The sequence below is a fragment of the Hyaloscypha bicolor genome (assembly GCF_002865645.1).
Source record: "Hyaloscypha bicolor E unplaced genomic scaffold K444scaffold_60, whole genome shotgun sequence".
NCBI classification, from domain to species: domain Eukaryota; kingdom Fungi; phylum Ascomycota; class Leotiomycetes; order Helotiales; family Hyaloscyphaceae; genus Hyaloscypha; species Hyaloscypha bicolor.
Window position 1 is genome coordinate 141952 of NW_020194562.1, and position 135270 is coordinate 277221.

Consider the following 135270-nt stretch of genomic DNA (forward strand, 5'->3'; position numbering starts at 1 on the left):
AAAAAGTAAAAAAACTAGACTAATACCTTTAAAAACCAAGGCCTTAATAAGTTTATCTAGAAAAGCTTACTAATTCTTCTAAAAATAATCTAAGAAAAGTTTGAGTTTATTATATATTATAACTTATATAACCAGGAATAGAAATTATTTTAATAGGCCAGAAAGAGTTTCTTATATAGTTTATTTATATAACTAGGAATAGAGACTTGAGTTTATTATATAGAATTACCTATATATAGAAACTCCTATTATAAACTCCTTATTTAGATTAATTAGTTAAACCTATTTTTAATACTAAGTCTTTATTAAGATAACTTCCTATTTCTAGAGGCTTTAGATAAAATAGCTAATAAGTTTCTTAGCTATTAGCCAAGATTTATTAGCTAGAAAATCTATAAGTAGTAAATAAAATTATAAAATAGAACTTCCCTAATTATAATACTAAGACATTTTACTATAATATAAAGTAATTAGATATAGAAGCCCTATTAAATATAATATATCTTAAACTATAAGTTTATAAAATAGATATAAAGAGTCTTAGTACTTAATAAGTATTATAGTCTAGCCCAAAGGCGCCTATTATCTTTTATATCTAATTTAATAGAAATAAAAAGTACTTATATTTTAACTCGAGAAATAATTAGGACTTTTATATAGACTTAGGGTAATAGTTTGCTTTATAAAAAGAAAATAGACCAGAAATACCTATATTATATTAATCTTTAGGAAAAGTTATAATAAATACTATAATTCCTGAAATATTCTTAAGAAAGCTTTCCCGAACTAAAATAGGCTAGTTTATAATCCCGAAAGATCTATAGGAGTCTTATATACCCGAGAGTATAAGTATTTAAAGTAAATACTATTTAAGTCCTAATCTATAATAAAAGGAAAATAAAATATATAAAATAAAATATATAAAATAAAATATATAAAGTAAAAGTAAAATAAAATACCCGGATATTTAATAAATAGAAAGCCTAACTATAAGTTATAAGAACTAGTACTAACTAGATATATATATAGTAATATTAAAAAAGAAATAAGGTAAAGGGAACTAAAAAATAAATTAGTATATATTTTATAAAAATAAATAAAGAGATATCTAAATAGCCTAAAAATAAGAAATATATATTAAAAAAGTCGAGATTAGAAGAAGAAGAGCTATTTCCTATAAGAATAAATTAATATATATTCCAAAATAAAGAATAGGGGTACTTAGTAGTAGCCTAAAGGCTTTTATAAATATTAAAAGAGAAGAGGAAATATTAAAGTTCGGAGAAATCTAAATAGGAATTAGTTTCTTTTTTAGAAGTTCGAGAAAAGATATTTCTAAAAAGCCCGAAAATATAAAAAATATTAGAAAAGGAAAGAAGGTATTAAAGTTTAAAGGAATCTAAATAGGAGTTAGCCTCTTTTTTAGAAGTTTAAAAAAGGGTATTCCCAAAAAGCCCGAAAATATAAGAGGTATTAGAAAAAGAAAAAAAAAATATTAGAAAAAGAAAAAAAAGATCTAAAATTTAGCTTTCTAAGAAGTAAATAGGTTAAAGACTTATAATATAGGAGTTCTGGATAAAAGTAACCCGGAAGTAGTAATTAGATACTAGCTTTTAGTATTATTAGTAGAAGTATTAAAGAAAAAGGAATTTAAAGAAAGAATTTAGAAAAGGGGTTTAGAAGAATTCGGAGAAAGAAAGAAAGATTATAAGATAGTTAGATACTAGCTCTTAATATTAATAGAAGAAGTATTAAAGGAAAAGGAATTCAGAAAAGGAGTTCAGAAAAGAAATAAGGAAAAGAAATAAGGAGAAGTAAGAAGAAGAAAAGGAAGGTTATAAGGTAATTAGATACTAGCTCTTAGTATTAATAAAAGTATTAATAAAGGTATTAATAAAGGTATTAATAAAGAAGATATTAGTAGAGAATAGAAGCTTTTAGTATTAATAATAAAGTCGAAAAAATATAGAAAAAAAATAGAGGTTTTAGAATAAAAATAGAATAGAGTTATAGTTTTATAGAAAATAAAGTTACTAGTATAAGATAATTATATTATTATATAATTCTATATTTATTTTTATTATTTATTAAGGATATATATTTCTTAAGAAAAAGTATTATTTAGAATTCTTAAGCCTCTCTAATTTAATAATTATATATTTAAAAAATAAGAAATAAATATAATTATATATACTAAAATAAGGGAATTTTTCTTATCTAAAAATTATAATTATAGTATTACTAAATATAGAGATATAGAAGTTTATATAATAAGCTATATATAGAGATTTAAAGAGATTTAAATTACCTCGAATTATTTATAATTAGTAAAATAAATTAGCTAATTATATAAGTTAAGTATAGTTTAATTATTATTAGTATATCTTAGTTTTTATAAGTTAGTAAAAGAAAGAATATTTATATTTTTATCTTTATAACTATAATACCTAAAATTATAATTTTTTTAATATTTAAATATACTTAATCTAGGGCTATTAAATACTAATATTTCTATTTTCAGATATTATTTATTATAAATTTATTTAGATTTAAATAATTATATTAAATATATATCTTTATATCCTAAAAGTAAATAATAAAGATATAGCTATACTAGCTTTAATCTTAGCCTCGATTTTAACCTTAATCTCCTTTTAAAAATAACTTTAATTCTAATATATAATACTATTATTAAAGCTCTTTTTTATTAAAGATATATTAAATATAGCTTTAGATAATAGCTCTAATAAAGGCAAAAGTAGTAAAAAAGGCAATAAAGCTATAAATAAGCAGAAAAATAATATTTATAATATATTCTCTAATAATTTAGATTTAGTTTATAATATTTTCTCCTATTAATATATTTAATTAATAAATTCCTTTACTCTTTAATCTCCTTCTTATATATAACCTTCTTTTCCTCTTTTATAATAATACTTTAATCTCCTTATATTACCCGATAATACTACTAAAGTAATAAAGCAAATTAATAATAAGGCTAAAGTTAGAGAGATAGAGCTATATTAGGGCAGGGAGCTAAAGGAATTAGAGAAAGATAAGGCAAATCTAGAGGCAAGCTTAGTATATACTTGCAGAACTGAATTCTCTCAAGCTTATATTACTTATAGTAATAAGAAGAGACCGAGGGGCCCTTTTAAATACTATATAGTTATAGAAGGCGAATTTAATAGTACTTATATAAATTATAGATATAATAATAATAGTAAAGTCTATACTTTCTATTAACTTAATACTAATCCTACCAAGTCTGGAAAGCCTTACTCCGTATCTGTAAAACCCTTTATACTAAAGCCTCAACTGCCTATAAGATATAGAAAGCAAGTATAAAGACAGATACAAGGTCAGAAGGCAATAGGGAAGGAGGTTATAGTAGAGGAGGGTAAGGATACTAGAGAAGAAGGGGACGAAGGAGATATAGATAATTCGAGTAATATAGGCAGTATAGAGGATACAGAGAGTAAGGGAGATAGAGATATGCCTCGTAATCCATGGGATTTGCCTTACGGACCATGCAAGCTAAGGGGGGGTTAGGAGTAGTCGAGAATAAGGCGTATATACTATACTTTTTTTTTTTTAGTAAGGTATGGTGGGGGGGGTGTGGGCGCGAAAATCAGAAAATCAGAAAATCAGAAAATCAGAAAATCACTTTTCGCTTCTCGGATTTGTCCGCTAGCCCGCTAATGGCCTCAGTAAATATTACCCCGCAGTCGTCTACAATCTCCACTTTTTACCTTGCTTTCCTCTTCCATCGACTGCTTCCAGGGGATATCATTTTATCAGTCAATCTTTTTGTTTACGTATCTCTGTATCAGAAGAATGCCGAATGGAGCGCAGTGACCCAAGGTCGGCAAATGCATCGGTCCGGAAAAGAGCACTCGTAGCATGCGAGTTGTGTCGCTCGAAAAAGACAAAGTGCGACAACAGCAGACCCAGTTGTGAATCATGCGCGAGACTCCGGGTCAAATGCCTGTACAAGGCAAGCAATTTAGACCAATCGCCATTTGATGTCACGAATCAGACGGTCCTCGAACGCCTTGACTACCTCGTACAGCTTGTCGAGACACAAAACGAAAGGAACTCCCTCGCTGCTCCTGGCCCATCGCTCTATTCGCCAGGTCATGCTGTCGCCGCCCAAACCCCCAACTCAAACGTCTCACTAGATCTACCCTATACTTCACCTTATGCAGGCGACTCCTGCAGGTCCTCCACTAAGGTTTCGCTCGAAGACACCGCCATCCTTTCCGAGTCAGTGGACCTTGCAGGTCAGACCTTCGGAATGTGCGAGACTCTGCTCCAGTGGCCTATTTTTGAAAACAAGTACCCTGTCCCGGGTCCAGAGCTACTTGTATTCCAATCTGAAGTTACAGAAAAGCTTGAGGAAAAGCCTTGCTTATCGCGGTCGCCGAATGGTAACGCGACTCAATTACTCGGATCTCGGCGCTTGATCCACGAAGAGGATGCGTTAAGACTAGCACACAAGTTTCTGTCCCATGTCCACATCAAGAACCCAATCCTGGATGAACACAATTTGTTTGATATAGCGAGGGAAGTGATGGAGCATGGTTTTGGATGGGACGAGCGGTCTTGCCTCATGGTTCGTTTGCTCCTTTGATACTTGAAAAAACTAATCTTCTACATAGCTCATTGTTTGTGCTCTCGGCAGCCTCTGCACGGAGTTTACTGAAGATTTTATTAAGCCTTGTCAACTCGTCGGTCCCACCCCGATAAGTAGTGTATCTGACGCCGTGGACTATGCAAGTGCGGAGACCTACTATATTGCTTGTAGGAAAAGGGTCGGTCTTCTTGGAAACTCGATTGTCGCCACAGAATGTCAGTTCTACTCTGGGGTTTACGAAATGTTTTCTCTACGACCCCTCCGAGCTTGGTCATCCTTCAACAATGCTTCCAAGACTCTACAGATGTACCTAAAGGCTCAGTCAATCCAGACTGCAGATGCTGCTTGCAGCCTTGTGCGAAGTCTCTACTGGTCTTGCCTGAAGTCAGAGTGGTTAGTTTCGCATCAAGTCCTAACATGAACCTATTTGTTGACATCTTCTAGGGAGTTTCGAATGGAAATTGATCTACCCCCCTCAGGCCTAGCAACACTCAATTATGGAGAAATCTTCCCTTTGCCGCCGGCTAGTTCTGTGCAGCCTCATGGCGAACAGGATCGAGCAGCTATAGAGAAAAGCTGGAACTTCTATCTTTCAGAGCTCGCAGTCCGCCGAATAGGGAACCGCCTGATGGGCTGCTTCTATCAACATGACGAAACGTGGTGGTTGTCAGTTCCACTCGAGCGGTTGATCAGGATTGCCACGGAGATTGAATTACAACTTACACAATGGTATATCTTCTTTCTCGGGCCGGTTAAAGTGGAGCTTCCGAACTAATCACTCCTTAGGGTCAACCACCTGCCACAAGTTGGGCACTCGGCTGGCGATTTTGCTGATCGTGCCCGCTCAGACGAGCTGACTTTCTACCTCCATGGCCGCTTGCTAGGCTTTACAGAGAGAGTATACCGCCCATTCCTATACCTTGCACTATATCACCCCCTGGACAGCCCAATCCAAGAGAGTCTGAGACCATATGTTCAAAAACATATCGAAACGTGTCTCAAGCACACCCTCCGGGGAATCCGACGGCACAGGCATCACGGAACTTGGTATCAGATTCGGGAATGCGTCTCAATGTGCTTCCTGCTACTGGCTGCAGTTAAGAGTGGCAAAGTTCGCGTTTCTAACTCATGGAGGGAGGCGGTCGAGACGACTATTGCAGGATGCATGTTCTGGGAGATGGAAGCTTCGGACGTGCGGGCACTTCGATGTGTCCTGATGGATATTCTGGAGCAGCTCAGTGGCGATAAGGCTGTGCAAATTTCCTAGAGATATTAGACTCCATCACAATACGCATGCGATGTTAAGTTGACTATATTTTTTTACTAGGAAGGATACTATAGTGATCTGATCGCCGAGATTTGTCATTTTCGTGGACGGTGAGCATATTGAGTCACAGAATGCCTATGCGGGACCTGGGAAAGTCCAGTGACGAATTGGCTAAAAGATCATCCGTATTAAACTCACGTTGAATGTCACTGAATTGAAACACTCATGTATGATGTGCAAGTTGCGGAGGCGTACTGTCTTGCGGACAATGGAAGATACTTAAGATCTGCAAAAAATTCCAAAATCCGTCCCTCGGAAAACAGGAAAGGGCCTCCCGATGTACTCGAAATACCCACGTGCATAGGTATCATTTCACACTTTCTCGACCTGTTGCTCCTCCTCTCCCTCGGTCTTGTCGATCTTGACGCTGAAGCTAGTATCCGCAGCCTTTCCATCAAAGACAGCAACCATCTCCTCCAAGCTATGCCCATTTGTCTCGGGATACAGAAAGTAGATGGTTAAGGTGATGAGAACAAGAATTACCACATAGACCAGGTAGTACTTCCACGCAATTGCTTCAAGCGCAATGGGGTTGACGAAAATGTTGAAGAAAACGGCCAGCTGGGTAACAACCTGCGTCACTGCCACACCTCTTGCTCTCAGGGTGTACGGCCATATCTCACAGACATAGCCGAAGAGGAGAGGTGTGAATGCGATGTCGTAGAAGCCAAAGTAGATGTACAAGAACGGAATCACTGCTACCCCAATTGAAGACACATGGGTCTTGGCAAAGCTTGCTGCAAGCCCGGTGATCACAATGTAGCAAGTAAGCATACCAAGGCAAGACACAAGGAACAGCGACCGCCGGCCCAATCGATCGACGCTAACTGCCCCAACTACAGCGAGTATGAGGTTCCAGATCTGAAGGAGTCCGGAGATGAGAGTTTGATTCGTCACACTGGTTACACCAATGGTGGTGAGAACAGGAGCGAGATAGTATGAGACGATACCGTTGCCGCTCCATTGAGAGAATATCCCCATTGTGACTGAGATAAATGTGCGATGGCGGTTGCCTTTGGTCCGGACCATGTCCATGTAGCTAGTCTCCACGCTCAACTCGCGCTCAAGTCGGAGAGTTCCATCGATCTCCTCAAGTTCAAACTGGACGAGTGGCAAAGTTTCGTCATTGCCTGCGTGATAGCGTACGAGGAAAGCGCGCGCTTCTGTGGAACGATCCATTGCGCAAAGCCAGCGAGGCGACTCCGGCGCCAGGAGGAAGCCTGGAAGGGCCAGGACTGGAATCAACAATTGGAGGATGGAAGGGACGCGCCAGGCCCAAGAGTTATCGTAATTGCGTGTGCCGTACGTTGCCCACGCAGCGATTGAGGACCCTACAGTCGCACTTTGTCAGCCTCCTTATCTAGGTCTCAGGGTTGAAATCTTGTGCACTTACCAACATACCAACCCGTGTTGTATAATGCAGTCAAAATACCACGGTGGGTTGGATAAGCGGTCTCGGTGATGAGCAGTGGCGCTGAAGCAGAATAGAATGCTGTTGCGCCACCCAGGAAGAGACGACCAAGAACAAAGGCGACGTGATTTGTAGCCCCAGTCTGTAGACCAACGCCGAGAAACAACCAGAAATAACCTATGGCGATTGTCTTCTTCCTGCCGATTGCGTTATTGCACCAAGCCACCACCGGGAGGAGAACCAAGGCACCGAGTGATTGAACCGCGTTGATGAATCCCAACCAAGCACCGGTGGGATGATTCATGAACTCTTGCCATTGAGGGAGAGCCTGGAGACCATTCATCATTGATCCATCGTAGCCGTTGGCTGAGGAGAATGCGACGAGGCAGAGGATGGAGAAGTTGAGGCGAAGAAGGTGGGGTTTTTTATACCACGGGATATCATCTTTTGGCAAGACACCGGCAAGGCCATGGCCCACACCTTTGATATGGTCAAGCACCATTGTAACGCTTAGAGAGCTGAGTTGGGGTCGAGAACAATTTTAACAACCCGATAGGCAGAAATAAGTTCAATTTGGAGACAAGTAAAAGTGATAGCGGGCTTTCTGGAGTTTCGATCGCGCCTGGGATGAAGACTTTATAACATTTGTGCCAGGATTGTGGGTCTTGGCCCATTGTTGCTTGACAGACATCTACGCGTACGTCGGATCGAAGTGTGAAAAAACGGACGGGGTTAGAATCCGGGGTTTGCCCATATGCCATGCACTTCGCAGTGGACTGCAATCGAACTGGCTGTTATTGCGGAGAGGCCGCAGAGAGTTGCTCGCTAAGGGGTAGAAAGGGGCCTTAGACCCCGCGGTATCGTTCAAGGGGGTAGGGAGGCTTTCGGGGAGATCCCGGAGATCCAAAAGAGGGGGGTGGGGTGGCATAAGATTCAATTTCTGTGTGGTGGTGACGGACCACCAAACCGGGCTACCCGGGAGCAGCCGGAGATGGCTGTCTGGAACGAGTCAGCAAGCGAAATCTAGCCACCCATCAATGTCACGGCGGATCACATCCCGGGGTGGGATTGGCCAGCGCTTCGGCTCGGGGGTTGAGTGGGGGATGAAATCTTCGGTTGCATTCCCAAACGCTCCACTGGTCGCATTTTGCAGAATGGCATATCTTTCCAAGTTATCCTAGTCAATAGCAACGGTGAAATACAAGTTATACAGCCGGGGTTCGGAAGGCGATACAGTATCAGACTTTTTCTCAATACCCGACAATTCATCACCACTTCGTCGGGTCCGAAAAGGGGCGGGGCCGTGCCCCTTTTTCTCGGCAGTGGGGACGGTAACCCCAGTTGGCGGAACAATGCGGAGAGTTGCGCAACATTGCAGGGATCTTGAAAATGACCTGCTTGATAACCCTTATGCTATCGTTTGTCATACTCCTATACTTCGACCTTCATATGGCTACAGTTCGGATGACACACTTTCTTAAGTCGTTATTGGCCTACCAATACGCGAAGGTGCGGCAGAGAATGGTCTCTGCAGCGGATGAGGGCCTTCGTGTCTGCTTTCAGCCAGTCATCCCCACGGTGTCTTCCGCATTCTCAGCCGGTCCTTAACGGATATCTACTTGGTGGAAAGAGATAACAAAACTCCACGGAATCCACAATACCTCGTCGCACGAGCCCAACGCTTCCAGATTCGCCCCACACCCATCGATCGGGTACCAACCTACTCCAGACCCCAGACGAGCCAGACCCCGCCTCGAAAGATTTTATGACCAACATGTCACATCAAGTGCCAATCAACAACAAAACGGAATCGAGAACAAGCCACTCAATCAGCATACTAGTTCTCCAAGCCTCCGACAGACTTAAAGACCCCGCGTCTGCCATGTTCTCAAGCTTCTCCCAACATATCAGCAAACCCGTTTGGTTATATCCAGTCTTTAGTGCTCTCCTCTCTGTTTTTCCGGCTATCTATTGATATCTCATTGTATGATGTCTTCGACAAAACACTCCTCAGAGATTGCAACGGATTCCGTGGATTCGACGGCGGGAAGCGACCCCGAGAAGGCAGCTCCAACCAGCATTGAACAGAACGACACTGACCTCGACCACATTGGTGAGCTCGAAGGATACGTTTTAGATGCGCAAGCAGGCGATGCTTCGTCGCGGCATCTGAAAACCACGAAGGACGGCTCCACAATTTTGATTCCCCAGCCAAGCTCAGATCCCAACGACCCGTTGAACTGGAGTCAAAATAGGAAAAATGTGATTCTCGCAGTCATATCATTTACTGGTTTGTTTTCCCCTATGTATGGTTTGAGTTAAATCGTAATTAATTTCATCCGCAAAGCCTTCCTCCCTGACTACGGATCAGCTACTGGCGCAGTGACGCTGATACCACAAGCGGCGTGAGCATAACCTTTCCGCACTATTTATTCCTTCGTGTATCTTTACTAACAGAATTGGATTATTTAGTATCTGGGGAATGACAGAAGATGAGGTAAATCATTCCCAGGTTGGCAATGTCTTTATGCTTGGCGCAGGCGGTGTTGTTGCCGTAGCCCTGTCTGCCTATTTTGGGAGATACCCAGTGCTGTTCTGGTTCACTGTCCTCGCACTCGCAACTTCAACTTGGTGTGCTGCCGCTGCCACCTTCGAGTCTTTTATGGCAGCACGAATCCTATATGGATTTTTCAGCACCGTGGCACAAGGGGTAAGTAATCGGCACTTTCTTCTCTCGGATTCAATATCGTAAGGCTGACTGTTTGTCTAGGGTGGTTTGATGTTCATTAAAGGTAATCAAAGCTTTCTCGATTCTCGTCTTTACGAACTCTTTGCTGATTCTATCCAGACATGTTTTACTTCCACGAGCATGCGTAAGTCTCTTCTCTGATACGATTCTCTTCCTCTATTAACAGCAGTTCAGCCGCAAAATCAACGTTTGGGCAGCATTCATCATCCTATCGCCCTACTTCGGACCCTTATTTGCTGCCTTCATTATTTCGACTCAAAATTGGCAGTGGGCTTTTGGTGTGTATACCATTGAGACAGGTCTATGCCTCATAGCCATCATTTTGTTTGTGGACGAGACCTACTACGATCGCCACATCCCTCTAGAGTCTCAACCGCCGCGCGGTTCAAGGATGATGCGTATGATCGGCGTGTCCCAGTGGAAAAGCAGGAATCTCCGCAATACTTTTGGTCAAGCCATGTCGCGGCCTTTTATTGTGCTTTCAAAGCTTCCTGTCGCCATTGCTTCCTTCTACTACTTGATCACATTCGCATGGGTTGTCGGAATCAATACAACACTTGCTATCTTCCTGACCCCTCTCTACAATTTCGGGCCAAGACAGATTGGTAAGTCTCCAGCACACCTCATCCTGACTCCAAGAATATTTATAGTACTAAGTCCGGGTGGCATATCAGGCTTCTTCTATTTTACACCAGTCGTTGCTGCCACGTTAGGAGAGTTGGTTGGCCATTGGCTTCACGATCTGGTCGCGCGTTGGTATATGCTCCGTCACAAAGGCCGTCTTGAATCGGAGTCACGTCTCGCAGTCATTTGGCTCAGCACGCCGTTTATGCTGGCTGGCCTCGTGCTACTTGGGTTCGCCCTTGAAAGAGGATACCACTACATGATCGCCTCGCTTGGTTGGGGATTGTACGTCTTTGGTATTATGATTACAACCGTGGGCTTGAATGCGTATGTGCTTGACAGTTATCCAGAGGTAAGGAGAGTCCAACCGCACATCGCGGACACAGCTGGCCTTACAGCCTTATGGGTATGCTGATACTTCTATGTTACAGGCCTCTGGGGAAGTGGCGTCGTGGTTGAATTTTGCACGAACAGCTGGCGGCTTCATTATATCGTATTTCCAGGTAAATCCTCACTTATCTGCATTTAAAAGTACAAGTCTTTATCAGAATGCTAATGAATGCATGCCGTCAGGTTACCTGGGCAAATACGAAAGGCACGGAGCAGTCTATGGGAGTGCAGGCGGCAATTTGTGCCGCTGGACTTGGGCTTATTATAGTGCTGCAGATTTTCGGAAAGAGATTAAGGATTTGGAGTGGACCGTCTCATTTCAAGACAAATTAGAACGGTCTCACTCCCGGGCATATTTTGCCCCTTCCCACTCCCCTGACTCTGAGTTCGAGTACTCGTTATATCCCTAGCCTTTGCGCCGCAATACAATACTCATCGAACCTCCTACCCTGCTCACATAGCACACCATACATCCAATTGTACTCTGCGATCCGTAGATCTGTCCATCCAACATCAACCTCTGGAGGCATCTCTGTATCTATGTCGTCTTTATCCACCGGCATCTCTTGGGGCCACCAGTCTTTCCACACTAGTTTGATTATAGGCCAAGAGGGATTATCCAACGAGCCCAAACAGCTATCATCGACATAAACGCAAATATTCCATCTCGTTCCAAGACCAATATCCACGGAGAGTTTAGTAGGGCTCTTATTGCCAGTTCTCATTTCATCTATCTCCTCTGGGCTTGGTCGATGTGCCCACCATGCCTCCAGCTCATCCACTACCCAGGATCTGAAATGCTTCCGAACATCGTGCGTCGTCATGCCTTCAAATTTCTCCTGGTTATCCATCGGCACTAGCTGATGCCTCGGTCCCATGGTTTCCATCTTCTTGTGCGAGATTAGGTCACTTTCGACGTCCTTTGCCAGGATCTGTAGCAAGCGAGACCATTTGGCGTCCGTGCCATCCCCGTACGCTACACGGTACACGACGAAACCCCATGGGAAGCCAGGCTTGAGGTAATAATCACTGAGCGAGTCTTCGATCTCCTTCATCTCTGGTGTGTATTCAGCAGCCTCGTCATCTTTTGGCCTAATACGCAAGGTCGATATCCTTAGTTGTGTAGGAGGGGATGTAGTGATGGATTTTGCGGTTCGAATAAAAGGTAGAATAACACGAGAACGCGATACGAAGGTAGAGCTGAATGAACACGGGATCGTTATAGAAGTGGAAGCAGGACGCGAGAATGAAGTGTATGGCGGCAATGATAAACACTGATAAGCACGTTTTGTGCTCTGCGAGAGATGGATACGCATGCGATAAAATGTGCACTGGCAGGACGTAGGTGTCATTTCTAGATTGGGGGACGAGGATTATGATGATCAGGAGAACTATCTGAATCTCGCTTATGGCTCTGATTAGTCAGCTGGAGGGGCGCGTGCACCAGTGGAATTAGCCCGTATGGCCCATATTATCAAAATTCATTCTTCTCTATTTACAACGCTATACTACCACTTGAGTCCTTTAATGGGCCTTCCACCCGTTTTGGCTAGGCGCGAACACCGTAGGAGCATAATCGAAATGCGCTCCTGTATCTCTTTAAGCGTGATTTTGCCCCACCCTTCCTGGAGGACCTCCTTCATCTCTTCCTCCGAATTAAAGAGTCCACGTCGTAGATGTTGCTTAATTATATTCCAAATACCTTCGATAGGGTTTAGTGCTGCAGATTTTCGGAAAGAGATTAAGGATTTAGAATAGACCATCTCATTTCAAGAAAAACTAGAACGGTCTCACTTCCGATCATATTTTGCCTCAAGTCATGCAAGCGATAGCCATTACAATTGAGTCCAACAGCGGCAGGGCTGCCGATGGTAGTATACAAGGAATCGCAAATGATCTCGAGAGCTGAGATCGAACTCCAAGTACCTGACTCAAACACACTTGCTTCAAACTACAAAATTTCATGATTCAGCCCCTAATTCATCACCAAATCTCGCATCAGTCTGCAATATCCCATTCAACTCATCCCTCAGAACGCAATTCTCAAACTTAAAACTGCCAGCCAACTCATCAAGCTCCTCCTCCGTCTTGCCTCTGAAAAGTTCCGCCATTTCCCATCCCATGTACTCACTCAGCAAACATTCTCTCACTCTCCTTTCTACCTGTCGCTCAAAGGTCCACACATTCGGATATATCTTGTCCCGTAAGTGCTTCGGAACCATTTCTTTCAGAGCCGTGAGAAATGGCGCGTATATGTGTGCAACTTTACTGTCTGAGCAGCCCCAGAAGTCGAGATCAAGTGCTTTCTTCTTTTCGAGAAAGGGGGCGATCAGTTGCATGTAGGGCGAAGAGGGGGAAACGTAGACCATGCCTTGATAGCCGATATCTTTGTATAGCCAGATGGACCAGGAAATGTCAGATTCTTGGTAAATGGAGAGTTGTTCCTGGAGAAGTGCGAAGCGCTGGGAGTTTGTTTGCTGGAAGTTGGCGTCATCCGTGGCAGATGCATAAACGGGACCGAATTCGCCGTTCCAGATAGGTACTTTTTGCTTTCTCATGAAAGCAACCTTTCGTTCGAAGCTCTCCCGAAGCTTCTTCTTCTGAGCAGATGTACCCAGATATGGATCTCCGGTCGGAAAGCCCATCATCGAGTAATCATGACATGCGTAGACGGTATTGGGAAAAGGTTCGGCAGGGAACTGCGAGAAATCCATTGCATATGTGTTCCCATCAATGAAAAGGACGTGATCCGGGTCAACCTCTCGGATGGCTTTCTCGACACGGTAGTAAAAGTTGATAAGATTGACGTGGTCCGGATCTGCTGGCTCGTTGAGCGGGTTATAGCCGGCAATGAAAGCATTGCCTCTATAATGCTTTGCCAACGCAACCCAGAGATTAACCATTCGGTCTTGGAACTCCTTGAAATTCCAGAACATGGCCTTGCTACTGCCCGAGTCGGAATGCCAATCCTGGTTTTGGCCGCCTGGAACGGCATGAAGATCAAGAATAACATATAGATTTTGCTCGGAGCAGATATTGACGATACGGTCGAGCAGCTGGAAACCTTCTTCTTTGTAAACGCCTGGATTCATGTCGTCCTCAAAGTGGCGGTAGTTGAAAGGCACGCGTATGCAGTTCACCCCCAGAGATGCAAAGAATTTGGCATCTGAGGAGGTAAAGAAGTATTCCAGAAACTTGTCAAAGAAGAATTTGTACTTTTGTGGCCCAAGAACGGAGAGAAGCGCTGCTCGGTGTTCGTGTTCATGGCCTGAGAAGCCTGTGATGAAATTCTCCATATTGAGATGACCGCCAAGTCCAGCCCCTTTGAGGACCACCTTGTGCCCATTGGCGTCAACAATGTCTGTGCCGTTGACTTTCAGAATCGAGTCGATCTTCCGCTTTGTGGGCATTACGTTCTGCATAGCGGAAGAGGGATGTTTCGTGATCGAGCCATTGCACAACGGCAAGGAGAGGTTCTGGACTGCAGTCAAAGGACTAGCAGTGACGAGGGTAGACATCCGGAAAATTCAAGTGGAGTGTGAATGCTGAGGCTTGACAAAATCCCCGGCCGAGTGTCTTCCTCTGCTTTATAGCTAAGTAGAAGATAGTAGCCGTCCATCGGAAGTGGTCCAGCCACCTCCTAGTTTTTGACAACCGAGGATTTCCCGACGCCAAAAGCGACATTCCGCGATCCCGGCAACCTCGCAGCCTCACGATGTGGGGTATGCACATGCTCGCGTGAAATTCCTCGGGCTTTGGATACAGATGTGAGAAAGATGCCACGGTCTTGAGAACGCTAACTCAACTTGAGAGCTAGATATTGACGTGTGCCAAACTAGACAGACTCCAGTAGTTCTTCCAAAATCCGGAGGCGATCCCCGGCGTCGCCTACTTCATGCTCCCAAAATCTCAGCATTTCCATCACGTCAATCACAGCACTCCTCCACCCGTCTGGCATCAACTCGGTGGCGTATGAGGTGCGAGTGGCTGCCAGAAGAATGAGAGCGCTTCGAGTACATGACTGAAGCATGAACCACGTTCCATGGTGGCGATGCTTAAATCCAGGTTTGTTGAGGCGAATTCTTTCCAAACAGCAGTTCAAACCTTTACGGCCATACTCCTCAACAGCTAAAAATCCTTGCTGCTGATTGATGGTTGCATCCAGAAAAGGCCAATAAATCAACTCATATATGTTCATCATATGCCCTCTGAGAATGAATTTGAGAACATCATCATCTGACTCTGGTGTTTGCAAACTCATACTGTCAGGCAATGAACGCATCCAACTCTCAATTTGGTCTTCGTAGGATGGAATTGTGTCAGATAACTCCACAAAGGCCATGTCGCCAGTTGGTCGTGAGACGTGACACATTTCGTAACGGACTCTTGTATCCAACCTTCGCAGCGCAATTTCTGCGAGGTAAAAATACCATGCTCGGTGTTCTTCGTTCCCGTTGCCTATTGGCGGGGTGGGAAAAAGACGTGGGTAAACCAGATCCTTTGCTATGAAATCAGGCAGTTGGAGAAGCACCCTCAACTCCAGCTCCGACTTCCAACACGTCCAATACACGCTCTCCTCGGCAGTGGTACCTCCAAAGCTTTCGAGGTTCCGATTTGAGACTGGCAATAGGGACTGCTTAGCAAACTCAAACTCTTGGCAAGCTGCTAGTGCTTGGACAAAGTTTCTCCAGGCTTGAATGGGCTGGAGAGCTGTCATCAAGAATACGCCGGAAAAGAAGAAGCATTGAGCCTCAAGAGTACCGCCCCTTCCAAGCAATGTCCCAATTCGCTTTTGAGATGCGTTGAAGTAGGAGGTGGCCCGGCCAAGATTAGCCGGGGAAGAAGACGAGCTGCCAAAAGACGAGGCAATAGTGCCCAGCGCATAGATGATAAGGACCAAGCAAGACTCGGCATCCCAACCGAGACCATCGAAATTGGTACGATGCACCATTTGACGAACGCTGGCCTCGTCTAGGATTGGGTTTTTGATATGTACATGCTGCAAAAAGGCATCCAGAAGTTTCAACCCATTATTTGAATCCAATTCTCCGACAGAGGTGTAGGAATCTGACGACGGGGAAGCAACGGCATCCAGTGGAATCCTGCGCAAGAGCGATTTGGTATCCAGACGTGCGTCGAATCGGCCCCCAAAAACAGGCCACGCGAGGACGTCGACGACGCCAATGCTAAGAACATGGAACTGTGAGCCAGTCTGGATAGGAGTGGCGCCGTCCGGGAGTAAGGATTCTTGACGGGGCAGGTGGGATTGCGATGACTGTTGTGATAATAGTCTGTCTTCGAGCTCATCTAGTCGTTCAAGAATCTTCAGACTTGCGGGGTCAAAGGCGGAAAGGTCCGCCGGAGAAGAGATGCACTTCGCTCCAACCCTCTCACAGAACGAACAAGAAGGCTTCTTGTTGTCGCACTTGGTCCTTCGAGCTCTACACACTTGGCAAGCTGTGTTTGCGCGCTTCCGTGGATAAGCAGCTGTGCCTCGAGGGGCTGGCCGACGTTTCGCCTGAGATCCAGGGGTATTCGATGGTGGCGCTCCCGAGAGGGCAGAGCCGATAGAGTCTGCGTGTTCCATTACTGGAATCGGGACATTCGATTTCGGGGACGCGTCCGTTCCGGTGAACTGACAGCCGGGCGTACTCACGCAGCTCGGGGTTGGAAGCGCGGAGTGTCGCCATTAAATGAAATCTGGGGGCTGCGGGGAAGAAGAGAAGTGGAACTATGGGAGGAAAAAGGAAAAAGCCGTCTCCAGCTGGGGTTTAGCCGACACCTTAACCGGGATCCGGACCATTTTCTCAACTATGACTTTGAGGGATATTATTAGGGTTACATTGTTGTTTGAAAACATCCAGGTGGTGTTAGAACAACGCTGGTATGATGCAGATTCAGGATAGAGGAACAACATTTAGAATATCGCGGGCAATTACTGATTTTGGTCACGTCTGTATCACGTGATATAGGAAGGAGTGTGGATGAAATACAACCAGGTCCTTTGTTTACCAGACATCTAATACACTAAGGCAGCAACCAAGGAGATCAAGCTGAGGAGGCAAGGAACTCGTTTACTGGCTGATGAAATCTGCACTGGAACACTCATCGCGGAATATCGCTTTGAATTCGAACCCCGCACTGCGGGGGCGGGAACCAACTGAGCAGGGATTCTAAAAAGCGGAGTATCGCCCAGAAATTGGTTCGGAAACTCCAGCTGCATGGAGGCTCCCATCAGCGGAGTATCGCTCGTACCAAACTCAAACCACACCCCAGATTCCAAGCTGTCGAAATCACAAACCATAACTTCTATAAAGATGGACAGATTCGCTCGAAGTTCTGTCGATCATCCCCACATTCTTCATAACTTCTCTGGACAACCTCTCTGCACTCTACCATTTACCAAAGATAGACAAGTTGAACTGGATCATGGAGAAAACTTCCATGTCTCCCTCCCCGAGCACAGACTTGGTTGAACATGTCGAACCAGTTGCTCATAGCGACGTCAAGCCTACCCTCCCGAAGGCAGATATCGATCAAGAGCACCAGCTCACATTCCGAGATGCTTGGAAGCATCACAAGGCCATAATTGGATGGTCTTTCTTCTGGGCTATGTGTGCTATTGGATGGTTTGCGCTGCTTTCTTGTACAGTGGTTTTCAAGGCTAATCAGTCGAAGGGGCTTCGATGCTCAAGTCAATGGAGCAATGATCAGCGTACCATCCTTCAGGCGAGATTTTGGGTAAGCCCGATACATCTTCAAAGGAAAGAAAACCAGGCATCGTTGACAACTGCCATAGGTACATATTCGAAGGCGAAGCAGTCCTTCCCGCAAGTTGGCAAGCAGCATTCAACATCATCAGCGCCGTAGGACAATTCCTCGGCGGCTTCTCTTGCAGCTGGGTCGCCGACAAAACTGGCCGAAAGCCCAGCTTAGCCGTCGGCATCTTGCTCTGCACCGGTGCCATCATTGGACAAATCGTCACAACATCGAAAGTCGGGTTTCTGATCAGCAAGTTAATCCTTGGTATCGGCCTTGGGTTCTACCTCACACTCGGTCCTCTCATGTGTTCCGAGATCACACCCGTTGTCCTCCGTGGCATCTCGACTGCAGGAGTCAACCTTGGCATCGCCGTGGGACAACTCATTTCCAATTCGGTCATCAAGGGCTTCGGTGAAAGGACGGACAGGTGGGCATACAGAGGTCCCTTTGCCATCCAGCTCTTTTTCGCTGCCTTCCTCGCTGCTGGCCTCGCATTCTCCCCGGAATCGCCCTGGTATCTCGTCCGTGTCGGAAAGATCGAAAAGGCACGCAAGTCACTTCAAAGACTATACGGCAACAACACAGACATATCTGCTAAGCTCGCCAACATGGAAATCACGGTTCATGAAGAATCGATGCAGAAGGCTCCGTCATTTATCGACTGCTTCCGTGGGACGGATCTCCTACGAACGGGAATCTCGACTGGGGTTTTTGCTTGCCAGCACTTTGTTGGCATCATCTTTGTCCTTGGGTACTCTACTTATTTCTTCCAACTCGCCGGTCTAGACACCGCTCATTCATTCGACCTCGGCGTTGGTGTTACAGCCTGTGGGGTCCTTGGAAACTTCTGCTCGTGGTTCATTGTTAACTCCTACGGTCGCCGAAAGATCTTCATTTTCGGTATGGGTGCTCTCACCGTTCTCTTATTTCTGATTGGAATCATGGACGTCATCCCCTCCTCCGCAGCGAAGTGGGTTCAGGCTTCAGCCACGGTGATCTATGCCTTTGTTTACTTCATGACAGTCGGAGCCATGGCGTTTGTTATCCTCGGTGAGGCATCATCTGCGCAGCTACGAGCTAGGACAACTGCACTGGCGACAGCAACACAGGCACTCTTTGGCATTGCGATGAACTTTGCTATTCCTTATATGGTAAATCCGGATAAGGGGAACATGAAGGGAAAGGTAGGCTTTGTTTTCGGTGGATTGGCTGCGATTGCTACTCTTGGCTCTTTCTTCTATGTTCCGGAGTTGAAGGGGAGGACCTTTGGGGAGATTGATCATATGTTCTATAATAGGGTACCGCCGAGAAAGATGGGAGGCTATCAGATTGAGGAGGAGCTTTGATCTGTCGTTCGCATGCAGTTTAACGTTGGATTCTTCTCTCAACGGCCTTTTACTTTTTTCAATTTCAAATATTTGTAGTATTCACCTCCAATTCTAGCTAAATACTTTGGAGCACCGGTGACGGACCGTGGCTCGTGGGGAATACGCTTATGTATGCTGATGCTGCATGGGTTCCTTGGCAAATTGGATTTGCGAAGTCGGTATGATGTGGATGACTATCCGCTTCCGAAAGAACGTCTTGAGAAGATGTCAGCGAGAGAGGGGTGGAAGGCCGTGCTTAAGAAGCTGAAGTTGGAATGAAGTAAAGGCAAAAATGGTCTTGATGGTCGCTTTCCTGGATACTAAATCAACAAATCAAAGAAATATCAGGACTGAAATCCATGATTGAAACACTGTACATTGAAAGTGGGCTCGAGTTAAACATTACCAATATTAATTAATGCACAAACGCCGCATCATTTGCAGCATAATAATCACAGACCGGTCTGTCATCGAAATCATGCTCCACATGTAACCCTTGACCCACCGGCGTCCCAGGTGCACCATTCCCCTGCTCTCCGCTCCCATCCGGTTTCTGGAACACCATGACGTTCTGTGAATTGTCTTGGTAGGGTGGCCATCCTACACCTGGACTCAGATCTCCCAGTGTGTTGGGATCGAGGAATGATGCAAATGAGATCCAGCCTTTTTGGACTTGCCGGGAGAGCGCAAGATCGAGGGGTTCGTTGATGCTGGGTTTGGTTGAGGGTCCCCAGACGTATGGGATCTCGGAGGCGTGGACGACTGTTTTGTCAGCCAGAAAATGAGAGGATAAAGGAGAACTTACTTTTTTCCCATGGTGCTTTGGCAAGGTCGGGTGGGATGATGGCATTGAATCTGTCTGTTCGAGCATGAGCATCGAAATTACTCTAAGGGATGAGTTGGCTTACACTTCCAGGTGTGGGAATACTGAGTAACGTTGCGGATCCATTCACGGCCTGGACAACGCTCAAAGATATCGGAAGCAATCTCAGTTGTGCGCTTCCATTCCGTTCCTCCAACTCCCTGGTCTGGAAATTCAGAGAGCGGATCAAGGAGAGCAATCTCTTCAAATACGGAGAGGGGAATAAACGGCAAGACGACTGAAGTTGTTTAGCATGGAAGCTCCAGTCAAAAGGCGGAAAACTATTTACCTTGTGCAAGCCCAACGATAAAAGCATCGGTCGAAATGTTGAAGACTGTAGGTATGACATCTGCAAATATGTCAGTCGCTGCGATCTCCAGATTTGGGTCTCTTACATGTAACTTCATCGGTCGTAAATCCCATGATCATGGGGACTTTTGTGAATTTCCCAGCAGCAGTGAGTTTCGAGGGGAAATCTGCGACAAACTTTCCATCTACGACCGGTTGCCATGGCCAAATGCTCGAAGGAAGAGGCGCCTTCGCTGCAACGGCATTTATAGCAGCCCAAAGCAGAGCCGTATCCGCACCCTGTACGCATTTAAACACATTTGAGGTTCCATTACATCTGTGACACCCGTCAGCTGCAGTTCTCTCCCGCATCCAGAACATACCCAATTCCCTCAACAACTAGATCCCAAGCTTGCTGATAGGTCGGCCAAGTAGGAGGAGGTGTAGGCAGAGTATCAGCTGGACTTCCGCTCTCCAGAATCGCGGCGCGGAAAAGGTCTTGATGCGCCCCGTTGTAAGCCGTCATCTGCAGCCCCACAGACGTAGCACCTGCTGATTGACCGAAGATCGTGACTTTCTCTGGATCGCCGCCAAACGCAGCAATATTATCATGCACCCATTTCATTGCAAATCTCTGATCAAGAAGACCCAGATTGAGAGCATTGTTGGCAATTGCATCAGTCCCAGCTTATCAAGTCAGCCCACGCCAAGTACCGTTGAGGAGAGGTCTTACCGGAAAATCCAAAGAAGCTGAGTCTGTAATTTATCGTCACCACCACAACCGGACTCTTGAGCTCAACGCTGTGATTCACCATCGATTGCGCCATATAATCATTCCCACTCCCTTGATTAAAGCCGCCTCCATGGGCATAAAACATAACCGGCCACGGCGGACTGGGGTGAAGCGATCTCTTTCCACCCTCGCACTTTGCCGGAGTGTAGATGTTCAAGACCAAACAATCCTCTGAGTTGCTTCCCACTGGGCCACCAGGAGCAACCCCTGTCCCAATCTCGAAGCAGCGATTGCCATAGGTTTGGGCTGCGATGGTACCTTTTGCTGGGTACTTTTCGGGTGGTTGGAGACGGAGGGAACCGAGGGGTGGTTTTGCATATGGAATGCCGGCCCAGATATCCACGTTGTAGGTGGTGTCTGTGAAGCCTACGTAAGTAGCATCATGCGTCTTTGCAGTTGGTCCTTCGTTGCGAGGAATCGAGACAGTGAGTCCGAGACCTGCAGAAAACAAGAAGGTCCACGATCTTGAAAACATTCTGAGGAGAGATTGAGCGTTTTGAAGAGATTAGATGCCTTGCATCTTCGCAAGAGACTTCGCAAGAATTAAATTAGATATTAGGACAGCTAGCGAGAGCTATGTAGGTCGCACCAAGTGAGATGCTGGCTGAATGCGGGTGTTCCTCATTAGTTCCAATGAGGGGTAGAAAAGTGGCTTGCAGGGCTGGCGCTGGGTTCCCGATCTGGGCGCTCCACGTGTAACAATATTGGCTGGGTAGCCTTTTCGTTGGATGCGCAGATATTGGGACCTGAGAATTTCCATCGCCGGTGTGCATGTCGCGAGTTACAGTAAAGCCGGTAATTTATACAGTGACATTGCAGATCGGGTCAGCACCCAGCCGCCTGATCCGGCTGCGTGGGATGAACGGTCGAACCCCGTGCATTTGGGCCGCTGCCACTTCATTAAGTTTCGGGTTGTGTATAGAGATTCGAACTAGTGTGCGAATGGAATCGGTGGCTAGCTAGACTTTTCAATGTCCCCTTTCTGCTCTGAGGTTGAGTTGTCTCTCTCATTCATTAATTGGACCGGAGTACCCCCGAGTAATGTGAAAATATGGCAGAAAGCCCGTTGTTTCCGAACCATTTCAGCCCCCATAAAGAATTGCTGAAAGCCAAACATGGTGCAAGGAGGAGACCGAATTATACTCGGAGAAAACAAATGAGGTGATCACTAACTCTAATGAGACAACGCTGGCTTAAAAAGAGGAAGCAATGAACCACTGCGTCGAAGCTGATCCAGTCTTAGTTCCTTGCATGAAATTATTGAATCAAGCTCGGCGAGGAAAAGAATCTGATCTCTACTTAGAGATGTCAGGATTGGAAGGAGCCCCGAAAGTTTAAATGACAAGACATACGGAGTAAGCTGACTGCATGCTCAAGTACGTCACAACCGTCTTCCATCCGGCCAATGAAAATGCATCTCGGGAAAAGGCCATGCTTACATATCCAGGCGGAAAGATCCCAACCTCCACCAAGGGAGGAAGCCAACTTGGGATTGAAAACGCAAGAGATGGCGAAAACCACGAAATGCTGCACGCACACTTTTACCCAACGTAAAACCATGCTAAACCCGTATCCAGAAAACATACCCCAACACTCACCTCTCAAGTATAAACCTCATCCGTCAACGCATTCAGCTTCAACCCACTCCTTGCAAAATCCACGCCATCCATAAACCGCAACGGCATCTCCACCAAATTCCCCCTGACCCTATCCAACCACTCCTTTAACTCCACCACACCCCCCGGAAACTCCTCCTTAACAACATGTCCATACGCATACTTCGGCTCCACTTTCTCCTCCCCCTCCTTTCCATTCCCCACAAAGTACTTCGAAAAGAAGTTCTCATAATCCTTCCAATTCCTCACATTATCAGCCGGCACACAATGGAACACCTTTTCAAAGACCTCCGTATTAGCCCGCGCCGTGCCATTCCACAGATTCCCAAACTCGCGGGACATCGGGTCACGGACGAGGAAATCGGCGGCGCTGCCCCAATCGTAGATGTTTGGGTCCTTGTTAATCGGCATAAAGTTCGCATCCGGTTTGGTGTAATCTTGATGTGGGAGCAGGCCCAAGTGTTTGCGGAAGAGTTGGCGACGGAGGGAGGCTGCGTAGCGAGAGGCTTGGAATGGCTGTCCGTCCATGACAGAGTCGATTGTTGAGGGGTCCTCGATCACGACTGCGATTTCGGAGTCGTGGTAGCCAAGTTGGCTGCGGTCGTTGAGGTTTGCGGAGCCGCAGATTACGATGCGGTCATCTGCGATCAGGAGCTTGGTGTGGATGTAGAGTTCTGACATATTAGCATTGCTGTAAAGAAACGAACGAGATGGCTCACCTTCGCTAACAAAGGCTTCCATTTCTTCTTCCTCGGTCCCGGACCAGGGGATATCTTTGATAGAAGGAACGCCGTCCGTGTAACACGGAGCAACACTGTCGTACTTGCTCCCATCAAGCACCTGAGACCCAGCTTGCTGGTATGCATCATATTCCGGATTCGCCTGGCCGGGAGCAGCGCCAGTCCCGTATCCTTGTCCATCATACCCCGCACCAACGAGATCATCGTGCTCCATTCTAGCATCTCTATACTGCACACCGCTCTCCTCCTCAACTTTCTTGATCGCTTGGCCGACGTTAATCCTATCGTAGCTCCGCAGGTTGTAAAAACGAATGTATTGCTTCGCATCCGGGACGCCCGCTTGTTCAATCGCTTCCATGATGCTGTGGCCGCCACGACAGATGCTGAAGTACTGATATTCCATGATTGCTCGCGTACCGAGACTGTCATCTGCGTGGAGATCTCCTGCGAAGGCGGGTACGGAGGGCATGCAGACGATGACCTTGTACTTCTCGCCGTTCTGATACGCTCGAACGCAACGCTCGACGATGGCGGCTCCAATCTTGTTCCTGACGGGGTGTTGTGCATCACTTGTTGCTGTAATGAAGAACTGGTTTTCGATGTAGATGAAGTGCCGACTGTTGCGGATGACTCCGATGTATGCGTTTGCAATGGAGTGCTGCAGGGTTAGCTAGAACGTAACAAGTTGAGGAGTGCCTTCCTACCTCAGTCGAAACACCATTACTCCACCGAGTGCAACTTCTCACCAGCTGGATGCCCATGCCTGAAGTTGGCTCGTGGAACCCTGCATCCCTGCCCAGGGTTCCGTGTCTTGAGATTTGACCGATTCCATCATGGACTCCGTCCCGAAGCCTGTCATAATACCCCCCAGCCCGACTAGCCATACCACTGAGGCCACGATGCTCACTTGAAGCCAACTCGGGATCCTCAGGATCAAGATCTCTCTCCACAGGTGCCAACCTGACATTCTTTCCATCAGTGTGGTAATACCCATCCGGGATATCCGCAAAAGTCAAGGTCAAGGCATGATACCGCCGATCCCTCTGAACATCATACTTTTCGTTGTAGATGAAGTTCCAACGTTGCACGAAATGAGCTCGCAGATCCTCGACAACTGGGCCCTGCAAGCACATCGAAAGATCAGACCATCCCATTCTTGCATTCTTCGTACGATCCAGTTTGTTGTCCATATACTTCGTGACATCCTCAAAATCGTAGATCCGAGCATTGTTGTAGTCCTGACCTGGGAAAACAGTCAAGTTGACGTCAGTAGGGTGCACGTCAACGGAAGGATGCGAGTTCGTGTCCCAGCGACCAAAACACATATCCAGACCGCCCATGAACGCGATCTTTCCGTCAATGAGACACAACTTTTCGTGGTGAGCCCAGTAGAGGATGATATCGTTGTTCACACCGTACAGTGCATGCAATGCATCCTCCCCAACATTCGCCAGCTTGAGAGACTTCAAGGAGAAGTTCTTGATGCCGGACAAGATCTCAGACTCGACTACTTGTCCACTAAGAGCATGATCCGGATGGCGGAAGACGGCGATGTTGGGATGCAGTGCCTCGAGAGCTTTTTTGGTGTGTTCGGAACATACTGCAACGGTTAGCTTCAATCCCCCTCATCCGGCTGAAAACCCACGTGTCAGGATGGCGGACACCTCTTTGTAGACGATGATGTTGACTTTGACCCCTCTTTCGGCTGCTGCTTGAAGCATTCGATCAAGCCGATACTGCTCATTTTGCGACGGGGGCCTTCTCAGATAGAGCTCTGCTTCAACTCAGCTGATTTGCCTCTGGAATGAAGTCTTGAACACACCTGGACTCAACCACCAGTCCAAGATCCAGATGCTCTCCTTTGCCTCCTCGAGAGCAATAGAAACAGCCCAGAAGTAGCCACAGCCATCAACAAACCACTTTGCATCGTTGCCTCTCCTCGCCGGCGCGAAGCTGTGGAATCGGTTGTCGCGGGTGTGCATATGCAGGTTGTGGCATGCCTCGTTCAGGTGAGTGTGTGAATGAATCTCATTTTCAATAGCCCCTTCGATGATGTTTAGCTCCTGCTTGATATCCGTGGCGAAGCTGTGAAGCGCCGCCTTTGCATCGTGGAAGAAAGACATTTTGGTGGAGTGGTGAGGGGTAAATCGCGGGGTTGAGGTGGGGTAAAAATCCTGATCAAGTCGTGTAAATTTGAAGGGACCAGCTCGTGGCAAGATATGGCACTCCCTTCTGCTTAAAAAGTGAGGCCACGTGTTTGTCGTGATGGTGAGATTTTGTGCAGGACCCGGGACCGTTAAAAACGTTCCGCCGCTGTGTTTTCAGGTGGCTCCCGCCAAAGGTGGAGCTGACCATCAGGGGTATCTCAACCAATCATATCGGGGGATCGTTCGAGCCGTTGTGGCTGAGTTTCCTTTGGTGTGGGGGACTCTCACGCGGTGAATACAGGCTGACAATCATTCTCGTGAGGCTGGAGGGAAACAGACAGATCATTTCATGATACCTTGTCCCGAGGCCAGCTCAAAGGACCAATTATCCAGCTATTCCATCTTCCCCTTGTACCACCGCCAAGTAATCGGCGGGCTGACATATCTCCCACTCAGAGCACAATGTCCAACTCCATCCGCAACACTCACCACTCCCCACTTCACAGGGACCAAAGCCACCTCGGGTTCGTCAGCCGCAGGGTGACAAGCGGCACTTATTGCCGCGCTGCAACTGCCAACCAGCGGCATTCCTTCCCGGTGCCTTCTCAAGCCCATTCCAACGCCTGCAATGAAAACTAACCACCCAATGCCAACGAGGAAAATCATCGCTATGCAAGAAAACCCACAAGTAAGTATAGACTGAGAAGTGTCAAACTTTCCATGCTCGTCGAAGACATCAATAGCTACCAGGAAGAGACTCTGTGAGAGGATCCAATGAGTGGCAACCGAGACGGATAGGATGGGAATTAAATATCGATACGGAAGTGAAAGGAAATACGTTGACCGCTGAGCTCCTCTTGGTGATGTAACTCTCAGCGGCCGACGCCGATATCCATAGTTGCTCCACTCTTTGGAGAAAGACATGCAAGTGTACATGCGATTGTACAGAATATCTAAGTGCTGATGAGAGGAGATTTTCAAAATGGTGAGGTTGACCTTACAGAGAAGTGACAAGAGTATTTGCGGTGAGTTTGCAAGCAGAACATTTTTCATCAGGCCATGACTACCAAAGATGGGATTGCTCCAGCGGATCAAGGAACTACTTGTGACTGCTCCAAAGCCCAAATTCCAGAGAGTGGTGAGATCGCTTCTGAAATAGATTTAGGAAGGTGGAAACCACAATCGGGTGAGACTTACGCTGTCGTTGTATTTGCAATTGCATATCGGAGCAGTACAGACAACGAAATGACTGCCACAGCGCAGCTAGGCAGTCAGCAGGTATGCCACCACCAACGGGGAAAACTTACACCGCATTTGACAGTACCCAACGACGAATTCCAACACCCTCGCACAGAAAATGCTTTTTAGGAATCCACCGCCTTGCCTTAGAAACTGGCCAAGCGCCTTCCCGGAAATCCTTCTTCGCTGCAATACACATCCCCACGGTATACGGATCGGGACTCTCGAGCAGACTGTCGAGTGCATCGCCTAAGGTCACAAGTGTTGGTTCCCTGCATTTCCAGAGCGTCATTACCACAGCCAGGAGCTTGAAAAAGTTGCAGGCCAGGACAACAACCATGATTGGTACAGCAAATTGAAGTCGACATTGGTCTTCCACGGTTTGGCTCAAGCAGTAATCGACTTGTTGACTGCCCATGAGCCAGGTATCATTGCTGAGAGCCACTGGGATGTTGCAATCGAAGTTATCAATGGGTATCGTCTCAAGAGTCATGTTTGACCCCACTGTGGTTCCGCATATCCAGGAATTCTGTGGCGCATTGTACGTCCAATCGAGGGTGCCCATCAGAGGGTTAGAGAGCTGGCCGTCCACAACAACTAGAGCATTTCTCCTTGACGAAAGATAATCAACACCATACTCCATAATACAAGCAGCTTGGTCGAGTCTCTCATAGCTTGAAATGTTCCGTTGCATCTCCGTCAGAAGAACTTGATGAAAGGCGTCGGATCCGGTCAAAGTCCAATTTGCGCCCTTGACGAAGTCCTGCGTGACCGCAGCAATCATGTATTCGTTGGCGGTGAGGCTGACGAAGATCGCAGAATTGAACCTACCACGAGTTAGTGAGTTACATGGGAGGTTCATCTGAATCTCACATCAGATGAAGAGGCACTGAGCTCGCTGCAAGGATGATCCATAAGATCAACCTCATTCGTCCAATCTTTGATAAATTCCTCACACTCTGTATCCCAATATCCAGCCAGGCCTTCTTGGCATGTGCTCTATCAACTTCCTGTCGCGTCGGCGAGCACAAACATTGCATACAATAATTGCTCGCGCCCAGTAACATGGTGCTCAGAATATTGATTCCAATGTGCAACCAAAGCCCAGTCTGCTTCACGGCATGACATGGTCCTCGATGAATGGTTCCAATGCCACCAGACAGACCGAAGGCAATGGCAGCCCATGCAGTCACCGTGACATTGAGGATCGAAGTTGCGGTGACGACCAGTAAACAAACGGCAGCTCCGCGTTGCCAACCCTTCCATGTTCTGGGTTTGTTTTCCACACCATGAGCGGAACCGCGAGGAGATAGTTGATAGAGGCGTTCATTTTCCTCTGGAAGCAGTTCTTCGGCACTGTGGTAGGTGTGGGGAGGCGGTTCAAAGAAGGGAGCCGACGGGGATTGCCAGGCACTTCCCAGTCGAATCAGACAATCAGTCAAGATGGAAAGGCCAGAGACTCACCTCAATTCTATGCTGTCTGGGTTACTGAAACTAGGATTTGGTGACGGTTGATATGAGCCTTGCCGTCTGGCGAGTCGTTGGTCGTACGACATCTGTGCGCGGTGCTGTATTCATGTAACCCGTCTGAAGGGCCCTCGAAGTACCAATGTATCATAGTATATGGACAAGCTCAGATAGCCAACAGCTGGGCCTTGACAGCGGGAGACTTAAATCATCAGCACCTTGATCGATGACTTTCATGATCTTGTAGATGTCCCTCTCCAGGCAATGACTCCACTGAGGCAAAAGCCAAGATAGGGATTGACGCATCTCGTAAGGCTGAGTGGGGGTCAAGTCAGAGATGATATGGCTCATAAATCTCCAACCTTAGGTTCGCCGTGGCTGAAGGCTATCGCCACAAGCAAAGCCAGATTTCAGGCAGAACATGCACTCGACCGATAGCCTCGTTCGGCTGAGCGAACAATCAAATGAGAGCCTTGTCCCATCTCAAGAAACATATGCAAGGTTTCGGGCTGCCAGGGTCCCAGACACATCAGCCCAACCTGGAGAGCTGGATTGGCAGAAAAAGGCCTCGGAATCAGTCACCAGAGACTACCGAGTCCCAACCGGCAGTCCAGCAATCTGGTTGGAACACGGAATTTGAAGAACGGAAGGCATAAAAGGGAGATCATTGGCCACGAAAATCAGTCACTTGAAGTCTTCTGATACGAGACCCTTGCTGTGTCACCCTGGGACGCGTCTGCTGGCCTTGGGAATTGCAGCTCAAGCGTCGATGGGGCCGATGGCGAGTGACGGGGGCGGTCGCAGTCCATGATATGATAGGACTCCTTGCTCGTAAACTCGGGACGAGATCTGGAGAAAGCGGTACGATGACCCGCGCCGTGTCACCGTATTCAAGGGTGCGCATCTGCCGAGGCGGGATTTGACCGAGGTGCGAAGAGCATGCGAGGGTGTGTGTGACGCGTGCTGGGGGAGGACGAAACGAAGCCGAGACGCGGCCTATCAATTTGAATATCTGATCTGGTGGATCAATCTGGGGAAACCCCCTGGTGAGCCGAGAGCACGTGATACATCTCTTCTGGCTTACAAACTCACACCTCGCCTCCCTTTCTTCGCGACACCTGCAGCATTGAGTCCTGATATGCCCTGACACGCCCTGACACGCCCTGACATGCCTTGACGAATTATTGTACCTATTTCCGTGGGCGCTAGCTTCCATCGACAGCTATCTTAGAAGTGATACACTGATTGAGTCTTATGGCTGTTCCAACCTTCACAATTCTCACTCGCCCTCGTCATGCTTCACCCCCTAATATATTCTCAGCCATGCGCAGAACTCTGCATTCTCATGGGATATCCCAATGCGACCGTTGTCACGGTGAACAGCAGGGAACACGGCCCGAGAGATTTCCTGCAACGAACGGCCAGGTGCAGCTCCCCCGGTAGCGTCGTGGCGGGCGCGGTTTGAGTTTGGCGAACTCGCGTCCACCTTGTCAGAACATCTCGACTCCACCGCCTCCTCGTCGACCCCAATGATCACCCCAGAATGTGCCATCGCTGGCGACATATCGTTCTTCGTCCACACGAACAACTCAATTCGCGCTGGTTCTCCACATGACTGTGCCCGTCATCCTAGATGGAGGGAACACCCAGCGCCAGCAGCAGTCGAGCTGCGGGGAGAAGCATCACCAAGGGTGCCACAAATCGGCCGCCAAAAGATCTCACAAAGCTCAAGGCCACACCGACAGCCTCTGGTCAGAGATTCCAGTGTCCGCGGTGTCCCAAGAATTTCAGCCGCATTGAGAATTTGACGCGGCACCAGGCCAACCGTTAGTTAAACCCGCTTCCCCGGATTCTGAACCCACGGCAAGCTAACTAACCTTAACACAACATCAGACGAAGAACAGGGGAAGTTCGCATGTCCCACCTGCAGGAAGAGGTTCACTCGCAGTGACCTTCTTAATCGCCATCGCCGCATTCATGGCGCCCAGCAAGAGCCCAAGTCCCACGTGACCCAGGGCGATTATTCAGGACCCGCCGCCCCAGGGTTTGACAACCGGCTTGCTCGCAGGTCAACGTCTCAGGATGGGCCCAGCAATCTCTCGAGTCTGGCTCCGAGCAATGTTTACCAAACTCAAATTCAGCCTCAAGGACTTACGTATGCGTATCAAAACGCGTTTCAGCAAAATCAGGCCCCCGGCCATCACTCCACAATGCTCAACACGGCGCCCCAGACTCAAGGGCTCACGAGCCTTATGGAGGCGGCTCTGGCCCCCCAAGGAGTTGGATCGTTCACTCCTGGAGAGAACATCAACCCGTTGCTATGGGACGGGTTCATGCGATTCGGCGAGAACAACAATTCGTACATGGGATCTTACGACGCAGACATGTCTTTTCATTTTTTTAATGCGGAGCAGTCTCCGAACTACCTCCTCGAGAATGATCTTATGAATACCTTCGATGACTTCGGCGACAACCCATACCAGTTCCAGTCTTTGCAATACGAACCCCCAGCCCCGCCAAACGAAAATGATTCAGAGGCAGAAGACGAGGAGGATACCACGGATTGGCCGGACAAAGCCTCACGGCCCGAAGGCTCACAAAGACGTACTCCTCGTGTTGTTCCTGTTCAACATCAACTAATATCCTGGGAACCTGTTCTCCAGGAAGCAAGAGCAAGTGGGCTCTCTCCCGCAACCATCAGGCCCCTCGATTCCGTCAACGATGACTTACGAGAAGTGATGCTTTCTTCTCTGAATGGGCCGAACTTCAGAAACGAGATATCAGGAGCAGAGATTAGCGATGTCATGTTCCCTCCAGCAGAAGCATTAGACTTTTTTATTCGACTGTACATGAGATACGTCCAACCCAGGTTTCCAGTCCTCCACCTCCCAACATTCGACCTGTACAATACTTCTCCGCTGCTCCTAATCACGATGATGTTCCTTGGCTCTAGCCATGCGACGACGGATCAAGGGCGGTTCTCTCGTCTCTTCCATGAGCATATGAGAGTTGCCGTTATCCGAATACAAGAAGCAGACAAGAAATTCGTAAGCGGGCCGCCTCCTATAGATAGCACAGCTAATCGTTCCTAGCTTCGAGATGTAGATAATGTTCTCACGTACTTCCTCCTCTGCCTGGCTGGGACATGGAGCGGAAGCAAGAATTCATACGAATTCGCCGAAGGTGGACGTGGGATTCTCGTTACAGCATGTCGAAGATGCCGCCTCCTCGACTGTCGACCATCAGCAAGCGTCGAAATAGAAAGCTACCTCCGGCCAGGGGTAAGTCAATTAGAAGCTACCTGGTTAGCCTGGGCCGAGACCGAGAAGCGAAAACGATTGGGGCTGTCCATCTATGTGCGTCTCTCTCCTTTTCGTAGCCTTTCTCCTGCTAACCATGGCTATAGATCTACGACTGCCAATACCCCACCCTCTTCAACAACCAACCCTACGTCAGCAAGGCTGAGACTACAACCTGCGCTTTCCCTTGCGCAGCGGCTTATTGGGACGCACCTACCGCTGAATCCTGGAAAATGGCCCTAGGACCGGCACTCACACCGCCGGTGACCTTCTACCTTCACGCCTTGAACTCCTGCCTATTACGAAAATGGATCAAGCCGCCACCTCCTATCGTGCCGACCAGCGAGTTTGGTATGTGGTAATCCGTTTGAGCATCGTTTCGTTTACTGGGTCTAAGCCAACTCAATATCTGTGAAAGCAATGTTAACCTGGGGGTTTTGGGATCTAGGCAAAATCGTCCTCATGTACGCCCTGCACACGCACGTGTTTGAATGGCGACAAAGCACCTCGATGCTGAACCCGACTGGTCTCCAAGGGACCTTCGGGAACGTCGACTCGGCGTACGACATCGGCGAGGGCCTCCGGGAACGCCGCAGATGGCTGAAAGACGGTTTAGATAGCTTCGCGGAATGCTACGGCGGTCCTGGGACTTCTGCCGGGGTATGGACCATCCTCCAATCTCGTGCCCCCTTTCCGAACCTTCTCGCCTACTTACTTTCCAACAAGAGGAGAACAGCTGACCGACGTGACCCCAGGCCTCCCTACTCCTCCAGCTCGGCTATGTAGCCCTCGACGTCTCCCTCTCAGACATGCACCTCGTGGCCGGGCGCTCGGTAAACAAGAACGACGCGTCGTTCGCCGAAGAGAATCTCAAGTACTGGGCCAACAGCGAGATCGCAGACTCGACCATGGGACACATCTACACCATGCTCGAGCTGTGCCACCACTGCATCAACGTCGGCGCCGTGGCGGATAGCTCTTACGAGGTGGCGGTGTGTTTGTTCACGGGAGGCATGGTGTGTTGGGCGTTCAGCAAGTTGAGGCTTGGCTTGGATGTGGCGGGGCGGAAAGAGCAATATGTAGAGCAAGTCCGGAAGGCGAGCAGTGCGTTGAGACAGATGGGGTGTTGGAGGATGTGTTCCATGTTTGGGACTATCTTGGCCGCGCTAGAGGCGAAGACTTCGCAGCCAGCGGTGTAGACGAGGAGACGTAGAGCGCATAGATGGGAAAGGTGGTAAGACGGACCAGAAGTTAGGTGCATAGATCGCATTGGACATCAAGATGAAATAAAGAGCGGTTGCACACGACAGTATAATATAGCATATCATTTATTAGAGATCATGATAAGAGGAAGAGAGATAAATCTTCTCATTTTAAAGCTGCCGATACTCTCACACCAACTCAGTTCTATTACGCTAACCAAACACCATACCCTCATATTGCAACAAGATATCCGTCCTTTCCCTTCCCTGCCCTTCGCTTTTCATAACACCTCTTCAAAACGCCGCTGATATATTACCCACGAAACTCCACGCTAACCGAACCGGGGGAAAAAAACACCGCCTCACCCTGCAAAACCCCTCTCTACTCATCACTCGGTAGCGCAAAACACCTCTCCACACTCCCCGCATTATTCCCCCACCAATTCGGCATCAGGAAAGTCTTCACGCTCCCCAGAAACAAAAAGATCAAGAGCTGATTCAGATTATACCCCGAGTCGAACGCCGCGCCCAGGATATAATTGTACCTCGCCCACAGCTCGTATTTCTTCCGATACGCCCAATACATGACAATGAAGCCGCCGATGATGGAGGAGAGGTAGCCGGTGCTGATGTTGCCGTAGAAGTTGCTGAGGCCGCAGAAGAAGATGGTGCTGTTCCAGAGGTGGAATTGCGCTTTGGGAAAGCGGCGGGAGAGGAGGTAGAGAGTGGCGGGTGTGAGGGCGCCGAGGAGGAAGCCGTAGGGGAGGGGCTTGTAGATTTGTTGGCGGAAGAGCTCTGCTGGGCCCTGAAGAAAGAGTCAGGCTGGATTTTGAAACGAGAATGGAGGGCAACTTACAACCAGCACGTATTGAATGCCCGCAGTCAATGACCCAGCAAGGTACTGCCCCGTCCATTGATGATTCGGATCCTCCATCGTGCCGTTAAGGTACTGCATCTTATTATCCAGTACCCATCGTATCGCGCCGTAATTGATCGGCACCCCGACCATGGTCCCCATCATCTGGGAGAAGAAGACGGTCTTTGGAGGGATGTGCATGTAGTGCCCGAGTTTCTGGTCCTGCAGCAGGTACTGGGCGCGGTACCAGGCGTCGCCAGCGATGGAGCCGTAGATGGAGGCGCCGATGGGGGACCTGTGGCCGGACCCCCCGTTGACCATCAGGCCGTAGAGCAGCTGGTTGGTTGTCCCGGTTGGGAGTTGGAAGTTGGAGATGCCGTAGAGCCATCCCAGTGGCTAGACATATTAGTGATGAAAGAAGATATTGAGTAGGGGGTACGTACGACGACAACCACGGCTCCGGTTAACAAGGCAATGAAGTACGTCCACACAGGGATGTACAAAAAGCCGCAAGCGAGCAGTGTGATGATGATGAGAAACGAGACGAGGAACAGAGCAATGTACCACCAGAGTGGGACCTCTTCATACGAGCGCATGAGGACATTCAGAGGATCAGTATATTGGTCATAAACCGACATCTTCCCGCGGGATCTCCATCGCTCCACGAATTTGCTGAGGGTTGCTTTGATGTGAGGGTACCCGAAGAATGCCATCCAGGCCAGGACAGAGGTGTAGGAAGCGTAGTCGAAAAACATATTCCACAGTTGCTGGGCACCGACATAGGGGATGCCGAATTCCGCATAAGCTGTTGTATTCAGCGTCATCTGCGGTGTTACAAGCAAAGTAGCCGGGTAAGTGGTTCCGTTTTCTGTGAATGTCAGCTAATTCCAAGAAGGTCAGTTGATATATCTTACGCAGAAACGCATCGTTGGACATCAAATGATGGTTCCAGACAGCCAGTTTACCCCATTTTGCGATTGGGAGGAGAATCCAACAGTTGACGACGAACGCGGCAAAGGCAACGACTTGCGTGTACCAAGGCGTCACAAACAAATTGCCCATCCCATCGATCGCATTGATATTCGACCAGTCAAAGGTCAAATTGAGGAAGCCCATGCCTCCAAGTCCCGAGCCAATGAAGTTTGCAACACCACTTCTTGGTGCAACCCAGCAGAGAAACGCAAGCGAAGAGAGAAAGGGGAAGATGAACTCTGGGAGGAATTGCCACAACGTGACACCAAGAATCACGGAGAAAAATACAATCGTCTGTCTTCTTGACACCGGGGAAGGGTATTCCCGTTGTTTGGTTTGCGTTTCGAACAACGCTGTTTGGCAAAGTCTATAAAAATCAGCATAAGTTTTCACATGAACTGGGAAGAGCTCCTCACGCATGATACCTAGAATGTCAGCGACGTCATTAGATATGGATCGGGAGAACTCACCACGGCTGCTGGGGGTCATAGATCAGGAAGTGACGGGCGATGGCTGCATACGAATATCCCGTCCAGGTAATCGCCAACATGAAGAACAAACACACTGCCGGATTGATTTTCTGATTGAAGTACACTTCTGCGAGAGAGATAGGAGTCCATGCCAGATTGTAATATGCTCCAGCGTTTGCAGCAATGACAACGAGCACGTGCTCCTTGACACTGAATGGGCCTGGGTTGGTGTTGAAGCTCCATTTTGTGAACGGGATCTTGACCTCGAGAGCTGGGATGAATCTTGCACACCAATCCCCCACATAACTGGCTGCTATTTGGACGAAGAATATCGAATACGGGGCTGATGTTGTCCGATATTGATTTATCTGCTCAAGGAAGGCTCCGGGGGAGACGAACAAGAAGACCAGCAGGAAATATCGGAAGGTGATGGTGGGAAGCGTGGTATCATCGTGCAAACTGACGACCCGCCGCACTGCCCACGGAAGCTCGTCGACGGCATCGTCGATCTCTGGCGCATCCTCCCCATTGACATTGACTTCCTGCGATGACGCCTGAGCCTGAGCCTGAGCCTCAGCCTTTTCCTTGAATATCTCATAATCCGACTTGGGCGATTGCACAGATTGGCTTGAGGCGTTGGAGCGGCCGTCTTGGACAGCCGTGGCCGAGGAGGCGTCCGAGTTTGAAACTAGTTCAGAGGTACTTGCCTTCAAATCGCGGCCCTCGACGCCATTCGGAAAGTACGACATCGTATCGTCGTGAACGGCGCTCGCGGTTGGGGGGGGCAGATCAGATTCCAGATCCAGAAGCCGTCAATGTCTGCGCTCCGGCCCGCGCTCGTCAGCAGCGATGGGTTGCGATGGGGATTCGAAGCATCGTGAAGAGGGAGAGCGAGCAAGAGCAGAGCATATTTGATTTCAAGACATGCTCAACGGCGTGGCGGCGGGAGACGATAACGAGTAGAGTTTCTGTGTGCGTGTGGCTTTTCGCAATCAGGATCAGGACGTGAGGAGGAGGAGGAGGAGTCGTTGCAGCAGCTGAAGTTCGTGCATGCTCCCCTGCTCTGCTCCGTGCTGGCTCTGGCTGGCTCTGGCTGGCTCAGAGGGGGCCTCCACAGCGTTCTCGCCCTCGACCTCGACCCCGACCCCGACCCTCCGCCCTTCTGGCCCCGGCGCTCATTTGTCCTGCCCACAGCGTCCCACAGTTGTGGCACGGGCGCTGGCCGTCACTGGCTGCCGTGCCGCAGCTCGCATGGGCAGGAAGCTAAGCACGGCTCGCCAGCAGGGAGCACTCCCGCTGTCGAAGATTGCAGGCTTACAGCATGTACATACTGTACTCCGTACTGTAAGTACGGAGTATGCATGTATGCATGTATGCACGCGAGATGGGCATCATGATTCATAGGGGTGCAGACCCCCAGAGGTGTGCTGCGCAGGGCCGGGGGGCCAGGACTCACAGGGTGCTGGACGGCGTTCCGCACCGTGAGCACTGTTCACCAGGCGCATCCACTCCCTGTCCCACGATGGGCTCCCCTTCCCTCCCTCCCGTCCCTCTGGCCACTCGCACGGCGGCCCTCGAAACCTCAGAGGCTATGCTTATCACTCGCGAGATAACGAGAGCTTCCAGCCAGGCAATACGATATCTGGTGGTACACTGGTACCAGCGGGGATGGCCTCACTGTGGCCCCTCTTCCTCGCACGATCCAAAACGTGGCTGCTGCAACATGCTGGGACACCCAGACCGTCATTTGGCCATACTTCCTGAGTTAGGGGAATATTAAGGGTATTATTACTTGCCTGAACTCTCGCCTCCCTGCTTCATCCACCGGATCACCCAGGCCTGCCCCCCCCCGTCCCCAAGATATCTTAGCGACTCGCACTGCGATCCCATTTTTGGACCCAACCCATCGGTAACGCGGCCCAGCGCTGACACTTGCAAGTATTGTCAGCAGTTCCGCTTTGGCGTGGACCATTCAGGAGACCGGTATCGTAGCGGTGACAGCCTCTTGGAGGCTTCATACCCCAGGAGCCGCCTCTTTACGGTACCTCCGTAGTCCGTTTCCGGTTGTCAGCCGTTTTGGTATCGTCAGAGTCCCTACTGCCGAATGGGTCGTTTCGCCTCCATCGAGTCCGAACTCAGCAGTGATGATCACATGGTATTCAGCCCTAGAGTGTGTCCTGAATTTTTCATTTATTGGATCGACGAAGCGAGTTCGGGCCCACACCTCCCTTCATTCGATGGCTGACCGCATGTCAAGGCATGGAGTGCGATCGCTGACAGATAAATTACAGTGTTTTCCGGATAAAAGGGGGCGGGTACTTCCGCTGCGCGAATACGACGGGGTCCGAATTGGGTCCTTATCTCCCCCTTCGGGACGCGTTACACGGTTCAATATATGATCACCGATGCAAGTTCAAGGGATTGCACGATGATAAATCCCGCTCAAGTAGAGACTGGGTTCCTGATCCAATTGGCTTAGTTTAGTACACTGTTGACAGTTGTTTGACGCGGAGGTGTAGGTTTAATTCGAGGAACACTGCAGTGAGAAGCCCGTAAATCCCGCTGAAAAATCTTCGAGATGTATGGAAAAGCCAGTGGGTGTGTGTATCAGTATCTGAGGAATGATTGGAAAGTGGGACATGATCACTTGATCCCAAGCATGTTGATGACCCGCACTCTTACGTGAGACAGATACACACCTCCAGAGTCCAGAGTCCAGACTTTGGAAATCAATCTCGGCTCCCACTTAGACACCCGGTTCCGGATTTGGAATGAAAGCGGAATGAACTTTTGCCACGGCGAACAATTGAACTCAATTGAAGTCGATATGTAGCCAAAGATAGAACACCGCCCGTCCTCCTCCATTTGTGCCTGCCGTTGGTCTGCACACCTTTACCAAACTTCTTTGATATCGCTATCCCAGCCTCTCGTCCAAAGGCCATGGATCTCAAGCAAGATGTGGCATGCGGGTACCCATGATAGAAACGTTCCGTGAGTTCACCTGCAGCATAAAGACCGGGAATCGGAACACCCTTTCTACGCAAAACTCTCGAATTAGTATCAACCTTCGGAACGCAGAAGTGAGTATTAGGTGGGAAGTCATCGCAACACCGTAATATGGAGGCTTGCTGATTGGATTGACCCAATCGGTTTCGTTTGGTGAAAGACCGGTTGTGGCTTTGCCGTCAAGACTTACGAGATCGAACGGCTTGTCATTGACAGCGACGTTGAACTCATTGACAGTGGTTTCGAGCTTCTGAGGATCGATTTGAGAAAATTGGCGAGCCCGGCAATCTGGTTTGCTCTGGAGGGTCCAACGTAATAAACCCAGCCGAGGTGGAAGGGATCCATCATCACAGAATCCGTCACAAAGTAGGCTTCGGAGGTCTGATCACGCCAGGTCTCAAGAGCTATCATCTCGAGCGTTGAGAGGAAGTGTCGTTTACCCTCGTCATAAAATCTCTTGCAGTCCTTGTTGATGACTGTTCCGTACTTGTGTCCCCACACGACCGCATCTGGCGTAGTCCCGAGTATCGACCAACTCGCAGTGCATCCCATCGAAGAACCCACCACGAAGGACCCAGCAGTTCCAGCACCGCGTTCCAGAGGTATGATGAGGCCAGCTCCTCGGCTATACTTGAGACTAGGAGTGGTCGAGGAAAGGTCGACAGTCTGATTGCTAACGCATCTGGTGAGCATCTCTTGGTTGGCTTCAAAACCGGCACAAGCCACATGACATTTGAAGAGGAGAGATCGTACAGGAGACCATCAGACTTGCGAACTTTGACACCACTGATTGCTCCTTGAGGCGAAGTCAGCCGCTTCGTCGCTTCTGTCTCCCGGAGTATGTCGAGATTGTTGTATGATTGTATTGCTCGAACATTTCTGAATAATAGCATTGCAACCGCCCACGGAAAAGACGAAGCGTTGATCTGTATCAAATTCCAACAACGCGTCTTCTCGACATAGTGATTGAGAGTGACGCCATGGCCCTCAAGATACCGAGCCAACAGTGGCACGGTTTGTCCCAGCTTTGCGTAGTATTCGAGATCAACCAAGTGCTTGCTAACCAACTTCACTCCCTTCATCCAATCTTTGTCGAAGTTGAGGTTTATGCCATCGTCCCGCTTGAGAGCCCCACATCGCTTCCCTCTCTTCCCGTCTTTCCTAGCTTTCGAGGAAGCTGAGAGTTGTGAAGCTGCCGGCAAATCCGGACCCAACCACAATAAGGTCATAGTTATCCGCTATGTTGAAGCGTTTAAAACAAATTTCTGCAAACAGTGAGCCTGGGTGACTGCGTGAAATATGGCTTAGTAATGTGTCCTTCTTTTGAAATTCTTCCTGGTATATCGAGGCTTGCTTGCTCACAAAACTCGGCCTCTACTTAGAGGAAGTAGTAATAAATACAAGACGTAAAGAAAGTCTTTAAAATAATTTATGTAAAATTAATAAGAGCTAATTGCTTAATTCTTAAAATATAAAAATTTGAGGTTTTTTTTAAATAAAAAAAAGCTTTTAATTCATTTGCAGATGGATTCATGACTCAAGACCTTACAGCACATTTTACAACACCTAGAAACGCATTCAATCCCATTATTCAGTATGCTATATTGAACCATCTCAAAGCAGTAGCAAGTAAACCACCCTTCATTACCTAGAATGGGTACGAGCCTGAAACCATAGAGGTTGACGATACGATTTGGTTGCTCGATGGCGGAATAGTGCCGCACGTTCTTCGCAAGGATCCAAGCTCAAATCAATTTACCCTCGTCGGTGAATGCTTAGTTTTTGGAATCATGCGAGGGGAATTGGTTACAGATGAGTTTCGAAGAGGATTTGAGTTGGTTGATATTTTATGATGCAAGTGCCTAATTATGATAAACACTTCGCGAGTTTCATACTATTAGCTTTCACACAGTAATAAAACCTTTACGAAATACTCAACTTTCATAGCATGATCCAATTCTCATTAGTAGATTGTCTTTAGTTTGTTCAAAGGGGTCAAGCATCTGAAATGATAGGAGTGAAGTACACGAGTGTGATGTACCCTCGAAGCCGAATTTGAGTAGCCAAGGAATTTTACCGCGTGACATTCCGTATAAACAACTTTGGGGCGGGGTGTGGGTGTTGTCAATATGTTTCCTCATCGACTAAGTACTACGTTATGAAGGAGAAACTGCCATCAAGGAGAAATCGTAGAGATTCTAACAGGTTAAGAGCCGATAAGAAGGCTCCCCGGGCGAAGATCGCCCAAATTCTCTCCCAGCTGTCTTGCAAGCCGCGCTTCACTCGAACCCTGTCCCAATGGTGACATGGTAGCCATTGAGAGAATATTATTGCCACCGTAAAAGGCTGGATGCTGGCGTACCTTGGCAGTTGCCCCTGGGCTAGTGATGAGAACCTTCAAGATACTACGAATGCTCAAGTCTCTGGTTAGCTCCAGAAGATATGCCAAAACTTGTCCCATAGTGTACTCATAGTCGGATCGCTCGTATAGAATAATCCCATCGATCAAGCAGAACAACGTTACATTCTCGGGAACTCGCCGAGCTAGCCAGCGAAACCAGACACAGAGCTCAACAACGTCTCCACTGTTGACTTTGTTTAGATCGATTTCTTGGTGTAGCTGTCTCGTGTCGAAAATCTGTTGTCGAAGGAGCTGTGCAACTAGACTCTTGATGATTCCCTCGCCACCTATAGGGCCATCCCTGGTATCAAGGTGGCTGCCGCAAAAGAAGACAAGGGGAAGAAATCGATTCATTCTTCTCAAGGCTTCTACAATGGTGGTACAGAACAGCGACAGAGCCGAGACATAATGCTTAGATGGTTCACCAAAGTCCCCATGTATTAGAAGTATGTGTGAAGCAGCGGTACCAATCCATTCACGGAATTGGGCGGTAGTGACGAGCTGCTCGACTCGTGCTCGGTGGTTGTCAGGATATTGTCCTCCTCGTTGTTTGATATATTTCGTGTCAACCTCGTCCAGGTCTAGAACGCCAAGAAGAGTCCGCAGCTCACGTTGCGTTATCCACACAACTGGAGCCAGCTGTGGCTGAGGCGACGGCGTCCAACGCTTGATGTCCAATGCGTCGATGGAAGGAGTGTTGGAGTATGCAGTCTGCTTGTTAAGTGCATTAATCTGCCCTAAAACATTATGATAAGCTTCTCCATGTTATAAACGTTGAGAACAATGGTTTCTTACCGTTTCCATGGAGTAGCAAATTCTGGTGCTGGTCTAGGTTGCGTTGATAGCCCTCAAGTAGGCCTATCACCTCATTCAGCTTGGTCGCCTCGCGCTGTTGGTATTCTAATATCTCCTGAGTATTATCCTTCACGATTTGTTGGTCGTGGTTAAGCTTCTGTTGCTCTGCCATCAGTTCTCTGTAGCCTGGACAGAGAATAGTCATTATGATCAATCTCAGTATCTCGCCAAATATCGGGATGAATTTGAACCACGCACCTTCGTCCACTTTGTTCCATAGTTGTCGCGTCCGACACATGTCAGAGGTTTTGGCTTGTAGAATGAGACTCTCACAACTCAATTTGATCCGTTCCTGGCTTTCTTTAAGATATTTGTAGTAATCCTCCCCACGAAGCAATGCGGCTCCGCCCTTCAGCACTATTCAAACAAGCTACCAGTCAGCGACCGAGGTAGAATGCAAGGAGTATTAAATTAAGCACCGAACTCACACATATTCTTTGTGTAATATCCAATTACATCTTCCACTGCCTTCAATATGGACGCTATCAGATTTACGGACGCGCCTTCGACAACTTCATCATTTTCAAATATAGCGAGAAACTGCTCGATAAGTCCAAACTTTTCCTCCAGATCACCACCTGAGGCATCTGAAACTCCGGCCCGTACTTTGGAAGCCTCTTTCGCAGCCTAATCACGATTAGACTCTTAAGTAGTTGGACATGTAGAGGCGGCGTACGTCTACAATGATTTGTATAGCCGCAAAGACGGGAGACACAAATTCTATGTCGGATCCCAAGTTAATGGGTTGGCGTAGGACTTGAACTCTTTCTAAAACTGCCCGCATGCCTTTCTTCACGTCTCCCATAAAGCCTTTCCCCTTCCACACCTGTCGAGCTGCTTCGAGCTCATCATAGACACCCAACCAATCTGTCTTGCCTCGAATACAGTATGTACGTTTATCAATGATTCGCGGCCTGGGTTCCTCGTATCTTTCCTTGAAAAGTACCATTGACTTTTGGAATATTGTGGCCCAAAATTTCATGGCGCCAACTGCTGGTAGAAATTTTCTGACTGGCGGAGGCTCGCCTTGGGACATTGGTCGCATAGCGCTAGCTTGCGCGATATTGCTTTTCAAAACGAGGGACATAATTTCCAGAATCGGGATCAAATTGAGTAGGATGATTCTACGGAGGTAAGACGCTGTGTGAAATGCTGGCAGGCGGTTGTAAATAACGCCTATCGCGAGTGGCCGCTGTCTGATGCCGAAAATGGTACTCGGTGTGCCAGCCACTTATCAGGCCGTTTGAGCAATGGAGTCGAAGAAACCACTGTCTTGGTGGGACCCGCATAGCTGTCCTGACTGGAGGCTTGCTTTAGCGAGGCGTAATGGGTAGGCAGCTTCGTCTATAGACTAGCTACGAAACTCGCCGTGAGGTCCTCCGTCAGCTAATGTGGCCGTAAATGATAGGAGAGAAATAATGCGGGGCAGCAAAGCAGGGCGAGGGCGAGGGCGGGTGTGGTGACACGTCACGCAGCAGACCACTTTCGACTAGATTTGTGGCCTCTCGATCTGTGGGTTCTAGTAGCGAGAGGTCAGGAACTCAACTCCAAGTGGATGCCATGGGCCATGGTTACACAAAGTTTCCAATACAGAGGATGCACGTTTTGTATCCAGAATGTTATTGGCGAACAGCGTTCATATAGAAAACTTTGGCAAGAGCCTCGATTTCGACATAAGACGTAATGTGGCTTGCATAAAGACAACGACAGCCTCCCGTCCATGTTTTCAACTCGAATACGATCCCCCCCCCTTCCCACCCAAAAAACAGCGCTTTGCTATCGTTCCACAACAACTGTTCTCATCTGCAGCTACAAAGAACCCTCCAACGAAGTTCAACCCAACAGTGCAGTCCTGAAAACGGCTTGCTGGAGGCTTGCCTGAAAGATATTCCTGCGTCAATGGGAACTTGTATCAGAAATGGCCGAGCCGTCTCAAAACACGAGAGCAACTGAGAATGGGAGCTTGTCTATTGCCTCTGCTGACCTGCGTTCCACGATAACAGGCTCTGAGAGCACCCCTTCTAGAGATGAGTCTTTAGCAACTTCAAGCCCAATCAGCAAATTTGAACGCGCTCAACAGAACGATCGGTCAAAGCCTCCGCTCGATCTCTTAAGTAAAGAATGTGACTCGAAAGGAAGTGGCGGGGAAGGAAGAGAGGTCGATGATAAGATCGATAATGAAAGCATAGACACGCTTCACAAGACTCAGACCCAAACCTCCAACCTTCAGTCAGAGATTCTTGCACTGAAAGAGAAACTGGCCGAAATCGAGCTCCAATCAAGTGGCGTCCGACAGGAACTTCAGCGTGTGATGGACAGCGCAGAATCTATTGCAACTCAGCCAGCTGATCGCGCGCGAGACATCGACTCCCGTCAGCGGGTTGAGATTGATGACGGAAATATTGCAATCGATAACGATGTATACCTTTTTCGCCGGAAGATGCTGGAAATGGATTTTGAGCATGAAATGAGGGTTCTAGAACGACGAAGGGACTTTCGATCTGGCCGCCCTCATAGTAGGCATGGTCACCATCCTGGGGGTCCACCTCCACCTCCTCCGGGTTGGAGCGGGCCGCCGCCGCCACCTCCTCCGGATTGGCCGCCACCACCACTGCCAAATACTGAACCCGCTCTGAACCGCGTGGCATGGGATGACTTCAAGAGGTATTCGACAAGACATTTCAAGCCGAAGCCGAATCCCTCTGCAATTGATGTGTTGATGGGAGAGCCGGTCATCACTTCCCAGTTTATGAATTTCGGATTCCATCTGAATACAAATTCCGCGGAGCGCAAAATTCTTACGAAGCTGCAGCTTTTACCCGGGCAGGCGCCGCTTCCGGAACGCATTCGAATTAATTCCATGCCAATCATCAAGATCTTAGAGAAGTTACGTGATGATGATGAAAAGTTACGTGACGATGAGAGGATAACCCAACCTGTCGTTATCATCAGACCATTCAAGGCCCTGATTTACCATGAACCAAAAATCCGAGATTGGTACAAGAAGCTGGTTGAAAAGTATAATGTTAAGACTTTGGGCATTGAAGAATCTCAATCAGGGGCCGATGGTGCTGGAGCTACTGTTCCCGAAGTGGCTGAGCACAAGAGCACGAAAGAAGACAGCGATGGAGAAGCTTCCGACTCCGAGGAAGTTGATGAGAGTGTGTCTGAATTCGGGGATGAAGAGGGAAGCATCGACTCATCTCTTACGGATGATTCTGACGTAAACTCTGAAGCAGCTCTCCAGCAGGTGCAATGCTTAATCGACTTCATGGACACTGAATTGGATGTTAAGCTTAAATATCTGAAGAGCCCGAACTGCAAAAGAGTTACTTTTAGTGATATATGGCTCCTATTTAAGCCTGGCGACTTCGTCATCGGTCAGAACGAACGACAAGCTTATCAGGTAATCATTGTAACCAGCACCGGACACAGGGCGACCAGCCCATATCGAAACTACCTCGACGAGACTAAGAAGGTGGAAGAGACTGCTATTCGAATTCTCTGCGTGCATGTGGACTTCGATGGTAAAGCACTTGGACCGGTGGCAAAGGTTTTCACTATTAAAAGATTTGAGGGAGAGAGGACCGCTATTTCTTTAGAGATATACCCTTTCAGTTTTGCCAGGGATCCAAACCTACAGCAGAAGCTCATTAAGAGAGGGAAAATATTCCTCGAAGTGGCAGCAATTAAGCATATGCATTACGCTGGGCTGACGCTTGAAACAAGAGATGAAGTTGACAGTCAGGTGGTCATTGACTTTGAGGAGGCATTTACGAAACACAAGAGCTGGAAGCCCAGAGTTGACCAAACGATATCGATGCGCAATGATTATGAGATCGAATCTTGCCGTGAGGAATGTTGCATTGACGACTGTATTCACGACGATGCTTACGTGGAGAAAGAACGAAATGATGAATTCAGAGACAGTTTGTTCCCGCCTGCATGGACTTTGTCTAAGATGCCGTCCGTCGCTATATTTCCTCGCCCTCTAAAAGAATGCCAAACGGAGGAGAACAAGATATCTGATGCCGAACTTCTGATTATGTCGTATCGTGTCTTTGGATTCCTCCTCCGTAGTCGAAGATGGGGTGAGTTTTACCGTCGCCTGAACGAGTCATTGACTGGCTACTGGGAGTCACGGCTGACAATGTGAGTAGCAAAGCTGGATCTCACATATTTGAAGCCAATTGATATCCAAACAATTGAAGACGGTGAGAAGACGAATAAGAAAAACTCGGAGGACGAGAAGTCGAAAATTCCCTTCGACCAACTGGTCATCCCAGACGAACATAAAAGGATGGTTCTGTCTCTCATTGCCCAACATTTTCGAGACAAAGAGTCGGCGAGCTTGGATAATGATCAGGCTGATATTGTTCGTGGCAAAGGTATGAACCTTATAACTTTTCTTCAGCAAGCTGTGATCGAGACTTAACCTACGTTCTATTCAGGAAAGGGCCTGATCCTCCTCCTCCACGGTGCCCCCGGCGTTGGTAAAACCACCACAGCAGGTTAGTGCTGTAGCTTCTAGGCTGCCTGTTAGTGTATAGCTTGCTGTTACTAATAGGAGCCCGACAGAATGCGTGGCACAGCTTTTCAGAAAGCCACTGTTTCAGATAACTTGTGGTTTGTGCCTTGCGTCCCCTGAGTCTTAAGACATTTAAAGTATTAACATTCTTTGCCCTAGGTGATCTCGGAACAACTGCGAAGGAGGTGGAAGGCACCTTGGAGAGAAACTTCGAACTAGCAAATAGATGGGGCTGCATCTTGCTCCTCGATGAAGCGGACGTGTTCTTAGCCAAACGAACCACCTTGGACTTTGTGCGGAACGGTCTTGTTGCAGGTCAAATTCATCAAAAGGCCTCTAAGAAACACCATATTAACTGATTTTAGTATTTCTTCGTGTCTTAGAATACTACGCTGGTATTCTATTTCTTACCACCAATCGAGTAGGTGACTTCGATGAAGCTTTTACATCTCGAATCCATATCAGCCTCGAGTACAAACCACTGGATGAAGATCAGACCCGGAAGGTTTTCAGAGTCAACCTCGATCGAATTGAAGAGCGATTCAAAAGGAAGGAAAGAAAACTTAAGATGGATGACAATATCCCTATTTATGTAACGGATTATTGGCGTGGCCACCCGAAAGCGAGATGGAATGGACGACAAATTCGGAATGCCTGCCAGACGGCCTTAGCCCTGGCAGAATTCGAAGCACAAGGGGGCCAACACGATGCTATCATTGACCCAGACGCTGTTATCAGCCTTGACGTCAAGCACTTCAAACTGGTCGCAAAAGCATACCTCAACTTTATCGAATATCTCAAATCCATCTACAAGATATACGCAGATGAAAAGGCTGCCGAGGATCTCATACGGGCCTCTGTGGAGAAAGGAGACCTTCCAAACCCATTAACCATATCATCCAAATTCGATTCGCTCGGTTCATGGGTGCCAAAGGAGCAAATGCAACAGTTCTATAATCCCCAGGCGAACTACAACGCTCCAACTCAAGCAAGATACCAACACTTCCCAGCGCCAAATCTTAGTGGAGCTCAATATCCCGTGCCGTATCCCCAACACCAGCAGCCAACAAATGGCCATTCATTCCAAGTGCCAGAGAACCCTCATATCCAGCCACACTCATTGCAGTCGATTCAGGCACGGAGTAATGTCACTGCAACAGGCATGTATCAAATGGGCCAACCAGCCATTGCGGGAACTCCCCAGTATAGCAACATGCAGCCAGGGTTGACCACATTAGGTTATGCTACGAATGTCCCAGGGGAGCGGAACCTCCATCACAACGACATGCAGCCAGAACCGACTACAGGAGGATATGCCAATACTACCCAAGGCAGTCACCCAACTCTTACGATAGCTTCCCAGCACAGTAATGTGTATCCAGGGCTGGTCTCGTCAGGTGATGCGACGAATACCCATGGCGAGCCTCCGAGATAAGTTGAACTCAGCATCAAGGCCAACGCCATTGCGGCTCTTTCGTTCAATACCCAACTGGAACTTTTCACAACAACATGGCAGTTACGAGATGAATGGTCTGATGGCGAATGCACCTGAAAGTCAAGTTCCTCCACAAGGCTATACTGCCAATGTTTCAATACTGATGTCGGACGCGTTCTGTTGAAGTTAGATAGATATCTCTAGTAAAACAACAAAACCATTGAGTAACATCTCATTATTCCCATCTCCGCACGAGACTCGAGAAGATAAACATCACTCAACAGCGCGCGCATTTTAGCACTGCCACTTGTCCTACATGACAGCAAAAAAGCCTAACTTTCAGAGACATTCTGGATCAAGGTTTCCAAGCTAAGTCCCTGTGTGGTCTCGACGGGTGAATTCGGGCGCTAAAGCAGAGCTGAAGGTGTAATCGTGCGTACTTCTACTTCACAACTCAAATCCCATCCAAATTTTCACGAGACTGCACGATAATAAAATTTAACATATTGTACAGTATACGGAGGAAATGAACTGATGTATTCGTACTTCAGAATGGGCTTACTTGTACAGACTCGTCTGATAAATGCATCTTCCCGCAATTTTAAGGAGGTGTTCAGGTATTTTTAGCTGGGAGCGGCTGAGGAAAGGGGCTTAGGGGCTGAAGATATGCAGGGTCTTTGCTACAATGTTTTGCTTTTCGCATAATATCGCTATACCAAAGTCAAAGGCGGCTCGGGATGCAAAGCCTAGAAAAGATCTCATTCACATTCTTTCTTGGCAGATTTTCCAAAGGGCACAGTCTTGGTATTATTACTTTTTATAATGGTACAAAATTCCAATTTTTTTTTGTATTAATCGACTTTATTTCTACGGTTTTTGGTATAGCTATTAATTTTATAACAAACTGGAATTTAAATAAAGATAGTTATATTAATTCAAAGGAATTTCTCTTTTATTATAATATCTAAGCCTTAATAGAAATTATATATTTAGATATTTATATTAATAATAATAAGAAACAAATAATAATATATTAGAATTATATAAATAGTTATATAGGATTCTGGCTTATTTTTAATATAGGTAATATAGGTAATATAAGCTTTCTTGCCGACTTTAATGAGAGTAATTCGTATACTCTTCCTGTCTTTCCTAGCTTTCAAGGAAGATGAGAGTTGTGAAATTACTAGCAAATCCGGAGGCAGCCATAATAAGGTCATAGTTATCCGCCATATTGAAGCGTTTAAAATAAATTTCTGTAAATAGTGAGCCTGGGCTACGTGAAATATGATTTAGTAATGCGTACTTTTGAAATTCTTCCTGGTATATCGAGGTTTGCTTGCTCACAAAACTCGGCCTCCACTTGGGGGAAGTAGTGATAAACACAAGACGTGAAGAAGGTCCTCCAGGTATTCCCGTCAATCTTGGCTATGCAAGGTCCCCGGATCTGGGGATGGACTTGCTACCCCGCTCAATGCATACTGAACTAAGAGAGCATGTAGGCGATAAGTCTCGTAGTTGCTCAGATCCTGGATAGGTCAATGGCGGAAATAAACTTTGAGATGTTGGGGGGGGGGGGGTCACGAATACGACGTGAAATGGATGGAAGGCGGAGAATAATCAGCCATGAGCATGGAACCGTCTCAATCGGCACCATCAAGGGTCAGCTCTTCTCCAGAACAATCTCCCCACATCATATAACCGCTTCCGATACTATTGGACGAACAAGGTTTTGATTCTTACTTGTGTGCGTGTCCTTGGCCACCAGAGCACCCCACATTCGCTACCTAGTCCGTTCGTGGTCGCTTGGTCTCATCGTCGTGCTCACTATGCCCATTCAAGCCATCTCCTTCTAGTTCTTCGCGGTTTCGGACCCGTCCAGCACCTTCACCCAAGCTCTCACTCTCCTCGCCTTCGTCCTCACCAGCAATCCAATTTCCCTCCGCATCAAAATATTCTGATACGTTTTCAGCAGTGATCCATCCCCCACTTCCAGGAAATGGCGGTGGTAGTCCCCCATCTGCAGCTCCTCGCTGAACTCCAGGGAGTCCGCTGATGCCATCATAACCAACGCTTCCCTCAAAGACAATCCTGCTATCACCATCTCCGTCCTCCATCTCCTCGTCTTCATACGCGGGGTCCGGGTGGAGATTCGAGCAGTTGGAGACGGCCTCAAACAACTCTTTTATGCCCGCCTCGCCGGAAGTCGTAGGTATGAGCGTCAATTCGGCGATTTCAGGCTCATCTTCATCGGTAACCCCATACGGGTCTGAAAGCTCGAGCTGCATGTAGAGTCCTTGCACTTCTGTACTAGAGTCGGCGGGATCAGCCAGTCGTTGGATGGCGTGGAGAGATATCGCAGGGTAGGGGATTGAGACGCCGGTGGATAAAGTTGTGTTGAAGAGGGTAAGATTCCTAGTGTGCTCGAATTAGCGAGAAGCAATGGCGCTACCAATCGAAATGCAGTGAAATCATGGTGCTAGAACGTACTCGGAAGTAACAAATGCGTCAACGCTCTCCGTAACTTTTGGAGCTGGTCCAGGTACGATTTCTGTTGGAGGCTCGACATTTACGCCTGTTTGCACGCCTTCGGGGATTGCGAAGATTGGCAGCTTCGAGAGATGATCTTGCGCAATCAGGACACGAACGCCAACACCATGGTAATGAAGGACTGGTTTAGCTCCGTAGAAACTCGTTGGTGTTTGTGATTGATGATCTGCGAGAGCAGTGAAGGAGTCGAGTGCCGGCGCGGAATGGATCGTGGTTGGAGGCATGATTGCGAGTGTCGGACTGTGGTCGCACAAAGTCGAGGAGTCCTCAACTCAGATCTCTTGTGGAGGAGAAAGGTGTTTTGTGAGAAAATGGATGAAGGATTCGTTGTTGATGTTGACGAGGCTCGAAGAAAATCTGGAGAAAGCGCAAGGCTGAAATTTAGCAGAAGCTTGCCCCAAAACGGTTAAGCGACAGCCCCTATTTTTAGCGACATGCCCCTGCTTACTACCCCCAACCCTCCCCCTCCCCGCTAAATAATAACAGTGGGCCCAAGGATAACACAACCCAAGAACTGGCCATCTCAAGGGTGTATAGCCAATAGCGATTCTGGAAAGCACCTGATATTTCCTAGTTGGGGTTTATAAAGAGGCTTTCAGGGTGGCGTTACTAAAGGACCCACTGTAAGTTTTCAAGGGGGGTAATAACATTCTTCGCTTCTTCGGCGAGTTTAGAGATAGATGAGAAGCGTCGATGTTGTTCATTGGGTCTCATGGTTATATTCTGTATCTATTGTTTACCGCATGTTCGCAAGGTCAATGTTATCCAAAGTAAATTGGATTAAAATCAACAAATTCAATTCATGTTTCCTAAATCTCGCCGTCCAAGCTAGAGTTCGAGCAATCGCAATCTCATAGATCGAACCCGAAACACATACAATCAAGTTTTGACCGGTTCCTCAATCTTAACATAGGGGGTCTCATATGGTGCATCTGCTTGAGGGGTAATTCTCGCCAAGTGACGACGTTCTCCGGTCCTCCAATCCGTCGTTGCAGAATGAACTGTCACACGGTTCTGCCGTCTCGTCAGTGTACTCGCTAATCGCACAAGATATGTTAATACTTACATCCCAAGCAACAACTGTCTTTGGTGCCCATCTGACACGAGCCTGGTAATCAACACCACGGCCAATGTGGTTGAACAGGAACGCAAGGAGCGCTTCAGACTCCTCCTTCTTCAATCCCACAATGCTTCGAGTGACTGCCAAACCGTCAGCTTTTACTTCTCTCGTGTTCTCGCCCACATACATCCAGCGTTGACGTAAAGCGCCTTCTCTCCAGTCGCAGGATGAGTCCTCACAATCGGATGCTCATTCTTCACAGGCTCCCTCCTCACGACTCCGCCCCGGTCCCTGCTAAACTGCGCCTGCTCAAAGCCCGAATGTACCGCCTTCAGTCCGTGTAATCTCTCCTTGAGTGGTTCTGACAGGCGATTATAAGCCTCAACCTGGTTAGCAAAAAGTGTATCGCCGCCGACCTCCGGCGTATCGAAAATATACAGAAACGTCACTCCTGGTGGCTGGGCTTCGTACGACACATCAGAATGCCAGCTTACAGCACTGGTACGGTTGTCGAAAAACGAGTCGATTTCACTACCAGTCGGTCCATAGCGATGTACGATGTGGAGCTCGGGGTAGCCTTCTGGACTTCCACTCGTGGGATGGATATGATGGCGGCCGAAATGAGAACCGAATTCAAGGGCATCTTTGGCGGGGATGTCGGCAAAGTCTTGATCACGGAATGCCACAACTTTGCGTTGGGCAATGAGTAAAGCTAGTTGGTCTCTTCCTGCCGGGGAGAGCTTGCTCAGTTGGACGCCGGTCACCTCGGAACCGATGCTTGGCGTGAGCTTCTCGATCTTGCTGCCTTCAGGGAGGAGATCTTTGAAAGTGGGGTCTGCATTTTTGCCATGCTCGATGTAGTTGAATGGCTCCAGAGGAGGGTACTTCTGTCCGTGGTTCCAGGTCGGTAGATATTGAGGGTACTGGAAAGTGTCAATGTTGTTTCTTCAATTGCCCCTGAATATTACGTACTTTGGCATCAGTCTTTCCACCTTCAAGGTCAATTTGTCTCTTCACTTTCGGTGATTCTTCTGGGGCTTTCACCACAATGGGAACTACTCTCTCAGTCGAAAAGACAGGTGTCTCCTCTGGGAGTTGTTGAACTGAAGGTGCCATCTTGGTCGATGGAATCAGAGAGGAGAGTTGGAGAGCTTATATTAAAGGAAGTTATGTCCTCAAAATAATCTCACATCAAACGACAGTGAGGCACCGGGATACTTATATCCTCGGCATAGGCAGTTAGTGGGGGACTCATCGATTAAACATTCGATTTTGGGACATCTTAATGGTTTAGGAGCCCAAGCGATGTCGCCATTCTCACCCCTTTGTTGGGAGAGCTTAATATTCGGAGTTAGTCGCAACTCAAACTGCGACTATGTCCGCTCCATCGGTGATCTCCTGAGTTCACAGCGATACACTGTTCTGGGACAATGATCCGGTCTGTTGCGCCATATCAACGGGTATCGGCACATGCCAAATCCCAAAAGGACATGATTGGGGAAGGTTAATCGGCGTGGCTTGGACAGATTAGCAGGTGCCTGTCTAGATCCGCATCAAATCATTGGATTGGGATGCATTCTTCCTTCGAATGCTGTCTTGTTGGTCCGTTGGTGGTGGCTATCGATGGTGTGCTTTGGCGAAGAAATGACACCAAAAGGGTGACGAGATCGGTGGAAGTACCAACAGTTCGGATTAGAGTAAAGATCTTGTCATGAAATCAGATTTGGAGTGCTAGGGACAGAATTAAGACCCCCAAGCGTTTCCATGGAGATAATTAAGGACATGAGAGGTAGATATGTGGACTGTCATTTGCCGCGCAGACTGCAAGATCAAAACTACTGATAAACGTTGACTTTGAATTTGTGTGAATTGTTCACCAATAATAGCCCCTCTGATTTGAATAAAACTCAACCCCACTTGAACAATTAACTAGTACCGCGTATATAGCGTTGGGAATCTCTCTTTCTGCCCAGTTCAGATCATAGCCTACGTTCCTTAATACAAATAGTTACAGCGAGAGCAACTACCTATCCGAAAAGGGAGACACCTACATATTTAAGTCGGAATGTGCCTACAACAACCCCGATGGGACCAATGGAGGTTGATACATATCATGAGTATACCCCAAGCACCTGATATATGCCTCCGTGACAAGCTCCGCGAGACGGCCATGCAAGGATCGGACGTATTCAATACCAGACAACGCTCGAGTGTTGATCTTAGTTCATTGATCAGGGACGTATTATCCGCCGAAGTTGGGAGAACTCTTACATCTTGCATCGCATCAACCCCTTCCAAAAATATCCTCAACTGTTTGCTTAATGTACTTTGCAGCAGAGCAGAGACAGTGCTGATTCCCGCAACCATGCCAACGTTAGAACTCAAATATAGCCACGAACTTCCAATCGCCATTTCACAGTGCTCAATTCCCGCTGTGAGAGCCACGAACACAGCCAATATTGCAATACATTGCCGAATCCGCCGGGAATGATGCACAGAGATTCGAGGAAGGAAATATTTCCGTGCCAGCGAAGTATCATGAGGTTGTAGGATGTTGAGGACGCAGCGACGCCAATTACGGCGATTAATTTGTATCTTCCGGTCCTGTTCGGGTAGTTAGCAGAAAAAGAGTGGATTCGAAGAGAATATACCTTTTGATAACAAAATCTGCCAGAAGACCACCGATTGCATTGCCTATCACAGAAGGCATCAAGTGGGCACCGGCGTTGTGTGTAACATGCGCTGGGACTTGGAAATACAATGGGATGAGCACTATCATCTAGAACAATAATTAGCATACTTCAATTACATGGTTGCTTAGGACTCACAGCTCCTTGCGCTTCAGTCTGGAAACCAATACAGTATTCACATATGACGTGATTACATCTCGATGTAACAGAAGACGAAGTGGAAAAATCGACTCTTTTGCCCAGGCTGTTTCCACGAAAACAAGAACGTTCAAAGCCATCACAGAAGCTCCTAGCAAAAGCAGAATTTTCGGATCTGTCCAGGGCATCCGTTGCCCTCCGAGGTCGAGGACCAGAAGACCGCAGACAATGGAGATGCATAGAAACACCACTCCGAGGAAATCAACTCGGCGGAGCATCGAGAGGGCCGATTGTGTTGGCGTCGTTGCGAGACAATATTTGGAGTTTCCAAGCAACGAGAGCAAGAGCTAGTCACGTCGGACGGCATTTCCCCAGGAAGAATTGCAAATAGTAAATTAGATAAGTAAACTTCAGGGCAAATTGAGAGGCAAACATTCTCCATCCGATCTTGTCAGTAAGGTAGCCTCCAATTGGGCCTCCCAGACTCCTGCCGGTCGTTGTAGTGGTATTTTCATAGCTCCTCCCAACGGCGGCATCTCTTAATGCGACCAGATTTGTGGACAAGTCAGATCAAGGCCCAAAAGTGGCTGAAGAAGAATTTTTACCCGCAATGACAATCGAGACTAGGCAATGGATACCACCTTCACAACTCCAGCAAGAACTCTACCCAAGACAACTTGTTGAAGACTCTGTCCTAACCCGCTACATTATGTCAGTCAAGTGACTGTTCTCGACTCTCTAGATCTACCATATCGCACAACCGACCGCGAGAAAACATACCGTTCCGAGGATCGTGCTTTTTCGACCATAGATATCACTTAACTTTCCATGCTGTAGCAGTTAGAAACTTGTTCGAGTCATTGCTTCTCTTCCAATCTTACCAATGACTGCGTGGCTCACATCGCCAGCGTGTACGAAGTGATTAGCCATCCCGCGTTCTCAAGGTCATTGAATTCGCTGCTGATTGCTCCACTTGTGACAAGGACGAGCGAGGTGTCTGCATTTGCGATAAAAAATCTTGAAAATAATTGTTAGCCGAAGCTTTGAAACCAGAGTTCCTCTGCATTTGAGGAAGAGAAGAATGGTCCTTTCTTCTGAGAAAGGAGATCATGGGCACACCTACCAACAGAATGGAAATGACGCTAGCAATGTCCCCGGATTCTTCCTCCGGAGCCGATTTATCGATCAACCCCCCCAGCTTCTTCATCAATCTCCGCAACATAGGGGATAGCATCATCGAACCTGGCACTTTCCTTCTTCGACAGGAACATCCGTTCATCTGGAACATGCTCGCTCCCATAGTCTCTATCGTTATTGGTGAGGTTTAAGGTACGGTTCGAGCTCGTCATTGCAATTGAGGCGAGGCGACGATGGCGACTTTAGACTCGGGATGGTGTGATCAGGCGGAGCGGGTGCAGTACTCCTTTTCACAGACACTTTATATTTCTTCAATGAAACTTCAAGTTCATGTGCTCCTTGAAGACTCTCGGTACCCATGGTCAATGGCTGTCTTGCAGAGACATCCTTGGACCGTTACGCAACAATATCTCCATTCTATCAAACCAGAGGAATCTGCGAGAAGTGCCGAGCAGGAAGGGCCTTGACCTCAGCGGAGCGATCGCCGGTCTCTCAGCGCCACCGCGGTTACAGGGGAGAAAGTCTGATAGGAAAAATGCTCGTGACCAGATCCATGGCTGCATGCAAGCCTCAAATGCGAAGTCATGTTTTCTGCAGCTGAGTGGCAGCGTTGTTATCTCTTGCGGCTGCAAGGCAATCAAACTGCTGGCTAGAACACTCCACTTTGTGCCAGACCTTGCTTGGTACATTGAAATTGTTTAAATACTGATCTTGTCGCTTCCACTTTTGCAAGGGTTGATTGAGGCGGGTATCTCGAAAACTGCACGAGCCACCTTGCGTCCCGAGCTTTCACTCCCCTTTTCTCCCCTGGTCAAATGAGGAGCTGCTGCGAGTAGATTTTTTGAATGTTTGACAAACACGAGCTGAATTAGAAATTCGGGACCCTGTCCCCCACACTGTGGTGGATCTGGTTTGCAATGGAAAGACACATGTGGTCATGCGAGTCATTACCTTTTCTTGACTTCGGTAAAGTTGTTTCGGTTCCCGTGTAACCCCGCAGTGGAGCCTCATGCTTATCGGCGAAGCTCGAGTCATCCTGCTGCATGGTGAAGGGCAATGCAAATGTGCTCACGGATCACAAAGCCCCTCTGGACCGTGATCTCTTGCAGACGGGAAACCTCGAATTGGGACATCAGAACCAAAGTTGGTAATCGAGGGATCAAATTGTTTCCAATTGATGCTGAATATGGCCCTCCATGCTCTCCACCATTGTACAGACCTATATGCAAGCCAACCGGCTCCCAAAGCAAGAAACCGAACCCTTATGCAACGCCAATCCATGCCTGCCCCGTCCCGTGGTATCTTAAATATCAGTCTCGCAGCCAAGCTCTCCGCTTCTCTTCCTTTTTCGCTTTCCGCTTTTCCTTGAATTGCTTCAGTTCCGTCTTCGATAGTTTCTTGCCGCTTCGCTCTGCCTTCAGACTCCGTCCATCATGACTATTCGCCGCCGCATCGACATCGAAGAACGCGTTCATCTGCCTCCGGCTCTTGTTCTCGTCGTTGAAATTCTCGGGGTTCAAGTCGGGATTCTGGAATCGACCGGTGAAGCGATTGAATTGTGCTGTGGCTGCGTACTGAGTAGTTGGATCTGCGGGTGCTTCTGAAGGCGCTGCTGGAAGCGGAGCAGCAGGTTGTGCGTACCAGGCTGTAGGATCGTAGTCACCGTGTAAAGCAGGATTGTATCCAGAGGTCGGCGGGTTCTCCGTTGGCGCAGGCACGGGAGGCGTGTAGGCAGCAGCTGCAACGCCTGGCGGAGGAGGTTGTGAAGCTTCAGGTACTCGAGGATTTGTCCATTGCGTCGCGCCTGTGAACCGATTGTAGAAGTAGAAAGATTGGGCGCTCTCCTCCCAAATTGGCGCCCAGCCGTCATCTTGCCCTGTTGCCGCTGGAGGCTCTTCTGTGGGGAGCGGAGGAATCTCCTCTGCAGGGAGGGGAGGTGCTTCTGCGGCTCCGTCTGCGCTTGAAGGCTCATTCACAGCGTTGTGGTCTTCCACCGAGTTCGCGTCTCTCCGTGAAGTCTTGACTTCGCTCTCGTCCTCGCCGCCATCTTCGGAGTGTTCGCCATCGGACCCTGTCTCTCCTTCGCTCAGATCATCTTCTGCATCGCGCTTCTCGAGGTCCGCGTTGGTGCTGGGGGAAACATCCTGACCTCGTGGCCGCGAGGCTGCTTCCCTTTCCTCCACGCCCTCATTCGCACCCGAAGCCATTTTCCTTAAACACCAGTGCGCCAGATATTCGATACCCCGGCCGACAAAAGAAATGTAGCTGCTAGCAGTGTATGCTGTTCTGCGGCGGTGAGTAGCTTGATGTTGGAGGTCGAAATTCGAAAAGCAAATATGACGAGACCAAACATTTTTAGCGTTAAAATGGGGAATTAGGATCAATTAGTCACGTGCGAAACCCCCAAGGTAGCTGGCGATAAAGTGCTCCGTACAGCAGTAGAGATTACATTGCACGTCTAAGCTATGGTACACTATTTACTTGCCACGAGGGCAGCCTCGGCACGATCCACAGCTTCTTGCGCCTTCTGAAGCTCGGCATCTCCTCCCAACGAAGGCTGTGACGTGATGAGGACATCGCCAACCACACTTTCCACTCCTCTCACAGCCTTCCTTCCCTCCTCTCTTACTTCTCCCTCCCAGAACTTTCTCGCAGTCTCCCATTTGCCCTGCATTTTTCGTAAACTCCACACAATGCCCAAAGCTGCAACTGCGCCGCATTCATACAGCCCTGTCGAAACCGATGAAACGTACATCAGGCCTGCAAACACCGAAGCAAGAGAGGATGTACTCAGGGCTTGAAGCACCAGCTTCTGTGCCAGAGCTTGTAGCGCAGGGACTGTCTCTTGTGCCAGGTAGTTACGCGTTGCAGGAATATGAAGAGGCCAAGGCTGGAGTTTGAGCTTGACTGGTAAATGATCACGAGGCTCGACTAAGTCCTTGAGAACAGGTGGTGGTGGTTCGGAGCCTAGTTGTGCTTCTGTCTCTTTTTCGAGGACAGGTTTATACGCCCAGTTCGCCGGGGCACCTTGAGAGCTGAGCTCTTCTATGATTCCGGTCTCAGCTATGCGGCCAGACAAGAAAATGACTTCCTTCTCCGCTTCTGTGAGGAAACGTTGCTGCAGAATGTTTGTGGAGATCATGGAGACGTCGTCCACCCGCCAGAAGAGCTTCCACCAGCCTAGCTTCCTCCATCTCTGGCCATTGAAGGCTATATCGAGATGATCACGAAGCTCTGTGTGAGCTCGCTCTGCCCATCGAGATAGCTCTCGCCGCAAGTTTTGCAGGTCCGTGGATGATACCTTTGCCTGAAGTAATGCATTGAGCCGAAGGGTCTGCTCACTAGCAATTGCTCCAGATGTATCTTCAAGAAGGGACTGGATGAGATGGAGAACCGGTAGTTTCATTCCTCCATCCGCTGCAGCAGTTCCGGCTTTGATCCATTCTTGGATCTCAGGTATCCCACTAGCAAACCAACTCTTTTCATAAGCAAGAGCGTTGTCAACGCTCTGCCGGAAGGCTTCAAGAGCCTCAGTACCTAATCTGACATGCACAGTTCGAAAGGGAAGAGCGGCCTTCTCTTCAGGTGTCCCAGTCGGCAGATCCACAGCGCCGCCAATGATTTCCCGATCGACACCAAGAGGGTATTTCAGCAGAGTCACCGCGCCAAGCAGACCATCTGCAACAATGAAAGCTTTGTGCAGAGGCGTAGTAACTGGTGTGTATCTCCCTGTACTCGAAGTCGGTATCTCCATCGTAGGAACCATGACTGCATCCGTAAACATTTCCGGTTCCCCGGGCGGGTCCATCTCCAGCACCAAGAGCTCCAGCTTATGTCCATTGAGTAGTGGAGACGAGACGTGTAATTCTTGTACCAGCCTTCTCCCAATCTCGTCTGTGCCATTGTGTCCAACCTTGATCAGCACAGGTTTCCCTTCTGGATCATTGATCAATATCCGCTCCCATTCCTCTTCCGGTTTCAATGGATCCACTACCAGCAACCGCAGAAGCTCCTTAGCTATTTTCAATGAGTTCCCTCCATCTGCCAAGCCTAGTATTCCAATTCTGATCGTTTCTTGTCCAGCTTCTTGTTCCAATCCCCGGATTGCAAGCTGTAGTCTCGAGATGTTGACGAAGCTTGCAGCATCTTGTTGTAAGTCGACCAAGGCATTTCGCAAGTTCGTTCTAGGATCTATACATGCTTTGGGGGTCAGAGTGTCGGTTAGAGATGTGCTGGGTACGGTGGTTTGACTCTGGGATCGTACTCGAAGCTGTTCGAATCGTGAGGTTCGAGGCCGCTTGCTGGGTCGAGGAGAGGCCCTGGCCAAGGAACAAATTGGGCATATTCGTTGTTTCGGGGCAGAAATTGGCAATCCAAATATGCTGGACCGTCCAATTGTAAGCCGCGGTATTCGCGGAGGCATTGTGATGCTCGGGGAAGAGTTGGATTGAATTTTGGAAGTTGAGGTATGTTGTGCCAGAAATGTGAGGCACCAATATAAAAAGGGCGCCATTCACAATGCATGAACACAACTCTGGTAGAATTTCTTGCATTAACTAATTAACTACTTATTCAGACCTAGGCCTCCGAACGCCCTGTCCAGTTCATCTCCCTCTCTGTTTGGTTGTGGCATGGGCGTATGCCGTAAACCTGATGCCTCGGGACTTGACACATCAACGTCCATCGGATTCCCTTTAGCGTTTCCAGCTTGGGCAGAAGAGTTGGCTCTCTTCTCTGGTTCCAGTAACCTTGCTTCACTGTCCAACCATCCTGGGGCCACTCTTCTCTTCTCTGCGAGCTCTCTGGCAGCTATAACATCCTCCCACGCCTTCAACTCCCGGTCGGCATCATCCTGGACCTTCTGGATATACGCTTGTAATGCCTTGCATGATGCAATTATCTCGTCTGGATGTGCCGCATGGCCAGAGGAAGACACGACGTATTGGGACTTCTCTTCGCCAGATCCTCCCGTCGAGGAGGGGGGTAGCGTTGACGGCAGGGTCTTGTATGTGTACGGGAGGGTAGTTGCAGTTGGCAGAGACACGAACGGAGACACCGTCAGAGGCACTTGCGCAAGGAGAGGATGCGTCCCTGGAGCTGTTAGCTGCTGCAGAGACGGACGGGGAGGTGGAAGTACGGTTGTCGTGCATCGTTGTGGCTGTGTATCAGATGCGGCTCTTAATAGAAGCTAGAGACCTTTCCCGGAGACGGATCCGAATCGCAGACTGTTCAACACCCAAGTCGCAAGCTATGGAGCAGCTGGAGGCTCTTCGCATATGCAGTCGTTCGTCCGAGCCGTCCAATATCAGGTTGCCAGCGATGCCCGAGATCCTTCTTGTGCTCTGTATCCCCGATTAGGTAATGTGTTTTCGGTCGTGGCTCCTATCGCCAGAGGATGTTCCAATCTCGGGGTCGAGTCATTGGCTGCGTTTCACCTAATCCGAGGGGTCGCGGAGGGGATGCAGCTTTGGTGTTTTGACAGGAGGACGAGGAACCCTTCCTTTTGGCTTCCCTGCTGTGCTCGTTCCCCATCCCCCTTTCGCACGTCAGGTCGACCCCCCCATTTCCATCCCACACGCTAAACTTTCGCTAGTGCCGAGTCAAATCATCGAGCTTGTCGCCGCCTCACGACCTCTCAACCCAAACCATCCTGCCAGACGTTCCACCTCAGCCCTACGCCCCGCAAAGCGCACACGAGACAACGAGCTGACGAAACCTCCAAGGAAACATTCGAGCAAGTGCGCGCCTATTTATTCTCTCTTTCTGCGCTGACAAAGCGTGCCGACTCGTCGCGCCTGCCTCCCCTTTTCCCCACGTCCAAAGAACCCTCCATCCTCGAGATCTCGACCTTCACACCTCCGATAAATCTCCGAGCTTGACGGCAGGCCAGGCAGATCCTCCCTTCGGTTCTCCAAGTCGCGATCATGGACGGTGCGGCGCAACAAAGCCCCCTCCCGCCTGGGATGGAAAACCGTCACCAGGTAGACAATGCTCTAAGAGCTCTCCAGCAGAAGAAGCCGATTCCAGAAATCGACTTCAGTCTGCATACCATGGAAGATGGAAGTCAAGTGAGCACCATGGAGAGGGTTTGCAAAGGTATTGACCGCTTTTTATGCCTCGCCAGTTTTCGCCCCGTGTCAGCCTAGCTCACATGTGCTATGATAGATGTACAAGCCCCTGCTATGCACCCACCAACAGACCAACAGTTCTTCTCCCCTCAGGACAGCACGAAGCCGAATCTTCAATTTCTGAAGCAGCACTTCTACAGAGAAGGGCGCCTGACCGAGGCTCAAGCATTGTACATCATTGAGGAGGGTACCAAGGTCTTGAAGCAGGAGCCGAATCTTCTCGAGATGGATGCACCGATCACAGTGTGCGGAGATGTTCACGGGCAATACTATGACTTGATGAAGCTATTCGAAGTGGGCGGTGATCCTGTCGATACTCGGTACCTGTTCCTCGGCGATTACGTCGACCGAGGGTACTTCAGTATCGAATGCGTGCTTTACCTGTGGTCCTTGAAGATCTGGTATCCAAATACCTTATGGCTTCTCCGAGGAAACCACGAGTGCAGGCATTTGACCGACTACTTCACGTTCAAGCTCGAATGCAAGCATAAGTATTCTGAGAAGATCTACGAAGCATGCATGGAATCCTTCTGCGCCCTCCCTCTGGCTGCGGTCATGAACAAGCAATTCTTGTGTATCCACGGTGGATTGAGCCCGGAATTACATACCCTGGATGATCTGAAGCAGGTGTGTATTTCGAAGTTGTAGACGGGATTCTGCTGACAAAGTCAGATTGATCGCTTCCGGGAACCTCCCACTCATGGCCTCATGTGCGACATTCTGTGGGCAGATCCATTGGAAGAATTCGGCCAAGAGAAGACTTCCGAGTACTTCGTTCACAACCATGTCCGAGGCTGCTCCTACTTCTTCTCCTATCCAGCCGCATGTAATTTCTTAGAGAAAAACAACCTTCTGTCCGTTATCCGAGCACACGAGGCTCAGGATGCAGGATATCGGATGTATCGAAAGACGCGAACGACAGGATTCCCAAGTGTGATGACCATCTTTTCAGCACCCAATTATCTGGATGTGTACAACAACAAAGCCGCCGTCCTCAAGTATGAGAATAATGTCATGAACATCAGGCAGTTTAACTGCACCCCTCATCCTTATTGGCTACCAAACTTCATGGACGTCTTCACTTGGTCGCTTCCATTCGTGGGGGAGAAGATTACCGACATGCTTATTGCAATCTTGAGCGTGAGTTCCGAGGACGAACTCAAGGAAGACCAGACGACGCCAGCATCAGTCTCAGGTCCAGTGTCACCACCTGTCAATGCCAATATTCCAATGGATCCAGATTCAATTGAGTACAAGCGAAGAGCCATCAAGAACAAGATTCTTGCCATTGGTCGTCTGTCACGTGTGTTCCAAGTCTTGCGAGAAGAGTCCGAAAGGGTCACTGAGTTGAAGACTGCTTCTGGAGGCAGACTTCCTGCTGGAACGTTGATGCTTGGCGCTGAAGGTATCAAGAATGCCATCAGCAGTTTCGAAGACGCACGAAAGGTCGATTTGCAGAACGAGAGATTGCCACCAAGTCATGAAGAGGTCACCAGACAGAGCGAGGAGGGCAGAGCGCAGGCGCTTGAGAGAGCCCGGGATGCCGCAGATAATGATAAGGGGTTGCAGTTACTATCAAGGCGGCTGAGCACGTAAGTTTGTACTCTGCGTGGATTGGATTTCGCTGACATTGCCAGGGATCGAAAGAGGTAATCACACTCATACCAGTCGAGGAGAAACGGGTTTATGGGTATGGGACATGAATAGAAATGTGATGATTGCGAAGAACACAGTGGACAAAGTCTATAAGAACGAGATTTCCTTGGGATATATGGCATTGCTTTATTGATTGCGTGCCGATCCAATGAACTCCATGATCAACCGTCAGCAGAAATCCAACGCCAAAATTTCACCAATTCAACGCCTGCCGTGCATATCCTTCATGTCTGTGTTATCCAAGCCAAGCTCTGCAAGTGCGCTGGATTGCCACCAGTGTTGGCGGTATCCAAGTTTACCCAAATTGCTCCTAGTGATGCATATTCGCGTTGATCATGTCACGTATCTACTCACCCATCCCATTCCCCTTCATGTCCCGACACCATCCTTTCTCTCCCTCCGCTTCCTCTCCGACTCAACAACAATACTCTCCTCCACCTCTTTCCCCTCATCCCCCTCCCGCCCCTCCCTCTTCCACAAGATCAGCCCTTTCAAAAACTTATTCTCGTCCTCGAGCTCCGTGATCCGATCCTCCAGCTTCGCAAGCGCCTCCCTCTTCTCCCGGCTCTGCCGCTCCAGGCTCGCTTCCCGCGCTTTCTTCTTCCGGCGAAAGCGGGCGCTGGCAGCCGTGTTGCGGATCCGTTTTGCTTCTGCTTCGGCGTCTGAGAGGGGGGCGGGGGATGAGGCGCTGGTCATGGAAGAGGCGTATTGGTTTGGATGTTGGTGGTGGTGGTGCGGGATTGTGGGGGAAGGATTGTGGGGTATGTAGATTGGTGTGAAGGGCTGGGTGTGCGCGGTTGGGAGGGAGGACGAGGCTTCGGGGTAGCGGTAGTAGATGTCTGGTGGCTGAAGGGGGTGCTCTTCTTGATATTGAGGCGGACCTTCGGATTGGGGTTGCAGTTGGGGATCAATGGGAGGCGGAACTCGACCTGGTCCTTGTCCTCTTGATTGTGCTTGCATGGTTGCGTATTCGTCCAGGCCTGGAGCCGGAGGTGCGAAGTCACCGTCCCATGGGCTGTAGATGGTTGGCGAGAGGGGAGAAAGTGCTGCTTCCGCTAACACTATTGTCTTCTGTCAGTACAGTTTCCACCGCTTATTCGAAAACACTCAAAACAGACTATGCAATGAATTCGACCTTCGTCCACGAAGCAGAGAGATACAGCGAACTGCAGACTGCTTCCATTTCCACCATCAACACGGGGACACGGCCTCCAGATATGCCCCCGCCTTGGTTGGGGACGTTTCAGGGGGGTCGATGAACGTCACGTGGGATGTCACCATCCTGAGCTGCGAACACGACATCGTTATGCGCCGTTCACAGCGGGCCACTACGCTCGAAGCAGTGCTGAAGAACAGAGTATGCAATCTTGTTGCTGCAGGCTGGCCGTCACTTGCCGAAATACAGCGTCTGCGGGTCTGCGCTTCGTCCCGGCGAAGTGTCTCCTTGGCCTTGTTCTGGAAGCTCGATATTCGGCTGGCGAGCTTGCCGCAACCCACTGGGTCTGGGAGGCTGGGGTGCAGAGACTGTTGATGCTGCAGATGCAGATCTGATAGGAGACAAAGCAGTGAAGAAGACAGAAGACAGTGGTTGGCGAAGAAGACCAGTAGAACATACCTTGAGTGATAGCATCCGCGATTCGTGGCATGGGACTGGGCACATTCCCCCTCCAAGGGTCCAACTGCTCCAGGTCCGGATCCCCAACGAAGAAGTGCTCGTCTGTGGCAGTATTCTCGTCCCCGAATGGGCCTACTTTTGTCGAGAGGCTGTCATGGGAGTCTGAGTCTATGCTGTCGGGATACACTGGATGATGTGAAGGATAGGGCACGAAGCCGCTGTGTTGGAGATTCTGATGGTGAGACATGGCAGCCGATAGGTTGGCCAAGAGATGTACAAGGCTGAGTGTACGGTCAGTGGCCTGTAGTGAACATGTGCGCTGACAGGTCGTACAAGGGTAGGATCCAGAGACACTCTCGGGATCTGAAAGCGCGGACGCGGATATATATGAATTCCAGAAGAAGAAGAAGTGCAGCCCTTCTCACGTCCAGAAGTTCGAGACTGTTTTAGCTCTCTGGTGGAGCGTGGGATGAAGATTTCTTCAACTAATAGCGAGGGAAGTGCACAGCAGACAGTGGAGTGTTGGACCCTGCGAGTGGGAAGAGGCTTTCCCAGGCGCTCAGCTGAACCCTGGAATCCGGGAGGGACACGCCCGTGACACGGGCACCACGGGCTACTATCGGACAGCTTGTGGATCTTGATGAGTGCCGTCCCTGGCTAGGTCCCCAAGCCAAGTTCCAACAGTGCTCGACGCCAGCCTGGTTCGCCACGTTTAAACGAATACCAACATGAACACATCAGACGATGACTTTCCTTTTCTGTAGGATTCAGGGCCGATGCACCGCCTTTAATGTCTCATCTCATCGTATGAAAAACTATGGGGAAGCAAGCACACAAAATTACTACCTGCCTTCCGGGGAACATAGCCGCCGAAGCCCCCCCACAACAACCAACCATGATTTTCCCCTACGCTCCAAAACACAGAAGACACGAGACAAATTACTTTTCAGGGACGTGACGCAGCCTTCGCCACGCCTTTGAAGTTCGTTTACCCCGTCTCACTGAAAAGTCGCCCTCTCGTTACGGGTTTATGTGGATAGTGGAGTAGAAGTATTCTCCGTCCTTCATCAGCAGCACTGAACTGAATCCCCAAGAACGATGCCGAAGGTCCACTTCGAGGAGCAGGTCGAGATCGAGAACTCATCTTCCCCGCAAGGGGGTGTCTTCCTTGCGAAGCCGAGCCCGATGCTTGCTTGGACTTCGCTGGCTTTTCCCGGGGATGGACATGTGGGGGTCCATATTCAGTCCTGCCGTGACACAGCCATGGCTTGCTTGCATGGCATAACTCTGGATTCATCCAGAACTCCGAACCAAGAGAGGTAGTATGTTCGTTGTTCTTAAAGCTATTCGAAATAAACAACATTTGCGCTAGACCGTGGCAAAACATGCCTGGGTGTCAATGAATATCTCATAGCAAAGGGGAATGGCATCAGTTACAACAAGACAAACGTGTGTCCCGTCATCAGCGGCGCTATTAAATTGTCTCTGGGAGGTTGGAGATAGAATCCAGGGTTCCTAGATCGACTTCACTGATCTACCAACAGTGTGAAACCTGGCAAAGCTATTCGTCGATCGAGAGATGGGCGTGGACTGAACGTCCTCTCTGCCATAAGGAACAATCACACCGTGCTGATCATTGTTGTGGTGCTTCACGGGTGCTGATGGGTCCTTTATGGACAGATAGTGAGGCAGGTACGCTCCTGTGCCGTGATCTCCAGAATGCCATTCCATATCAAGTTGTTCTGGGCTGGAGAGGAGGCTGTCTTCAACCCCTCAACCATGCTGGCCGCAGTGGCGAGGAATCTGCGGGTTTCCTGTGGGTTGTTGCCTTGGGCCTCGACTGATACTTGCCGCAGCTCACGGTGGGTTCGCAGAAGTTGTTCCACACACATTGAGCTCTCATTGTACCCGGAGAACTTCCTCCGTGGAGCATGCACTCTCGTAACTCATCGGCCTCTCCGTTCTCACAACTTTATTCAAGAGAGAGTTCTAGTCAAATCTACTGTCTCAACTCCGACTCCGGCTGGAGGAAATCACGGGCGGAAGGGAAGGGATTCTAGACCACCGCCTCAATAAACAAAAATCCATTTTTATCATCCGCGCCCTGAGCTGCCTATCTACATCTATTAAGTGGTTAATTAAATCTAGGTATAAACCAATTCTATGAACGCCAAACAAAGGAAAAAGTAGTGCAAAGTATAGGAAGGGAGCACGTAAAGCGCTGTCTAAGCACGCCATTGCCCGGCAAGGGGTGTAAGCGAAAGTGGACTTCCGTGCCACCTGCCACCCGAAAACTCGAAGCCCAACAATCACGCCTTCTTGACCTTTCGTCCAGATTTCTTGGGTACCCTCACAAGCCAGTATAAGAATACTGCTGCGAAAGCATTGAAGATGATAAACGCCCACAAGATGCCGAAGTTCCTCCACCGAAGCGCATAGCTCGAACTAACCGCCGCCAGGAACTGGTTCGTGGATCCCAAGCTACAGTACCCGCAATTGCTCGTCGCGTTGTTGTCAGTCAGGTATCCGCCTCCGTACGGGCTGTTGATGAACGTCTGCATATACTCGAAGCAAGTTTGACCAGACGGAGGGTCGAAGTGACGGATCTCATTCGCCGCGCACACGACAGCGTTGTTGGCTACTCCCACCGAGAGCATTGCGTCGACGAGGTAGGTGAAGGGGGACACGCGGTACATGAAGATCCAGAAGCGGGGGAAGACGTTGGGAGATGCCAACACACCGCAGAAGACCAGGCAGAGGGAAAACATGAGCTGAGCGATGTTGCCTGCTGTTTCTGCGGTCTCGATCGCGGCCACGACCATGGTTGTGAAGGTGGATGTGAAGAGGAGGAACTCCCAGATCAAGAGGAACATGAGGCCACCGCGTTCAGTGATGGCGCCGGTGGGTTCAGCGTTCTTGTACAGCCCGATGGGATAGTACCAGCAGAAGAAGATGAGAATTGCCATGAGCGTGTTCCATGGGAGCTCGACGACGATGTTGGAGATCATGAAGGCTTTCCAGGAGTAGGCTTTTGAAGGGCGCTCGCGGGCTTCGTATAAGGCGCGTTGGGTGACGAAGTGGGGCATGATTTGTTGGACAAGCTGGCCGAAGATGGTGAAGAGCATGAAGATGGCGAACATTTGGTTTTGGAGCTCCTGTTGAGAGGTTCCTGCGTTGTAGAAGGAGAAGCCGATGAAGAGGGCCTGAAGAATTAGCGCTGCATATATGGTACACGAGAGCTGGCAACTTACGGAGAATATACAAAGAGAGGCTTTCGAGTAGATGTATGAAGGTGTTCTCCAGTACTGTTCAAACACTCGCTTCCCGGTTTCCCATAGCTGAACTGCGAACGGTGCTGCAAATTCACGGAAACTTGCTTTGTCGTCGACGGAAGTTGATGGCTGTGTGATTTGGGGAAGCTCTTCCTTTAGATGGTCGAGTTCTTGGTGGACTCCCTTGTACTCGGGACTGTTTCGCCATGTCTGATACCAATCGATATCAGTGTGACTGCCAGGGGCCGCGCCGATGACTTCCAGCATCCATTCGGCGGGGTTTGCGTCCGGAGGACAAGGAAATGCGCCGTTTCGTTCGAAATACTTGGTCAAGATGTTGGCGTTGTTCCCCACTTCCCCAAAGTAAACAGTCTTGCCGCCTTTCGCCAGGAAGAGAAGTCTGTCGAACCGTTGGAACAGCATTGCAGAAGGTTGATGAATCGTGCAAAGAACAGCTTGGCCATTCTTGGTCAACTTCTCCATCAGATCACAAATGGCCCACGAAGTCTGAGAGTCAAGACCAGAGGTAGGTTCGTCCAAGAAAAGCAGTAATTCCGGCTTAGCTGCGAGCTCAACTCCGATGGTAAGACGTTTCCGCTGTTCGACGTTGAGACCTTCTCCCGGCACACCAACCACGGCATCTGCATACTCCTGCATGTCAAGCAGCTTGATCACTTCATTGACATAGTCGAGCTTCTCCTTGCGGGGAACCTTGGCCGGCTGTCGAAGAAGGGCGCTGAAGTTCAGAGCCTCACGAACGGTGCTGGTTGACAAGTGGAGATCCTGCTGTTGAACATAACCAGTCTTGCGTTGAAACGACGCATCACGCTCTCGGCCATCAACAAGCATTCCTCCCGTAATGACACCCATTGTTGTCCGGGTTGCCAACACATCGAGTAAAGTCGTTTTGCCGGCTCCAGAAACTCCCATCAAAGCTGTCAATGTACCAGGCTTCACCCATCCATCGACGTGATCCAGAATTCTGCGACCTTCGCCCTTGATCTTGATGTCATAGCACACATCCTCCCAATGGAAAATGGCAGTCTGTCTCGTGAGGATGGCAGAGGCATCAGTGGCGCCCTTTTCCAGAGTTGCTAGTTGTGTGCTCCCAGCTTCTTCATCGTTTGACGGTTTCTTCTTGAGGGCTGTGTGGCCGCGTCGGAAAAGCAAGACCTCTCCCTTTGATTTCTTGGCTGTGACATACTCGGTTGCAATGAGATACACTGCACAGAGACCAATCAAGAAGACCCAGAGAATTCCAAAGTTTCTCCACTTGTGAGACGGGAAATACTGGTAGGCTGACTCGATGTATGCTGTTCCATCGACGTCGCTGGATCCTGCCACGGCGCCGACGGCTCCGCATACTTGTTCTGATGGGGAGACATTGGCATAGCCTGGTCCAGTTGGTACGAATTGATCTGGGTTGCAGGTAAATACTCTCCCAGCAAATTCGTTAATCATAAGACTTTCGAATCCATAAGCAACGGGGTCCATGTAGTTGATCCATCTTGCCCACCCTCGCATGTTCGGAACAGGGAGTGCGAAGCCAGTGTAAATGACGATTGCCAGGATCAAGACAGCTGCTGGGGCCATTGCTTGAGACAGAGTTCGAGAGACTGATGCAATTGTTCGGAAGAGCATAGACATGACCAGAGTTAGTGTGAACGATATCAGGAAGAAGAAGAAGAAGTTCCCAGGATGTCGATTCAGGTTAACCATGAAGTAGAGAATCAAGTTGAACGTGATTGCGTTAGTGATTTTGTATGGCATATCCGTTAACATTGAAGCGATGGCCTCACAAGATGGGTGGTACAGAGCGTATCTCGCATGTTTTTCGACGATGGGGCGTTGAGCGTACAGTGTTAGAATCTAGAGAGCATGAGTACGGTTCCTTTTGACGGGAAGCATACATACCTCAAGAGCACTACCGAAAGCATTAAGCAAGATGGCGAAGAACAGAAGCGCACTCCTTGAATAGAAACTGCTGGTAGTTTGCGGGAGGTTGTAGAAGATGGAACTGATAATGAGGGCCATGACAGAGTTTCCGAAAAGTTGAGAGAAGGTCAGAGTTGGATCTCCCTTCAATCTCCAGAAACCTCTTCGGAGGCAGAGTTTCACTTGCCCAACGTAGGACAAGGTGTATGGGCTGGTGACACGCTGATGCTTCGACTGTTGTATTCTTCGGGAATCCTTGAACGATTGAAGATGTTCGCCTCCGAGCGTGTAGGTATTGTTGTACTCATCAATCTCCTTTACAAGTGCTGCACGTTCTGGACTGTTCTTCCAGACTGTAGCGAAGTCATCGGGTGTTCGTGGTACTCGATTTTCGAAGCCATCCCTTACGACTCGTTCCTGAGCACTCGTCATAGATGTGAGGAAATCCGCGTCGGTCTGTCTTGCTGGGCAATCAAATCCGAGATTGAGAAAGTAAGCTTTTGCATCTGTGCATCTACCAAAATAAATTTGACGTCCCTCGTATAGGACGAGGACTTTGTCGAATGTCTGAGAGTGTTAGTTGCCGAGTAAAACATCAAAAAGGCAAAACTTACATCATATGCACTCTGGGGAGCTTGGTAGATTGCCACTACTGCGGTAGACCCAAGGAGTTCTGTAGACATACGAATTGTTTTGCAAAATTCGATGGCATTTGCACTGTCAAGACCACGAGTGCTGTTATCCCAGCATTGAAGCGGGGCTCCACTCAGACAAGCCTCGGCGATTGTCACACGTTTCCGCTCTCCACCACTCACTCCTCGAACGAAATCGTTTCCAACCTGTGTGTTGATTGTGTGGCTAATACCGAAAGATGCCATGATTACGTCTCGAGAGCGTCTGGCAAACTCTTCGCGACTGATGTCTCCCGGAATATGACGGGGAGCTCTGGCTATAGCCGCAAATTCAAGGGTTTGGCCAACAGAGAGCTGAGGGAAATGTACGTCGACTTCTGCAGTGTAGATTGCTTCACCTCGGAAGTCCTTGTGCATTTGCTTGGGCTCGATGCCCTGGTAGTTGATTTGGGATTTCTCATCGATGAAGAAACCATTCGTCTCACCAGCAACTGTCTTGAGGAACGTCGAACAACCACTGCCCGGAGGGCCAAGAACGACCAACATCTCGCCATGGTGGACTACTCCTTCGAGATTCTGGAGGATGTCGATTTTTCGGGGTTTGGCCATTCCTAGGAGCGTCTTCGCAGCCCCAACCACTTCCAAGACAACATTCCCCACACTCTTCTGGTAATCGGTCGCCGCTCCGAACCCGTAAACGTTCAGGTCCTTGAACGCGAAGCCAGCAGTTCTCTGCTTCCATTTCTCTGGGTCCCGGGCTTGGAGGTTCAATAGAGACTTCGCATACGCTCGTGGGCTGAAGTTCTCGGATGCTGGGTTGAGTGGGGAGCCTTCTGGCGCATCGAACGGGTTGTCATTGTACACGCTGTGATGGGATTTGGATGTGTATCTTCTCGCCAGTTCGTGGATCTCCTCGTCGCGTCGGTGTTCCTCTATCTCCTCGCGACTCAATGCGCGTGTAAGGGTGGGGCTTTCCGAGCTGTACGACTCCACCTTCTCGTCGTATGGGTTGGAATCCTGTGAGACATTGTGGCGCGGTGGATTCTGACCTGGCGTCCCAACTCCTTGATGAGCTGCGGTACGCTCGCCGTTCGCAGAGAAGTTTCCTGGACGGAAGTTAGCGGGCGCGGGGTGCAGCAAGATTGAGTTTCTGCGCCCGGAACTTACCAACAAACGACATCCTTGCGAGTTAGAGGATGAAGGTCAATTGAATTCTGCAACGGGCTCTCCGCAGCCTTTGAAGAAGAAGAAGACGAAGAAGAAGAAGACACAATACTTTAATACAAAGGACAAAGAAACAAATGAGAGAATGGAGTCGTGGAGACCAAAACAAAAGCAGGGTAGTGTGAGTCCCGCCCAGGCCCCAGGCACGGCAACGGAATTCTTTGTCAAATTCGTTTAATCTCGAGGCCTATCAATGCGCTTTCGCATTCGGAGCGCGTTCTAGTTTCCGGGGAGCGGCCTCATAATGCGAGGGATGCTAGGAGTTGTGCTGGAGTTGTGCTGCGTTGTGCTGGCGTTGTGCTCTTTAAGAAAGAGATGTGCAGGCGGCCAAGGGGCGGAGTGGCGAGCATCCGGCTCCCGAAGAGAATCTTGGGGACGGAAGGCCCACTGCGAACGCATCCGAAAGTATTATTCGTCATCTCCAGGCCGACTCGACTTGCTGCCTTCGGGTCTCACGCCTGCTAGTCGATCGACCGCGGCTCGGCGGAGAAGCATGTGCGAGCCACGAGCTGTGAGTCGTTGAGATGAGTTGGAAAACTGGGCCGCAACAATGTGCGGTGGAACGAACACGATGGTAGTGGCGTGGCGAGGCCCCTGCTCGGCTCGCGCTCACTTTCGTCGCAGTCAGCAGCAGGGAGGGAGCAGGTGCTGAGTCATATTGATGCCTTCCGAATGTCTACCTTCCGAACCGAATAGACGGGTTACACGAGCCCCTTTTGAAGAAACTGCCGTCCCTCGACCCGACTCCCGTCCATCTTCATCATGTGATGAATCGTATCCTCCCCAGATTCAGCATTCAAATCCCCCATGAATCCTTCACGTTCTTCGGCGTTTGGCTGAAAGTCCAGCCTCATCATTTTCCCGATAACCTGCACATGCTGTTCCTCTGACTGATTGAAGCCCCTTTTCTATCTCCTCAAGCTGGTCCAATGTAAGGCTGAAGGAACGTATTTCGTGTCCAAGCATGTCACCGACAGATTCCTCATTCCTTTATTGCCATGAGGGTGCCAAGTAAGTGAGAACGTTCATCATTTGCCTGCGAAGTTGCTCTTGCTGGCGACCATCGCAAGTCTCAGCAATGCCTACGTACATATGTTGTCATGCGAACTCTCTCCGCATATCAGTACAGTACAGCGCCAGTGCGTTCCGCATGCAATATATCAGACCCACGATCGTCTTGTACTGTACGAGGTTGAAACCGTGACTCCAACGCTGACAGACATCACTGTTCGACCGCCGCCAATAACAACCACCACGGCAATAATCATGTGAGCTTTCCCGACTCCGAATCCCGAGTTGAAAGTCATGAATCTCGAACTAACGAATTCTAGAATCAAAACAGTAACAGTCAGTGCTAGCGCCACATCCACCACCTTCCTCTACCCCTCGCCCATCAAACGAGCAGAAAAACAAATCGAAGCCCAGGTCCCAAGTACCCTGCCTCTCCCAATTTGCACCCTGGACAGTCAGCAGCGGTTGCTCCTGCTTCACCACTCCCCTGCCCGTCCCATTCTACCAGATCTCAATCGAGAGCACGGTAATGACGACTGTGCATGCCACGACGATGCCCCCACCTGCCTTGGCGGCAACGTATACGTATACCACTGCTACGAGCACAACAACCCAAACCCACACCACTGTAGTTCCAAACTGCTTCCCTATACACGGTTGCATCCTGCCTGCCAGTTCTTGTCCAATGTCGCCTGGAGGCTTCCACAAGGCGGCCCCCTTGATGCCAGTACTACTGTGGGGACATTGGTGGATGTTTGAGCTGGCGGGTGAGAGAAGGACCAGTGTGCAATATCCTTGTGCTTGAAGGTTGGAGAGTATGGGACCCGAGCCCTGCACCCACTGGGGTAGCGCCTGGTGTAGGAGGGCCCGTGGCCGTTGCTACTACAACTGGAGCTGGGCAGGTATGTAGTGATTTCTGGATTTATGAGAGGGGTTGTCCTTAGGGTAGTGGGTATCCGGAGTTATGAACTAGGTAATGAATGAGTCTGGATGACAACATGAGGTGAAAATTAAGAATACGGTGAACCAGTCGTATCATGACATCCGGTCTCGTGACATTCAACGCATCTCCTATGGATTGGTCCTCCAAGTACTTCGTGACGTCCGAAGATGGTATAATCTTCTCCGTCTATAGATTCCTTATACAAAGAATCCAAATACGGCGGCAGCATCTCGTCTACTCTGCCGAAGGTCTTGTTCACTTTTATCGCTTCCGTGACTGCGGTACGGATGGAGAGGTGCGTCTTCATTTTGGCCTCCCCATCACCAGGAAGATTCCTTTTAGCATGTGACTCAAAGGCTGTAGCAGCAAGTTTCGGATGTTCAGCGCAAAGACAAACGCAGCAATGGAGCAATTGAAGGTCCACCAACTCACTCAAGTCTGGCCGCCAGTGCCTTTTGTGCCCAAGGAGGAGGGCAAGGTCTCGTGTTATGCTTGCGGACCGACCATGTACGATCACTCGCATCTGGGACATGGTTCCTGACATGCCAGGAATTATGTCTCGACCGATATCATCCGCAGGATCATGCGGGATTACTTTGGGAAGCAGGTTAAGTTCGTGATGAACATTCCGACGTAGACAACAACGTACGTGACCATTGAAGCTTTACAGAGCTCTGCTAACCTTTGAAATAGATTATTCTGAAAGCCAGAAGGCAGAGGCTTCTCTAATTAGAGAAATCCAAGACGTATTCCGGGTCCAAACTGTCGAATGGGGAAAAAATACGTGAAATTGGGAACAGAGAAGCTCAGTAGTGGAAGAAAAGGGGGCATTTAAATCTGGCACATGGTTGTTGTGTGACCGCGGAAGGCCACGATTCGGCAGAAAATGGCGGGCTCGCTAAATTTGGATTTTCCTCAGCCTCGTCGGAATTTTTATTTTTGAGCGTCCATGTTGTGGATGCAACACAGCAGAGATGGCGCAGAAGACGTCGCCGTTCTTGTTTCCGGGCCCGGTTGCTACGGCTGAGAGCTTATCAATTCTTCATCTAAAGAGAGATTTGCAGATACCGACAATCCTCAAGGCGCGCGATGAGGATGATGATGGCTACTCGGAGGGGAAGGTCGTCAATACTCGGTTCGGGTCGTTTCCGCACAGCACGTTGATTGGATTGCCATGGGGAAGTCAGGTTCGAGCTTCGAAAGTTGATACGGGATCGAGGGGTCGTCGCGGCAAAGGACAGGAGAAGAAACGAAAACGCGAGGAGCCTGAGAGCGCGCCGAACAAAGCCCCGAAGTTGGAGGAAGAGGATGCGGAGGATGTTAGCACGCCGAATACCACGAGGGGAGAGAAAGAGGCTGTCACTGCTTCGAGTGGATTCATACATATTCTGCCTCCTACGCCGGAGAATTGGACGAGTTCACTGCCGCATCGAACCCAGGTGGTTTACACTCCCGATTACAGCTACATTCTACACCGATTGCGAGCACGACCTGGTGCAAGTATAATTGAGGCTGGTGCGGGCAGTGGGTCGTTCACGCATGCATCTGCGAGGGCTGTTTACAGTGGGTATCCTGAAGATGTGGAGTTTACAACGAAGCGGAGGAAGATTGGGAAGGTCTGGAGCTTCGAATTCCACGAACAGAGGCACGAGAAGCTTGAGAAGGAGATCCAGGACCATGGCCTGGAAGATATCGTACAAATCACACACCGGGATGTTTGTGAAGAGGGATTTTTGGTCAATGGGGAAAGTCCGAATGCTGAAGCCGTATTCTTGGATCTGCCAGCTCCATGGCTTGCTCTACCACACCTGTCGAGATCCCCGTCACCGAAGACGGAAACGAATGGTTCAACGCCCTTCATATCACCACTAAGCCCGAACGCACCGGTCCAGATATGCACCTTCTCCCCTTGTATCGAACAAGTCCAGAGAACAGTCTCAGTCATGCGGAATCTTGGCTGGGTTGATATCGAGATGGTGGAATTGTCACAAAAACGATTCGAGATTCGAAGAGAGAGGATAGGAATTGATAATGGAGCTCAGAGAGGTCTGCAATCGGTTCCTGCATCGGTGGAGGAATCTGTTGCTCGGCTAAAAGAAGTCGAAGGGACCTTCAAGGCGTTCCATGAGAATGGAGACAAGCCGGAGGCGAGCAAGAAGGACAAGGAGAATCCGAATAACAGAGACAGGATCATCGAGAGTTTGGTTGAGAAGAAGGTGTACAAAGAAGGGAGGTTGGTGCATAGAACGGAGCCGGAAGTGAAGACACATACGAGTTATCTGGTGTTTGCAGTTCTACCCCAGGAATGGACTGCTGAGGATGAGGCTAAAGCAAGAGAGAAGTGGGAGGTGTTGATACGAAATGAGGATGAGAAGGCTGGCGGAGAAGGGGATGTGGTTATGAGTAAACGGCAGATGAAGAAAGCTGCAAGGCAGGCACAGAAGGAGAAAGCGGCTGAGAGCAAGCCAGAAAAAGCCATCAAGGCAGAAGATACCCCTGGGGTCGACTGCGTGAAGGGGTAGCTGAACTCAATGCTGAGGAGGAGGCCTTGCCCCACCATTTCACTTTTCTTACTACCAAATGTGTTTTCCCTTGATCCTGACCAGTTGCATTTCCACACAACACCTGACGCCATCCAATGCTCGCTCATCCCACTTCCCAAATGCATTAAATTTCAACAGCCCCCTCCGGCACCCCTGCTCTACTCCTCAGTCTCCTAGCAAAGAACTTCATGATAGGTACCATCTCCTCCCTACTCCTGGGCATAGAATCCTCTCCCTTCTCCCACTTAACGTACTCGACATCCGTGAACCCGGCTTTCAACGCATCAACCGCGCTTCTCGTGACCTGGGCACTTCTGCTGCCGCCCAGTACCAACACGGGTGTTTTGCTCTTCCCTCCTCCAGTGCCAGAGATTGAAGGAAGCCGTCCACCGATGCTAATCACGCCTCCGAATTCGACATCCGAGCTTGCTGCGAGGTGCAGCGCGGCCATCCCACCCTGTCCGAAGCCGAGAAACAAGACATTTCGTGCGGGATAGCTGCACCTTTGCATCAACCCCTCCTTAACAACCTCCCCCAACACTCGCTCAATAATCCCGAATCCAGCATCGAGCTCGATCTCTCCCTTCCCTTCGTCAATCAGGACATCATCTCCCCAGTGAAAGGCGGGTGTGTCCGAGCCAGTGAAGATGGGTGGGATTGGATTGGGCCCTTGGATACTTAGGCATGCTGTTTCGGGGAGGTTGAGATTCTTTCCTAATTGGGAGAATGATTTGTTTGTGTCTCCCAGGCCGTGAAGCAGGATCAGGATGTTGATCGGTTGGCCCGAAGATGGTGGGATGATGTCCACTACGAGGGAGGAGGGAAAGTCGGCCTTGGTGGGCAGACGTGAAGTCATTTCCGACTTGCGACCTCCAATGAGGGGCAGAATACAAGTAGGGGGAAGAAGGAACCTGACACGTGCCTGAGTAAGGTTTGAAGGCTCGTGACTCAGGCGTGTCGTGCCGCCTTGCCCCTGGTGATAATGTTACACCGCTGATTGGGCCAGCCTTGCCCCGCCACAACATCATGAAAGTACTATGGTACTCGGGGTAATAAGTGCCGCCAAGATTTCTAGCACCTTCCCTGCTGACAGGGGGTCTTCACCAATGATCTTATAATGATCCAACGCTGCCCTTACTATGTGATTCCTCGCCAAAACACCAGAATTCAATCATGGACAGCACATATCGAGTTCCCACGCCTAAGCAGCCAAAAGCTCAGCTCTCACGCGATGAGAGATTACGGGTTCAGACTCTCTTCTTTGACGCACACCACACGCGATCCCAGATTTGCCTAGAAACAGGCTATACATACGATCAAGTTTGCTATGCGATCGTTCACCGTCTCACACCTCAAAAGAAGAGATGCGGCCGGAGAGTTATCCTCAATACCCCTCAAAGAAAGAGGCTAATCCAATGGGCCACAGCCTCTCAAGAGAATCGCGAAACGCCGTGGATTGAGATCCCAGGGATCCTCGGTTTGAATTGTGGAGAATGGGCTATACGTACGGCATTCAAGAAGGAAGGCTTTGTTCGCCGCGTTTCACGGAAGAAACCTCCTCTTTCTGAGGAGAATAGGAAGAAGAGGCTTGACTGGGCGAAGGAACATCTGAATTGGACAGACGAGCAGTGGGATGAGATCCTTTGGAGTGACGAGACGTGGACACAACCTGGGAGACATACACGGACTTGGATTACACGCAAGATTGGGGAAGAAGAGGTATATCATAAGGATTGCGTACAATCTAAGTACCGGAAGAAGATTGGATGGATGTTTTGGGGGTCGATAAGCGGAAGATATGGCCGCCATCGAGGGCTTTTTTGGGAGAAGGATTGGGAGACAATCAATGAAGGCTCTTACTCTGGTATTATTATCCCAATCGTCGACGATATCCTCCGCCAATATCCTGATTTGTACTTTCAACAAGATCACGCACCAGGGCATGCTTCCGCTTTTACACGGTCTGTAATTGCAGCTGCAGGATTAAGGATTATTGAATGGCCTCCTTTCTCACCTGATTTAAGTCCAATTGAGACGCTTTGGGACGATATGAAGGACTATATACAAGAGCATTACCCTCAAGTCCATAGCTCTTATAAGAGGCTAAGGGCTGCAATTCAGGAAGCTTGGGAATCGATTACGCACGAGAGAATTAAAGAGCTTGTACATAGTATGAGAGCGCGATGTAAAGCTGTGATTGATGCAGATGGATGGTATACAAAATATTAAGAGCTTTTCTTAGGGCGGCACTGCCAAGCATCCCCCCTGCATTTTGGATGTATTTCCCTGGAGTACGAGAGTACGCAAGGAACTACCGGTAGTACAGTGGGTGAAAAAATTGTGGATTTGCACATGGCCCGTGCGGACCCACTGTATTCAACCAACTACAATTCACACTGAGACATCTAAGAGAAGTGATTGGCTGATGAGCGAATGCTTACAGTCCCCTGCTGGGTTTGAACAACGACCGTACGTACGCTGTCGTCAGTTGTCTTTTCGTCTTCTTCGTTTTCCGCCGCATACGACCTTTCTTTCACCGGAACTCAACATGGCATCAAAGTACCCACGCAGAAGAGCTATAATACCTCCCGCGCTACCCTCGACATCTTCTATGTTCCACCCAACGTCGACATCTCTCGGCTGCCATCCTCACGGCGCTAAAGATCTCCCCCACCAAGCTCCCTTGTCGCGATTGCCTTTATGCTGAGCATCTGCTTCATTCACTCGATTTGACTCTCAAAATACCCAGCCTCCCTGCGCTGCACACTGCTCAGAGCCAAGTCCGTCTCGTTCCTCTCACAAACGTGGCTCTTCCGCAAATCTACCTCAAAAGTAGCCTCGTAAGTTCAATGGTGGAAGAACAGTAAAGACAGATACTAAGCTAATCAATAAAGCAGACTCTCGCTGACCACTCCACGACTTCAATCACGACCTGCGACCTCTATACCTCGACAAACAAGCCATGGCCTCGAGGGTACTTGAAGTCATGGACCCCGCTGGAGTTGCATCAGTGGATCCTAAGAGCTTCGCAAACAGCGATGACAAGGACTTTGCTCTTTTAGCCAAAGTTTCAGCATTCCAGTTGGCTGTAGACTACGGAAACGAGCCTCTGAGCGCCGTCACGTTCCCGAAGAAGATGTGGCCTCGTGGCAAACCTATCATTGTGTGCTTCCTTGATGGATACCCTGCACAACACAGCTTTGTCAAGAAATGTTGGGCTGAGTACCAAGTCGACCTGACGTTCGAGTATGTGGACCACCGAGGTAGAAAGAGCTCAGATGTGAGAATCACTTTCGAAGGCGAGGGATTCCAATCTCTCATCGGCAATGCACAAGTTAGCAAGGACAAAGCTACAATGACGCTCGGTGCCAAAATCTGGGATGGCAGCCGAGAACTGCGTGCCCATATTCTCCACGAAGGCTTGCACATGCTTGGATTCGGACACGAACACGCCTCCCCAAAGTCTCCTATTAAGTGGAACTTTGATAAAGTTTACAAACACTTCAAGACTATGTGTGGTTGGGACTCGGAGACAACTTCCGTGAACGTCCTGAAACAGCACCCAGCAGATCAGGTTGATGCATCCGAATATGACCCCAAGTCCATCATGCATTACCAAATCGACGACTCCTGCACGCAAGATGGATCCTGTGTCCTTGTCAACCTCGAGCTATCAGACTTAGATAAACAGAGGCTGAAGTCCATGTACGCCGACAATTCGCACACAGGAGTCGCTGAAGCCTCACCGCCAACTCTCCCAATGGCCTCAGCTTCACCACCACCTCCCACATTAGCCACTGTCCTCCAACTGGTCGGGGGGCAGGCCAAGCTCGTAGGATTGTACAGTCCTTTGGTCTTGCTCCTTGTCTTCGGTGCTGCACGTGTACGCAAGCTTGTCTGAAAATTGGCTACAACGTGTGGGAGACGTGGAGGATGGAATATGTGCTTTTTAAGAAGGAAGTTAAAAAGCTACGGGTCTGCTTTTGATGTTCGTAAACTTCGGATTACTAGATGAAATAGACAAGAATTACGATTTCCTTGACTACAATAAACTGATTATCCAGCCTCTAAATACTCTTTAAAGAGAAATATACTACCCAACGGAACGAGAGATAACATACATAATTAGTCAAGTGAGTCGAATATTACCCCTCCCTTATCCCGCCTTTGTTGACATTACAGGTCCTGGCTGGCATTCAGTTCATCTGGTCCAGGACACTCGATCACCTACATATATCAACAGAGCCAAAGAAGAGAACGAGGCTAGAATTACGTGCGGCCTTTAATATGTAAATCCCAAGGCACTAGCACACCTATGCACGTCTCGCCCACGTGGCTAATGCCCAGGCAAGTTCACCCACGGGCGTCAGCCTTACACTTCTTACCTAGCCGTACCGAGAGCCGCTACCACGTGATGACCGATCAAGTCCCCGTTTGCGGGCTGTTCCCCTCCCGATCCTGAGCCCTCTCTCCAATAATATTCCGTCCACTTGATGTCCTTCTCCAGTCCATCATAGAGCTTCTCCCACGACTCCTCCGTTCTCTTACCGGTGTCCACCTCCACCAAGAGCCCCCTCTCCCGATATTCACGAACAATATCCTCATTCTCTTGCACGTACTCCTTCTATCGTTTCTCGAACATTGCCTCGTCAGCCGCCTCCCGCCCATCCAAAACCATGGCAAGATTCCTATTCGTGTGCACGTGTTCGGTAAGAGATGCTTGGTTTTGGGGTGGATGCACTAGTAGTCTACGTAATACCAAGTCCACCGTCAACAAACTACGGGCCAGCAACAAGGCAACGCTAACTTACGATGTTATAGAGTATACAAATATAGGCCATGTCGACAATACTTTGGAAGTCCTAGGAGCTCACCTAAACGAACCCGAGAAACAAGAGTTGAGGTATATAAGGGAAATGCCAGGCCTGTATTTAAAGACCTACTGATAACGCTGAAGAGCTAGAAGAATCCACTAGCCAACCGCCCACCCCAAAAATTCGGGTTTTAATTATACCTTCATATTAATTACAAATCCTGTTACCTATTGATACTTCATAGTATTTTCGATATCCTAACAGCTATATATTTATTTCAAACTAGTAGTGCGGCTAGAATCGCTCATAAGGTAGTGATTTTGTTACGAGATCAGGGCCGCTTCGCTAAAATTAAAGACTGGCCCCGAAGCTTGCGTAGGGCCGCCAGGCTTTAATTTTGCCCTGATCTCGATTCGAGATTAATTAGATGCCTCAGGCACTTATTTAAGGGATATCAGCTTTACTGACTTTAAATTCACTTTGAAAATTCACTTTTTAAAGGCTAAAAATTCTCCAGGTAAGCTAAATAAGGTAGGTTTTAATTTCGAATTCCAAAGCTTCTTTCTTTTAATAAATATATATATACATATACATACGTAAGTTAACCCCCATACCCGCTACGGGCCTGCCCCTGGCCTGTAACGCTTCTTATAGTCCGTAGAATGTCTTCTCTACTATCTGCTACCGCCGCCGCTACTACTACTATTACTACTACTATGGCAGTAAGCTTTACTACTAGCCTGCCGCCACTGCCCGCCCCTTCCGCCCTGCCTGCCCTCCTGCCCCGCCCCCGTACTATGGCCTCCCTCTCCCTCCTCGCCGCCCGCCGTATACCTGTCTTGCGGCCCGGCCATACTACTAACCCCGCCCGGCCTGCCAACCTAGAGGCTAAGCTTGGCTAATTCATTAGTCAAGTTCATACCGCCGGATATATATATTATACTAGCGGGTCGGGTATATAGACGGTATATATAGTTATAGCTAGTTTTTTTAGTAAAAGCTATACTAACTATTATTATAGTAGTAAGGGTACCTGCTACTCCTTCCGTAAGTACTTTTATATAATATTTTACGGATCATAACTAATTTAATAAATACTTCCAGGTACTACTACTACTACTATTACTATTATTACTACTACTACTACTACTACTGCCACCGCTACTACTACTACTGCTTCTGCCAGCCCTGCCCCCGCTAACCCTTTCTCGCTTCCCCGGGTTATTACCGGTAGTTATATAGGTAACTAGGTTATTCCTAGTAACCTATCTTTATATATATATACCCGTTACGGATTACTACGGACTATAACTAATACGTAAATAGCCCGTTATACTACTACCGCCCGCCGCCGCCGCCTACTTACTTTCTCTTAGAGAATATACTATTTTGCTAAGCTCTATAGGGAGCTAGCGGCTCTTTATAAAGAGAAGGCAAAGGTACTAAAGGAGGAAAAGGGAACGGATTATTTAGTACCGGTATTAGAGAATAGGGAGGAGTAAGGGAGAGAGAAAGAAAAGAGGAAGAGAAGAAAAGAGAGAGAGGAAGGAAGAGAGTTATAAATCCTATAAAGGATTACCTGGAAGAAGTATATACTTTTAATACCTAATAGTATAATATTCTCGGTCTATTTAAGCCCTAAAATATTTAAAGTAATAATTATAAGTTATTTATAGACAGATATAGATACTTATAAGTAGTTACGGATAGTTACAGACCCCCAAATCCCTTAATCCGACCCATAAGGCTACCTGGTACTCATAAGGCACTTATAAGAGATAAAGTACTAAAGTAAATTAGCTAAGACTTTAAGATAAGTTATATTAAGTATTCTAGACAGGTTCTTATATAATAGAAGAATACTTAAGCTTTCTATAAATAATATACGGGAAATCCCTATATAAAACTGCCTATAAGCAAATACAGGTATTTATAGATTCAAACTAATAATATAAAAAAACTAATCTTATAACTTATTAATAATTATTATAAAATATAAACGAACCGGGAACTACTTCTAGGAAAAAGTAATTCCCAGGCTAGTATCTATAGTAAATAGCTTAATCCGTAAAATCACCCGTAACTAGCTATTAAAATCCTCTCTAAGTAAGCAGGCCTTAATATAATATACCTATAAGCTTATAACTACTATCCAGGTCCTATTATATAAATCTTCTTATAGATATAGGTTCCGTAAAAGTAGTACCGGAGCCCTAATCTTAAAAGTAAGCTGAGATAATAATAAGAAAGGAAGATTAATACTTTATAGCTACTTTATAAATAGCTTATATAAGTTATTACCCGAAGACTTATTCATATCCAGGGAATCTACTAATTAGTATATTCGTAATTAGCCTAGTAAATATCTAAGGATATAAGTATTAAGCTCCGAGATTATAGTATTTAATATAGTTAAGAGATATTACTTACGGAAGATTAATAGATCTATAATAGCCCGAGAGAAAAGATCTAGGGAATAAATATAACTAATTAGATCCGTAATTAATACTAGCTAGTTTATATAGTCCGGAATTACTACTATTATATTAGGGTCTGGGTTATTAGGTAATTCACTAATCTAGTAAATAAACTCCTGGCTATTCTCGCCTTTACGGACCTATATATTAGTCTATAAGCAAAACTACTTGAGCCATAGCTAAATAAATAATTATTAAAGGTATATAGTAATAATATTAGCCTATAAATCATATAATATAACTAGAAAGATCTAGATAAAGTTCCTATCGAGAATTATAAATATTTCTCTAAAAAGAATATTATCTACTATAGACTATAAATCTACTAAAAGCTAGTAAATAACCTTAAAATAATACTTATACTATATTAGTACCTTATTTCAGATAATAAGATCTATAGACCAGAGAACCTATCTAAGAGTACTTTACTTTATAATAAAACTTATAAATAATTTATAAAGCTTAATTAAAATCTTAAACTAGGAATAAGACATATATCCATTTAGTAGTAAGAGAGCCATAATACCTATAGATACTATATAAAGAACTATTTACTTCTATTTATAAAAGTAATAGTAAAGCGCCTTATATAAGAATGTCTTACCTATATCTCCTGGCTTTTATAAGTAGAAGTGGGCTATTTATGAATCTAATTTAATAGCTATAATAATCTCTATAAAGTATAATTATTAATTAGGATTAAGCTAGGCTTATATTATAACTATAAGTAATATCTAGTTCTCGAGAGTATATAATACGGATAAGAAATAGTACTTACTAGTCTAATTCCAGATAAAAGACAAGAGCCTATAGTCCGCAAGTAACTACTACTAGTCTATAAGCCTATATATAAGTAAGAAGAGGCCGTAATTATAATACGGGTTAAGAAGCAGAAATAGGAAATTACTATTATAAGTAAGCTAGTACTAGAGATTATTATAGAAATAGTACTTATACCAGTTCCAGATTACTAACAGGTCCGTAATTAGCTACTAGTAGAGGCTAGTCAAGAATAATATCCGTAAACTACCCGTAAGTATAAATAGGATAGCCTTATTAAAATACTAGTACTATTCCTGGTTATTCTTTATTAAGCTATAAGTAATATAAATAGCCTAGTATATTAGATAATAAATACCCTTAATTAAATATAGATCCGTAAAGAACTATAGGCTATAAATAACTATAAGTAAGAGCCATAAGTAGTATTACTCGCCCGAAATAGGACTATAATAATATATATAGCCGATCCGCTTACCCTTGTCTTACTAATAATATTTCTATTCCCGGATCTTTAGAACCTATATAAACTTAGCCAGAAACTCGAAATATAAATACCTCTAGCTATTCTTATATATAGTATTATATTTAAAAAAGGCCATTAGTATTAAACGAGTATTTGTAGTCTTTATAGCTAGAGCTATAGGAAAGATATTATCCGAAAAATAAACTATTTACTTTTTCTTAAGATAAACTATAAGATACTAAATAAGAGGGAACTTCTAATATATAGAAAATTCGAATAGCCGCTAAATAGCCTTATATAAACTTATATAACGGATATATATATACCGGGTAATCTCATTATCTATAGCTATAATTATAACCGTAATATAATCTGCTTTTTTATATATATACTTATAAATATACTTAATTACTTATATAAATATATAAACCTTAATATTAATATATAAGCGGAACTTTTAAAGAAGATATAGGTTATATAGAATAACCTAGTAGTTATTACGAATGACTTCCTGGCCTAAAAAGCCTAGTTTATAGACTATAAATATTTACCTATTATTCCGGTAATAGTATTCGAAATAGCTATTCTTATTAATTATAGTATGGTCCGTAAAAGCTTTCGGGAATCTCTTAAAGTATACTAATAGGCTATAGGCTTCTTTACGGACTATATATAGGGCCCGTATATAGTTCTTCCTATACGGACTATAGATTATATTACCTATAACCAAGGCTAGAAGCTTACCTATAGGATCCTATAATAAATCCGGTAACTTAGTATATATAACCTTATCTATATACTCAGGTATATTAAACTTTTCGGATACTTATAAAAATAAGAGTAAGTATAAATATAGAAGCCCTTACTTCTAGTACTTAATTATATAAATATAACCCGTATATTATTCGAAAATATGGTTTTTTAGGTTTATAAGAAGCTTATAAATCTTAAGTCAAAATATATAAGTAATTAGATCTAGCTAATCTATAGGTTATAAGCTACCTAGCTTCTAGATAATCTCTGGCTATTACAAGTTTACTATAAAAGTAATAAAAAAGGTAGGCTTTCCAAAATAATAAATAATAGCTATTAAGTCCTAGAAAAGCTATTATATAAACTAATTCCTGCCTATAAAAAAAAAGGGAAAATAAATTAATAGCCTAGATTAGCTAGTAAGATATCTTTACGAATTAAGGTATCTACTAAACTATTATAAATATTTATATAGATCCTGTCTTAATATAAACGGAGCTAATTAAGGGATATAGTCTTATAAATAATAAAAGTATCTATAATATATTACTAAAAGAGCTAGTAAGCCTAAAAGAGAGAAGATTTCTTGTAATTATAGGTATATAAATAGAACCGGTAAAAGGGCTACTATTCTAAACGGAACTATTAACGGATATAACAGGTATCCTATAAGGTTATTTTATAGTACTACCTATATTTACTATATAGGAAAAGAAGTATATAATAAAGTAGTATATATACTATATAGATAATAGCTATCTAGTAAAGTTATAGATCTTAATAGCCAGGCTTACGGACTATAAGAAAAATATTATATTAACTCTCGTCCGTAAACTTGTCCGGAAGAATTCCTGCTAGCTCTATAGCTATAGGAAGGTTCTCATAGTAATAATCTGCCCTAGACTAGAGAATTAGGTATATTTATAGGCTAAGAAGAATCCGAAAGTAACCCGTTTGGCTAGCTAATTACTTCCGGGCCATCTTATAAATTTATATAAAGAGATTACTATAATCTATAAGTATCTTATAAAGACTATAGAGAATAGTTTAATCGAGTTACGGGTAGTACTATAACTAGAGATTAGTTATATAATCTGGATTATAAAAAAATAACTGAGTAAAGGCCGGAACCTGCTATAAGCCTGGCTCTAAGGGTCCCTAGTAATAAAATAGCTCTCTATAGATCTGAAAGTAGTAAAGACCGCAAGAAAGATTAGTACGGGTATTTTTAGTATAGCTTATAGATATAAAAGCAAGTATTAAGTTATATATTTTTATATTCTAATAAAAGCTACGGGCTTACGAATTATCTCCCTTAAAAAGCACTTATAAAAAGGGTAGTAATACCCGTAACTCGTCTAATACTATATCTCTTCTCTTATAATAGAGCTCAAATCTCTAATATATACCCATAATTGCCTCTAATCCCTAGTACCTTGCCCTATAATCCTTATACTAAATATTTATTAGGCCAAGATTATAGGCTAGTAAAAACCAAAAGAGTAAACGGAAGCCGGGTAATAAAGGAGAAAAGCTAGGAGAAGCAGGAGAATTTACTATAGCCAGAATACGGTCTCATTTAATTTATATATTAGTCTGCCAAATATACTTACGGGGCTATAGGTTCTTATTCCTGTCTATAACTAGCTATTATAGACCGCTACGGGTTTACCAGGGTATATTAGGATCGAGCTTAGCAAGAGCAGGCTAGTATATTCTCTAGCTAGCCTAAAAAGAAGTTAGCTATAGGAGAAGAAGAGAGAAAAGAAAGAAACCCTATAATATAGATATATCTTATATACTATATTATTAGGATTATAAGAAAATTAAGAAAAGAAATAATATTATATATAACTTATATAAAAATTATAGGGAGAGGAATTTATTATAAAAGAAAGCTTACTAGCTAGAGAAAAGGAGAAAAGGAGGCTAGAGTAAAATATAGGCTAGAAGTTTCGGTATTCCTACTTAAGTAAGAATACGTAACCAGGAATTTTAATAGGTAGTCCAATTATATAATAATATTATATAGACAAGTTTAGGGCCGCTTTACTAAAATTATTAATTAGCGGCCCTATATAAGCTCCGGGGCCAATTAATAATTTTGCCCTAAACTTGTCCCGAATAGGATTAGAATTAAAGGGGGTATATGACTTAGTAAAGGCTTTTACGAATAATATAAGAAAGAAAATAGCCCGTAAGTAAGTCAAAAGCTAAGTAAGATCCTGTAATATTTCTGGATATACTATATTACTCATATGGTTTATATTAGGGAGTAAAAGAATATAAAGCCCTGCTTATAAGATTACCCGTAAGGCTACCATATAGAACTGGCTATAAGAAAAGACCGGCAACCGTAAATCCATTCCTATTACCTTAAATAACTAGCCCTATAACTTATTAATAGTTATTATAAAGAATAAAGCAAGTAGAAACTACTTATGGGAAAGTATAAAAGATAGTTACTAATCCGTTAACTAGAGCTTAATCCGTGAAATCGTCTATAATTAGCTATTAAAGTCACTACCTAGTAGCCATATATGAATCAAGAACCTCTCAAAGCTATAAATCAATATCCGTAACCTATTATAAAGCCTTTCCTATAAATAGAGATTCCGCAAGAATATTACGAGTATACTAATCTTGAGTTATAGCTTGAAAAGGGGTAGACCCGGTAAACAGATACTTTATAAGACTTCTAGAGATAATTCTGCGATTTCAGGATCCGCCTTATTTATATTAGCCGAATCTACTATAAAATATATCCGTTCCTGGCCAGGAAATATATTCAGGATTATTTAGTTAAGCTTACGGACCATATTATTCAGGGTTAATAGGATTACCTATCCGCTAAAGGCCCAATAGTTATACGGGGCCCGCAAGAGTTATTCTTGCGGGTAGACGTAATTAATTAGGTCCGTAACTAACTAGGTATGCGGAATAAAAGGCAGGAGTATAATCTGCCTATTTAAAGACAGGTTATATAGCAGATAACTAATCTAGTCTATAAAATCCTGCTCGGACGGGTTATTACGGACCCGTATATTAATCCGTAATAATAACCGACGGAGCCATAGCCAGATCTATGTCCGCTATAGGCAGGCCCGTATTATATTAGCCCGTAAACTATATAGGACCACTAGTAAGATCTGGGCAAAGTTCTCCCTGAGAATTACGGGTACCTCTCCAAAGAGAACATCGTCCGTAACCGACCATAAATCAATTATTAGCCGGTATACTACCTCAAAGTAGTACTTATACTATATAGGCACCTTATCCTAGATAATCAGGTCTATAGAACGCAAGAGAGCCCCGAGCCGGCTCGTCTTAGTAATTATACTAACGGATAACTTATTAAGCTCGAGCGGAATCCGGAACTAGAAGTGAGACATATATTCGTCCGGGAGAAGAAGAGCCATAATACCCGTTAATGCCATATATAGGACTACCTTACCTTAACTACGGTAATAGTAGTAAAGGGTCTTATAAAAAAACGTCTTACTAGTCCTGCCCGGGCCTTATAAGTAAAAGTGGGCCGTCTGCAAATCATCCGTAATTACTGCCATAATTATCTAAAAGCAAGAGTACTAGTTTATATTTAGCTAGGCTTGTATTATGGTTACTAGTAATGTCTTATAGGTGCGATTAACCCGTAGATTAGCCATATAGTGGCTTATAGTCTAGTCAAAGGTATTCTCAGGTAAGGTAATGTCCGCAAGCGTCTACTAGAGATCTATAAGGCCGAGACCGAGTAAGAAGAGGCCATAATTATAGTAAGGATTAACCAAGGGTAGCGGGAAATTAATTAACGGGTCATAGGCTAGCTTGCGGGCTAAGTTATCGCAGAAATGCTTCTTATACTGGTCCCAGATTACTCATATATCCGTAATTAGCTACTAGCAGATACCTATAAGAAAGAGCGTCCGTAAACCATAGCCGGTTATTAATAAAATAGCCTTATTAAAGTACTAGAACTACTTCTAATTATTCTCTATCAAACCGCAGGTAATATAGGTAGTATAGTATATAGGATAACGGACGCCCTTAATTAAGTAAAGCTTATTAAAGAACCGCGGACCGTATATAACTATTAGTAAGAGCCATAAGTAGAACCGCTCGCCCGAAACTGGGCTATAATAGTAAATACGGCCAATATTATACCCTTGCTTATAGCGTTTCCATATCCGGGTCTTAGTAATCCATATAAAATACTATAGGAACTCATAATATAGGTACTAGTATCCGTTCTCGTATATTATATTATACTTAAAGAAGGCTATTAAGGTTAAGCGGGTATTTGCGGCCCGGTCCGTAATCTGCTCGGGTAAGAGGTTAGCCATAAAGCAGACCATATATTACCCAGGGAAGTAAATTGCGAGATATTAAACCGGGGGGAACTCCTGGTATATTAGGTACTCAAACAGGCGCCAGAAAGCCTCTATAGGGCCTATATACCGAGCCTAGAGGTACTAGGTAATCTTATTATCCGTTCCCGAGATAGTAATAATTATATAGTCCGTTCCCTTATAAATATACTTATAGATATACTTAATTACTTATATAGATATATAAACCTTAATATTAATATATAAGCAGAACTTCTAAAGAAGATACGGGTTATATGGAATGACCTAGTAGTTATTACGGACGACTTCCTGGTCTGAAAAGCCTGGTTTACGGACCGTAAACATATAGCCATTATCCCGGTACTAGTACTCGGGATACCTATCCTTATAAATAATTATTATAGCCGCAAATACTTTGGAGAACCTCTTCTGGTATACGAGCAGGGCTATAGGCGTCTTACGGACCATATACGGGGCTTTCGGATTATTATTAAGGCTATATGGCCCGTAAGATATCTGGCCAGTAACTATGGCCATAAATTCACCTATAGAATCCTATAACGGGTCTAGGAGCTCGGTATAAATAACCTCATTAACTAAATCAGGGATTAAGAAGACGGCGTCTCTCTTAAGGAATAAGAGTAGGTATATATACGGAAGGCTATACTTCTAGTACTCGATTATATAAATATAGCCCGTATATTATCCGAAAAGGTAGTTCTTGAGATCTGCAAGAAGCTCTCTTATCTTTAGGATAAAGACCCGGTAAAAAAGATCCGGATAATTAATTACTTACTACCCGTTTAAGAGGTAATCTATAATCTCAGGCTAGTATAGGTTAGCTATAAAGGTAATAAAGAAGCTTGGCTTACTAAAGTACTATATAATAGCTATCGAGTCTTAAAAGAGCTACTATATAAAGCGATTACTACCCGTAAAGCTTAATAAAAGAATAAAGTAATGGCTAATATTGCTCGTACGGATATCCTTACGAATTAGAGTATCTGCAAGTCCTATATAGATATTTATACGAATATTCTACTAGTATAAGCGGAGCTAGTCAAGCAAGGTAGTCTTATAAGTAATATATATATTAATGACATACTACTAAAAGAGGCAGCTAGTATAAAAGAGCAGGGAGAAGGCTAGACGGATATAGAGATAGTACTAGTAAAAGACCTACTACTCGAGCCATATTTATTAACGGGTCCTATTATGGTCCTATAACTATAAACCGTAGTACTAGCCCGGGTTACCATATAAGAAGAGCAAGACATAATAGAGCGATATATATACTATATATATAACATTAACTATATATATTTGCGGACGTTTATAGCCTGCCTTACGGACCGTAAGTACTAGATTACGGCGGCTTATATCTATATATTTGTCCGGAATAAGGGCTATAACCTCATTACTTATTAGGAGGTTCTTATAATAATAATTAGTACCCGACTCGAGGATTAAGTATATTTGCGGGTTAAGTAAGATCCGGAAATCGGTTTACTGGCTTATAAGATACTTGCGGGCTATCTTATAGACCGTAATAAACGGATTATAATCCGTAAGCATATCCGTAAGCTATAAAAGAACCATATAATCTAAGTAAGGGAAGTTAGTAGCCTGTATATTAGTTATAAAGAGCGAATTATAAAAGAAGAGCTATATAAAGGAGGGTTCGGTATATAAAGCAAGCTATAGCGGGCCTTAGAAATAGAAGAGCTCGCTATAGATCTGAAAGTACTAGATCCTATAGGAGAAGTTAATTCGTATATCTTTCTTATACTTAACTAATATAAAGGCAAAAGTATAATTATATACCCGGATATTCGCCCGGAAGGCCCGGTAGAGCGGATTATTGCCCGTAAAGAGGTAAGAGAGGTATAGAGGAGGCTTGCGGATTAAAGGAAGTATTATATTACTCTTCTTATAATAGGCCTTAAAGCAATTATCCGTATAACCAAAATAGAGGGCTCCGCAAGCTATATAGTAACCCGTAAGCGGACTAGTCATATATGCAGGAGCTAGCCGGAAGTATAAGAGGAAGCCAGGAGGCCGTATAATAGGTGGGTCTACAGGAGGGTCCTCTAAGATATTAACTGGGGCCGCAACGGACGGTTAACGGATCCGTCGCTAGCGCTATAGGGCTAGCTCGTCCGTAGAGACGTCCGTAATAGACCGTCGTCGTTGCCGGGAGATAGGGAGGGTATTCGGATCGAGTTCTTATAAGGCAGGGTATCGCTGGGTACGATTAGTAGTATTCCGGGCCTATTAATAGGTTAGTTAAGTCAGAAAAGGGGGAAAATATAAACTCAATAGCAATTACAGGTCTTATATTGCTTGCCTTGCTCTGTAATAAAGTCAGAAGCAGGCCGGTTTTACTTATAGGTAGTACAAAAGCGAGGAGGGTCTATAATATAAGTAAAAGGGAAAGTAGTAAATGTGAAAGTAATAAAGAGAAGAAGAAGAGAAGAGTAATGTGAGGCCAGCTTTTTTTTTTTGGTGTTCCTTACGTGACCTGTATTTTTTAGGGAGCCCCGAGAGCTAGCCAGTGCCTTAAGAATTTCCCTCGCCCCCTCCCGAGCTTTAAAAAATCGTAATAAAAGCCCCTTGCATTCCAGAACTACTAAAATATAGAGAAAGGTACTTGAGCTTCTCCTCTCTTATCCTAAGCTAAGCCCTAAGGATTTGGACGTAATTACGTTCCGATGCGCGATTCCCTAGAAGGGAGAGATTCTGGTGTTCCTCACGTGACCCGCTTTTTCCAGGGAGTACTGGGAGCTAACCGCTTAGGGTGGTCCGAACGTAGGACAATATAGAAGAGGATTTTTGCCCCGCACGCCCCGCTATCAAATCCCCTCGCTAGAGCCTCGCTAGAGGCATTTACTTCTCATACCCCTATTAGAACACCAAAATTTTGTAATGATTTTAAAATACTAGGAGAATGCTAAAAACTTCCTGAATCACTATACCAAGGTCATTGATTACGAATATCTACTCAAAATTTCGGTTTTATACCGTTGTTGTGGCGAAAAGGGGTGGGTGGTTGGGGGGGTTTGGGCGGTTAGCTAGTGGATTCTTCTACTGAAAGCAATGCGAGAGTCAAAGGTGGTGCCATCCGGATCTCGGGCAGCTAATTTCTTCAAACCAGGGTGCAGCTCTCACGTGTTGCGCGATTGATTAACGAGAACCTGAAATGCAGATGCAGGGTTCGCCACAGTGGGCGATGAAACAAGCTCGTCAAGCTTTCACCAAGCCTGAGGCGAGCGGTAGCGTCGTCAGCCAAGACTGCCACGCAGATGCCACAGATTCCGGCTGAACCAGGGATAGCTCCCCCTCCCTCCCCCCCAAAAGGACCCCCCCCCCGTTTAAGACGGCTGCGCCAGTTTCAATTCCTGCTGGTGAGATTAACTTTAGTCTGCTCATGCAGAATCAAGTTCATCCAGGCTACAGGCGGCACTGCATGAAGCTGATGATGCTGCACAGCCTTGATAGAGGGGTCGTCCTGGCTCCTCACTAGGCGATGCATCTGGAAGAAAAGCAAGGCGAGCTAGGAGATCAATTCGCCTTCGGTGCTTCACTCCATGAATCAACTACCCATCCCAATGCTTATTTTTAGTAGAGACAGCTGAAAGAGGCATGAATATGGCCCTGACGATCCTGATGATCGATGCATTGAGGATTTGAACGAGGGGCGGAAGAAGGCGGTTGATGTCATACTCCGTTTCAGTGTGGGATGTTTCAATTTGATACGAGCTCACAGCTGTCTTCATTGGAGCTCTGGAGTTCTTACCCAGGCAATCAATATTCCTTCTTTTTGTTTGCAGTTCGTGAGGAGTGTGGTATTGGCTGGCGATAAAGGCACGAAACTAAGTGCGAGGGAGGTTAATAGACGCTCACTTGATACGAGCTTGAGCAGTATGAAGTTGGTTGATCAAGCTTATGATCCAGCGGTGCAGCCACGCAAGCTGAGTGGCGATTGGAGGCGAGGGTCCAGGGCAGCATGGGATGATGGAGGGGCAAGTCGAAGCTGCGTTTGTTGGTGCACGGCCTGGACGGACTTAGCGCTGCAGGATGTGGGGTCAATGGGCGCCTTCTGCCCTGAAAAGCTCCACGATTGAGAGCTGTGAATGGTCTGATGTGAGACCCGTGTGGGGCTGGCGCACAGTTTCAACGCTGCTGAATGGTGAGTGTTGAATGGTGAATCTCAAAACGAGCCGGCACAGGAGGCAGTGAATGGCGAGGAGATGCCCTGCTTTGAGTTAAGCTCCGCAGGTATATAAACCCCTCTTCTGCCCCTTTTCCACCTCCTTCCTCCATCACACGTCAATTCCAAACTCTCAATCAACTCCACCCAGCAACAAAAGCACTTCCCACTTCTTCAATCAACCTCCTAAATCTGTCAAGATGGTTTTCGGCTGGGGTAAGTTCATAGAATGCTCCGGCTCACCGTTCACCCCTCCTGATCTCCCCCTGACCGCCATATCATCGCCGTCTTGCCAATTGCTGACCGTAATCACAGGCGAAGCTCAAGATTCTTACGATCAAGTCCAGAACGGCGACGTCAACGAATCCTCCTTCGGTCATGAGGCCTTAGCTGGTGCCGCTTCCTTTGGTGCCTTCAAGATGTTCGAGGACAGACAACGCAAGGAGGGTATGTGTTGAACACTTCCAGATGAAGATACAGTTTTAATACCTCACAGGAAAGCCCGTCTCCCATCAATTCGCCAAGGAGCTCCTTGTCGGTCTCGCCGGTGCTGAGGTTGACAAGTTGGCCGAGACCAAGGGTATGGACTTCATCGACCGCGAGAAGGCCAAGCACCACGCCAAGCAGCAGGTCGAGGGCATGTACAACAGCCACTATGGCGACAACGATCAATATGATCCGTGAGTATTGCTTCCTCTTTGCCAACGAACTGAGCTGAAGCTTCGCCAGCAACACCCAAGATGCTCCTTCTCAACTCGGCTACTAAGCCGTCCGTTGAGACATGTCGACCCTTCTGATCTTCAAATTCGAATCGGATGTGGGCTCTGACATTGATGGTTATGGTTATTTGCGATGAGCGTAAGCATTGCCTCGATGGCTTTCTTGTTTTTCGGTGATCGGGTGGAGAGAAACGGAAAATACCACAGAAATGGAATCAAAAAGTTTTTTTTGACCATGAAATAAGTTCCATCGTGTAGTGTAACCGTGATACTTTCGTGCTATGCCACTCTATGTCGTGAGATCATCAATGTTATGTTGCAATTGAGAAGTGATTATGATATTGATGTGTGCTGCCAAGATTCAGGGGATCCACAGATAAGAGCTGGTGGAGCATCGCCGTATCAACCGTGCCAAGCATCTCCAACCTCACTTCACCGATCCCGACTTCACTCCTTCGTCACCACCGATTGACATCGTAATTATGGTGAAGAACGGCCCCAACTCGCTCCGCAACAGCACGAGCAACCTCTCTCTTCGTCCCACACCTTCAGAGACAGAGCTCAATGCCGCTGCTCGTCAACGGATGGCAGATCTCGAGGCACGCATTGCTCAGATGAAGGTCGGGTATGAAGGACGAGCTAGATCAAGTGCTGCAGACCCCTCTGCTCCTTCATTCTATCCATCCATGGAACAATCGAGAGCCCTGCAGTCCGACATTGATGGGAGGTCCGGATCAAGAGCAGGAGAGTCGTCTGCACCGTCATTATCATTCTATCCATCGCCAGAGCGATCGAGAGCCCTGCAGGCCGACATCGATGCGAGGTCTGGATCAAGAGCAGGAGAGTCGTCTGCACCGTCATTATCATTGTATCCATCGCCAGAACAATCGAGAGCCTTGCGGGCCGACATCAATAAGAGGTCCGGATCAAGAGCAGAGTCGTCCATATCTCCACTCCCTCGCGCGAGCTTTCCAGGCTTTCCGAAAGACCTCGAAGCCCTGCGGACGTATAGGGACTGCGGATATGCCTATCCGCAGCATTCTACTGGCACAACATATCCAGCACCACCTCCCCATCTTTTCCCTCCGCCCCTACCGTGCCCAAGCAGAATGCCAGCTCCATTCGGGGCCCTGTCCCCTTGGGCAGAGCGAGATGTCCCAGCCAACAAAGAGACACCCGAGAAGAGCCTATTCGAGAAGTACAACGAGAGTCTGCAAGAGCAACACAACAAGCCAAAGGGGAGCTTGATTACAAAGGGTTTAGTACGCGAGGGCAACGCTCTGAAGAGTCCCGAGGCATACACACAGCCATTCTGCGACTTCTTGACAGAGAATCCGACGGTTTGGCATGCTGTGGCCTATTTTGAGAAGAAGCTGGAGAAAGCTGGGTTCAAGAAGGTATGTCACTTGGATCAAAAATCGGAACATTTCTAATCTTTTACAGCTATCCGAGCGAAAGACCTGGAACGACGAACTACAAAAGGGAGGCAAATACTTCGTTTCAAGGAATGGCAGCTCGTTGATTGCTTTCACAATTGGAGGGGGATACAAGAGCGGAAATGGTGTGGCTATGATTGCTGGTCATGTCGATGCTTTGACTGCACGACTGAAGCCTGTGAGCAACAAGAGGACCGCTGCTGGGTATGTGCAGCTTGGTGTTGCTCCATATGCTGGGGCATTGAACCCGACATGGTGGGATAGAGACCTTGGGGTTGGAGGGAGAGTTTTGGTTAAAGACTCGACTGGGAAGATTACCACGAAGTTGGTAAAGCTTGGGTGGCCCAGTACGTTTCACACATCCTTCTATGAACCTTTACTGACTTGACAGTTGCTCGAATTCCGACCCTCGCTCCCCATTTCGGTGTTGGCATGTTTGGGGCGAACAACACCGAAACACAAGCCGTTCCCATCATTGGTCTCGACAACTCCGACATCGTGGCCGGGGAAGAATTCAAAAACCTCACCTTGGGAGGGGAGGGTACATTTTCAGCCACCCAACCACCCAAGCTCGTTCGTACCATCGCTAGTGAGCTCGGCATTCAAGACTACTCTTCGATCGTCAACTGGGAGCTCGAGCTCTTTGATACCCAGCCCGCACAAGTTGGAGGACTGGATAAGGAATTCATCTTCGCCGGAAGAATCGACGATAAGCTCTGCTCCTGGTCTGCGATGGAAGGTCTTCTTGCTTCAGCAGCTGCTCCTACGTCTGAGGACGATGGCATCGTGAAACTAGTTGGCGTCTTTGACGATGAAGAAATTGGCTCCCTCCTTCGACAAGGTGCACGAGGGAACTTCTTACCCGGCACGGTTGAGCGGATCTCCGAATCGTTTGCCAAGGGGAGCAGCGCCAATGTTCTCTCTCAGACATACGCAAACTCGTTCCTGATTTCTGCCGATGTGACACACGCCGTGAACCCTAACTTCCTCGGTTCATACCTCGAAGGCCACGCTCCTCGGCTCAATGTCGGGCTCGTCGTCTCCGCTGATTCCAAAGGCCACATGACGACAGACTCCGTGTCCACCACGCTGCTCACACGCATTGCGGAGAAATCTGATTCCTGTCTTCAGCTCTTCATGATCAGGAACGATTCTCGCAGTGGAGGGACTGTTGGGCCCATGCTCAGCTCTGCGATGGGAGTTAGAGCGATCGATGCAGGGATCCCGCAGCTGAGCATGCATTCTATTCGTGCCACAACTGGCGCATTGGATCCGGGGTTGGGGGTGAAGGTCTTCAAGGGGTTCTTTGATAATTTTGAGAGTGTGGATAAAGAATTCGAATGATAGACGATAGATCTGGGTGATATCAGATGAGGATAGATGATTGTATAAGTATGACGATGAGTTAGACAGAATACATTCGAGATATCTATTGCTAGTTTTGTCTGGCCATCCGCATGCGAAGGTTGCCTTATTCGGGTAGTGCCTATTTGTTACTTTGTTATTCTGGCTTATTCAATCCCTTTGCTTCCCATTTGCGAATTCAGGGCTCTTTAGCATAGACTCAATTCAGCCCTTGCTAGCGATCCAACTTAATATGTTTCACGATACCACAAGAGCTTCGTGTTTTTGGAGGCGTCTTCAGCGGAGGTGATGCCCAATCGTGAGGCTGGTGTGGATGCCACGCCCAGCCACACCAAATCATCCGCAGTGAGAATCGCAACTTTGTGCAATTCTCCAAGAATATTCATCACTTCCCCCTCCTCGTTTACAACATGTCCCAGCAGTTTCTTCGCACTTGTTAGTTGACTCTGTGCTATATTACGCTTCATCGCTGTGCTTTGACTCTTTGAAATCTCAATTATCAGACTACATTCCTTGCTATGTCTAATGGCAACAACCGAGGTCGGGGAGTGAGCGGCTTTTATGGTCCTATGAGCGGTGGGAGCAACTATTATGGCGGCTTTGTATACGTTAAGCCTAAGGCTATGGAAACGGTTGTCGGAGCGAATACCCAAGGATCCGTCCCGGAGGTGGATATCGAAGTCATCGAAGGCAAGGGAAAGGCTCAATTGGAAGACGGGGACCAGCAAGCTTCTCCTCAACCAATGGAAGAGTATGACCTCCTCCATCATTGCGAATAGAAATGGCACTAAAATACCGCAGACCCGTGTCAGTTATTCTTGTCATGGGTATGACTGGCGCTGGGAAGAGCAGCTTCATCCAGCACCTCACAGACTGTGATGTGAAGATTGGCCACGGCATGCTTCCATGTGAGCGTTGATAACCCTCCCTAAACAAGTAAATGATTTTAAACAACATACAGGTACATCTGAAATTGGGTTTTATTCTCTTACTTTGGGGAATCGCGCCGTCACCCTCGTAGACACTCCGAGCTTCGATGACAAAAATCGATCCGACTTAGAAATCCTCCAAGAAATTATTTATTTCCTAGGCTTAATATATTCCAGCACATCTGTAAAACTAGCTGGCATAATTTACCTGCAACGGATGACGGGTCTTGGCATACAGAGTTCGGCTAGGAGATGTCAGAATATTATTGAAGCACTTTGCGGGAAAAGTGCTCTCTCACACTTGGTCCTAGCCACAACGATGTTTGAAAGCGAGAACCCTTGGGAGGAGGAGAGGATAGTGAGGAGATGGTTTCAATACCACTGGGGGTTTTCACTCAAATCTGTGGCGGCGGTGTACCGCCATGACGACACAAAAAAGTCTGCGTGGCGAATTCTTAATTATATTCTGTCCCTCCAGGGGGGCATGGTGTTGGAAATCCAGCGGGAGATGATCGACCAGCGCAAGACCCTTGATCAGACCTTTATCGGCCAACAACTTCTCAAGGATTTGCTTAAAAGGAAAAGGGAGCTTGAAGAAAAAATGGAGCTTAAAGACAGGTTACTGGGGTTGCGGAATGATGGCGAAAGGTCCTACCTTACCAGAAGTTTGGCAGAGCTTGACAAGCAGAGGAAGAGTATCTACAGCATAGACTTCCAACACTTACGAATGGAATCGGACACCAGATATCAGGAGGAGATCGAGAGGTTGCTCAAGCTCCATAAGTGTCCCCTTGATGGTATAGGGCAGCAGCTATTGCAAACAGAGAACGAGATGCAAGATAGCGTGGAAAGTTCGGGGCTTAACAAAACTGGGAGTGAGGGGGGTGAGAGCGAGGTGAGAAAATACACCCAGTATACCCCTGTACTCAGCATGGGAATGACCACATCCAAGACCGGAAGTTCTCTACCAGAATTAACCCCACCCAGTATCGGCCTCGGCAGCTCACAGGTCGCGGTTTGTGCAGGTGTAGCTGACCTAAGGTTGGGACTTGCTAAAGCGCGTGAAGGGTCAGAGAGATCTAGGGCACCACTTAGTATTGCGGACAATGCCAGGGAACCACCCAGTCTTGATGGTAAGACTTCCAACCAAAGGGTCCATCCTTCCACTGGCTCCGGCGACTCACATGAAGACGGCTCGCGCTTTAGTCGGCTTTCCTACGAGAACTCCAGCAAATTGGATACAGAATCACGCCAGCCCTCTGAATTTTTGTCGGAGGGAGGAAGTAAGAAGGTTGTAAATCTTGAAACTGTCCGGAGCAATTCAGCAGGCTCTGAAAACAGTTCGAAGAGCGGTTTTATGACTGACTCAACCATTGTCGAAGACTTAACAGACTGGGAGGAAGACAGCGATGGAGATAATTACGTACACCAAGTCGAGTGTGACTATTCTGCTCTTGTGCAGAGAGATGTGGAGGATCAATCCTCTCTCGTTGGGGATAGTTTGGAGCCGATGAAAAGGGAGGTAGTAAATCGCCTCATGGAAGAATTCTCGATAATCTTCAACCAAAAATGGTGCCCTGGTTTCAGAAAATGCCCTTCAAATCCAGGCGATTCTGCATCGACATCAAGATCAACCTTTGGCTTCGAATTCGGGCAGGGCACCCTTGCAGGAGGAAATCCTGGAGGTGGTCGGAATGGTGATAAACGTGACGATGAGAATTTTAGCAACGATCCGAAGGACGGTCCTGGCGGAAAAGGCATACCGCCTGAATTCCCGCCGAATACAGATCAAACTCCGGCTGGATTTGCATGTCCATACCGAAAACGTAATCCTCGAAAGTATTGTGTACGAGACTGGCGTACCTGCGCGCTCACTCCTCACAAAACGTTAGCACGAGTCAAGTAAGTACTTTCTATGGCGCGACCTCAGATAGAGCTAATCGGTGTGGCGACCACAGAGGCCATCTGTACAAATACCACACTATTCACCAATGTCAACGATGCAAGAGTCTTTTGAAATCGGATGCCGAATTGAATTCTCATATTGAGACATCTAAAGATTGCCATCCAACGATTGCACCACCTGTGGATGGCATTACGAGGAATATAAAGGTTGTCCTGCAGTGCAAAAGGAAAGCATTCCCAGGTCAAACAGAAACAGAGAGGTGGAAGGAAATTTACACAATTCTCTTCCCGGATGATGAAGAGGTACCTGATCCTTGTAAGTGCCTCCAACCAAATTGAACAATAACCTTTTCTAGTCAATTTTCTCCCGTGATCGTGTTCAGGTTGTTAATGACAAGATCTTCCAGATTTCGAAGAAGTGCAAGACAAAGTGGAGAGCAGGTCCTTCTCTCCAGATTCGACACATCTCATCAACTGCGAAGATTTCATCCGCGATTCCGCCACGCGATTCGTTAGGAGCACTATAGAAAGCGAGTTGAACAACGAGATGCAACCAATCGAGGAGCGCTTGAAAGCGCAGCTACCTGGTATTGTCGAGCAAGCAGTGAGGCGTGCTTTTCTTGAATACCGCACCATGGTCGACGAGAATAGTCACACCGGCCCTTCTGTTGATTCTGGTTACGTCTCGAATCCGTCCCGCGCAGCTTCGTCTCAGGATAGCAAAGGAAAACAGCCCGCGAACAGTACTTCCGCTGGATTTTCGGTTTTATCTGCCGCATATTCGAACATTGCCCATGAGTCTTCAGAAGACGCGTTGTTATCTCCTTCTATCGGGACAGCTCCTGACTCTAATGTCGAGAGCACATCACACACACACCAGAGCTTTGCAAGCATGAGCTCTTCGGAACGAGTGCAATCTCAAGACCTTAGGGTCAACGAGTTCCTGCCGTTGGAGGAATTCCATTCAAGCAATCTATCCTTCTTCCCCGAGCAGTCGGGGGACTCAATATCAAATATGATGAACCTAGATTCTTTCAACTGGGACGCCCATCTTTAAGGAGATTCAAATTCAAGCAATACAGTTTGAATCTTGAAATGGTTTAATAAGCGTAAACTTTTCAGTTTTAAACTCAAGTTCATAGATAGGCTTCTCTCCTGAAGTCGAATCGGCTGAAGGTGAAGTTAATTACGAAGGTACGCATACAACCCGAAACAAGCTTAAAATTTGCAAATGGTTCAAGCTGTCGAGTGTTAATTCTCTCGCACATATTCAATTAACGTTTACTAACGTCAAAAACTAGGATCACCTGGACCTTCCTCGGAAGGTTCTGGGGGGATGTCACATGAACTTGCTCATGCAGCCAAGACTGACATTCACTCTTTCTTCGCTGAGACTTAAATGACTTAGCAGGCATGCTCTCGGAGAAGCCGTTTTTCAACCCAAAAAAAAGAGAGATTCCGTACGGTTTCTCGCCGGTCGGGCTAAAACCCCTCCCACCTTCTTCTTTCGAAACGGCGTCTCATGGCAATGTTTTCACGTTCCAGCCTTAGCCAGCTTGCGACAAAGACTGGGGCAGCGCCTTCGCCGGATCTGTCCAATCACAGCACACACTCTTACCATTCATCGCGTTTGATGGTGTCACCATGCACCTGCCATTGTCAAGTAAGCAAATTCTCTCTCATTCTAACCCCGACTAGACGCTTGAACCAAATCATTTTTTTGACCAATTTTGCAACGCTCGCTAAATATCCAAGTGCAATAGCTATTACGGGCTCACCCTCACGCGGTGGTCTCTACCCCTTTATACTCCGCAGCCTTTCCCACCTTCACCCACGGCCGAAACGCATTGTCCTTCCCCTTCAACGCCGGCTTCAACTCAGGAAAGTGCCTCATTAATATACTGCCCATCGTCTCGTTCTGCACCCACTTCAACCCCTCCTTCGTATATGCATGCTCGCCCCACGCATCGCCAGCTAAGAACCGATCACTCTTAATCCTCCGACTAGCCATCAGGATAAAGACCCTGAACGCCGTATCGCTGAATCCGAAACCCTTTGGCAGTGGTTCGGAAAACATGCCCACTAGCAAGTCAACCTTCTCGAGATCGCCAGCGTAAATACTACTAATTTTGTCCGCGAGCTCTTTATTCCCGCCTGTCAGTTCGAGGAAGGTCGCTGGGGATTTCATGTGGAAGAGCCGGCGGAACTCGCAATATCTTGGGACACCACGCTCGCGGTCTCTAAGGATGTCCACAGTTGCGATGTCCCGTGTTTGTTTGTCAGGAGTAGTGACTTGGCGCAGGAAGTCCGGGTGGTTATTGTGGGTTATGGCACCCGGATAGTTAATGCCAAAACTGTAGAAGGCGTCTCCGAAGGTGGTTGTTTCGTCGATCGCATTCTGAGCATCTGAGAAGGCGAGGTCTTTGATGGGTGTTGTTTTGGTGTGGGAGCCTGTTTTGGTGTCGAAGAAGGCGACATTGTCTGCGGATATCAGCGTTGAAATCCATTATGGGAGGATGGGCTCACCTGGGATGAGTGGATGCAGACGATAAACAGAGACGAATTCTTCTGTGAGGGAGTAGGGAACGTTGTTCTGGTCTACTCCTGACCCTGGAATTCCACATATATACTCGTTCTTTGAGATATGCCCAAGAAGCTTGTCGAGTTTCTCTCCCAGGAATCCCCACCAGTTTGCATGTAAAGCTGTGTCGATCGTTGGGTGGTCCAAGATCGCGGGAGTCCACTCCACAGTGTGGATCTTGGCCATCAAGGCACAATTTATGATTCTCGCTGTATCGAACAATTGATCACTAGTACGGTGTCAGTCGGTCTTCTCGTTACTCAGTCTTTAAACCTACCTGCTGAAATCAGGATGCTTCTCATGCAACATATCACAAATCACGTTGTGCTCCAGCGCAAACAGCGTATGCAGCAATTCCAATCCCAACCACCAATTCGTATTGAATCCAGTCTTGGGCAAGTTGTTCTCATCTCGTGGGAGATACTCCGTATGTCCCTCCTTCCTCATCTTCAGCTTTCCGAACTCGGCCCCCTGGCGAAGCGTCATGGTCGTTGCTTCATCCGACCCGTACATTTGTGAAGCATCCCACCATGCTGTGTTGATGTTCTTGTATGCAGGACAAGACTCGTCGAGTTTCGAGAGCGGGGCATCAGGCTTCGTGCGTGGGATTTTCATGTGCCCAGAGGGCCAGGTGTCGCCTGGGAGGAGTGGGATCTCGATATCTTCGGTTCCAGGATCATACTGTCATTGTCAGCCTCTCCATTCCTCTTCATTTAGGGCTAAACTCACGTCCTCATGCATAACCCAGTCGTGAAGTTGGAACTGTATCCAGGCAGCCGCGAGTAAATTCACAATCGTCGCTGGCTTAAATACTGTCCTCTTCAACAACTGCTCACTCACAACCCTCGGATTCGGAGTCAACAGTTCCTCCGGGGTCGGTTTCTTTGTATGCTCTCTGGTTACATTACGCCCAAATCTCATGCCTGTGCAACCCATTAGTGGCTCATCGAGTTTATTGAATAGTCCATCGGAGTTTCGCGTCACGAGATACCGAGGATCTTTCATGGGACAAGAGGCGGTGGTGCCTTGGGAATCGACATTGGGTAATACATCATGGAGATTGTCTCTTTGGAGCTCGAGCCGGAAAGCAAGGAGGTTGAAGACGCCGATAAAGGAGGGAAGTTTGTGCCAAGCCACAACCTTGTTTACTCCCTTGAAGACCTTGATGAGAACGCGGCCGGGAAATGATGGTTCTGACATGTTGTTTTCGTCGCTAGGTGTCTGAAGACGATGAAAACGTAACTCATACAGGGCGTGGAAGCCATCCTTAAGCATTTCGTGGGGATCTGCATGTATGATGCTCTGTGAGCAAATGAGACATCGAGGCTGAACTGGCGGAGCTGAATCCAGTTGAGCCGTCATCAGGACGCCACAAATCTCTCCAATTCGCCAAAATCATGCTTTTGGCGCAAGGTGCGGGACCTAAAGGAGAAAACATGCAGATACGGGCTCCTGCCTTTGGTCAGAATGCCGTAAGGCTGCGAGGTTGAAAGTGCTCACCTTTGTAATTGGGTGATGTAGGGAAATGCATGGTGAAAGCACACCGTGTGTGGCAGATCCTACCTCACAGGACGGCCGGATGCAAGCCTCTTTGGCGGCAGATGCATCCGATCGAAGAGATTTGATTGATGGAGGTGATTTGATGAACGTGCATTGGGCCCTGTTCTGAATCAAGAGGGATGCGCCACAAGCGACATAATCCCGACCAGCTCTATCAACCTACTTGATCTTTGCGAAGGTCGGATAAAAGAACAACGACAGATTCGGTTTCGATGAAAGGGTGGGACGATCTAATGTCCCAGTTTCCATTTTCCCTTTGATTGAATTAATTGATTAATGTCGTACGGGTACGGGTACTAGGCAGCTTAGCTCAGCTTATTGAGCAGCTCCCCTTTATTTAGCTAGATACCAGATGTACTTGTTTTATTTTCTTATAGCGCTAATTAAGCGCTATTTAAATATAAACTTTTTATAAACTTTGGATTAGTAATAGCTCTTTAAATTAAAGAAATTAAAAGTTTTATATTTTATAGCCTATAGATAAGCTTAAGTAAGCCTAGAAATTTAGCGAAAAAGTTCCTAAAACCAGATTTAAGAGCCCTATAAGCCCATAATTTATAAGGCCTTATAGGGCTCAAAAACGAAAACTTAATAAATTAGTATATTGTGAGGCTCCTAATATAGCAGGGTGCTACGCAAGTAGTCAAGGTAAAGGGGTAGAATATAGGGTAAAGTATGGAGTGTGTGACGGCGGGATCGAGGCAATGGTACAAAGGCTCAAAGATCCAGGAAAATCCCATGTATTGAGAATACTAAGCTAAGGAGAAGAAGGAGAGAGAGAAGGAAAGGGGATAAAAGGAGGGAAATACTAGCTAAAACCACTGAAACGCCGGCTAGCTAGGTGAAACCAGTCATGTGATAGCTACCCCCTTTTGGCCCCCAGCCAGCGCCGTCACATCACCCCCCCGGAAACCAAATCTGAATGCCCTCATTCAGGTATACAAAGGAAATAGGGTTTTGACGAAACCCCCAAAACGGCCAGCTTTTAATAGTCACTATCTAACTAATAGCCACCTCCACCTTCACCTGAGGCTCCAGAACTAGCCTCAGACCCAAAATCGTCTGCAGAACCTAAATCATCCCCAGAATCGTCCGCAAAATCATCCATAGAACTATCCAAAGAACCAAGCTCGTCCAGGGAACCGTCTATAGAATTGTCCGCAGAGCCCGAATTATCTGCAGAGTCCAAATCGTCCCCAGAACCATCCGCAGAACCGTCCAAATCGTTTATAGAACCGGAACTAGCCTCCGTATCCGATTTAAACTCGGCTCCAGAGCTAGCTTCGCCAGGATCTTGTCGGCTCTCGGTCTCCTCAGATAATAAATCATTAGTAGGAGGATGTTATAAATAAGCTCCTGGGATAGGATCGTCCGAATCGTCTAAATCGGAGGAGTAGTAGTATCGTACGAGGGGCGGCCGTATGAGAAGCGAACGAGGAGGAGGCAAACGAGGAAGGGGCGATTAAGGGAGGGATAATTGCGGAAGGGGCAATCGTGAGACAGTTACTTCTGTTTTAAATCGGCGAACTAGAACTAATTACCGGGTTTCTTCCGTTTTAAATCGGGAACCCGAAACCGATTAGCGTATCTCTTGTTTTAAATCGGAGGATCGCCGATTCTTGGAGGGAGATGCCGGTTCTTTTGCTCTCGTTAATATCGAGGAAGCGTTATCTGCTCTAGTTAAGGGCCGGACTCCGAGGTTAACTGGGTCATGGAGGACGGGAATCTTTTTTCTTTTAAGTCGGCAGAGGACCGACTATCGGGTTATTGTCTGTTCTAGTCAAGGGCCAGACTCCGAGGTTAACTAGGTCGTGGAGGACAAGGAACGTCGTCTGCTCTAGTTAAGGGCCAGGCTCCGAGGTTAACTAGGTCTTAGAGGACATATCAGGCTTGGCAATGATACCTGAGGCATTGATTCGGTATTGATACTAGATAGTATTACTCAGGTATTACTAATATCGATACGTATTGATACCGAATCGATTCTTATATCGCTTTCTATCCCGTACCCTTTAATTTTTACTCTCTTTACTTCTCTCACCTCATATTACGATTCCATTCAGATTATACTCTCAAAATGTCTTCTCTATCTGAACTAGACTCTTCCTTTTTAGCTTCTGCTTTAGCAGAATTAATTTTGACTTCCCAGAATTATACAAAATAGAGGTCTCCTGCTTGGGAGTACTATCGTTCTCCCACTAAGGAGAAGAACCAAGCTTATCTTTATTGCACTCATTATACTGATTCAGAAAAATCGCCATATGGTACTTCTATTACTCAGAATATAAAGAAGCACTTGAAAGGCTATTACTAGATTATTATTGAGAAGGTTTTAAGCAAGAACCAAGTGGCGGTTAATTTGTAATTGAAGTAATATTACTAATAAGCTACTGGAACGAGCGAGAGAGAGGAGCTTAATACCGAGATCCTGGAAGCCTATCTCAATAGCTCAATTATTACTAAAGCTTTGATTTCTCTTATTATTATACGGAATTTGTCTTATGCTCTCATTGAATGGCCAGAGTTCCATACCTTTTGCTAACTACTAAACCGAGCTATTACGGGCAAAATTACGACTTCTTATTCAGGAATTACTAGCTTAATTAAAGAAGCTTAGGGAAAATATCAGAATACCGTACGATAAGTACTTTAGGCTATACTCTCACTTATCTATATCTCTCTTAATATCTAGACTTCTCCAAATTAATGGCTTTTACTTGCGATCTGTGGCCACTTTACTACGTATAATAGAAAGTAATAAAAGGCCCTTCTTGCTTTAAAGAAGGTTTCTGGCCATAGCTCAGAGGCTTAAATGGCAGTTTTTTGGCTATGTGAGGTGTTTGTTGGTAGGTAATAAGACAATAGAATGAATCAGTGTATTGTGAAACCACAGTATTAAATTCAGTACAGAACTAATCTCTGTCCCTCCTGTAAGGTCCAGGGAAGCCCCCTCTAAATAGGAGGCCCCGATGGCATACATATAATTAGTGATTTATAAGCCTAATGCATATGATGTAAACAGTAGTTAGTTGGGATATCAAAGGGCTGCCGAACTCCCTGATTAACACCCGCAATATCCGAGGTTCGTCACATGCCCTTAAGTCACGTGCGTCCCTGCACACATCACAACTATGCCCCCCTCCTAGGATCTTGTCCCCAAGATCCATTAATCCATCCTAGTAAATATTTAATCGATTATTTATTCAATCGACGTAAACTTCCAGTGTCTTGGGAGGTGGTTTTGCTAATGCGATCTGGACAATGGACGTAAAAATCGTCCAATCAGATCGGGGCTGAGTAAGCGAGAAGGAAGGGTAATTGCACCCCAGGTATAGGGGCTAGCCGGTAATCGCGATTTCGTTTGGGATCTGAGCGTTCTAATTAGCTCGATCCAAAGTGCCAAGGCGCTACCCCACAAAACCAACGCCACCTGTCAGATCTCGTATCAGAATAATCTGAATAGCTACATGGAAAGTATTTGATAAATATTCGTATGAGAAACCCATGCGAATATTTCTGAGGTCCTGGAGATTATTTGCGGGCTCCTGGAAGCATGCGTTAATCGGTTATGCTAGTTTCCGATTAGGACTAGCGCGAAAACTGGTGGTTAATCCAGGTGGTTCTCTACCTCTATAAAAGGATCTCTTCGCGTCGCTATACGCTCTCTTCCTTTCTAATAACTATATATATAACTTTTTCTGTTATTACCTTCTAGCCTCTTTTTCTGCCCTTCTCCAAGTCTTCTTTAATTGTTTTTAATTAATTCCATAATATCTTCTTCTAGCTTCGTCGTCCGTCCCTATAATAATAAGCGTAAAGGTAACCTCGCAGCCTCCTTTCCTATTACTAGTAGATGCTTAAAATGTTTCAAGTATTTGCTTATTAATCCCTTTACCTTATATATTATAGTACCTGGCAAGAAGAATTATGACCGTTATAATAAGGATTCTGAGTTTTATATATTAGTAAGTTCTTTAGCTTTAATATCTATTAAAGCTAATGCGATTTCAGATTCCTTACTACTTATTAGAGGCTTGCTAGTTCTGGGAAGACACCATTATAACCTTTAAGAAATTTCTTGAAGTATATCCTGAATAGTATTATACTAATAAGGATAATGCTATTAATTAAGTTTTTAAAGACTAGAAGGATACTAATAAGCTTCGGAATTCTTCTTCCTATCTTAATAAGATAGATAATAATACCACTTGGGTTAGTATCCCAAAAGTAAGTTTTTTCTAATATGCTTAGGTACTTACTAATTCCTTAAAGAAATACCATAATATCTACCTTTAAGGCATTGACCTTATTACCGAGCTTACTACTGAGATTACTAAGTAGTCTATTACTAGTGCTTTAAGCGCTAATAATATAATACTTATGGCTATTCGGGACCTGACTTCAGAAGTTCGGGCCTTCCGTAAGGCATATATAGCTATTATAAGTTCCTTACTTACTCTTCTTAATATCCTTAATACTAATATTATTATAGTATGACTATATCCCGTTAAGAGATAAGCGGATTCCGGAAAGTATTAGCTAATTCTTTATTAAGTCCTAAATAGGGCCGGCGTCTGGCGTTCTTGCTTTGGAAATTAGGAATTTGTGGGAATTAGAGTTTATTTATTTAAGATACCCGTAGCTAGTCTACCTATAATAAACCTTTCTTAATCCTAAACCTTTTTCTAATAATTTAAATATAATTCTCGTAAGCCTTAATAAAACCCTAGAAAACCTTTATAAGTAAAAAACCCAGGGAAAAAGTATCTCTATTATTATTCCGGGCCTTTTCTTGGCCATCCAGGTCCTCTTTTTCTTTTAAGTAGCCTTTTTCTTAGTGGTCCAGAATTCTTTTTGACCTTAAGAGGTTATTAAGAGATAGTTTCGGATTCCAAGCCATGGTTTTGGTTATATAATTTCAGAAGTTTCTTGGAATTTTCAAGGTTAGAGAAAGCAGGTAACCAGGTATTATAATCTTTAGGCCAGGCTTTTTATTTAATTAAATACTATTACTTCTTGCTTCTACTATCTTATTAGTAATTAATAATGGCTTTTACTTCCTATTCTTATTCTTTATTATTATCCGCTAATTCCGGAAGTTCTCCGGAAAAGTATAGGTATGGCTCCTAACTCTTTTTTGCCATATACTTTTTAAGGAAGAAAATATGGAAAGTTAGATATAAATAATTATATATACTTAGTAGTTCTAACTTATATACCGAATTACTAATATATTTAAGGATCCTAAACAGACCTATAAATTTTGGCTTAAGCTTTCCTGCCTTAAGTTTAATATTCCTTATTAATAGTATTACCCAGGCTTCTTTAGAGTAGTATTTAGCTAACCGGTACCTATTATAGTAGGTTTCCCGGTTATTTTATATATAATGCCACAAATCCTTAAGCTTTCTCTACTTTACTTTAAGGATTTCTAGCCTCTTATATATAGCTAGTACCTCCTCTATAATCCTATTCTCAGGATTTTATAGAAGTTAAGAATAGTATTCGTAATATATATGGAAAGATATATCCTATAAAACCTAATATTTTAAGTTATTATATGCAAATTCCATAAAAGATAACTTCTTAAACTAATTATTCTTTTAGGTATTATAATAATATCTCAGGTAGTATTCCAGGGCCTGGTTCTGCCTTTCTATCTAACTATCTATCTAAGAATAGTAAGCTATATTCAAATACTATTTATATATTAAGTAAAAGCAGAAAGCGGACCAGAACTAGCTAGTAAATACCATTTCTTGGTCAGAAATAATTCTATTAGAGAAGCTAAAGATCGAGAAAATATATTCCCATATAATCTTGGCAAGCTCCGGAAAGTTAATAGTCTTATAATATATAATATATCTCGCTATTTTAGAGTACTAGTTAATAACCACAAGAATTATATTAAAATCGGGACCTCCTGCCAGGTTCTTATATAATGGCAGACCTATAATAAAATCTATAGAGATCTTACTTCAGGATCTCTCAGGCTATAGTAAACTGCCAAGTAGGCTATATAGCAAATACCTCTTTGCCTTAACTCTCTAGTAAATATTATATTCTTAATAATAATTATAAATATTTCCTTTTATGTTCTCCTAATACTAGGACCTTCTAAAAAGCTCGAGAGTTTTCTCTACTTTATAGTATCTAGCTATTAGGTTATTATAATAAAGCTTTATGACTTCTTAATATAAAGCGGGATTATTAAATATAATAATTCTTGAATAGTACCTGAGTAGGCCCGAATTATTTTTCCAGATTTCTTTTCCCTTAGTATCTTTCTTACTAAGCCTCTATTTTATAATATTCTAATATTAAGAATTATTTCTCTAAGCTACCTGGATAATATTTAGAAGGGATTTAGATAGAGGAGCTAGTACTATAGCTCTTTTAGTAGCCGCGTATATCTATATACGGGGAATTAGGTATTTATAATTATCTAATTTAAAAACTCGGGGGACTAAGAAGTTTTTAGTTCTATTAAGTAATACGGTTATAGATACCCTTATTACCTTAGCTATAGTAGTAGAGCCTTTAAGATATCTCCCCATACCTTGCTTCTTAACTAATTTTATAGTCAAGGGATTTATAAGATAATCTATCTACTTGTCTTATAATAAATATTTCTTCTTGGCTATTACGGATATGGCAAGTATTAAATAATACCTATTCTAAAGAGAGAACTCTTTAGATATCTATAAGGACCTCTAAATCATAACTATAAAAGCTTTCTTTAACTTGTTCTAAAAGGTCAGAAGCCAAGTTATATTAATAGGACCTTCTTTATAATTAGGTCTTTTACTAGGTCTGTCCACTGGATTTGAGGCGCCTCTATAATAAATAATATTAAAATCATATATTACAAGATATATTACCTAATATACTTAATAGCTCTCTAGATACTTTATTTCTATAAAGTATTAGAGGTTATTATAGTTTATAATAACCTTAATCATGAACCTGGATTCTTTAAGGTAATAATACTAATACTTAAAGGCTTTAATAATTGCAAGTAGCTCCCTATTATGGGTATTATAGTTACGTTTGGCTCCAGAGAGTTTCCGGGACCAGAATACTACTAGATACTAGTGTTTTTTTGGGCTATTACTAGGATTAACTTATTATAAAATAATACTAGTAATTACGAATTTTGATATATTAGTTTTAATACGAATTTTCTTGGAAGGATTAAAATAGACTAGGATAGGTATTATAGTAAAAGCTTTTTTTAAAGTCTTAAAGCTTTTAGCCGCTTTATTTATTTATATAAAGAAACCGGATTTCTGGCCCTTTTCTATTTCTTTTAAGAGATCTATTAAGCCTATAGTTACCTGAAAGTAATAGTAGATAAACCTGCAGTAGAAATTAGTAAATCCAAGAAATACTTAGATATTATAGAATAATTCTGGTTCTGGCTATTTAATAATATTACGGACCTATTTAGGATCCGTATAAATATCTTTTATTCTAATAAAAAAGCCCAAAAATTCGACTTTCTTAATATTAAACTCGTATTTACTAAGTTTATAAAATAGGTTATTTTTATATAGCCTGGTAAGTACCTAGCAAACGTAATTATGGTATTTATCCTTATTTCAAGAGTAAATAAGAATATTATCTAAATAAATAATTATGAAATAATTCAGGAGCCCTATAAGCATAGTATTAATATATACTTGAAATATGGCTAGTATATTAGCTAGCCCAAAAGGTATTATAAGATATTTAAAATAGCTATAGCAGGTCCTAAAAGCTATTTTTTACTTATATTCTTTACGAATTCTTACCTAATAATATATATCCTTAAGATCTAGCTTTATAAAGATCTTGGCTTCTCGAAGCTAGTCAAGGATCTTATTAATAAGAGAAAGCGGATACTAATTCTTAATCATGACTTAGTTAAGTCTATAATAATTAATATAAAGATATAGTCCTTTATCTTTCTTGGGAACAAAAAGAATAGGCACTCTTACTAGGCTTTTATTAGGCCTTATCTAACGTTTATAAAGCGTATCCTGTAAATATAAATATAATACTTCTAGTTAGGTCTCTAATAGATTATATAAAGGCCCATACGGGACCATACTATCTATATTAATAGAGTATTTAATATTGCCAAGATTAGGAAGTTCTAAAGCTTTATTAGGGTTAAAAACCTCTAAGAAGTCTTTATATTTATTATCCCGGAAGTAGATAAGTACCTCTAAGGCCCCTTTCCGGAGGATATTAATTTGCCGTATTAAAAACTCCTATTTAGTATTACTAGAACCATATAATAAAGTAGAGACCTAGTAACTATTACAAATATATAAAGCCTATTATCTAGGACAGTTATATTTGCCTTTAGTTAAGAATAAAACTTGAGGCACTAGCTTAGGGTACCAGTTAAGCTCCTTACCAAATTCTTTTAGTATTAGGATCTTAATATTATTAGGCCATATAGGTATATATGCCTATTATTTCTTAATATAATCTATATATTATATAAGAATTACTTTATAAAATTCCATGCTAAAGATAAGGCTATAAGAGCCAATATTCTTATACCTATAGAACCAGAGCTTAAAAGAATGCGTCTTGCTATAATTATCTATAATAAATACCTTAAGATTATAGGCTTAATAGACCTTAAATCTATTCCTATAAAAGGTTATAAATTCTTGGTTATACTTAGCTAAGGCGGCAAAGCCCCGGCTTTGAGCCTAATTATTATTAAGGAAGTTATAGTCTAATCCGGTATTACCGAGTTCGCTATATATCTCTGAGGTACCTACTTCTGGCTATATTAATCTTGCTTGAATAGTTATATAAAGTAATATGCCTTTTTTATTATGGCCAAAATTATTAATATTTAAGATTTGGCCTTCCCTTTTCCCTGTTCCTTAGGAGGGTTTCCTCTAGAGCGCTCCTCTATAGTAATAGTATTAACCTGCTTCTATAGACGCCTTGACTTTTCTATGGTTTTGGCCTTATTAGGGTTCTGCCGAGCCTATTTAGTATACTTGGAATACTTCATATTTCCTGAGAAGTATTCTTTCTATCCATAAGTCTAATAAACCATACCTAAAGTAGAACTAGTATTCTATTAAGGCCTTAAAGGAGCCAAAGTATTATCTAAGGGTTTCTCACGTGATTTTCGGAACTTATTCTTTCTTTTTTAATGGCCTTACGAATCAGAATTCGCTAAGTCAGAGTCCTTGGGGGCAGAATTGCCCTTACTAGACTCCCCCGCCTTTGCTTTCCTTAATTTGGGATAAGTAGTATATTCTACTTTCTGAGCTTTCTCAAGCTACTCGGAAATAGATACCGCCTTATTTCCTAAGAAAATAGATATAAATATCTAACGAGTCTTATAGTTAGATAAAGCAGTATCGAGAGTCCGGACCCGGTCCCTCTCAGGGCATAGGTCCTAGTTAACTTCGAGACTAATTATCCGAATATATAACTCGGTAACTATCTCGCTATCCTTCTAATAAAGATCTCGGAGTTCCTTAAAGGCATCTTATTAACGGGTTTAAGGTACTTAGAGTATATTAGCCAAGTAGGCCTTAAATCGCTCCTAATAAACCTCATATAATAATAGGCTTTGCTTTATTATAGCCTCCCAAGTATCGTGAGGTTCGTCCCTAAGGGCACTTATAGTAGAGTTAATTCTAGAAGAGTATCTATTATAAGTCCAAGGCTAGGTCCTAAAGACTGCCTTCCAGGAGAATACGAATGTTCTCTATTCCTTAAGGGACTTTCTATAATATAAGTTAGGCGTCCGGACCTTAAGAAGCTTCTCTCGGTCCAAATATATCTTTAGGATATTATATAGTGGCTCCTAACAAATAGTATTGAGATTACTCTCAAAGCTTATTATATTAGGAAAGGGGATAGGTTCTAATCCTATTTCAGGAAGTTCTCTAGTAGGAATTATCAAGGAAGAGGAGGTAGACTTATGAATAGAGTTTCTATAAGATATAGTAAACCGCAAGGTATCCCTGAGGATACCCTTATATTACTCTAACTATAGGATATGCTAGTTAATTACATCTACTAATTCTTGCTTTTGTTAGAGCGCTTTGACTTTAGTATATAAGCCCTGTTCCGTAGCTTGGGCAGTAGTAACTCGGGCATTAATCTCGGTATCTTAATTATTACCGGGATTATTTCCGTTATTATTACTGGCTCTCGGAGGCTCCTGAGGGGCCCCGTTAAAAGTATTAGACAAGCCTTTGCCATTACCTATATCGGGGTTAATCTGGTTAACTTCCTCTATAGGAATAGCTTTGGTAAGGGGTCATATATTTCACAGATTTCGAGATATAATTGCTTATTAAACTACTTCCTTTGAGGGTAGAGAGATTAGCTTGTGAGGTATTTATTAGTAGGTAATAAGATAATAGAATGAATTAGTATATTATGAAACCACAGTATTAAATTCAGTATAGAACTAATCTCTGTTCCTCCTATAAGGTCCAGGGAAGCCCCCTCTAAATAGGAGGCCCTAATGGCATATATATAATTAGTGATTTATAAGCCTAATATATATAATATAAATAGTAGTTAGTTGGGATATTAAAGGGCTGCCGAACTCCCTGATTAATACCTGCAATATCCGAGATTCGTTATATGCCCTTAAGTCACGTGCGTTCCTATATATATTACAGGCTAGTTCTTTAAAATTACGGCATTATTAATAAGCTTGGAGCTATTATAAGTAATAATGCTTCTATAAATAATGTTCTTTGTTATATGATTTAAAAGGAGCTAAAGGATATGCTTGGCTTAAATTAGAAAGCAGATTACTAGCATATTTGCTATCTGGGCCATATTATTAATCTGATTATATAAGCCTTCTTATTTATGAATTAGGTTAGCTTGGAGAAGCTTGATTTATATAATGAGCAAGAGTAAGCTAAAGCCTTTAATATAATAGAGGCAATAAGGGCCTAATTCAGGCTAATAGGTTCCCTTGGCCAAGTATATAATATTATAGTTCATATTCGTGGATTAGCTAGAAGAATAGAGAAGTTCCGTATACTTATAGGAAGGCTAATTCTAATAGATAATTATATGAGATGGAATAGCTAGTATAAGATGCTTCTTGTATTACTTAACTTATGGCCTATAGTAGAAAGGTATTATTAAGATTATAAAGAGGAGCTTGAGGAGGATATCTTAACTCCTAAAGATTAGAAAAAGCTTCGTATGATTAAGGAGTTCCTTGCTCCTTTTATACGAGCTACTCTTGCTACTAAGGGCTCGACTTCTCTTGATTCTACCCTTTTTATAATAGATATTTTAATTAAATACCTCTAAGAAGAGAATATAAGTTTTCCTTTTCTATTATATAATTATACTAATTCTAATAGGCCAAATATTAGAAGAGTAGAGATCCAGAAGGAAAAGACTTTCTTTGCCAAATTAAGGTAGTATATAAGGTTCTGGATAATTATTATATAAAGACTAATATATCTCTAGTTTATACTACTGTATTAATTTTAAATTCTCGTAATTATATAAGATATATTAAGATATACTGGCTAAAGAAATAGTCCAAACTAGTTCTAGTTAAGGTTAAAAAGCTCTGGGAGAAATATAGGAAAAGGGCTATAATTATACCTATTTCTCTAGCTTTTTTGTATAATAGCTTGTCTTATGAAATATTAGAACTAGATACTTTTAATCGAATTTCTATATCTCTCCGGGTAGTAGCTCGGCCTATAAGTTAAGACGAGTTTGAGGACTATAACTCACTAGTATTACATGATCCTGGTAAATAGGGGGCCCTTGCTTAGTAGTATTAGGATATATAGAGGTAATACTAGCCAAGGCTCTCTCTTATGGCTATTAATATTCTCTCTATTTCACTAATAAGTAATGAGCCAGAGAGAGTATTTTCAGGGAATTAACGTATAGTAGGCTAGGATAGGGCAAAAATAGAGGCAGAGACTATTGAGATATGAGAGTACTTAAAGTATTAGAAAAAGAGTAGAATTCTAAATACTTTCCTTGAAACTAGCTAGGGAAAAATTAAAAAAGGGTAAATATTAAGAGCTTAATATAGTTTATTAGGTATTATATAAAAGCCAGGCAATCGTATAATATAAAGAAAGTAGTCCTATCTATTTATTTGTAATAGAAGGAATACTCTGGCCAGGGTAATATCCAGGCTTTGAAACCCGGCTACTTCGTATAATTTGAGGGGGTTTAGGTTATTCTCTACTATTACCCTCTCCCCTATTATTATTAATATCTCATATATTATAATAGGTCGCATGACTATAACGAATATAGTTACTATATGCTTTATGCCACTCTTCTCCAGGAACCCTTAAGCATTTCTCAAAAATGCCTTGACTATTTTGGCAAGTAGTATAAGGAGTACGGATATTAACTTGGCTACTATATTATTTAGTATAGATCATATAAAGTATAAAGAAGTAACTTATACTCGTTGAGTTAAGATTATATTAATAACCTCAGGAAAAAGCGGGATATTAAAGGTATTAGGAGTATAGGGACCCTTGATTATGATATCTAAGGGGGCAGGATTGGCAATATTAAAGGTATTTCGCTATTGAGGGCTACTAGTAATAATAGATAGCTCTAGTTTATTATCTCTTATATAAAGGAAGTAATATACGTTATTATAGCCATTAAGACAAGTCCAGATTACTAGATCTTGCTGAGCTTGAGCTGTTATCTTAACTAGTATATGTATATATATATATATGTATATGTGTGTATAGGGATAGGTAGAATAGAGGGTATATGGAAAGTATATATAAATTGGAGAGAGGGTTAGGAGCTAAGAGCTTATTTTAAAGGTATCTGAATTATTGAAAATTAAAAATGGGAGTATAAATAACTCAGATTAAGCTATATTGTATTATATGAAGCTATGATTCACGTAGTTATTTAGTATAGTTTAGACGATGGCACCAAAATTAGCTGGGGCCTTAGAAATAGGGCAAAGTATTACTAAGAATTGATTCGGTATTAATAGTATTGATACCTTACGATTCTGGCATTGATACGTATCGATACCGGAAATTAGGTATTTCTGCCAAGCCTGGGACGTATCTTTCTTCTTTGAGTTCGGGAAGATTGCCTACCGAACGTCAGGAGCGGAATTCTGTCTTTGCTCCCCAAGGACAAGCACGGGTCCTTTGCCGGTAGTATTATATCGCCTCTATAGGCCAAGTCGAGTGAGCTTAGTATTATGTAACGGCGGGATCGAGGCAATAGTACAAAGGCTCAAAGATCTAGGAAAATCCCATGTATTAAGAATACTAAGCTAAGGAGAAGAAGGAGAGAGAGAAGGAAAGGGGATAAAAGGAGGGAAATACTAGCTAAAACCACTGAAACGCCGGCTAGCTAGGTGAAACTAGTCATATAATAGCCACTCCCTTTTGGCCCCTAGCTAGCGCCGTCACAGAGTGAAGCGTGGAAGTATAATTAATTCCAAGAACTGGTTCTCAGTAATAAACTAATCGATGCCCATTTTCAAAGCTCGCATGCCTCCATATATAGAATCTAGTGTTCCGCTAGATATACGGAAGCACTAGTCCCAATTTGGGAGTGCGATCCCACATAAGCACTAGCCTAATTAGGCTACCAAATCCAGCTAAACGCTCGCTGTTAATGTGCGCATTACATATATAGACTCCCTAAAATTAAAATACTATTTTAAGGAATCTTTTTATTATAAATTAGAGAGCACGTGATTATAATACAGGGGTTATAATATACTAGCTTAGATTTATATTGAAAAATCTAATTTTAGAATTTTAAAGAGCTCAGATAGCTAATTAAATACCCTGCCCCAATCGACACCGGGGGGGGGGGGGGGGGTCGTTTTAGTCTTTCCCTTTTCGCCAAGCGAGAGTTTTGAATATTATTCCCTCACCTTCTAAAAAATTGTAATAAAACCCCCTAAAAGTTTAGAGCTACGAACCTATAATAAAAGAAAGACAATTTGATTTACTTCCGTTTTATTATATAAAGCTTAATGTAAAAGTATTCGGACTTAGGAGTGCTATAATACGCAATTTTTCAAAAACTAGAGATTTTGGTGGTTTCTTGCCTTAGGCGAAAATGGACGGATTTTAATTCGGTGCGCCTCGTCGTCTCCCCTTGTTGACGCTAAAATTGCAGTGCAGGTCCGTTGCCAGGCGCCAGCCAAACTGTGGTATAGTAGCTCGGTTTTTCAGCCCTGTGCCCAATGAATTCGTCCTCTCCTTGGACGCTAAAATTGCAGCGCGCTGCTGCATAACCCCTCACTGCTAGTAGTAGTAGTAGTAGTATTAATTTACGTCCGAGAGACCTCCCGAAGGATATGAGGACGTTCCTCAGAACTCAAAGTCCTATTTAAAACAGAGCCAAAAACTACAAGGGGCAAAAAGACTCCCTCCTAAATAGCCCCGGGTCCCTAATCCCGCGGTGTTACAGTGCCCTTGCCTTAGAAAGCATTTCTTGCTATTGCGGGGCCTATGGCTACTCTCTGTGCATAACCAAACTGCCTTGTAACTGTGACCTCCCCGGACAGGTGGGGTGGCCACCAGACCCTTTCTCCTCCTACCCAAGTCCTCCTACGACCCAAATATCCAAGCCCGACCCCTCCCCTTATCCTCTCAATACCCTATACCCCCCCTTATATCCGTGGAAATACCGAGTCCTCGGGCCTGCCTCTGCAGGAGGATTCCTCCACCGTATAGCTAGTCCGAGAGTGAGTTGAGAGAGTCGGAAAGGCCAACCCCTCACTGCTAGAGGAGGGGAGAGAGTACCAATAACGGCAGTCCAGCTGAGTCTCCTTCCGGCAAAGATTGCCAACCTATTATATATAGTATACTGAATAAGCAGGAATCGGTATACACTCCCTCTCTCCTTCTATACTAAAATTGTAGTATAGTCAAAGCTTAGGGCTCTATATCGGCTTATCCCAGATCTTGCATAGGTGGAGCCAGCAGTGCGGCTCCCAGAGCCCCGCACCAAGTTCTAATATATGACTGTTAGTGTACGAGCCGTCGTTCCTCCTCGTTGACGCTAAAAATGCTGTACAGCGGAGATCGTTAGCGATCCTGGCTGGAAGGAGGTTCGCAGGTTATACCTGGCTTGAATTACAAGGGCTTTTGGTCAGGGGTGTGGCATATAGTGAAGCACTGCAATTTTAGCGTCCAAAGTAGAGAACTAATTAATTCATCAGGCGGGGGGACTTGCTCAACACCTGTTCGTGGTATCCCCTACGAACCTGCAGCTCATGCCCTGCGTCCCTAGTATTACACTGCCTCTAGGGAACAGAGGAGAGTCTGCAGAGCCAAGATTGGGCGGGTGGTTGCTGGAGGTGGCCCTTTGGGGGTCCTCCTTGGAGGAAAAGGTGTAGAGAATCACTCTGGGCTCCTAGGAACGATTTGAGGAGAGCTTGCAGGAGCTCGTGGCCGCTGATGGAGGTCTGCGGACCTCTTTAGAGGTAGAGGAACTCTATACTACTACTATACGACGTCGAATACGACGTCGAATACTCCTCCTCGCTATCGAATCCTTTACACCGCCACTTCGACTTCCGAATCGACGACGACCTCCCTCTCGCAGTCGACACATATATTTGCTGGGCAAGAAGAAGGGCTCAAGGACCAACAAAACGACAGCTCTCTACAAGCTTTGACATCGATAATGGCTATTGTCCACGGCGCTGGCGACCATACAAACACCCAGAAAACGAGAGCAGTCCTCTTCTTGTCAATCTCCCTGGATTTGGCAATTCACTACGGTATATCCTACGGACGAATAGGTAGTTTTGGGACACTATTACAAAGTCCTACAGGCTGAAAAGAAGGAGCACGAGGTATATACTATCCTCTGCTTGTTCTATATATACTAGGTATTATGGAGGCTAGTATATTATTTGCCTGAGGTCGGCGTACCTGAACCTACATCAATTGAGATACCTCATATCCTCTGCTAACTACTATGGAGGGTAGAGCGACGTTATAGAGTGTGGACTGCGGGCACTCTTGCGTACGGTGGCTAGGGAACACCTCTATGGCTCTGGTTTAGGGTAGACTGCGGAGCTTTTGTCAGTTGTAACTACCAAGCGCGTACCTCTCCTCTTAAAAAATACAAAAACAACGATTACCGCAAATTAATTCATCAGGCGCGAGGCTGAAGAACCGAACCATTCACTGCACTGCAATTTCAGCGTCAACGAAGGGGACCGGTTCGTCAGCCTTATATTCGTTCCTCACTTGGACGCTAAAATTGCAGTGTTCCCCCGCGAGCGCGGGGCACAACCAGCCGAACCTCGGCCGCCTCCTTCCGGTAAAGATTGCCAACGTATCATGCTTGGTGGAGGAACAGGCATCAGTACACTCTCCTTCTCTCCTTCTACGCTAAAATTGCAGTGCAGAATGTAAGCGCCACATTTATTAGTGTGGGAATAGGTATACTCGTGCTCTCCTTCTCTCCTTAGGGTTGCTACTTTATTGTAAAAGAAAAGTGTTTTATTATTACCACTGTTATGAGGGGCAAAAGCGTGAGGAGCACACGTGACGAAGCGAGCGGGCACCTGGCGTCCCGCATGTGGTTTCCTGGTTCGGTCAAGGTTCATGCAGAGTATCGGAGCGCTGGATCCCACTTCCTAATCAAGTAAAGGATTGGCGCTCCTCTATTCGGGCGCTGGGGAGTATATAGGAATGCGAACTGAGCTTTGGGAATGGGTATGGATTAGTCTATATAATAGGAGTTACTTATTAGAATCAGTTATACTTGCAAGCGTCACTCTCAAGCTTACTTACCTTGTGTGACGGCGCTGGCTGGGGGCCAAAGGGGGGTGGCTATCACATGACTGGTTTCACCTAGCTAGCCGGCGTTTCAGTGGTTTTAGCTAGTATTTCCCTCCTTTTATCCCCTTTCCTTCTCTTTCTCCTTCTTCTTCTTAGCTTAGTATTCTTAATATATGGGATTTTCCTAGATCTTTGAGCCTTTATACTATTACCTCGATCCCGCTATTATATAATACTAAGCTCACTTAACTCGGCTTATAGAGGCAATATAATACTGCCGGTAAAGGACCCGTACTTATCCTTAGGGAGCAAAGACAGAATTCCGCTCCTAATATTTGGTAGGTAATCTTCCCGAACTTAAAGAAGAAAGATATATTCTCCAAGATCTAGTTAATCTCAGAGCCTGGCCCTTAACTAGAGCAAATAATATTCCTTGTCCTCTATAACCTAGTTAATCTCAAAGTCTGGCCCTTAACTAGAATAGATAATAACCTAATAGTTAGTCCTTTGCTAACTTAAAAGAAAAAAGATTCCCGTCCTTTATAACCTAGTTAATCTTAAAGTCTAGCCCTTAACTAGAGCAAATAATACTTCCTTAATATTAATAAGAACAAAAGAACTAGTACCCCCCTCCAAGAATTAGTAATCCTCCGATTTAAAACAAGAGATACACTAATTAGTTTCGGGTTCCTGATTTAAAACGAAAGAAACCCGGTAATCGGTTCTAGTTCGCTAATTTAAAATAAAAGTAACTATCTCATATTTGCTTCTTTCTCGTTTACTCCTTCCTCATTTGCCTCTCATATGGCCGCCCCTTATATAATACTACTTTTCTGATTTAGATAATTTAGATAATTTTGCTCCAGAGACTTATATATAATATTTTCCTACTAATAATTTATTATCTAAGGAAACCGAGAGCTAATAAGATCCTAGCAAAGCTAGCTCTAAAGCCAAGTTTGAATTAGATATAAAGGCTAGTTCCGGTTCTATAAATAATTCTGGGAATAATTTGAACTCTATAAATAATTCGGGCTCTATAAATAATTCTATAAATAGTTCCCTAAATAAGCTTAGTTCTTTAAATAGTTTTATAAATAGTTTTATAAATAATTCTAGGAATAATTTAGGTTCTATAAATAATTTTGGGTCTAAGGCTAGTTCTAGAGCTTTAGGTAAAAATAGAAGTAGCTATTAGTTAAATAATAACTATTAAAAGCTAGCCGTTTTAGGGGTTTTATTAAAACCCTATTTTCTTTATATACCTAAATAAAAGTATTTAGATTTGGTTTTCGGGGAAGTAATATAATAGTACTAGCTAGGGGCTAAAGAGAAATAGCTATTATATAACTAGTTTTACTTAGCTAGCTAGTATTTTAGTAGTTTTAGCTAGTATTTCTTTTCTTTTATTTCTTTTTTTTTTCTTTCTTTTTTTTCTCCTTAGCTTAGTATTCTTAATATATGGGATTTTCCTAAATCTTTAAGCCTTTATATTATTACTTTAATTCCGTTATTATACCTTAACTACTTATATATTACTTTACTATTATATGCCTTATAATTATAATATAATAATAAAAGCTTTTTATATCTTATATTATAGTCATATAATATACTAGCCTAATCTGGCAAGTAATAAGTAAGTAGTTATAAAAAATCTCTTTTCTAAATTCTTTATCTTTCCTAATTATTAGCTATTAATACTAGAATAATTAATAATATAAGAAGTAATAATATTTAATATATTTTTAAATATAATTAGATTTATAATTTAATTTTATATAAATTATTAAAATTAATTTTCTATTTCTATAAAGGCTTTATTTATAGAAAGTAATATATATTACGAGTATAAGATCTAGGGCCTAGAAAATATAATTAGATTATTTTTATTTTAATAATTTAAAGCTAAAAAGAAAAGAAGATCTTAAAGAAGCCTTAGATCTAAATAATCGCAAGCTATATACGGGCCTATATACTAGCTTAAGCTCGGGGTCACGTATAATAATTAGGTAACTATAGATGTCTTACTTAGATACTAAATGCCTTACTAGCTCTAGTCTAATTTTTACTAGTACTATATATTATAATAACTATAATATTACTTCTCTCTTTTTTCTCCTTAAAATAAGCTTATTTCCGAGCTTTAAAAGTCCCTATTAAATTTCCAAGTTATAGGTTATATATTAAAGGCCAGGGCCTTTTATATATAACTTTAAAGAATTTCTATTTATATTATATAATTCTAATAATATATTATTCTTAATATAGTCTAACTAATAAAAGAGATTTTATAATAATCCTAGCTATTTAGGATTCTTGTTATAGAAGCTCTAAAGAACTAGGATACTATTACTTAATAAAGAAGTAGGATACTACTTTAGATCTAGGTCCTATTCTTTTTATTAGACTTAATATTTTAGCTTCCTATAAAGTAATTTTATTATTAGTATCTCTTAAACTTTATATTTTATTTCTTTATTTTATAATTCTAATAATAAAAGCTCTGGACTTACTTATTTAGGAAAGGAATTACCTGAATCTTTATATAGCTTCTCTATATAAAATACTAGATATATTCTTATTAATTCCGGAAGCTTAAACCTAAAGAAATATCTTATTTATTTCAGGATTTTATATAGTTCTTCTATTTAGTAAGCTAGCTTATAGCTTAGATAATTATTTTTCTAGTACTTAGTAATAATTTATATCTTATTTCTTATTCTAAAGTTTACTAGTTAGTAATACTTATTAGCTTAAGTAATATAATATTCTTATATTTATATTATATTTTCCTATATCTTTTACTATAATTTATAAAGTTATATTACTAGGGCCTTTATTTCCTATTTATTTAGCTTTTTTTTAAAGTACCTAATTATATTTGAGTTTCCTAATTAAATAATATTTATAGTTTATAGCCTTTTTTTATAAGAAATAAGAATTAGCTTATAGTCTTATAAACTAAAGCTATCTACTAGTAATTAATTATTATTATCTATTTATTCTAATTATTCTAGTAATAATTTATATAGGAATATAACTATTAGTTAAAGTACTAATTAATAATCTTTATCTAGCTATTAGTTTAGGGATAATTAGTAATTAATAATTTAAGCTTTATATTAATATATTTATAGAACTCGCTTTAGAAATCTAATATAAACTAGAGATCTTAATTAGATATTATTATCTCTAAAATACTAATTTAGTAAATTATATAAATAAGAAATAGAAATACTAATTTTTTAGTTATTATTATATCTCGAATAGGAATTATAATAAGATATTTATTTAGATAATTAATAAAGATTACTATTATATTATATTAGTTTCTATTTTCTAGATATTTCTTGAAATTTATTAATATATATTACTAGAAATAATTAGAAACTAGTAATAAATATAAAAGCTATAGCTTCTTATTTCTAGAGATATAGAATTATTAATAAATATAATAATTATTTCTATACTAATTAATATTTATATCTTAGCCTAGCTAGTAATAATAGGCCTAAAGAAGCTATTAAAGCTTAGTTTATTCTAGATATTTTATTAGAAGCTATATATATATTTTCTAAATAAAAGTAATATATAAAAATATCTCAAATATTATTATATTATTAAATACAAATAGTTTACTATATTATAAGAGGAGGCTATTTTATAGTATTTAAGTATTTTTCTTCTTATTTCTTGCCTTATTTTATAGCTCTTCTAGCTTTAGTAATTTTTAGTTCTTATTTAATAGCCTATTTATTAGCTAGATACTATTATACTAGATTTCTTCCTAAGCCAGACTTATAAAGGCTTTAATTAGAATTAATTAAAGATCTTATATAATATTATTATTAATCTTTTATTATAAAAAAAGAATTTGGGTTTAATAAGCTATTATTACTTTATTCTAAATAATTATATCTTTATATTTCTTATTTAGAATATTTACTTATTTATTTAACTTATTTACCTAATATATAAGCTTAAAATAATAATAGGAAAAATATTTTATCTAGTAAGCTTATTTTACTAAAAGCTTTTTTATAGCTATAAAGTATTTAAGGGCTTAATAATTTAAGTAAATTATAAAGAATACTTTTTATAAGCCTTCTAGCTTTATTTATTATTTAGTTAAAGAAAAAATAATAGTAAATATTTTTTTATTATAAATATTATAGTTTAGTTTTACTAATTATATAGTTTTAGAAAAGAATATTACTAGATATTAGAATTCTATCTAGAAGTCTTATTATAAAAAAATACTAGCTATAATTCTATTTAATATATTTATCTTAATTATAATAAAAAGATTTAAATTATAATAATATAGAATTAGTACTAAGAATATAGCTTACTTTAGCTTAGTAAAACTTTTTTAATACTAATCTATTTATTTAAATAAAACTTTCTTATATATTAGAATTATTAAAAGCTTTATTATATAATTATATTTTATAATAAAATATTAATAATATAATATATATAGGGTCGCACGTGACTTAAGGGCATGTAATAAACCTCGGATATTATAGGTATTAATTAGGGAGTTTAGTAGCTCTTTAATATTCTAACTAATTACTATTTATATTATATATATTAGGCTTATAAATTACTAATTATATATATACTATCGGGGCCTTTTATTTAGAGGGGGCTTTCCTGAATCTTATAGGAGGAATAGAGATTAGTTCTATACTAAATTTAATACTATAGTTTTATAATATACTAATTCATTCTATTATCTTATTACCTACTAATAAATACCTTATAAGCTAATCTCTTTACTCTTAAAAGAAGTAGTTTAATAAGTAATTATATCTCGAAATCTGTGAAATATATAATTCCTTACTAAAGCTATTTTTATAGAAGAAGTTAAATAGATTAATCCCGATACGGGTAATAGTAAAGGCTTGTCTAATACTTTTAATAGGGCCCTTTAGGAGCCTCCGAGAGCTAGTAATAATAACGTAAATAATTCCGGTAATAATTAAGATATTGAGATTAATACCCGAGTTACTATTACTCAAGCTACGAAATAGGGCTTATATACTAAAGTTAAAGTACTTTAATAAAAGCAAGAATTAGTAAATATAATTAACTAATATATCCTATAATTAGAGTAATATAAGAGTATTCTTAGGGATATCTTGCGGTTTACTATATCTTATAGAAACTCTATTTATGAGTTTACTTTTTTTTTCTTAGTAATTCTTACTAGGGAACTTCCTAAAATGAAGTTAGAACCTATTCTCTTTCCTAATATAATAAGCTTTAAGAGTAATCTCGATACTATTTATTAGGAGCCACTATATAATATCCTAAAAATATATTTAAACTAAGAAAAGCTTTTTAAGGTCCGGATATCTGACTTATATTATAGAAAGTCCCTTAAAAAATAGAGAATATTTATATCTTTTTAAAAAATAGTCTTTAGGACCTAACCTTAGACTTATAATAGATACTTTTCTAGAGTTAACTTTATTATAAGTACCCTTAGGAATAAACCTTATAATACTTAGAAAGCTATAATAAAGTAAAGCCTACTATTATATAAGGTCTATTAGAAGTAATTTAAGGCCTACTTGGCTAATATATTTTAAGTACTTTAAACCCGTTAATAAGATACCTTTAAGGAACTCCGAGATCTTTATTAGAAGAATAGTAAGATAGTTACCGAATTATATACTTAAATAATTAGTTTTAAAGTTAACTAGGACTTATGCCCTGAGAGAGACCAAGTCTGGATTCTTAATACTACTTTATCTAACTATAAGACTTATTAGATACTTATATTTATTTTCTCAGGAAATAAAGCAGTATCTATTTCTAAGTAGCTTAAGAAAGCTCAGAAAGCAGAATATACTACTTATCCCAAATTAAGAAAAGTAAAGGCAAAAAAGTCTAATAAAGGTAATTCTGTCCCTAAAGACTCTAACTTAGTAAATTCTGATTTGTAAGACTATTAAAAAAGGAAGAATAAGTTCCGAAAATCATATAAGAAACCCTTAGGTAGTACTTTGGCCTCTTTAAGGCCTTAATAAAGTACTAGTTCTATTTTAGGTATAATTTATTAGATTTATAAATAGAAAAAACATTTTTTAAGAAATATGAAATATTCTAAGTATACTAAATAGACTTAGTAGAACCTTAATAAGGCTAAAACTATAGAAAAGTCAAGGTATCTATAAAAGCAGGTTAATACTATTACTATAGAGAAGTATTTTAGAGGAGATCTTTCTAAGAAATAGGGAAAAGGAAAGGCCAAATCTTAAATATTAATAATTTTGGCTATAATAAAAAAGGTATATTACTTTATATAACTATTTAAGTAAGATTAATATAGCCAGAAATAGGTGCCTTAGAGATATATAGCAGACTTAATAATACCGGGTCAGACTATAACTTTCTTAATAATAATTAGGCTTAAAGCCAGGGCTTTACTATTTTAGCTAAGTATAACCAAGAGTTTATAACTTTTTATAAGAATAGATTTAAGGTCTATTAAGCCTATAATCTTGAGGTATTTATTATAGATAATTATAGTAAAATGCGTTTTTTTAAGCTCTGGTTCTATAAGTATAAGAATATTAGTTCTTATAGCCTCGTTTTTAGTATGGAATTTTATAAAGTAACTCTTATATAATATATAAATTATATTAAGAAATAATAAATATATATACTTATATAGCCTAATAATATTAAGATCCTAATATTAAAAGAATTTAATAAGGAACTTAACTAGTACCCTAAGCTAGTATCTCAAGTCTTATTCTTAATTAAAGGCAAATATAATTGTCCTAAATAATAGGCTTTATATATTTATAATAGTTACTAGATCTCTATTTTATTATATAGTTCTAGTAATACTAAATAGGAGTTTTTAATATAGTAAATTAATACTCTTTAGAAAGGAGCCGTAGAAATACCTGTCTATTTCCGGGATAATAAATATAAAGATTTCTTAAAGGTTTTTAATTCTAATAAAGCTTCGGAATTTCCTAATCTTAGTAATATTAAATACTCTATTAATATAGATAGTATAATCCCGTATAGGCCTTTATATAATCTATTAGAGACCTAACTAGAAGTATTATATCTATATTTATAAGATATACTTTATAAATATTAGATAAGGCCTAGTAAAAACCTAATAGGGGCGCCTATTTTTTTTATTTCCAAGAAAGATAAAGAACTATGCCTTTATATTAATTATTATAAACTTAACTAAGTTATAATTAAGAATTAGTATTTGCTTTCTCTTATTAATAAGACTCTTAACTAGCTCCGAGAAACCAAGATCTTTATAAAGCTAGATCTTAAGAATATATATTATTAGGTAAGAATTCATAAGAAATATAAATAAAAGACGGCTTTTAGGACTTACTATAGCTATTTTAAATATCTTATAATACCTTTTGGGCTAGCTAATATATTAGCCATATTTTAAGTATATATTAATACTATACTTATAAAGCTCCTGGATTATTTTATAATTATTTATTTAAATAATATTCTTATTTATTCCTGAAATAAAAGTAAATACTATAATTATATTTATTAGATACTTACTAGGCTATATAAAAATAACCTATTTTATAAACTTAATAAATACGAGTTTAATATTAAGGAAATTAAATTTTTGGGTTTCCTTATTAGAATAGAAGGTATTTATATGAATCCTAAATAGATTTATAATATTATTAAATAGCCAGAACCAGAATTATTTTATAATATCTAAGTATTTCTTGGATTTACTAATTTCTATTATAGGTTTATCTATTATTACTTTCAGGTAATTATAAGCTTAATAAATCTCTTAAAAGAAATAGAAAAGGACCGGAAATCCGGTTTCTTTATATAAATAAATAAAGTAGCTAAAAGCTTTAAGACTTTAAAAAAAGCTTTTATTATAATACCTATCCTAGTTTATTTTAACTTTTCTAAGAAAATTCATATTAAAACTAATATATTAAAATTTGTAATTACTAGTACTATTTTATAATAAGTTAATCCTAGTAATAGCCTAAAAAAATACTAGTATCTAGTAATATTCTAGTTCCGGAAACTCTCCGGAGCCAAATATAATTATAGTACCTATAATAGAAAGCTACTTGCGATTATTAAAGCCTTTAAGTATTAGTACTATTACCTTAAAAGGTCTAGGTTTATAATTAAAGTTATTATAAACTATAATAACCTCTAATACTTTATAGAAATAAAGTATTTAGAGAGCTATTAAATATATTAGGTAATATATCTTATAATATATAATTTTAATATTATTTACTATAGAGGTGCCTTAAACCTAATAAATAGACCTAGTAAAAGATCTAATTATAAAGAAGGTCCTATTAATATAACTTGGCTTCTGACTTTTTAAAATAAGTTAAAAAGAGCTTTTATAGTTATAATTCAGGGGTTCTTATAAATGTCTAAAGAGTTCCTTCTTTTAAATAAGTATTATTTAATACTTACTATATTTATAATAGCTAAGAAGAAATATTTATTATAAGATAAGTAAATAAATTATCTTATAGATCCCTTAACTATAAAATTAGTTAAGAAGCAAGGTATAAGAAAATGCCTTAAAGGCTCCGCTATTATAGCTAAGGTAATAAGGGTATTTATAACCGTATTACTTAATAGAACTAAAGATTTCTTAATCTCCCGAGTTTTTAAATTAGATAGTTATAAATACCTAATTCCCTATATATAAATATATACGGCTACTAAAAGAGCCATAGTACTAGCCCCTCTATCTAAATCTCTTCTAAATATTATTTAGGTAGCTTAGAGAAATAATTCTCGATATTAGAATATTATAAAATAAAGATTTAGTAAGAAAGATACTAAGAGAAAAGAAATCTAGAAAAATAATTCGGGCTTATTTAGGTACTATTTAAGAATTATTATACCTAATAATCCCGCTTTATATTAAGAAGTTATAAAGCTTTATTATAATAACCTAATAACTAGATATTATAAAGTAAAGAAAACTCTTGAGTTTCTTAAAAGATTCTAGTATTAGGAGAATATAAAAGGAAATATTTGCAATTATTATTAAGAATATAATATTTACTAGAAAGTTAAGGTAAAAAGGCATTTGCTATATAGTTTGCTTAGTAGTTTACTATAGCCTAAAAGATTCTAGGATAAGATTTCTATAGATTTTATTATAGGTCTACTACTATATAAGAATCTAATAAGAGATCCCGATTTTAATATAATTCTTATAATTATTAACTAGTACTTTAAAATAATAAGATATATTATATACTATAAGATTATTAACTTTCCGGAGCTTACTAAGATTATATAGGAATATGTTTTCTTAATTTTTGGCTCTCCTAATAAAATTGTTTCTAACTAAGAAATAGTATTTACTAGCTAGTTCTAGTCTATTTTCTGCTTTTACTTAATATATAAATAGTATTTAAGTATAGTTTATTATCCTCAGATAAATAGTTAGATAGAAAAGCAAAACCAGGCCCTAAAATACTACCTAAGATATTATTATAATACCTAAAAGAATAACTAGTTTAAGAAGTTATCTTTTACGGAATTTATATATAATAACTTAAAATATTAGGTTTTATAAAATATATCTTTCTATATATATTATAAATACTATTTTTAACTTCTATGAAATCCTGAGGACAGGATTATAAGAGAAGTACTAGCTATATATAGGAGGCTAGAAACCCTTAAAGTAAAGTAAAGAAAGCTTGAGAATTTATAGTATTATATATAAAACAACCGGGAAACCTATTATAATAGGTACTAGTTAGCTAAATATTACTTTAAAAAAGCCTAAGTAATACTATTAATAAGAAATATTAAACTTAAAATAAGAAAGCTTAAGCCAAAATTTATAGGTCTATTTAGGATTCTTAAATATATTAGTAATTTGGTATATAAGTTAAAACTACTAAGTATATATAATTATTTATATTTAACTTTTTATATTTCCTTTTTTAAAGAATATATAATAAAAAAGAATTAGAAGCTATACCTATATTTTTTTAGAGAACTTCCGGAATTAGTAAATAATAATAAAGAATAAGAATAAGAAATAAAAGCTATTATTAATTACTAATAAGATAATAGAAGTAAGAAATAATAGTATTTAATTAAATAGAAAACCTAGCCTAAAAATTATAATACCTAATTACCTGCTTTCCCTAACCTTAAAAATTCCAAGGAATTTCTAAAATCATATAACTAAAACTATAGTTTAAAATCCAAAACTACTTTTTAATAATCTCTTAAAATTAAAAAGAATTCTAAACTACTAAGAAAAAGGCTACTTAAAAGAAAGAGAGGATCTAGATAACTAAGAAAAGGCCCGGAATAATAATAAAGATACTTTTTCTTTAGGTTTTTTTATTTATAAAGGTTTTCCAGGATTTTATTAAGGCTTACGAGAATTATATTTAAATTATTAGAAAAAGAATTCAGGATTAAGAAAGATTTATTATAGGTAAACTAGCTATAAGTATTTTAAATAAATAAACTCTAATTCTTATAAATTCCTAATTCCTAAAGCAAGAATATTAAATACTAGCCCTATTTAGGACTTAGTAAAAAATTAACTAATATTTTCCGGAATCCGCTTATCTCTTAATAGAATATAGTTATATTATAATAATATTAGTATTAAGAATATTAAGAGAAGCAAGTAAGGAACTTATAACTACTATATATATCTTATAAAAGGCCTAAACTTCTAAAGTTAGGTCCCGAATAGCTATAAATATTATATTATTAGTATTTAAAGTACTAGTAATAGACTACTTAATAATTTTGGTAATAAGCTCGGTAATAAGGTTAATATTTTAAAGATAAATATTATAGTATTTTTTTAAGAAATTAGTAAGTACCTAAATATATTAGAAAAAACTTATTTTTGGAATACTAACCTAAGTAATATTATTATCTGCCTTATTAAGATAGGAAAAAGAATTCTAAAGCTTATTAGTATTCTTCTAGTCTTTAAAAACCTAATTAATAGTATTATCCTTATTAGTATAATATTATTTAGGATATACTTTAAGAAATTTCTTAAAAATTATAATAGTATCTTCCCAGAACTAATAAGCCTCTAATAAGTAATAAGGAATCTGAAATCGCATTAGCTTTAATAGATATTAAAGCTAAAGAACTTACTAATATATAAGACTTAGAATCCTTATTATAATGGTTATAATTTTTCTTACTAGATATTATAGTATATAAGGTAAAGGAATTAATAAGTAAATACTTGAAATATTTCAAGTATCTGCTAGTAATAGGAAAGGAGGCTATAAGATTACTTTTATACTTATTATTACGGGAACGAATAATAAAGCCAGAAGAAAATATTATGAAATTAATTGAAAATAATTAAAGAAAACTTGGAGAAAAGTAAAAGAAAAGGCTAGAAGATAATAATAGAAAAAGTTATATATATAGTTATTAGAAAGAAAGAGAGTATATAGTAATATAAAGAGATTCTTTTATAGAGATAGAGAACTACCTGGATTAACTACTAGTTTTCGTACTAGTCCTAATTAGAAACTAGTATAACTAATTAATATATACTCTCAGAAGCCCGCAAATAATCTCTAGGACCTCAGAAATATTTATATAAGTTTCTTATATAAATATTTATTAAATACTTTCTATATAGCTATTTAGATTATTCTAATACGAGATCTAATAGGTAGTATTAATTTCGTAAGGTAGTGCCTTAGTACTTTAGATTAAGCTAATTAGAATACTCAGATCCCAAATGAAATCGCAATTACTAGCTAGCCCCTATACCTAGAATATAATTACTCTTCTTTCTTACTTACTTAGCCCTAATCTAATTAGACAATTTTTATGTCTATTATCTAGATTATATTAGTAAAACTACCTCTTAAGATACTAGAAGTTTATATTAATTAAATAATTAATTAATTAAATATTTACTAGAATAAATTAATAAATCTTAAGGATAAGATCCTAGAAAAGAGGCATAGTTATAATATATATAGGATCGCACGTGACTTAAGGGCATATAATGAACCTCGGATATTACGGGTATTAATTAGGGAATTCGGTAGCCCTTTAATATCCCAACTAACTACTATTTATATTATATGTATTAGGCTTATAAATTACTAATTATATATATGCTATTAGGGCCTCCTATTTAGAGGGGGCTTCCCTGGACCTTATAGGAGAGACAGAGATTAGTTCTATACTAAATTTAATACTATGGTTTTACAATATACTAATTTATTCTATTATCTTATTACCTACTAATAAATACCTTATAAATAAAAGTTATAAAAACCTAGAAAGTCTTATATTTCTTTAATTATTTTTAGTAATTACTAGTTCTTAATAACTATTATTTTATCTAAATCTATTTTAATATCTCTAATAAAAATAATAAAGCCTAGATATTTTATATAAGTAATTTTAAATTCTAATTTCTTAATATTTATTTAGAAACTAGTATTTTATAATTATTAAAAAATATTTTATATATAGTTTTTATATTCTAGGAAATTATTTAAATAAATTAGAATATTATTTAAATAAGTTATATAAAAAATATTAAGATAATTAAAGAAAATATTATTTATATATTTCTAATATATAATAGAGCTATTAATTAGGCCTTTTTAAAGAATCTTATACTTATAGGCTTTATATCTTATATAGAATATTATAAGTTCTTCTAATTCTGGATTTATTTAGATTTAATAAAATATTTACTAAATATCTAGCTTTATATATATCTTAGCTTAAGCTAGCTATATAAAGGTTTTATAAATAAGAAAAAGAAAATAATAGTTCTTTTATATTAAGTTATTTAGCTTATAATAATTAATATAAAATTAGAGAGTTTTATTAGCCTTTTTTATAAAAAGAATTAGAAATATAAAAGAAGACTAGCTTAGCTTAATAAAGCCTTATTAAAGGTTTTCTTTAAGGAAATACTTGATTTTCTATAGCTTATAAATTAATTATTAATAAAATAGGAAATATTTTAAGCTTTTTAGGTTTTTAGAATTATTAATCTAAATCTTATAATTATATAATTAATATAGAAATAAAATATTTAATATTTCTTTTAAAAAGATATTTATAAAATTCTTAAACTTTTCTAATAAAACTTTTACTAGTTATTATAGTTCTATTTCTCCTAATTATTACTTATTTAAGATAAACTTATTCTTTTATTATAATTCTAGCTTTTTATTAATCTTAAAAAATAATATTATAAAAAAAAGACTTTTTTTTTCTATAAATTTATCTAGAAAGTAGTTAGTAAAATATCTATAATATTAATTATAGGCCTTAATTAGATCTTATAACTTTTCTTTAGATAATATAGTTTTAATATTTCTATTTCTGGTTTAAGAAAAACTTTTATATTTTCTAAGGCTACTTATATTTCTCTATAATATTAAATTTAATTCTTTTATTATATATGGCTTTTTAAATCCGGATTAGGAAAAAAATAAGGGAATTTCTTTTTTATAAGCTAAAGTTTCTAGAACTTATTTATAGCTATAGCTTTATTTCTTTTATTTATATTTTTTTAATACTAATTACTTTTCTCAGATTCTAAATTCTTATATATAATAATTAGAACCTTATTTTAATTCTTTTTTCTAGACTAATTATCTGGCTAGATTAATTTTTTATTCTTATAATTAATTAAAATACTAGTATTTATAAACTATTATTATCCCAAAATTATATTATATTTACTTAATTCTATAACTAGTATAAGTATTAGGACCTTTTATTTATTAATTAAAAATATAAGCTTAATATAATAAATAATAAATATAGCCTACTTATTATTAAATTCTCTTATATTATAGGGTAATACTAATTAAATAAACTTAATATCTAGGAATTATTTAATTATTTTTATAAACTTAAAATTAATAAAAATATATTTATTTATTTTGGTATTAATAAGAGAAGAAGTCTTAATATCTAATTTATTATTACTAATTATATAAGGAAATATAAATATTTTATTTCCTAATAGCTAGCTTAAATTAACTTTTATTATATTTATATAATATAGCTTTAAAAAAGAAACTTTTTTTAGGGGTTTTTATTTCCCTATTTTATATTCTTAAATAGCTTACTTATAATAAGTACTATTAGTTTAGTTACTAAAACTTG

General features: G+C 43.5%; 38 protein-coding genes across 38 annotated transcripts; 14 read left to right on the forward strand and 24 right to left on the reverse strand.

Moving 5' to 3' along the window:
* The first annotated feature begins 3768 nt into the window (after positions 1 to 3768).
* Positions 3769 to 6227, forward strand: K444DRAFT_663156 (uncharacterized protein). The gene is made up of 4 exons (XM_024886794.1): positions 3769 to 4615; positions 4662 to 5029; positions 5081 to 5365; positions 5423 to 6227. Exons 1-4 carry the CDS (start codon positions 3845 to 3847, stop codon positions 5901 to 5903), a joined length of 1905 nt encoding a protein of 634 aa, XP_024737220.1. The 5' UTR covers positions 3769 to 3844; the 3' UTR covers positions 5904 to 6227.
* Positions 6065 to 7970, reverse strand: K444DRAFT_390418 (general substrate transporter). Its single transcript, XM_024872433.1, has 2 exons — positions 7357 to 7970; positions 6065 to 7294 (listed from the first exon to the last, which is right to left on the reverse strand). Exons 1-2 carry the CDS (start codon positions 7874 to 7876, stop codon positions 6276 to 6278), a joined length of 1539 nt encoding a protein of 512 aa, XP_024737221.1. The 5' UTR covers positions 7877 to 7970; the 3' UTR covers positions 6065 to 6275.
* A 1285-nt stretch (positions 7971 to 9255) lies between these two features.
* On the forward strand, positions 9256 to 11503 carry K444DRAFT_390432 (MFS general substrate transporter). Its single transcript, XM_024872434.1, has 9 exons — positions 9256 to 9664; positions 9722 to 9779; positions 9847 to 10084; positions 10145 to 10166; positions 10223 to 10247; positions 10298 to 10728; positions 10798 to 11099; positions 11179 to 11250; positions 11321 to 11503. The coding sequence occupies exons 1-9, from the start codon at positions 9361 to 9363 to the stop codon at positions 11468 to 11470; spliced, it is 1602 nt and encodes a 533-aa protein (XP_024737222.1). The 5' UTR covers positions 9256 to 9360; the 3' UTR covers positions 11471 to 11503.
* A 32-nt stretch (positions 11504 to 11535) lies between these two features.
* K444DRAFT_663159 (uncharacterized protein) lies at positions 11536 to 12489 on the reverse strand (the record flags this gene model as incomplete). The annotated part of the gene is made up of 1 exon (XM_024886795.1): positions 11536 to 12489. The coding sequence occupies one exon, from the start codon at positions 12487 to 12489 to the stop codon at positions 11536 to 11538; it is 954 nt and encodes a 317-aa protein (XP_024737223.1).
* Positions 12490 to 12645: 156 nt separating this feature from the next.
* K444DRAFT_528515 (uncharacterized protein) lies at positions 12646 to 12900 on the reverse strand (the record flags this gene model as incomplete). Its single annotated transcript, XM_024874729.1, has 1 exon — positions 12646 to 12900. The coding sequence occupies one exon, from the start codon at positions 12898 to 12900 to the stop codon at positions 12646 to 12648; it is 255 nt and encodes an 84-aa protein (XP_024737224.1).
* Positions 12901 to 13098: 198 nt separating this feature from the next.
* K444DRAFT_528511 (glycoside hydrolase family 5 protein) lies at positions 13099 to 14547 on the reverse strand (the record flags this gene model as incomplete). The annotated part of the gene is made up of 1 exon (XM_024874728.1): positions 13099 to 14547. The coding sequence occupies one exon, from the start codon at positions 14545 to 14547 to the stop codon at positions 13099 to 13101; it is 1449 nt and encodes a 482-aa protein (XP_024737225.1).
* Positions 14548 to 14972: 425 nt separating this feature from the next.
* On the reverse strand, positions 14973 to 16724 carry K444DRAFT_528546 (uncharacterized protein; the record flags this gene model as incomplete). Its single annotated transcript, XM_024874732.1, has 2 exons — positions 14973 to 16323; positions 16414 to 16724. The coding sequence occupies 2 exons, from the start codon at positions 16722 to 16724 to the stop codon at positions 14973 to 14975; spliced, it is 1662 nt and encodes a 553-aa protein (XP_024737226.1).
* A 649-nt stretch (positions 16725 to 17373) lies between these two features.
* K444DRAFT_588888 (general substrate transporter) lies at positions 17374 to 19245 on the forward strand (the record flags this gene model as incomplete). The annotated part of the gene is made up of 3 exons (XM_024878079.1): positions 17374 to 17766; positions 17816 to 17878; positions 17937 to 19245. The coding sequence occupies exons 1-3, from the start codon at positions 17567 to 17569 to the stop codon at positions 19243 to 19245; spliced, it is 1572 nt and encodes a 523-aa protein (XP_024737227.1). The 5' UTR covers positions 17374 to 17566.
* A 218-nt stretch (positions 19246 to 19463) lies between these two features.
* K444DRAFT_390511 (alpha/beta-hydrolase) lies at positions 19464 to 21810 on the reverse strand. The gene is made up of 7 exons (XM_024872435.1): positions 21150 to 21810; positions 20800 to 21103; positions 20524 to 20753; positions 20418 to 20477; positions 20175 to 20366; positions 20072 to 20125; positions 19464 to 20028 (listed from the first exon to the last, which is right to left on the reverse strand). The coding sequence occupies exons 1-7, from the start codon at positions 21682 to 21684 to the stop codon at positions 19682 to 19684; spliced, it is 1722 nt and encodes a 573-aa protein (XP_024737228.1). The 5' UTR covers positions 21685 to 21810; the 3' UTR covers positions 19464 to 19681.
* Positions 21811 to 22422: 612 nt separating this feature from the next.
* On the reverse strand, positions 22423 to 25688 carry K444DRAFT_721461 (phospholipase D/nuclease; the record flags this gene model as incomplete). Its single annotated transcript, XM_024888521.1, has 5 exons — positions 22423 to 23499; positions 23545 to 24223; positions 24270 to 25165; positions 25211 to 25339; positions 25388 to 25688. The coding sequence occupies 5 exons, from the start codon at positions 25686 to 25688 to the stop codon at positions 22811 to 22813; spliced, it is 2694 nt and encodes an 897-aa protein (XP_024737229.1). The 3' UTR covers positions 22423 to 22810.
* Positions 25689 to 26038: 350 nt separating this feature from the next.
* Positions 26039 to 28721, reverse strand: K444DRAFT_560869 (uncharacterized protein). The gene is made up of 6 exons (XM_024876914.1): positions 28416 to 28721; positions 27825 to 28364; positions 27020 to 27778; positions 26910 to 26975; positions 26714 to 26862; positions 26039 to 26665 (listed from the first exon to the last, which is right to left on the reverse strand). The coding sequence occupies exons 1-6, from the start codon at positions 28505 to 28507 to the stop codon at positions 26106 to 26108; spliced, it is 2166 nt and encodes a 721-aa protein (XP_024737230.1). The 5' UTR covers positions 28508 to 28721; the 3' UTR covers positions 26039 to 26105.
* A 1166-nt stretch (positions 28722 to 29887) lies between these two features.
* Positions 29888 to 32916, forward strand: K444DRAFT_663165 (uncharacterized protein; the record flags this gene model as incomplete). The annotated part of the gene is made up of 6 exons (XM_024886796.1): positions 29888 to 30244; positions 30312 to 31465; positions 31511 to 31774; positions 31825 to 32068; positions 32166 to 32377; positions 32473 to 32916. Exons 1-6 carry the CDS (start codon positions 30052 to 30054, stop codon positions 32914 to 32916), a joined length of 2511 nt encoding a protein of 836 aa, XP_024737231.1. The 5' UTR covers positions 29888 to 30051.
* Positions 32917 to 33108: 192 nt separating this feature from the next.
* On the reverse strand, positions 33109 to 36270 carry K444DRAFT_390623 (OPT superfamily oligopeptide transporter). The gene is made up of 6 exons (XM_024872436.1): positions 35218 to 36270; positions 35164 to 35172; positions 34690 to 35114; positions 34219 to 34643; positions 33776 to 34171; positions 33109 to 33724 (listed from the first exon to the last, which is right to left on the reverse strand). The coding sequence occupies exons 1-6, from the start codon at positions 35964 to 35966 to the stop codon at positions 33302 to 33304; spliced, it is 2427 nt and encodes an 808-aa protein (XP_024737232.1). The 5' UTR covers positions 35967 to 36270; the 3' UTR covers positions 33109 to 33301.
* Positions 36271 to 37532: 1262 nt separating this feature from the next.
* Positions 37533 to 39452, reverse strand: K444DRAFT_721485 (uncharacterized protein; the record flags this gene model as incomplete). Its single annotated transcript, XM_024888522.1, has 3 exons — positions 37533 to 38282; positions 38414 to 38521; positions 38664 to 39452. 3 exons carry the CDS (start codon positions 39450 to 39452, stop codon positions 37947 to 37949), a joined length of 1233 nt encoding a protein of 410 aa, XP_024737233.1. The 3' UTR covers positions 37533 to 37946.
* Positions 39453 to 40271: 819 nt separating this feature from the next.
* Positions 40272 to 42593, reverse strand: K444DRAFT_663167 (uncharacterized protein). Its single transcript, XM_024886797.1, has 4 exons — positions 42156 to 42593; positions 41908 to 42106; positions 41420 to 41836; positions 40272 to 41361 (listed from the first exon to the last, which is right to left on the reverse strand). The coding sequence occupies exons 1-4, from the start codon at positions 42564 to 42566 to the stop codon at positions 40430 to 40432; spliced, it is 1959 nt and encodes a 652-aa protein (XP_024737234.1). The 5' UTR covers positions 42567 to 42593; the 3' UTR covers positions 40272 to 40429.
* Positions 42594 to 44339: 1746 nt separating this feature from the next.
* Positions 44340 to 46863, forward strand: K444DRAFT_528134 (P-loop containing nucleoside triphosphate hydrolase protein; the record flags this gene model as incomplete). Its single annotated transcript, XM_024874693.1, has 7 exons — positions 44340 to 44504; positions 44580 to 45570; positions 45640 to 45867; positions 45931 to 45990; positions 46058 to 46105; positions 46167 to 46322; positions 46373 to 46863. Coding segments are annotated over 7 exons (2139 nt in total), but the record flags the coding sequence as incomplete, so codon positions are not given.
* A 2151-nt stretch (positions 46864 to 49014) lies between these two features.
* On the reverse strand, positions 49015 to 50327 carry K444DRAFT_663169 (benzoylformate decarboxylase). The gene is made up of 2 exons (XM_024886798.1): positions 49933 to 50327; positions 49015 to 49857 (listed from the first exon to the last, which is right to left on the reverse strand). The coding sequence occupies exons 1-2, from the start codon at positions 50214 to 50216 to the stop codon at positions 49230 to 49232; spliced, it is 912 nt and encodes a 303-aa protein (XP_024737236.1). The 5' UTR covers positions 50217 to 50327; the 3' UTR covers positions 49015 to 49229.
* A 544-nt stretch (positions 50328 to 50871) lies between these two features.
* K444DRAFT_721487 (alpha-ketoglutarate-dependent taurine dioxygenase) lies at positions 50872 to 52168 on the reverse strand (the record flags this gene model as incomplete). The annotated part of the gene is made up of 4 exons (XM_024888523.1): positions 50872 to 51006; positions 51059 to 51192; positions 51240 to 51975; positions 52025 to 52168. 4 exons carry the CDS (start codon positions 52166 to 52168, stop codon positions 50872 to 50874), a joined length of 1149 nt encoding a protein of 382 aa, XP_024737237.1.
* Positions 52169 to 53323: 1155 nt separating this feature from the next.
* On the reverse strand, positions 53324 to 54158 carry K444DRAFT_663170 (uncharacterized protein; the record flags this gene model as incomplete). The annotated part of the gene is made up of 4 exons (XM_024886799.1): positions 53324 to 53656; positions 53704 to 53831; positions 53881 to 53898; positions 53937 to 54158. 4 exons carry the CDS (start codon positions 54156 to 54158, stop codon positions 53434 to 53436), a joined length of 591 nt encoding a protein of 196 aa, XP_024737238.1. The 3' UTR covers positions 53324 to 53433.
* Positions 54159 to 56079: 1921 nt separating this feature from the next.
* Positions 56080 to 57339, reverse strand: K444DRAFT_612522 (uncharacterized protein). The gene has a single exon (XM_024880149.1). It carries the CDS (start codon positions 57222 to 57224, stop codon positions 56328 to 56330), a length of 897 nt encoding a protein of 298 aa, XP_024737239.1. The 5' UTR covers positions 57225 to 57339; the 3' UTR covers positions 56080 to 56327.
* Positions 57340 to 57490: 151 nt separating this feature from the next.
* Positions 57491 to 59440, reverse strand: K444DRAFT_528249 (uncharacterized protein; the record flags this gene model as incomplete). Its single annotated transcript, XM_024874705.1, has 1 exon — positions 57491 to 59440. The coding sequence occupies one exon, from the start codon at positions 59438 to 59440 to the stop codon at positions 57491 to 57493; it is 1950 nt and encodes a 649-aa protein (XP_024737240.1).
* Positions 59441 to 59581: 141 nt separating this feature from the next.
* Positions 59582 to 60167, reverse strand: K444DRAFT_642984 (uncharacterized protein; the record flags this gene model as incomplete). The annotated part of the gene is made up of 2 exons (XM_024884800.1): positions 59582 to 60108; positions 60155 to 60167. The coding sequence occupies 2 exons, from the start codon at positions 60165 to 60167 to the stop codon at positions 59582 to 59584; spliced, it is 540 nt and encodes a 179-aa protein (XP_024737241.1).
* Positions 60168 to 60980: 813 nt separating this feature from the next.
* K444DRAFT_528300 (serine/threonine protein phosphatase 2B catalytic subunit) lies at positions 60981 to 62741 on the forward strand (the record flags this gene model as incomplete). The annotated part of the gene is made up of 3 exons (XM_024874712.1): positions 60981 to 61113; positions 61183 to 61772; positions 61818 to 62741. 3 exons carry the CDS (start codon positions 60981 to 60983, stop codon positions 62739 to 62741), a joined length of 1647 nt encoding a protein of 548 aa, XP_024737242.1.
* Positions 62742 to 63170: 429 nt separating this feature from the next.
* On the reverse strand, positions 63171 to 64663 carry K444DRAFT_629320 (uncharacterized protein; the record flags this gene model as incomplete). The annotated part of the gene is made up of 3 exons (XM_024883038.1): positions 63171 to 63862; positions 64097 to 64348; positions 64417 to 64663. The coding sequence occupies 3 exons, from the start codon at positions 64661 to 64663 to the stop codon at positions 63171 to 63173; spliced, it is 1191 nt and encodes a 396-aa protein (XP_024737243.1).
* Positions 64664 to 66725: 2062 nt separating this feature from the next.
* On the reverse strand, positions 66726 to 71435 carry K444DRAFT_629321 (putative multidrug resistance ABC transporter; the record flags this gene model as incomplete). Its single annotated transcript, XM_024883039.1, has 5 exons — positions 66726 to 67619; positions 67668 to 69557; positions 69603 to 70190; positions 70238 to 71361; positions 71423 to 71435. 5 exons carry the CDS (start codon positions 71433 to 71435, stop codon positions 66726 to 66728), a joined length of 4509 nt encoding a protein of 1502 aa, XP_024737244.1.
* Positions 71436 to 71723: 288 nt separating this feature from the next.
* On the forward strand, positions 71724 to 72141 carry K444DRAFT_629322 (uncharacterized protein; the record flags this gene model as incomplete). Its single annotated transcript, XM_024883040.1, has 2 exons — positions 71724 to 71990; positions 72058 to 72141. 2 exons carry the CDS (start codon positions 71724 to 71726, stop codon positions 72139 to 72141), a joined length of 351 nt encoding a protein of 116 aa, XP_024737245.1.
* Positions 72142 to 72287: 146 nt separating this feature from the next.
* K444DRAFT_391211 (uncharacterized protein) lies at positions 72288 to 73375 on the forward strand. The gene is made up of 2 exons (XM_024872439.1): positions 72288 to 72747; positions 72811 to 73375. Exons 1-2 carry the CDS (start codon positions 72572 to 72574, stop codon positions 73247 to 73249), a joined length of 615 nt encoding a protein of 204 aa, XP_024737246.1. The 5' UTR covers positions 72288 to 72571; the 3' UTR covers positions 73250 to 73375.
* On the reverse strand, positions 73375 to 74219 carry K444DRAFT_390781 (uncharacterized protein). Its single transcript, XM_024872438.1, has 2 exons — positions 74083 to 74219; positions 73375 to 74027 (listed from the first exon to the last, which is right to left on the reverse strand). Exon 2 carries the CDS (start codon positions 73975 to 73977, stop codon positions 73501 to 73503), a length of 477 nt encoding a protein of 158 aa, XP_024737247.1. The 5' UTR covers positions 73978 to 74027; positions 74083 to 74219; the 3' UTR covers positions 73375 to 73500.
* A 188-nt stretch (positions 74220 to 74407) lies between these two features.
* K444DRAFT_485948 (tRNA methyltransferase complex GCD14 subunit) lies at positions 74408 to 75883 on the forward strand (the record flags this gene model as incomplete). The annotated part of the gene is made up of 1 exon (XM_024873106.1): positions 74408 to 75883. A coding segment is annotated over one exon (1476 nt), but the record flags the coding sequence as incomplete, so codon positions are not given.
* Positions 75884 to 76100: 217 nt separating this feature from the next.
* K444DRAFT_528288 (alpha/beta-hydrolase) lies at positions 76101 to 76832 on the reverse strand (the record flags this gene model as incomplete). Its single annotated transcript, XM_024874709.1, has 1 exon — positions 76101 to 76832. The coding sequence occupies one exon, from the start codon at positions 76830 to 76832 to the stop codon at positions 76101 to 76103; it is 732 nt and encodes a 243-aa protein (XP_024737249.1).
* Positions 76833 to 78784: 1952 nt separating this feature from the next.
* On the forward strand, positions 78785 to 80047 carry K444DRAFT_391409 (zincin). Its single transcript, XM_024872440.1, has 2 exons — positions 78785 to 78816; positions 78871 to 80047. The coding sequence occupies exon 2, from the start codon at positions 78939 to 78941 to the stop codon at positions 79875 to 79877; it is 939 nt and encodes a 312-aa protein (XP_024737250.1). The 5' UTR covers positions 78785 to 78816; positions 78871 to 78938; the 3' UTR covers positions 79878 to 80047.
* Positions 80048 to 91358: 11311 nt separating this feature from the next.
* Positions 91359 to 91628, reverse strand: K444DRAFT_721524 (uncharacterized protein; the record flags this gene model as incomplete). The annotated part of the gene is made up of 1 exon (XM_024888525.1): positions 91359 to 91628. One exon carries the CDS (start codon positions 91626 to 91628, stop codon positions 91359 to 91361), a length of 270 nt encoding a protein of 89 aa, XP_024737251.1.
* Positions 91629 to 93961: 2333 nt separating this feature from the next.
* K444DRAFT_612532 (uncharacterized protein) lies at positions 93962 to 94612 on the forward strand. The gene is made up of 4 exons (XM_024880150.1): positions 93962 to 94038; positions 94138 to 94269; positions 94319 to 94502; positions 94552 to 94612. The coding sequence occupies exons 1-4, from the start codon at positions 94023 to 94025 to the stop codon at positions 94586 to 94588; spliced, it is 369 nt and encodes a 122-aa protein (XP_024737252.1). The 5' UTR covers positions 93962 to 94022; the 3' UTR covers positions 94589 to 94612.
* Positions 94613 to 95650: 1038 nt separating this feature from the next.
* On the forward strand, positions 95651 to 97321 carry K444DRAFT_528260 (peptidase M18, aminopeptidase I; the record flags this gene model as incomplete). The annotated part of the gene is made up of 3 exons (XM_024874707.1): positions 95651 to 95938; positions 95985 to 96324; positions 96369 to 97321. The coding sequence occupies 3 exons, from the start codon at positions 95651 to 95653 to the stop codon at positions 97319 to 97321; spliced, it is 1581 nt and encodes a 526-aa protein (XP_024737253.1).
* Positions 97322 to 98123: 802 nt separating this feature from the next.
* Positions 98124 to 98836, forward strand: K444DRAFT_528351 (uncharacterized protein; the record flags this gene model as incomplete). Its single annotated transcript, XM_024874717.1, has 2 exons — positions 98124 to 98256; positions 98304 to 98836. Coding segments are annotated over 2 exons (666 nt in total), but the record flags the coding sequence as incomplete, so codon positions are not given.
* A 3120-nt stretch (positions 98837 to 101956) lies between these two features.
* On the reverse strand, positions 101957 to 103957 carry K444DRAFT_528547 (heme peroxidase; the record flags this gene model as incomplete). The annotated part of the gene is made up of 4 exons (XM_024874733.1): positions 101957 to 102657; positions 102703 to 102986; positions 103035 to 103438; positions 103487 to 103957. 4 exons carry the CDS (start codon positions 103955 to 103957, stop codon positions 101957 to 101959), a joined length of 1860 nt encoding a protein of 619 aa, XP_024737255.1.
* A 1101-nt stretch (positions 103958 to 105058) lies between these two features.
* On the reverse strand, positions 105059 to 105596 carry K444DRAFT_612534 (uncharacterized protein; the record flags this gene model as incomplete). Its single annotated transcript, XM_024880151.1, is given in 3 exon segments — positions 105059 to 105183; positions 105196 to 105493; positions 105533 to 105596. Coding segments are annotated over 2 exon segments (237 nt in total), but the record flags the coding sequence as incomplete, so codon positions are not given.
* Positions 105597 to 106703: 1107 nt separating this feature from the next.
* On the forward strand, positions 106704 to 106859 carry K444DRAFT_528451 (uncharacterized protein; the record flags this gene model as incomplete). Its single annotated transcript, XM_024874725.1, has 1 exon — positions 106704 to 106859. A coding segment is annotated over one exon (156 nt), but the record flags the coding sequence as incomplete, so codon positions are not given.
* Positions 106860 to 135270: the final 28411 nt, after the last annotated feature.

Coding starts and splice junctions, on each gene's coding strand:
- K444DRAFT_390623 (XM_024872436.1), bottom strand. CDS start 35,966: ATGTCGTACTTTCCGAATGGCGTCGAGGGCCGCGATTTGAAGGCAAGT. Junction 34,644..34,689: donor GTCCAACGATGCGTTTCTGC/GTAAGATATATC, acceptor TGACATTCACAG/AAAACGGAACCACTTACCCG. Junction 33,725..33,775: donor GCATTCAATACGTGCTGGTT/GTAAGTTGCCCT, acceptor CTCTTTCTTCAG/GGCCCAGCAGAGCTCTTCCG.
- K444DRAFT_612522 (XM_024880149.1), bottom strand. CDS start 57,224: ATGGCTTCGGGTGCGAATGAGGGCGTGGAGGAAAGGGAAGCAGCCTCG.
- K444DRAFT_560869 (XM_024876914.1), bottom strand. CDS start 28,507: ATGTCGTACGACCAACGACTCGCCAGACGGCAAGGCTCATATCAACCG. Junction 27,779..27,824: donor TCAGTGCCTCTTCATCTGAT/GTGAGATTCAGA, acceptor AACTCGTGGTAG/GTTCAATTCTGCGATCTTCG. Junction 26,976..27,019: donor TGGGTACTGTCAAATGCGGT/GTAAGTTTTCCC, acceptor CTGACTGCCTAG/CTGCGCTGTGGCAGTCATTT.
- K444DRAFT_663169 (XM_024886798.1), bottom strand. CDS start 50,216: ATGCCTCCAACCACGATCCATTCCGCGCCGGCACTCGACTCCTTCACT. Junction 49,858..49,932: donor GACGCATTTGTTACTTCCGA/GTACGTTCTAGC, acceptor CGAGCACACTAG/GAATCTTACCCTCTTCAACA.
- K444DRAFT_663156 (XM_024886794.1), top strand. CDS start 3,845: ATGGAGCGCAGTGACCCAAGGTCGGCAAATGCATCGGTCCGGAAAAGA. Junction 4,616..4,661: donor ACGAGCGGTCTTGCCTCATG/GTTCGTTTGCTC, acceptor TCTTCTACATAG/CTCATTGTTTGTGCTCTCGG. Junction 5,030..5,080: donor TCTTGCCTGAAGTCAGAGTG/GTTAGTTTCGCA, acceptor GACATCTTCTAG/GGAGTTTCGAATGGAAATTG.
- K444DRAFT_390432 (XM_024872434.1), top strand. CDS start 9,361: ATGATGTCTTCGACAAAACACTCCTCAGAGATTGCAACGGATTCCGTG. Junction 10,167..10,222: donor TGGTTTGATGTTCATTAAAG/GTAATCAAAGCT, acceptor GATTCTATCCAG/ACATGTTTTACTTCCACGAG. Junction 11,100..11,178: donor TGCTTGACAGTTATCCAGAG/GTAAGGAGAGTC, acceptor TCTATGTTACAG/GCCTCTGGGGAAGTGGCGTC.
- K444DRAFT_391409 (XM_024872440.1), top strand. CDS start 78,939: ATGGCCTCGAGGGTACTTGAAGTCATGGACCCCGCTGGAGTTGCATCA.
- K444DRAFT_390511 (XM_024872435.1), bottom strand. CDS start 21,684: ATGTTTTCAAGATCGTGGACCTTCTTGTTTTCTGCAGGTCTCGGACTC. Junction 20,126..20,174: donor GTATTCCCACACCTGGAAGT/GTAAGCCAACTC, acceptor ATGCTCGAACAG/ACAGATTCAATGCCATCATC. Junction 20,029..20,071: donor CAAAGCACCATGGGAAAAAA/GTAAGTTCTCCT, acceptor CTGACAAAACAG/TCGTCCACGCCTCCGAGATC.
- K444DRAFT_390781 (XM_024872438.1), bottom strand. CDS start 73,977: ATGTCAGGAACCATGTCCCAGATGCGAGTGATCGTACATGGTCGGTCC.
- K444DRAFT_612532 (XM_024880150.1), top strand. Junction 94,270..94,318: donor GGACAGACAACGCAAGGAGG/GTATGTGTTGAA, acceptor AATACCTCACAG/GAAAGCCCGTCTCCCATCAA. Junction 94,503..94,551: donor GACAACGATCAATATGATCC/GTGAGTATTGCT, acceptor AAGCTTCGCCAG/CAACACCCAAGATGCTCCTT.
- K444DRAFT_390418 (XM_024872433.1), bottom strand. CDS start 7,876: ATGGTGCTTGACCATATCAAAGGTGTGGGCCATGGCCTTGCCGGTGTC. Junction 7,295..7,356: donor CAACACGGGTTGGTATGTTG/GTAAGTGCACAA, acceptor GTGCGACTGTAG/GGTCCTCAATCGCTGCGTGG.
- K444DRAFT_391211 (XM_024872439.1), top strand. CDS start 72,572: ATGTTGTCATGCGAACTCTCTCCGCATATCAGTACAGTACAGCGCCAG. Junction 72,748..72,810: donor ACCACCACGGCAATAATCAT/GTGAGCTTTCCC, acceptor AACGAATTCTAG/AATCAAAACAGTAACAGTCA.
- K444DRAFT_663167 (XM_024886797.1), bottom strand. CDS start 42,566: ATGTCCCTCGTTTTGAAAAGCAATATCGCGCAAGCTAGCGCTATGCGA. Junction 42,107..42,155: donor CTATACAAATCATTGTAGAC/GTACGCCGCCTC, acceptor AATCGTGATTAG/GCTGCGAAAGAGGCTTCCAA. Junction 41,362..41,419: donor TTTGCTACTCCATGGAAACG/GTAAGAAACCAT, acceptor ATAATGTTTTAG/GGCAGATTAATGCACTTAAC.